The sequence below is a fragment of the Meleagris gallopavo genome, chromosome Z (assembly GCF_905368555.1).
Source record: "Meleagris gallopavo chromosome Z, MGAL_WU_HG_1.1, whole genome shotgun sequence".
NCBI classification, from domain to species: domain Eukaryota; kingdom Metazoa; phylum Chordata; class Aves; order Galliformes; family Phasianidae; genus Meleagris; species Meleagris gallopavo.
The window spans coordinates 57,262,865-57,407,043 of NC_139435.1; the positions used below are offsets into that span (position 1 = coordinate 57,262,865).

At 39.7% G+C, this 144,179-nt stretch overlaps 3 protein-coding genes and 1 pseudogene across 8 annotated transcripts; 2 read left to right on the forward strand and 2 right to left on the reverse strand.

Moving 5' to 3' along the window:
- Window positions 1-6,114: 6,114 nt before the first annotated feature.
- On the forward strand, window positions 6,115-21,720 carry RGMB (repulsive guidance molecule BMP co-receptor b). The gene is made up of 3 exons (XM_085213230.1): window positions 6,115-6,247; window positions 7,873-8,381; window positions 17,305-21,720. Exons 1-3 carry the CDS (start codon window positions 6,154-6,156, stop codon window positions 17,971-17,973), a joined length of 1,272 nt encoding a protein of 423 aa, XP_085069356.1. The 5' UTR covers window positions 6,115-6,153; the 3' UTR covers window positions 17,974-21,720.
- A 10,527-nt stretch (window positions 21,721-32,247) lies between these two features.
- On the reverse strand, window positions 32,248-80,850 carry CHD1 (chromodomain helicase DNA binding protein 1). Of its 6 annotated transcripts, none has more exons than XM_085212944.1 (37): window positions 80,832-80,850; window positions 78,011-78,211; window positions 67,412-67,616; window positions 66,353-66,457; window positions 65,028-65,095; window positions 62,726-62,875; window positions 62,159-62,427; window positions 60,506-60,731; window positions 59,633-59,733; window positions 59,219-59,397; window positions 57,833-57,960; window positions 57,094-57,310; window positions 56,396-56,485; window positions 55,416-55,606; window positions 54,201-54,389; window positions 53,711-53,873; window positions 51,692-51,844; window positions 51,197-51,268; window positions 49,904-50,053; window positions 49,192-49,340; window positions 48,832-48,928; window positions 48,657-48,752; window positions 48,024-48,200; window positions 47,704-47,864; window positions 46,394-46,435; window positions 44,922-45,052; window positions 44,385-44,523; window positions 43,522-43,672; window positions 42,430-42,552; window positions 41,951-42,088; window positions 39,301-39,564; window positions 38,745-38,885; window positions 37,138-37,316; window positions 35,276-35,372; window positions 34,996-35,053; window positions 33,974-34,184; window positions 32,248-33,824 (listed from the first exon to the last, which is right to left on the reverse strand). In XM_085212944.1, the coding sequence occupies exons 2-37, from the start codon at window positions 78,061-78,063 to the stop codon at window positions 33,461-33,463; spliced, it is 5,427 nt and encodes a 1,808-aa protein (XP_085069070.1). In that variant the 5' UTR covers window positions 78,064-78,211; window positions 80,832-80,850; the 3' UTR covers window positions 32,248-33,460. The 6 variants fall into 6 exon arrangements, with proteins under 6 accessions (XP_085069070.1, XP_085069071.1, XP_085069072.1 ...); XM_085212945.1 differs by lacking the exon at window positions 80,832-80,850 and adding an exon at window positions 79,912-80,256 and having other exon boundaries at window positions 67,412-67,613; XM_085212946.1 differs by lacking the exon at window positions 80,832-80,850 and adding an exon at window positions 79,912-80,256 and having other exon boundaries at window positions 34,996-35,050.
- An 11,629-nt stretch (window positions 80,851-92,479) lies between these two features.
- Window positions 92,480-93,974, reverse strand: LOC146542317 (uncharacterized; annotated as a pseudogene).
- A 14,204-nt stretch (window positions 93,975-108,178) lies between these two features.
- LOC146542318 (uncharacterized) lies at window positions 108,179-109,498 on the forward strand. The gene has a single exon (XM_085213259.1). It carries the CDS (start codon window positions 108,270-108,272, stop codon window positions 109,206-109,208), a length of 939 nt encoding a protein of 312 aa, XP_085069385.1. The 5' UTR covers window positions 108,179-108,269; the 3' UTR covers window positions 109,209-109,498.
- Window positions 109,499-144,179: the final 34,681 nt, after the last annotated feature.

The window sequence follows — 144,179 nt, forward strand, 5'->3', positions numbered from 1 at the left end:
CCGCCATAAACAAAGATTTTGTGTTACTTTCATAGAATAAATTACTTGTTTACCTTGTTGCATAGAAAACATGGATGTTCAGTGTTTATCTGACACTTCATAGCTTTGTTTTCTGAAGTTTATTATCAATCTGTGCAGGTGTGTGGAGAGTGATTGCAACATAGTTCAGAGAAGGAACAGAAAATGACAAATTCTAAGTGACGCTTTCACAATAAGTCATCTGTCTTCCTAAGTCATCTGTTGTCAAGTAGCCTGCAACACATGACTGATCTTGTCAGCTGGAGTGGAAAATTATTTCAAGCTTTAATGAAAATACTTCCTGTACCTTACAGGTACAGGAAAAAAAAAGTGTTTTGTATGCAATGAAATTTCTGTCTCCTTCTGACCCATGGTAGACTATTATGCCACTGAGGTAATGAACTAAAACGTTGTTGCTCATTTCTGCCTTCCAGGTTGGCAAATTTCTGGGACCTCACCGGTTGCTTCTTTGAAAAAGAGGTGGGGTCAGTTACCTCTTTGATGCAGTCTTTTTTATTTACAATGAAAGTGCATAGTATCTGCTTCTCTAACCATGGTAGGATCTGTCAAGAGAAGAATCTGAAGGCTGTCATTCCAGTTCTGAGATCTCCTGACAGCCTTTCCTTTGGCTTTCTGTCAAGACCACACCAGTCATTCTTTTGCTTTCTTCTAATTTCCTTGTTGCTCTCTGGTTTCTTCCGCCACCCACAGCCAGAGCTGCAGCTGATGTTATCTCCAAAGCTCTGGGACTGCATCCTGTCCAGCCTTTGAGACCAGTTTCCAGGGACTTAATTGCTGCTAAACAAATAATCATTTAACAACAGCAGTTGTCCTGCACTGAGTGAGAGATCAAGTGTATGTTTTCCACCCTTTTGTAAACATAGAATGAAAGCAAGGTAGTTCCAATAGTATGAAAAGCAAATTTCCCTCAGGAAAACAGAATTCACACAGCCTCTGCCATATCTTGTAACTCCTGGAGATCCAGCAGCATTTCCACCTATATATAGTAAGGGGCAGAAATAGTCTGCAAGCATAATCTCTAGTTCATCATCTTAGGTTAACAAATTTTCCCTTAATATTCAATTTGAAAGATCTTGGAAAAGCTTGGAATTTCCACATTTGCCTGCAGGAGCCCTTCATCATACCCTACCCCTAAATAACTTGCTCTTTGCTTTAGGGATGCCAAGATCATAACACTGAATACTTGAATGTGATCATTCTTTTTTCCACAGATGGCTTTAGGACACCGAATTTACCCTTTAGTGTATCTCTTAACATAATTGATCCTCAAGCACTAAAAATACTCTGGGTGACAATCTGAGAAGTCATCTCTCATTGAGTTTCAAAGATGTATGTTAAGAATTGTGACCCATAAAACACTTAAAGTGTCATGACTACACATGTTTTACATATGTGCCTCTGAGAGCTGCTGATATCATCACAGGAGCAGATGCTCTCAGATTTTCATATTCCAAGATCTGCTCCTTTGATACCAGACCCAGTATCCCCACAAAAAAAAAGAGATTATTTTGTAACTTTTAGCTTGTTTCCTTTATACTTCTAATGTCATCCCTCCAGAAATAGTTTCTCAGTCATTGTCTTCCATTCTGGAAGGAATTTTACTTAAAAAACCTAAGTATCTACATGCTACTGATACAAAGCAATTTAAAAGTTTGAACACTATTTCTATATTGATGTCTTAGATATCTATTATCCTGGCTTTCTGATTCCTTAAAAATCTCTTGTCTTTCTAATTTTTTTCTGCTAGTCTTCATTTGGTTATCCTTCTCTACATTTAGACACCCCACTGGAAATCATTCAGTCTTTTCCCATCCACTGTCAACTAAATGCAAAAAAAAATTTTCTTTTATTTCTTCCCTCACTGCAAGAACAAACACTGCAAAACATGACTGAGTTATTAGTGGGTCCCCATTCAAACTCTCCACAAACTGCAAAACCTTTTCTGCTTTCATAAAAACTGTCAGCCATCTAGTAACAAAACAAATACTCAAAATGACAGACATCCACAGCTTCCCATGAAGTAACGTTGTGTGTCACATTCTACCCAGTTATAATAAATCTTGTGTCACAACCCGTATTTCTATCTGAAGAGCTGCAAGCTTGCATATAAATTAAACAACTGTCAAATATCTTCATCATGCCCAGACTTTTATGGAAGAACACTACAACTGTTGGATGTTGCAGGATCCTAGCATGTAACAGCAAGAAACCAAAACTCTTCTCAATATGATCTTCTGAAAAAGCGAATCATCCAGATTCCATTCAAATGGGACTGGTGTTCTAGATTTGTTTCAAGCTCACTGAAGGTTGGCATTTCTCCTTTAGCAGTCCAGCTTTACCCTGCAGGTGTCAGTCTTCTGCCACCGTTCTCTCCAACAGCCATCAAGGGTTGGTACTAATTGCTTGGAGGCCATCTTTTGGTACATCAGAGTTGTGCTGCTCTTTGGCTTCAACTACACTTCCTCTCACACCAGAACATTGCGTGGAAGTCTCAAAAAATAAACTATGGAACAAGATGCACTCAAAAAAGTATTTTTTTCCTATCCAACAGTAGTTGATATTCAAATATGCCCTGCTTGTCTCCATTTAGCCAGTTTTCAGATGTTAGCATCAACCCTGGATTCTCTGGCAGCAACAGGACCTTGATCAGCTTTACAGACACGTATGTCACATTTGCAAGCAGAGCTACGCTCAAGATATGTCTCTGAAGATACCAGCCCCGGTGCGGCCTGTCACTTCATCGTGAATAATTAACTGCCCTCATCTGGATCAATCATCCGGGGCTTGTCTGCCACAGAAGATGGCTGATCTAGCTGTCAAGTTAGCTCACCTGCCATCAGCTCTTGCCCTCCAGATTCACGTTTCACCTCCGGAGATTCAGACCAACAAACTGCCTGGCTTCACATGCAGAAGCTGCAAGATGCACAGCTAGACCATTTCAGAGACCATTATCTAATGTAAAGAAACTCCTCATTTTTAAGCTTTCCTTTAATACTTCTCCTATTATTTATTACCAGAGAGGACTGAGAGTAACTCTAACACAAGTATGTCAGTGCAACTAAGGAGGAAATTAAGCTGTTCAACGTAAAATGTGCTTTGCCTAGCTCTGTAAAATAAGTGTCCTTAATTTGAAAATCACTACACCCTCAGCAGGTGCCACTACAGCCATGGAGCAATGGGATTTCCGCAAAGAACATGGATTAAACAGTGACATTATTTAGGACAACAGCAGTACTAGTGAAGTGGCATTGAAGGATGAACGCCTTCCAGCTCTGCCTACACAATATCAGCCTTTCTTTTGCATTTCCTGTCATTTCTTCCTTTCTTAACTTAAGTAGCACTTAGGAATGTATTCAGATTCATATGTATTCAGATTTAGAACTAAAATCTAGTAGTATTTAGAGGTGTGCCCTTTTCAACCCCCTTTGCTGACAGCATGTGTGTCACAGGATGCTATGGTTCCATTCTTGCTGTCCCTACAGGTCATGCTTGTTCAGGGATAGTATGTTGAAAGGAATGAGGCTGTGTGAAACAGAGAGCATGTGTTACTGGCAAAGATCCTTTCTCTTAGACATTCCTCTGCATTACATAAAAAGAGTTTATGTATTATAATAATTTTCTAAGTACAAAAAAAAGGAAGGGGGAAAAAAAAAAAAAAAGGGTAGGGGTTTTGTTCTTGTTTTCCTGCACAGAATCCTCAGACTTTTGTGTGTGCAATGTTTCTGTCACAGCACAGAAATATGTCCTATCATAACAGAAAAGAAGTTGGGGCATTTCACCTGAATTTTTTAAGATATCATATGGCCTTATTACATCAAAACATAAAGTTTAATCAGAGAAGTTTGAGCTTCCAACAGTCTTAACAGAACCTCAGATTGTTCATTTGTTTTCCCTCTAATATCTGACCTCTCTCTCCCTTTCACCTTTCTCCTCCAGTTTTGTATCTTAAAACAGGGCACAACTACCATCTTTCACATGCTGGCATGACAGAACTTTTGTGCAAACAAAATGGGCAGGGGCCACATCTTGTGGCAATGTTCCAAATGTCTCTTCCTTCCTTGGAAAGCACTTTAAATATCTGTGATACAGATGCGAAGTATCACTTCCGCTGTCAGCAGCCATGGTCAGATGTACACAGCCTGCTTATAATGAGCATTGCTGTAAAAGTACAGATATGTGAGACTGCTAGGTAAGCAATACAATCTCTGGGAAGCAATGAAACACAACAGCTGACTGCTCCTCGCTATTTGTTTTTTCTCCATACTTGTTTTGATTACAGTGCTTGAAAAAAACTGCCCTGGAAATCACAGAATCATAGATTATCCAGAGTTGAAAGGAAACCATAAGGATCCCTGAGACCAACTCCTGGCTCCACACAGCACCACCCGAGATACAAACCCTATGTCTGAGTGTTGTCCAGATGCTCCCTGAATGCCAGCAGCTCATGGCCGTGCCCACTGCCCTTTGCAGCCCGTTCCAGGCCCACCACTCTCTGGTACAGATCCTTTCCCTGACCCCCAGCTGCCCCTCCCCTGACACAGCTCCATGCCATTCCCTCGGGCCCTGTCGCTGTCACACAGAGCAGAGCTCAGCGCTGCCCTCCGCCCCCTGTGAGGAGCTGCAGCCGCCATGAGGGCTGCCTTCGGCTCCTCTGCTCTGTGCTGAGCACACGGAGGGTCTGCAGCTGCTCCTCACACATCTTGCCCTTCAGACCCTTCACCATCTCTGTTGGACTCAAAAGTGTCAAACATCTTGGGAGTCTGACAGCTGTTGGAGGCGAAGACACATTTTCCCTACCAGGTCCCTTGCCTTGATAACAGAGGAAAGATTTGTTTGACCTCAATCAAAGCATTTATTTAACTATTGCATTTCTTCAGCACTGGTCTAGCTGACTTCCAGGACATATTGACTAATGTTTTCAGAAAGAAAAAAAGCCTTGTTTTTGCTAAGTTATCTTTATTGTGTTGGTATTTAACAAAGGAGAAGCATAGCAAAGGCCTTAAATTGCATTACAAAACAATCACTAGGGCCTGCTTTCTGGGATCACTTTTAACTCTCACTCATTATTTTATGCATCCAATCTCTTTTATGCTTACAGAAGGAAGAAATACATGTGAATCTTGCCTTCAGGATTTTTGGTCAAAGCTGCAACATTCCCAACTACAGCAGAGGATTTTCAAGCTCCAAAGTTCTTGGGTAAACACAAATTCCAGGTTTCTGTGGGCTATGAGCTGAGCTGCGTGAAACATCCATCTGCAGGAGCCTGTTCCCAACACCAATGAGGAGATGCAAGGTTCAGGCATTGTGGGCTCCACAAGGGTGCGGGTTCAACCTGCGACCTTTCCAGCCTCCCAGCCAAGGTTTCCTGACCACAAGGCCAAGTTTGGAAACTCTTCCCTCGTACGCCCTGTGCCCAACAGCCATACACCGCCTCCACACTAGTTTCCATTTCCAGACAGACGCTGCGTACTGATCTGTCAGTGCTGCGGAGACAGCAGCTCTGCACACCCAATGCTAACACGAGCCCAAGGGCTCGCACGGAGGCACCCCGCCAAGGAGACAGCGTAGACGGGCCCCGGCTACACGCAGCCTCCCAGCCCCGCTCCTCACCGCACCGCACCGCACCGCACGGAGCCGCGCCCCGACGGCCCGCAGGCGCCCCTTGACGGCGGCGCGTGGCAGTGCGGGCACCGCCTCCGTCGGCCGAGCGTGGGCGCGTCACGTGGGACGGGGAGCGAGGAGCCCGAGGCGATGGCGGGGGCGTGGCCGCAGCACGTCGCGCTGCTTGCGGGACGGAGCGGGCAGCCAATGGGAGGCGGCGGGTTGGGCGCGGGGGGGCGGGCGCAAGGGAGCTTGGTGGCGCGGCGCTGCGCGGGGCTTGCGGCAGCTCGGGATGCGGGCCGCCGCCGCCGGCCGCTCTCTGTCTTTGTGCTGAGCTCGCCTGGCCGCCATGCTGCGCTGCCCTGCGCCCGTCCCGCTGCAGTCCGGCAGCCTTCGTCCCCCGCTGCGCCGCTGAGAGAGGAAGCGGCGAGGAGGAGAAGAAGGAGGGGGTCGCCGCCCGCCCGCCCGCCCCCCCATGCTGCCGCCCCGTCCCGCGGACCTGTATGGACGGGCATGGGGAGAGTCGCGCCTTCCCGCGCCGCCGGGGCTGAGCCGCCGCTGGCCGCCCTCGGCCTGCTGGCTGCCCTGGGGCTGCTCCTGCGCGCAGGTACCGCGGCAGCGCGCGAGACCCGCGGGCGGGGAGCGGCGGGTGCGCGCCGCGCTGCCGATCCGTTTGAGGGCTGGGGCGGCTCCAGGCTTCCGCGGCGCAGCGCTCCGAAGGAGCTCCTCACCCCCGGGTTCGGGGCGGTGCTCGGCCCGGCCGCCCGCGCAGGTGTGCGGGGCGCGGGACTGGCGGGGCTGTGCTGCCCCGGGTGCTGGCGGAGCATCGCGCTGCGCGGCGGCTGCTGTCCGCTCGTATTCGTGCAATTGCAGGAAGGGGCTGCGTTTAGAGATGCAGGGCCTTGTGTTGTTCGGTTGTCGTTTCCCCCCTCGTGTCTCAAGGCTTCGTGAGCGCTCTAGCTGATGCTAAAGGCAGACGAACCCGCGTCTGTTTGCCGTGAGGACCGGCACGGAGAAATGGTGCCGAGGTGAAGATTTGAGGGAGGGAGAGCGGTATCTGTTAAGCATACTGTGTTTTCTCACTTTGCACACCTCTGCATACCAGGGTACTTATATGTTGTTTTAAATCTCTGTTACGGCTGTTTGTGATTACAAATGGATGTGTGCATAGCTGGATTTCACAGGTCGTAGAAGAACAAAAACACTCAGCATGATTTTAGCGGTTAGCTCTGGGAGCTTGGACACTAATGGCACGAAGTCCAACACGTATTCTGTATGAAACCCCGCTTACTGCTGTGTCTCTCTGGGTGGAGTGGAACCTGCCTTCCTGCTAACTGGTGTCCAGGTTTCATCTCTTCTGGATTACGCGTATTGTTTCCCCTAACGGCGTGTGCAGCCTCCTTTGTCTCATTTCTGTCCTTCACGAACTGTGTAGAAATTACATACAGAAGGCTGATGCTAACTGCTGTAAGGATCGGGAAGGGTTTGGAGTGGTGATAATCAGAGCTGTGGATGAGGGCTATGAAACCTCAGGTTTGCTTGCCAGTGTGGTAATTATGTGTTCTTTGTGGAAGCGAGGGGATCAGATAAGGTGCAATTGTTTTGTTCACATAAGCTGAACTGTGTTCCTGCTATGTACTCTTGACAGGTACTTAAGATTTCAGTGGGGAGAGGCTTTTTTCCCCCCTTTATTATTGAAATCTACCATAAGAGGTGCTGCTTTCGCAGTATACAGGCTCTGTAGTCAGCAGCTTGAGCTTTAGATAGCTGTGAGCTTTCTGATCTTCGCTGTCTGTTTCTGCCTAAGCCTGCATGTCTTGCCACCATTGCCACATCCTTCTCAGGGGCAGGATTCTATTCGGAAGTTCAGTAACTTATGTTAAGGACTGAGGGACTAAATGGAGACCTGCATATTGACAGAGTGATTAACTTAAGCACGGAATTGCATCATAGCTTTGGTATCATCTGTAAAGAAATGCTGGGCTGAGTTAATGTTTTTAATCCGTTATTTGCTGTTGTCTAAATGGAAATGAAATCATGCTTGGGTCATCTCAGCTTTTATATGTGCTGTGTTGCTATCTTTCAGCTTCCCTTAACCGCTTTTTCTCTATTGTAGCATTTCATCAGTGAGTAAGCGCTGTAGGTTGTCTCCAGGTTGCTTTGTGCAGTACCTGTGGGTGTGGAACAGGGTACAGGATCTTAATTCTGCTCTGCCTTTTGTTTTGTGCCTAGGTGACTGCCAGCTGCAAGCACCTTGTCGAATTCAAAAGTGCACCACTGATTTTGTTTCCTTAACTTCGCATCTAAACTCAGCTCTCGATGGCTTTGACTTGGAGTTCTGCAAGGCCCTGCGAGCATACTCTGCCTGCACCTATCGCAACTCCAAAGTATGTCGCGGAAACCTAGTCTACCATTCTGCAGTGCTAGGGATCAGCGACCTCATGAGCCAGAGGAACTGTTCCAAGGATGGCCCCACGTCCTCCACCAACCCCGAAGTGACCCATGATCCCTGCAATTACAGTGGCCACACAGAAGCCAATGAATATCAAGGAGGGGAGAAAACTATCCCTACTTACCTATTTTGTGGCTTGTTTGGTGATCCTCATCTGAGGACTTTTAAGGATCACTTCCAAACGTGCAAAGTGGAAGGTGCTTGGCCTCTCATAGACAATAACTACTTAACAGTGCAAGTGACGAATGTGCCTGTCGTCCCAGGATCCAGTGCTACTGCTACAAATAAGGTATGGATTGTTCATAAACACTATATACGTCCAGAAATAGAAGGCCACAATAGCAGAGTTCTCATCCCTTAGCAGTTAAGGAGTTTGTTTCAGCGGGGATAGCTTCTTTCTTAGCAACAAACAAAAATGAAAAGAACTCATTTTCTTTCTCAGTCTCCTTTCAGCTCCTCACCCTCTCCAAATAAAAAAGCAACCATAAGTATTGCAGTATAAACATTTAAGCATAGTAAATTAGTGCTTCAAAATGGTTATCAAATTGCAGCATCCATACCCCTGCAGTAAACAGAAATTGTAGGCAAGGAGTGACTTGCTTTGCTTGAGTTCTCTAAGTTGTATAGCCATAACTGTAGAGAACAAAAAACGCTGGCACAGTGGTGCAAGATACGATTCACTAAGATCTTGAGGATTCATAGCAGAGACAAGAGTGGTAACTGTGGAGAATTGAGAGGCAATAGCAAAAACAAGTTATGTTGCCAGGTAGTTGTCAGATTATCTTATTTCTCTAGTTCTAGAAAGAAGCAGCAGCTGAAAATCTTGCCAAGATCATATGTCTCTTTTCAGACAGGCAAGACTTAAGATGGCTCTGCACCAAATTGCTTCAGGTGGCTAGGGAAGAAATGCGTATATTGATAGCATTTGCCATTTCTTTATCTTAAGAAAGTACACAATTCTTTCTGCCAAAGGTGAATAGCAGATGTGCCTATAGAAAGAAAGTGAAGAGATAGTATGAGTCTCACTGAGACACAATTAGATTTACTGCAGGAGACAGGGGTGTGAAAATGCTCTGAACTTTTGCAGGTACTTATTCAGCAGTAAATGAAAAGACCTGAACATATGCCTGAAACTACCACCTCCCTTCTTCCCTTTCTGGAATGAAACGACCTTTGTTTTAGCTGTGTTAGTGTGGCTCTTAGGGCCGGACATGTCTTGATCCTACTTGTACACAATATCAAGACGGCACTGAGGAGTTTTCGCTGTCTTATTAAGCTTAGAGGAAGGTTGGAGGAAGCACATTGTCCACCGAGATGTCTGTGCAGAAATATTAATTAATGCTGTTGTATTTTTTCTGGATTCTGAGATGCTAACATCAACGTTTATGTCAGCAAAGCAAATTTTTGCATATGCAGGAGGTGAAAATTTGGACTGATGCATTATTAAAATTCAAACGCATGTTTTCTTTCTTTTATCTTTTTATTTTCTAAGAACAGTCTGTGCTGTAAATGAGTTCTTACGGAGTATAAAAGCAAGGAATTATGCTATCTTGTCTACGTAAAAGAGTAAAAGAGACATAAGTCGCTTGAAATCTGCTCCAGAGTCTTTTTTAAAGGCACTTAAGAAATAAGTCCCTTTTCATATCTGCAGTAAGCTTCTGTCCTTGATTTTGATAAGGTTCTACAGAATGCTGTTTCTGTGTTGCTGGTAGTGCAAGAAGTAAAACTTGCCTCTGTACGCAAATTGTGTGAGTGTCCAGGGTGAGATGGCAGCAGGTAGGTAGTCTTATCTTAACCTTTAACTGTCCACATTCTAAATGCGATTGACCTTGGTAATGTGTAATGCTGGTACAAGCATTGTCAAACAGATAACCAAGAGTAGGAGCACTTCAGGAGATACTTGTCCGTACGTACTGGGGGAAATAACATGTTCCATGGAGTGTACTTTCTGTCCTTATTTCTGTTCTCAATGTTTTTGTATTCTTCCTTAATCTGGCAGTCTGGAAGAGGTGGGTGTGCTTCTTTTGTAATCCTGGGTTTAATATGCCTGCAGTTGCACAATGACAGCTCAGCGTGTGGAAGCAATTAAACAAGATGTACAGCTTAGGATGTTAGAAATGTTTCTAACAGTAATACCTGCTACATGCTTGCAGTCCTTCAGTATTTTCTTTCTTTGACAGGTAATCAAATTTTTATCAACATACCTGTTTATAGAAAATGAAGGTTGTTCGAACTGCTTGCATAAGTAACTTGACATTGTAAGTTTTAATACCTCTAATGCATTGTCTTGAGTCCCTTATCACTTTATGGAGCAGACTGTTACAAATGATGAAGGAAAGGCTTGTTAAAACTGTACTGCTGCTGCTGGATTGATGCCGGTAACGTTTTATCTGCCAGCGTTCTGTTTTGGTTGAGGCAGCTGAATATCTGCTGTTGGTGGTACTTCCCTTATTTTGCCATAGGGCTGCTTAAGATACCATTAAAAGAACTACCAAGAAAATTTCAGTGATTTTTACTTACAGAGTATTTCTGGCTTCAAGTATGCAGATAAGTTGTTTACCTTCTCCTTAAGAAAGGTTTCCAGAGCACAGTGCATCACTTGCTGGTTTCTTCACTGCAGTTGTTTGGGATAGATCCTTAATGGGAAATAATAACAAAGGTTTATGCTGATCTTAAGTTGTGCAGAAGCCACAACAAATACTATGTAAATTGCTAACTAGCTTACTTAATCCACCCTAAAGCAGACCTGTTGAAAGCAGAAACAAAAAGAATAGAATGCTTCAGTTTCTCCTGAATGCCATTTTTAAGGGAAGTGGTTTAAAGAGTCATAGGATCAGAATGTTGTATCTTCATCCCATATGTAGTATACACGTGGAAGTGGCATACCATCAAGTGGCCTTGTACATGATTACTGACTTCAGATTTGTTATAGCTGATCAGTGCACCAAGTTTTAGAAGAATCAGCAAAGTGAGAAGAACGTTATTTGCGAAGGTGCCCTTTCCTTTTGAAAACTTTGAGACTTGATTAACACCAGCAGTCTGGAGACTCTCCTGTAAGTCCATTTAAAAAAAAAAAAAAAAAAAAAAAAAAGAATGCCAGGAGGAGGTTTCAAAAAGAAGAGTATGCAGAATAAAAAATGTGCCCTCCCTCCCCCACCTTCTCGTGCTGAGCATCTGGCAGGAAAGTGTAGAAAGTAGTAAAACTCCTCCTTTAATTCCTTGGGTGGAAAAGTATTTTCTCCTGTGGGGGTTGTGTATATATTCACAAAATGCTCTTAGCAATTCGGTTGTAAGTGTTTTGCATAATTGTGATGGCCATAGCAAAGACATCTGTTTCTTCAGAGTGAACAAAGCTATTATATATTCTGTAGTCTGTCTGAAACTCGCAATTCCTTCCTTTTTTTTTTTTTTTTTTTCCTTGTTCTTTTGAGTGTGTCTGGTCCTCTTGCCATAGGATTGAAGGCTGTTTCAAGTGGTATTCCCAAGTAGTCAGGAGACTCAGTTCAGTCTCTCCCTTCTCTCCAACTGATTTCCGGTATGAACTTTGTGTATGTCACTCCATCCTTGTATCTGATTTCTCCAGCTACAGACAGAGCTCTGCAGTCTTTTGGGAGTTATCAAAAGAGACTGTAGAGGTGCAGGTAGGGTGGGTATCATAGAGTGCCTTAAATGTAACTTTTTTTTTTCTTTAATGGTAGGCCTTATTTGGAGGGTGTGTAGCCTTCCATCAGTATGACAGCTGTTCTGTGTTCACTAGTGCAGTTGCTCCTGAACAGCAAATGAGGCAGAGATGCCTGGGCTTCCCTTCCTGCCTGATGTAAATGGAAATAAACAAGAAACTATTCTTATCTAGCTAGCAGTTTTTGTAGTTGGATGGTTTTGAAGATGAGAGAGTGAATGGCAGAAGAGAGGAAAAACAATTGGCCGTGGAAAACAGCTTTTATAGCTTTCAACTTTTGTACAGACTGCATTAGTTGGGTAGTGAAATATTAAGTATTCCTTCTGCGGCGCGGTTTGTTTCTTTTTCAGGGGATAATTCCATACTGAACACCATGTACTTACTCTTCTTTATGTAATATTAAAGTGTTTGTCTTCCAATTACCATGCATTTGTTCTTGCAAGTGGGAGCATCAGTTAACTGACCACATGTGATTAGGTTTCTATAATATTTATAGACATTCCAGCTAAGATAAAGGTAGATTTGGCTTTATTTCTCAGAAGTACATAGTTTTGTGGGAGAACATCATAAAAAGCTGCTTTTTTGCTCAGGTGGAGCTGATGGCACCTCCTACCTTACAAATCAGTGTTTTGTTTCTGTGGTTGAGGAGTGGAGAGGACTGCAGGCAGAGGCGTGGGGGGATGTAGGGCTTGGGGTTTTCCAGTCCCTGTAAGGTGGTGATGTGCTTGGGTGTGTGGTTTGGCATGAGCTGACCAAATCATTCAGCAGGTAGCGTTGGACAGCTGGAAAAAGAGGTGCTGAAGCACTTGCAGTAATTTGGGATGTTTCTGAAGGTCAGAGGCCTTCAGAAATTCTGTCCTCATGTCCTCTACCTCACTGGCTGCAACTGCCTCTCCAGACGGCTTGAGTGGAGCCTCACCTCTGAGCTGAGCTTATGCGGTGTTCAGACAGCCTGAGATCTTTTCTCAGGCTTAAACATTGGAGGTTCTTCTGCAGAATCACTTAAATGTACAGTAGCTTCAAACCTACATCAGTTGGTGTGCTTTATTTACCTGTACCTTCTTTTTCCCTGATTACTCTTCATCACAGAAGATAGAAGAAATAGAATAATGATCTGGACAAACTGTTGTTTCTGTTCCTAGTTAACTTTTCATTGTAACCAACTGATGATCAGTTCATAGCAAGATAAGATCTTTTTGTTGTCAATAATGATGACTGATAGAGAGGCACAGAGGTGCTGTCCTGACTGCAGGGCAGGCTGCAAATTCAGCTTAGAGGTTAGCTTCTTAGGCAAAGACTGCAGCTGTACATACTGTCTGCTGGGTGCTGTATTTTTTGTCTTAGGGGAATCCCTGTGTGATGTACGGAAGATGCAGATAAGCACTTTTTTTTAAAAAAAAAAAAAAAAAGAAATGCAAAGCTTCATTTTTGACACAGCTTGCATCTGTCTCAAGCCTTGGTTCTGTGTTCTGGTGATCCTGTCCATCAGGAAAGCTCATTTAAAACTGTCATGAGTATGTGCGGTTACCTTGGGTTACCTTGATATAGCACTGTTAGGGACAGTCTGAGAAGAACAGCACAGCTTTCCTGGGCACAGGCAATATGTTGAGGTTGATTATTTGCCACCTTCACTTTCCTGAGAGCATGGATGTGTGAGAGAAACATGGAGAGTTCCTGCTGCATAGTGCTGTTTGCTGTACTGAGCTGTCATCAGCATTTGTAACGCACCTTTTGTGTTGTGGTTTTTTTCCATCTAGAAGGATATGCAATGTATACAAATAGGAACTAGCCAGTGAAATGAAAATATTTCATCCAAATTGTACAGTGAATCCTTGTGGTTTTCCTGTGTTAAATCTCCCAACTTCCACCTTTAGGCAGGAGCCATTATTCACGTGTTTTCCTCTGGGTGATTCTTGATTTCTGAGATCAGTACATGTGCTTCACATCTGTTTCAGGCCTCTGGAAACAGAATTTGTGAAAATCTCAGTTGGAGGCTGGAAGGAATAGCCTTTAGTGCACTGGGTTTTAAATGTTCATATTTGTATGTATGAATTCCAGAATCTTTAGATGGCATTGCAAAACCCCTTCAGAAATAGCATGGATGCCTATGCAATTGTTTACCTATGAAATCCTAAAGCTGCCTTTCACACATTGCACTGATTCCCTCTCAGGCCTCCCAGGAATATATGAGGATCATTGCTCTAACTCTGAAACTTCCTTCTGAAATGCCTTCTGCCTATTTTCCATGTACACCTTTATCTCCAGACATTTTTTGGACTGGATTGCACATACAGCCTGTATCCCCCTGGCTAGTTCATGCAGAACCTACACCAGTAATAAAATAGCAACAGATAGTTACATTTATAAAATACAGACCTGTGGCATTGTCTTTGCAGCAGGGCAGTGGCATATGATAGTACAAGAAGTCAGAGTTTTAAAATGTTTTTGTTTAGGGCATACAAACCAGGCACTTTCTAGAGATGTACGATGGCCTCTAGAACAGCGGGCAGCCTCAGAAATTATGCTTTCAGTAACACCATACTAGGAAGACTTTGCATGTGTGTTGTGGTTTGAGAAATGCGTGCAATCAGTACATTGGTGGGGATGATGTTGCTAGCATCCGTCTGTCAGTAGCGGTGAGAAGATGATGTCCAAAATGAAATATTTCAAGCATATCTTAAATGCATGGGGAGCTTTTTGTTTTTAGAAACTTCAATTTAGCTGAGATTTGTGTAGCATGCCCTCAGTTAAGTTTCTGAAATAGCTTTATATGGGTCTCTCATGGACTTCCTCACCACTGTAGATTAAGAGTCCTTTACTTGTCTAGAGAACAAAGCTCAGATACGGATACATTCAAAAAATACTTTTCTTTATTTGAAGATGCTTACATTTGTATTTTTCTTTTTTAGAAAGTGCGGGTAGTTTCTAGTCCATGATCAGTGACGTGACTCTGTGGTGGCATTCTGACAACCCAGCCAGAGCTCAGAAAGTACCCTGTGCACAAGTGTACATATAACACATCCTACACTTGTTTGAGATAGCAGAAAGCTATCTCAAAAAAAAAAAAAGTACCTTGAAAATTTGAACAGAGAAGGCCTTGCAGTGAAACTTGCTTCATCTCCTTTTGCCACAAGTTCTTGATGTTCCCTTAGTAGAAGGGTGCCAGATTAATGTAGGAGTGGGTGATAAGGGAAGGGCTTTACAGAGCTCTGACTGATTGATTAGGTGGATGTGACAGGACAGAAAATGTAATATCTAAACTTAATGTGTTGAGCCACAATGTTTAGACATGGTTACGTCCTTGGTAAGTTTTAATGATCTCTGGAAAGATGCTGGAAGCGTGAAAGTCTTCATTCACTTAGGTGCTCATTCCTCATTCAGCATGCTGCTGTTACTGCTGATGTCAGCAGCTGTCCCTCTCTGTCTCTGAAGGTGTTTGTGTTTCATTCTTCAAGAGGAAGGGGTTAGAGAGATGTGAGTCTGCTTCCTGATAGATTTTGCCAGGTCCTTTGCTTCATCGTTCTATAAAGTAGCCACTTCTGTGTCTTAGTAAAACCATGACATCTTGTTCACAGTGTTCATCTCTCATTCAACTCTAGATTTATTCAGTTGCTGGGCAGGTATGGAGCTTTACTCTTACATATAAAACATTCCTTCCTTCCAGAACAACAAAAATGTGCCCGAGGAGGTAAGACTGGTCCTTCATCTGAGCAGTCTGAGTTAGAAATCTGTTTCTTTGAAACAGTTATATAAAATATAAACTCAGTTTACTGCATGAGGATGTAGATTATGTGCAGAAATACTAATCGCATGACAGATCCCAGCTATATCTTCTCAAGAGCAGTGAGTTTCTTCAAGAAACAAAATTGTGAGTAGTCTTTACAGCAGGAGGAGCACTTGGACATTTTTTGGACCTTGGGCGTAGGCACTCAAGTTTAGCTTAGCCATAGCATGCTTATTAGTTTACCAGATGGTTTGAGTCAGACTAGCTGTATAACTGATTGAAACAGAAGAACTGGTGGAAAATTTCAGAGTGCACCAGTGAGAACACATGGAGTCAAAATAGTGATTGCTGCCTGTGTGGGTGGGTGAAGGGCAGATGGCAAACATTAAAAAAATAGTACAGTACTGTTTAGGGGATGCTGCACACTCCACAGAAGAGTAATTGCAATAGGAGGAGGGTAGACTTTTTTGTCTTTAACAACTGGTATGGAGAGGTGAGGCTAAGGACGTTAGAGGTTTAGTCAGGATATCTGTAACGGAGCTGTTTATGGCAGAAAACAAAATCTTTTGCTCAGAAGTATGCAGGCTAAGTGAAATCAAAATGTGAGATTGTTATAAAGTAATTTCTAAGGAAAGTTTTAGTTTGAAAATATCTTCTAATATGCTTTGGAGTACTCTGAATCTTGTCATCCAGGATATGAAAGTAATGATAAAAATACATATTTCTGGTACAGAATGCCTTTTGACCATTTCAGAAAGTCGGTATTTGCCCTGAAACTAAAGAAGGAAGCATCTCTGTTTATATATATATATATATAATAAACAGAGAATATGTGATTCCTCATTATACTTTGAATTTTCAGGAAAAAGCCGCTAGGCACTCAAAGTTTACTCTGCCAAATAACCTGATTATTCCCTCCAAGTAAGCACAGAGAACTACTCTTGTGACATATTTAAATATGTGTTAAGGTTCAAAAAATTAAAAAAAAAAAGAAAAAAAAAAAAAAGTAATTGCTTGCTACTCCTGGCTTCTAGGTTGGAAGTCATCCTTCAGAGGCGTTACTTGAAGCATCTCTTAGTCTTGCTTTGGTCCTCCACCAGAGCGTTCCCTAACAGCAGGAAGCTGAAGTTCACATCCCCCTGCTCCTGGGGTTGCTGGATCCAGGACTCACAGTTCTCCCAAGTCATCTCCCCTCTGCACTTGTTGTTTTGGTGGCTGGTGTAAACACATCACTGCCTTCATGGCAGTCTTGCGCCACTAATTCTGGCAGTGCATCCAGGAAGCAATGAGGACTCTGTTAGGGGTCATGCAGTTACTATGAAAGAGGCAATGAGAATATTGTGTGTGAAGGAAGCCAAGTCCTTGTGGTTCTTTCTGTGCTTTCACACAGTTCAATCCAGTTCTGCTGTAGTGGTTTGCAGTGTGGGAATTACTTGGCACGCTCATCTGTGACTGTAGGATGCATTCCAAAGTGTTAAGAAACCATCAGGCAGGAGGGAGTTGTGATGCTTAATTAAATACACAACTTTTTCTTTTCCTGACCTTATTGCAATTGCCACATGCTAATAGTCCTGCTTCCAGGCCAAGTTAAGAACAACTTTAACAATTGCCACCTGGGAAAATATTGCTTTAAGCATGTGTACAGACTGTTTTCTGCTTAGGCATGACTGAGGAAAAGGATCAGGGTATGAACTAATGGGCAGTCAGTCCCAAATAATCTCGGGTGCAAAATGAAAAAGGGATTTCAATTACTCCTTTTCTTTTTTTTCCCATAGTCACTAACTTTTTTTTTTTCTCTCTCTTCTCCAGATAACTATTATCTTTAAATCATACCAACACTGTACAGATCAGAAAGTATATCAAGCGGTGAGTGATGACTTGCCTGCAGCTTTTGTTGACGGTACAACAGGTGGAGGTGATGGGAGCACCAAGAGCTTGCAAATTGTGGATAAAGTCAGCGGCAAATACGTTGAAATGCATGCCAGATACATTGGGACAACCGTGTACATACGTCAGCTCGGACACTACTTAACACTGGCCATTCGCATGCCTCAAGAGTTGGCCATGGCCTATGAGGAGAGTCAAGATTTGCAGCTGTGTGTGAACGGCTGCCCTTCAAGTGAGCGCATTGATGATAGTGGCCACTTGCCATTGCCCGTGAGAGGACAGCTGCTCCCTCAGGCAGGTGCTGCTCGTCCCCGGTCAGCATACACACTGGAAACCGCCACCTCCAAATGCCATGAGAAGATGCTGGTGAAAGACATCTATTTTTACTCATGTGTGTTTGATCTACTTACCACTGGTGATGCTAACTTCACAGCTGCCGCCCACAGTGCCTTGCAGGATGTGGAGGCACTGCATCCCAGAAAAGAGCGCTGGCATATCTTTCCCAGCAGCAGAGATGGTGGTGTGGGCAAAGGTAGCAAACCCTTTGTCAGTCTTGGACTTGCGTGCTTGATCCTTGTTGCATTTTTGTAGGGGTTTTTTTTTTGTCTCTAACAAAGTTTTGAAATATATATTGTCATAATATATTGAGTAAAGATGAGTATATATGTATATACCATGTATATGAAGGGATGTTTTGTCTTGGGACATCCACCAGATTGTACATATTGTGTTAACTGTTCTATGTATGTTGAATGTCGTATTCTTTGTATCTATTTGTTTTACAGTCGGTGAGATGTTTTATAATGTCCTTGCATTGGGACCTGATAGAAAGCACTTTATTTTTTATATATTAAATATTTGTGTGTAGCTGAGTAACTATATATTATACACATACACATGTACCTACAGTACTCAGTACTCTGCCTAGGTACTGCTTAGTTTAACAAATTTTTTTACTGTATTAATTAATGGGGATATTTTCTACACTTACTGTAGAGACAGCACTTCTCTTGTCCTGTAATTATGTATGTGATTTCCTGGTAGCTTTTTAGAGCCGTTGGAGAGACAATGCTGAAAGATTCTAATGGTCTTTGTGTAAGAGTGTAACCTTTCCTTTTCAAAGTTATTACCACAGCTGATTCTGCCCTCAAAGGTTAACTCGTTCTGGGAGATGGACTGGAGAAGTCACATGCCTGAATTCTGTCTCTTTCTTAGGTGTTAATTACATCAACACATTAAAAAGAAGGGAGAGGAGTGAGGGCCCCAGCTCTGCCTGCGGTTACTGAGGAGCTATGGGAACAATGATGCGGTGGCTTAAAGGCTGGTTTTATGTGGTGCCTTAATGTGCTCCAAGAAACGGAAGCCTTAATACATGCTACGGTACTCCAGCTCCAGGACAGGCTTGTTTCACTCCTGAAGCTGTTCATCTGAGGCTAGTTAGATCTGCTCTTTGAACAAGATCAAGTAGCGTTTGCCTTTTTTAAATAACTGTTGCTTGCCTTGGTGGAGTGAGATATAGTTTATTCACGGAATGAGAACTTGTAGTTTTTATGAAGATTGTTCTGGCCGGTTTAGAGACTGTTGACTGTTAGGAACAGCAGTAATCTTCAAAGGAAACTAATTAATTCCGTATTGGATGTGTAACCACAGACAGTAAATGAACATAGAACTGAGGTAAGGCAGAAGGTTTAAAAAAAAAAAAAAAAAAAAAAAAAAGAAAAAAAAAGAAAAAAGAAAAAAAAATCTGATCTAGATTCGTTGGCAGCTTGTTCTGTCAAACTAGATGATGGTGCTGTTTGAAGTGAGTTAGATCTAGGAATTAATGCTCTGATAATGTGATTTTTTTTTTTTCCCAGGTTCTTCCCGATGATGATAGGCTTCTCCCTGTTTTGTGTGGCTGAACATACTTATCACTGCTCTGAATTTAAAGGTTGCATGGCTGAAAATCGATGGACAAGCCTAGCACTGCTGCAGTGATACACAAAATAGATGGGCAGACCCTGTATACTGGTTAAATTCTACTGCCCCTGGATCCTGCATGTGTGTACATATACAGGAGATATGTATACATGCATTAAATGTATGATCCTTTCAGATAAATAACATTTCAGAAATGTAGTACTTCCCCTGAAGAGTTTTCCGTTTTCTTGTTCCTGCTGTGGGATTTATTGAGAAAATGTTATTTGCACATGTTCATTCTTGAAGTCTGCCATTGCCAAGAGAGCTTTAGCTAATGCCAAATGTGGATATTTTGAAGCTAGTGAATGGTCTCTGGAGAAAACTTAAGCTTACAGGGAACAGTGGTTTTTTCACACACGCTCCAAATGGTTGTCTTTTAGAAGGCTGCAGATTTTATTTTCATGCTTGGAAACCCTAAAATGTGTCAGTCTTTTCAAAAACTTTTAGATGTGGTTCATGAATATACCAGTAAGTATAGGTTAGTGTAAAAGAGTGGCTGTGCAGTGTGTAAATACTTTAAATTATTATGATAGAAGAATAAAGTTGCCTTCCTTGCTGAGGACCGTCTGTAGTGTGGTGTTAGTGACCCCTGGTGGGGTGCAGGGAAACTGGGGATATGGGTCACCCATGGGGCGGTCAATCTGTAAGTGAAGCCCTGATTGCTAGTTGTGCCATTGCTAGTTGTGTAGGGACATGCTGAGTACCGTTGCTGTATTATCTTGAGATGCTTGTTTCCCCTCTGCTAAAGCTGCGTAGTGAAGTCTGTGACTAGCAGCTGCAAACCAGGCCAGTATATTTAAGATGCTGCGTGTGGTAAACTTGCAGTAGGAACCATCTCTTCGGGACCCCCCTGGCACACTTCGTTTTGCAGCGACTGGGGAGATGCTTAGAGGAGCTTTACCGGGGTACAGAGGCCCTGATGCTGTGCCCATCTTGAAGACTATAATAATGAAAATTCTCCTTTAAACTTTTAAACCAGAATAACCTTGAAAGAGGAAATTGAGGTATCAAAAGAATAAATGGAACAGAAGAACCCATAAGAAAACATTCTGTAACAAGATTATCTGATAAGAATGCATGACAGATGCGATATTTTAGCTGTAAGGCTAATCACAAAGTGGAAAAGAAAACTGAAAACGAAGTGCAAAATACATTATATCAAACACCAAGAGTGGTAGGCCTGATAAACACAATGATTGTTATTTTGCTAGGCTTCCGCTATTGCTAGAAGAAGAGATATGGGGGAAACAGTCTTACGTGGTCGATATACATCACTGAAATGCTTTGTGGAAACAAATGGCTGCAGGAAGCAACATGAGCTCTAAATGTGCTTATGTTAAGTGCCCATGAAAGACAGCTGTCATATCTGTAAGAACTTATTTTCGGTGTGATGATCCGCCACTGCAAGCTCTGCAGAAAGTAATGCAGCTTGATCATCAGTAATGTAATGCAGCAGCTAGTAAGCTACTACTAAAGTTTTGTCTTTAAAATGTTAGCTGATTACATGTATGTTAGTGCTTAATTCAAACGATTACTTTAAGTCTCTTCTAGACTATTTCTGACAAGAGTTTTAATCTTCTGATGTTTGCTAACAGAGCTCTTGGCAGCTGGGGATAGTTCTCTGTAGTTGTGGAGACTGATAACTTCCCTTGGAAACATGTCATGGACTGAGCAGAGTACTAGGTGCTTAATCCTTCATTTTGTGTGTACGTATGGCTTCTGAAGGAGGCTGTCCTCACAAAGGGAAATGGTACGCCAAACTGATAGTCCAAACAGAAGTACTCCTTTTTGTCTCAGATTTCACTTCCTGTAAAACCTGGCTGGGAGAGCAGTCTGTGCAGAGCACCAGTTAAATGGGATTCAACCTGGGGGAATGCAGTGCGGGAGAACAATCCATCTTTCGTTCTTGTGGTCACTTTAGGGCCCGTTAGTATCCAAGCACTTCAGTTCATTTCCTTTGAAACTGCTGCTTTCCTGCCAGAGAACAGCTCTCCACCTACTTAAGTCTTAGTCTTATCAATACCGTGCATTTGTTTTATGGATTTTGGGGATGTGGAAGTGGCTATTTACTGAGATAACACTCTAAGTGAAGCAAGTAATGTTGCAAGTTTTACTCCACCTAATCAGTGTTTCATTAGGGGGGACATTTAGGAAAATAAACTAAATAAACACGTGGCTTTCCTCTCTTTTGTGAGAGCCATTGCAAAGTTCCAAACTTTGCATTCATCACGTGAGTATAGCTGAAATTTTGCAGTGAAGTTTTCATGCTTTGGGATATTTTAATTCCTGTATGTGTCTAGACTGGTACAAAGTGTTCTATCTTTCCCTATTCTATCTGTTCCTTGTTCTACAACTATTAAAGACTGCTATCAATACAAAGCCTAGGTATGACTAGTATGATTCCTTTTTTAATAATATTCTCTGTTGTGGTTTGCAAGATTAAGTTTTTCTGTGTCATGCTGCTGGTTCTTGTCTACTGTATTTAAAAAACAATTGAGGATTATGTGGGCGAATGTTGTTCATTAGATTATATCATTCTTATTAATTGTTTTCAGAGCAGCATAGCTACAGATCAAGTACAGGTAAGCAATTAAATTTATGATGTTGGTAGAAAATGCTTCTGATCTGATTTAGAATTATTTTAATCTGACTACGTTTGTAAATTACACTTCATTGAAATTAAAAGCTGCTCATTAGTAAATCAAATGTGGACCAAAAGATTGATTGCAGACTTTGGGTACACACACGGGTCATCGTCAGACCTGGTAACTAGCTACAACAAGGACATTTGCTACATGTGGAGTGACAATAGTAATGATTACAGAAATTGATTACTGCGGTTCTAAAGCTTAATTCCCACTTTTCTTTCCTACACCATAACAGTAGAAAAATAACCCATTTTATATGCAAAGTGTGAACATTTTGTTGATTACAAAAGAAGAAGGCAGCCGCTGCGTGCACGTAGCTGGTGTGTGAAGTGTCCACACTGAAAGCTGAGATTCACAGTGCGGCCTTCACAGCTTGCCTGCATGCAGTCTCCGCCTGTGTTATTAACCCACGAAAGCCCCTCAAGTGGCCTGCAATTGTGCTAATGAGCAGGGTAAGATAATGAAGCTCTAGGGGTGCTGCCTGCACCTGAGCCAATTTCCCATGTGGTTTGCCGGCCTAGTTTGCATGCAGGTATTTGCCCTGCTCGCTCCTCGTGTTCGGCAGATGATGGTAAGAGTTGGCAAGCTGAAATTCACAGAATCACAGAATTGCTTGGATTGGAAGGGACCTTTGAGATCATCTAGTTCCAAGGCCCTGCCATGGGCAGGGTTGCCACCCTCTAGGTCAAGCTCTGCTGGAGCAGTTTCCATCTTTCACATCTTGATTGAGTGCTGGTGCCCCAACAGCCTGTAGCTATTCTCCAATGTTCTGCTTTGCTACAAAGTGACAGCTTTATCCAGCAAGGCCTTGGATGCCTTAGCAGAGGCGAAGGTGCAGGGTGCAATAGAGATTTCCCCATAGTTGAGTGAATTTAGCATGTAGGCTTTCTTTGCAGTTGGTGGAGCCAGAGGCACTATTGCAGGCTGGCACGAATTCATGGATGTTCTTTGGTAGAGGAAGAAGCCAGACATGAAGTTGAAGTCAGAACAAAGGAATCCAGGCCTGGTGCATAAATTTCAGCTCCTACTCAGCTGTACCTACTTCTGCTAGAGACAAACTTGCTGCCCAGGTCCTGCCCAGCGTGACCTGAAGCATGGTGATCACTTACAGTCACCCAAGTGGAGCTCCACTTCTGACAACAATACATGAAAGCTGAAGATGTGCACTGGGCTGTGAGCTCCATTGGAGGAGAGAACTCCAGCGTTACCAGTGCTTCCTGCTGACAGCTGGAAGCTGTGAATCCTGGCAGTCTGTGGCAAGGTGTCTCATGCTCAGTCATTGCCAGGCCTGGTGGGTCCTTTTTAGCCAAGATTTCTGTATAGTGCTGCTGTATCTTACATAAGAATAAACTTCCAGTGTCAGCCATGCTCAGAGGATACTTTTACTGAATATCTAAATGGCCAGCAGCAAAATGGTAGTATATTGACCTCTGATGGAGTACTTAATGGTAATAGAGGCTATCTAACAATCATGAATAAAATTTTCCCAGATAACAATTTCGGTATCTTTTTGGAAAATTTGCTTTCAGTGAGACTCTTAGCAAATCTGTGTGCACATGAATCTGCGTGTACACAGAGCTCCTGCTTTGTATTTTGGCTCAGGACATCATTTTGCAGTGTTAACTTTGTTTGGTGTGTAGGCCCTCTAAAACAATTAGGCTTTTCTCCACTTGGAACACAGAGCACATCTACTGCCAACTCTTTTCACCTCTGTTCCTTGCCTGCAGAACAGACATTCAGCTTGTCTTCATAAAGCAGCAGTACAATTCATCCATTCTTCATTTATTTTACTCTCGCACATACTCTGAGCACGTGGCCTGGGGCATTGCTTTGGCCAGAACAGCTATCTGTGGTGCAGCATCCCTAATTCTGGGGGAAGCTCCGTCCTCTGCCTTTTTCTGAGCTTTGCTCTGAGCTCTGAGCATCACCTGTAGTGACATTTTAACACGTATGATCAAAATCCTTCCTGACACAAAGTACCTCACCCTGTCAAGGAACCACCAGAGCTGAGGTCACCTTTCTCTTTTCAGCAATACCTTCCCACCCCCAACAAATATAATTCAAACAATTGTAATTCAGTGCAATCTATGGGACACATGTCGCTTTTCACAGCAGGATTAGCAGAGCTCTGTGTTCTCACTTTTCTACATTTGAAGATTTTCTACTTGGACTCTGAGCAGTTTAGCCTTTAGCATGTGGATCATGCCTATTCCATTCCTGGGGTTAAGTGAAGAAATATCCAGCTAAGGCCACAATAGGATATAAAAACAAAAAATTGAGATCTGGAAACCTAGTGGAAAATTATAATGCCTACAAAACTGAATCCTTAAGGAGGGCAAACACAGAAAAGCATACCCTTGGATGGAGGCATAAGATGGCACTGGACTGCTCGAATCATAGAAGCCTTTATGGGTGGTGTGTGTGTGTGATCAGAAGCAGAAATTTAGGATGGTGGTGGTTGTCAACTGTTTATGGGCTGGTTTAACTTTCAGTGCACTAGATGATCTTATGATGTGGAATACCGATAACCAAAAATTATAAAACCACGATGTTGGTACATTTTAATATAGAAATTTGAGGCACTTCAGGTCCTTCTCCATCTGGCAACAGCCACATGCAGGCACTCTGGGATTGCAGTACTGCACCGAGGTACCTAAATTCCTCAGCTATTAAAGGGTGTAATCTCTAGAAATTAACAAAATCTCTTTTTGTAGATGGGTCTAGATTTTGCCATTTATTTTTCAGTGCAAGTATTTAGTTGGCTGGCTTAATTAGTCACTTCATTTTTTCCCAATGCAAGTTTAGATCAGTGGTATGCTGATGGTAAGCTTCAAGTAGAAGATAACACACTGAAACCACAACCGGCTTTACCCAGTCTAACTTTTTTCCTTGCCCTAAGATTAGAGAGTTGTGTTTAAACCATTCTTGCTAGCTGGTTCATTTTCTTTTTCATGACTTTATTTCCCTTGCACTCACATATGAAACTACCTTCTGAAAGGATGAGCCAAACAACTCAGCCGAGCAACGGTGCTCCAGACTGGTCCTGAGACTCTTGTTCTGGGTAACGTACTTAATAGCCCTGTGTCAGAGCATGTATAATGAGAAACATTGAATAACTGTATGAAACAGTGTGTTAAAGACAGGTTGGCAGCTTTCCACCTGAATTTCCTTGCTTTTGACAGTCTTTCAGAATATTGGCAGTCTCCTAAAACAGTTCCTAGGCTAGTAATCAAAGTCAATACATCTATAGCCATTTTGAAGCTGGCTTTTCAAATGTGAGGAAAATCTTTGTGGAAATAGAGAGAAGCCAATCATGTTCCTCTGAGACAATTATAATTACTGCCAGCACACCACTTGCAAAACACATTCAGTTTCATTGCTTTTCATGGCGTGCTTACTCTTCCACTTGATCCTTTCAGGGTAGTGGCCCAGTAATGTAATTAGTTGTTAATTTTGAAAAGCAAAAATGGAAACACACTCTAAAGAGCAGTTATTCCTCATTGCACCACTAAAACTCCTTGCCCCGCCTCTTAGCTGCACAAAGTAATCAGATGACAGAACAGGGCTGTGTGATGGCATCAAGAGGACCATAGGAAAGGTCTTTGCTTTTGGGTTTTGGAAAGCAACCAGTCCGTTTTTTGTCCTGATTACAAACTACTCTCAATGAGGGCTGACAAATTCTCCTGAGAGATGGTGGTAAATGAGTTGCAATAAATGACTTTTTCTCCTGGGACAAATTTGATTCTGTTAGGATACTACCATATCAGGCTTGTTTCTTTCCCTACAAAATTTGCAACTGCAGATAAAAATATTTACAATGGAGCTAAGGAAGAGCCAGAGATTGTGGTTCCATACACTGAGTACCTGAGACCAACTCCATACATCTTCTGCTCTGATGATGTATGGGCAGTTCTGAATCTGAACTAACTGCTGGATAATTTTTGTGGCATTTCTATGTCACAAGAGATGTTCAGATGGACTTCTCTACACCTTTTCCCCTAGCAAAAAGGGTTTGGTGTAATATTCAGGTGTAAGGTGGACCTGAAAAGCCTCAGTTATAGTGCACTTTTGTGCAAACCAAATTTTGTTTCAGCTGGGGCTGGAACTATGTCATCACTAACTGAATAATGGTAAGATAATGCTAAATTTTCAGGGTCAGAGGGTTATCACAAGTCTATTCACACTCTGTGCTGATGCCTTTCCAGCAGGTATCAAGATGGTTCAAGTTCCCTGTTAGGATCAGAACTTTGAATAGAGCCTCATCTACCACATACTCCTGCTCATTTGAGCCACTGAACATACCACCACAGTGTCACCTACTTTGTCCTGCCCCCAACCCTGGCTCACATCCTCATCATCCATCCCTAAGTAGAGCTTCATGCTTCCCCACTGTTCCCTCATGTCAAGGAAAAATCTCTGTTCTCACCTTCTCAGGCTGTGCCTTCTAAAGAGCCATTATCTATCCAGCACAGTGTTCAGTCATACAAGATATTGTACCGCATCTCTGTGTTTCCAGTGGAATGATACACCAGCAGTCAACTGCAGATCTAATTCCTCCTGCTTGTTCCTCATGGTGATTAGGTTAGTGCGTAGAGATACTCAGCCATGATGATTTTCCAGAAAGAGTGTGAGACCTTCCCCCATCATTCTAGCCTCCTGGCACATCCATTTCTGCATGCATATGCTTGGGCTTAGCGCCTTTCTGCCCTGTTGGTGTCACCTGTCTGCTTCACCCAGGACCTTTTGTTGGTCAGCCTAGGCCACTATTTCCTCATATGGTCATTGTCACAGATGATTGTGTCGTCATTTCTGTTGTTCACTCTTCAGATACCTTAAGGATTGCACAGTGCAGTCATGATATGATCCAAATCCACAACAGAAGTTTCACTTTATTTAAATGTGAGTTGCAACATTCACTTCAAAGTTCTTCTCCCGAGCTCTGAAATTCTTTTCTCTTTTCTCTTTCCTCTTCTTGACATTTTAACCTTTCCTAGAAATGCAGAGTTCAAACAACCTAGTCAGAAAGAGCTACATTGTAGTATTTGTCCATAATGATCATTTTACAATCTGAGTATTTTTTCAGTGGGAAAATAAAACTGAGGGCTCACTTCACAGTCTAGAGAGATCTGAAACTAACTGTGCAGCTGTCTCATTCCCAAGTTTTCAGTGCTGGCATTCTTTATGGGAAGATGGGTCCCTTCTGGGACACAGTGTACATCTAGCATATGAGAGGAAAATACACAGACCCTGGGAAACATGAAAATCCAAACGGAACTACTCATGAACTTAAAAATAATGCAAAGAACCTTGTGGTTAATCAGCAAATGCTTAATATCTAATAAAGAATCAAGCATTCCCAATGCTACAGGAAATGAAATCATCCGCATTAACAGTACTCAGGGTATTCTTTGAAATTACTTATTGTTGAAAGCCAGCTTAGAGAAATCAGTATTTCATGTTTGCGCATGACTGCTCTTGTGAATGTCTGTAAGTAGACTTATTTCAACCTTTGAGCTGTCATGGCCATGCAGTGTGACAACAGAAACTTGCTCCAAATTGTTGGGATGGCTTTCAGTTGAGAGATTGTGCATGCTGTATGGCACATGCTTCCTCTAGTTGCCTTCAAGCATGTGGCAACAGGAGGAATGTTTCCATCCTCCACAGGGATGAAAAGTAAAACTCTGATTATCAAAATGTATCTCTACCATATGAGAGGATTGAAGAGCAGAGTAGGGGTGAAAATAAAGCGTTCACTATAATCTAAAATGGGTTAATACAATAAAATGAAACGAAGCTTAGTAAATGGAACATCTGAGAAATTTGAAACACGCAAGCAAAAATTTACAGTATCTGCAACAAGGCTGATCTGTGGTCATATATGTGAGGGGTGGAAATGACCATGAAGAAATGAAGATAATCCATGTCCTTTCCAGACATGTTCCACTTAATGAAGCTTGGTGCAAGAGACCAAAGTTTCAACATGTGCCCTCAGTAAGTACAGCAACTTGTACTGAATTGACAGAGCAGTTAGTTTAATATAATTCAGAGCATATGGGGCAAATGGAGAGTACCCCACTGTCTCACTAAAATTCCTACTCAAAAAGCTAAAACCTAACAGCCCCTAACACAGCTGGTGGCACAGCCAACCTTTCTGTGCCACTGTGTAGGAGACATAGAGTAACCACGGGCTCAGCATGGGCAGGAGAGACAACATCCCTCCATATGCTGGGAAGCACAGTCCTATGAGCCCTACCCATGGCAGGGGTGGAAGCCTTTAAAAATACTCTCATCTAAAAATATTCTCACTTTATTTATTGAAAATATTTCTTTAGCACATGGTAGGCTCTGTGTCCATTTGTTTACTCTGTGGGATATTGCACTACAAACACATATATTAAGTATTTTGTTTATGAATGGAAAAATGACTTACAGATAGTGTAAGCAAATTTCAATCTAATAATTCTAATATATGGTTGCAATTATGGAAATACTGGTTTTGTTTCTAATAATAAGGCCTGTTTCGAGTTTTAAAATTAAATAACAGTGTATTCTTTCTATCAAGAATATCTTCCTACAAATTACAAAAGTGATCTCTAAGAGTTAATGAAATATTCAAAAATGAAAAGCAAATTGGATAATCTACAAGTAAATTAAATCTTTAAGTTATATCACACTTTCTGTAATTTGAAATGAGTCACTTTTCACACCTTCTCTTATTGTATCCCCTAATCTATAACAGAGTACTAGATATTTTTTATTTTTATTTCTATTTTTATTTTTTTTTTACTTGCAGTCAAGATTATGGAATTTCTCTAGAATTTTAAGATGGCCTTTGTTTTGACTTTAATGCTCACACTGAAGTATCTCTTTCCCTCCATGTTTCCCTCCATGAGGATTAATGAATGACCAGATCCTAATTGTCACAGAATCACAGAGATGATTCACGGAATTACAGGTGTTGGAAGGGACCTTACAAGTTCATAATTTCTTCATGTTAGTTGACCTGTGCACTGTGGGTGCATTTGCCAGTCAGCATCAGGGTTAATTCCAGCGAAAACCAGAGGCTGATTTGAAGTTGCGAGAGAGAAGATTCTTTTCCAAGTGCTCCAGTTACTTCAGCACGTATTAAAATTATTGCAATTAAAACTCAGCTGGAATCTTAGAATATAGCAATACTAAAGCCTCTTAATTTCTTACTTGTGAACAGATGCGGTTTCCAGATGTCACCTCAGGCTGTTTATTCTCAGAGAAGGGAGAGTTAAAAACTGAGCTTGCTGAAAAACCTATGATGAATAGAATGCTTACCTTTAGCAAATTAATAATCCAAGCATTCTCCATGAACTCAGATCTGTACACAGGCTACTAGCAGGACCAAGAGTTTTATCTTTTAAAATCTTTTGAAGCATTACTTCAGAGATTTCCGTAAGTCGTTAATAATTAATTAGGTGTTTTACAAACCACTTTTAGTGTAGCTTAAGAAACGTGCTTTGACAACAGCTACTCTGAGGATGACAACATTTTTATTTCAGCATTTCATCCATCATTAAGCTTCTCTGACAATCTGCCAAACTGCCAGAACCAGGGCTATTGTAACACACATAAACCTCTGTGCGTGCCCCCAGGCACTTTGGTATAACCAGTTCTAGCGGTTCTGCCAGCTCCTTCCTGACAGCTCAGGAGCAGACTTGCAGCGTACCTCAGCTGCTCTTGCTCACCTTCATTTTGGGTGATTTTGAGTCTGGCAGTTATTACAGTGGACCCCCACATTACCTCTATGAACTCAGGTCCAAACTCCTCCTTAACACAATGTGTTACTCAACCTTGAATACCTTTTTCCTTCCACTTTAAGTACATTCTCCATGACTTTTGGAGAAGAGCTCTCTCTCTAAGAGCTTCCTGAATCCTCACCAAAATGAGAACTAATGCTTTCATTTCGTGGCTGCATACAGATTTTGCAGCCAACCAGGAGCGAGGGCAGGTGCTGGCTTGCAGCTGAGACTGCAGCACATTCAAGAAGGGAAACTGTAGAGAGGCTGCACACGGAAGTGCAGTGGGTTGGAAGCCTTGTGGAAAGCTGGTCAGAGTTTGCAGTTACTGGCATGGGTACTAAACTGGAGGATCTCCCTCTTTGTCTCTGCCAGGGACTGACAAAATGCGCATTGAGGAACTCTGAGGGTGAAGCAGTGGGGTGGGAATTTGGGAGGAACCAGCTGGGCTCTGGTACCTCGGGTTTGGGTGGTAGGGTCAGAGTGTCTGGTGGTGTCTTGGGACACCATCTCCCCAGTGCCTCTGGGCTCAAGGATTGGTGCTCAGTGACTGACTCCTCTATCCCTGGCAGCCTGTACACAGCTGTGGGACCACCATCCTTCCGGCAAAGCCCTCCCTTCTGTAGATGCAGACATGGTACCTCTAGCTGTGAGGAATCAGCTGCAGTGAATCACAGCTTTTACAAATAGTTACGCCAATTTGCTCAGGTTTAGGAGTAATGCTTTTGGCAGGGAATCTTAAACCTGAAAATATTTTGCATGGCCTTAGTCAACAGAGTGTATCATTGACTTTCCTTTGCAAACTTCACATAAAAACGCACTGTGTTGTACAAAATGTTTACAAACCAATTCCAGAACAGAAGTGGTAGCACTGGACTGGTTTTCTTGGTGGGAATGTATCATTCACAATTTGCCAGCCAGGACTGGCCCATGGCCCTTTCACTGCACATCTCTTTACTGGATGCTCTTCAAATGTGGTCTGAGATTGACCTGTATAATGTATGAATTTCTGTGTCAGACTGTTTGTGTCCTGCTGCCCTTTTCCCAAAGTGCTGCAGAGCCTCCTGTAACCATGTGGTGGGCATACTGATCCATACCCTCTTTATATTCAATCATGCAAAAGATAACACATACTATCAGGAAATGCTGTAGGGTGACTGGGTAAAATAGACATCCACTGCCTACTGACATCTCTTTCTGTAGATTCGATACAATAGGTTGCACAGGAAAGCATCCAGGTGTCTTGAATTTCATCTCCAGAGGAGACTCCACAGCCTATTCCAGTACTCTGAGCCCTCACAGTGAAGAAGAGTTTCCTCATGTTCAGACAGAATTTCCTGTGTTCCAGTTTTTGCCCATTGCCCTTTGTCCTGTCACTGTGCACCAGTGGAAAGAGCCTGATAAACCATAGTTTATACCTGTGGATTTCTCTATCAGTTTCCATTAATAATGAAATTCTGACGTAAGCTGAAAAACAGACACTTGAGCACTGATGACTTTTCTGTAAAAAAACCCTCCTGCATACATACCATACTAAAAGTGAACAAATATCTAAGATATAAAAATTTTATTCTGCTCATCTATTTTTATATCAGTGCAACTCCCACTTGAAATACACCTTAAAAACTAAATGGTAAGGTTCATTTGTTGATGTTAGAGGATTGTACAGGGCCAAGACAAGACAAGCTGAGCAAGCTCTCTAGGTTGCTGTGCTGTCCTTGTCTCAAGCAGCAGTCAGGGATGCACAACCATCGTGAAGTGTCATGTTCCTGCCACCCTTTTGTGGCTGGTGTTTGAAACCTCTGGGAGTCCTCTAGCTGACAGCAGTGGAAGTCTTTCTCAGAAACCAGAAGCATTTGCTCAGACACTACGGAACCTGCAAAGAATATCAAAATGTGCCAAACACGAGAACTGTGCATTAGTAAGTGATGCCAACAAAAGAGCAGACAAACTAATGGAAACCAGTCACAGAATGCAGTTCTATCTTTAAAACTTAACAGCAGCAATGCATGTTTGATGTGTTTTGTTGTTTGTTTTCACGCTGATAATCAATTTTCAGCAATGGCTATGGCACAAATGTACATCCTTATTAGGTACCACTGGTAAACACTGCTTCAGCAATAAAACTTAGAAGCAGAAAAACTGCAAAACCTCACTTAGCCTGATAAGATAAAAGCTAAGATGCAAAGAACCATTAAGTTACCAAATTACAGCCTACAATAAATTAGCTTAAATAGAATCAACCTAGCTGACCTAAACTGTGCCTACAATGAGATCCTGACTCTCCATGGACAGATTTTAGTTCTCTATTAAATCTTTCATACAAACCCAGGTAACTGGAAAAAGTGCTCAGCATCAACCACACAATGTCGGGTTAGATATCTTCTCTAATTAGAATGTAGTGTAGTAAAATTTAGTATTTCAGAGTTAAAATTGAGGAAAAGGTACGCTGTACAGCAAAACATAGCAGAAAACTACAAGAGCCCACAATATCCTTTTAGTTAAATTTAATTTGTCAGATAGAAGTTATCTATGTACAATCAATGTGCATTGTAACAATTCTGTTAATAAAGTCATTCAAATCTTCTAAAATATGAACTGGCTGCATAGCACATTTGACATTATTGCCCATGTTAAAGTGTGAAAACAAATGGATTTACAATAAATCTTGGCTGATCTGGGTTTTAAAGTGTTCAGGTACTGAACACTTCCTTCTTTAAACCAATGCACCTGAAAAGCTTTCCAGAGCATAGTTTAGCTGGATATTTCTCACTGTTCCATTACAACAATCACAACACTGACAGTTTAGTAGAAAAAAAAAACAAAAAAAACCCCAAAAAACAACCAAAAACAGGTATCTAACATATCCAATAAAAAAGGACCACTAAATGGAATAAAATATTCCCTTTCCCCATTTTTACATTCTGATTTCATTGAGATATTTTATTTAAACATGTAAGTTTATCGACTTTGTGAAAAGAAGGCCTGAGTTGGTGGGGAAAGGAACAGCCAAAAAAAGCCTGAGAGGGGAAAAAAGCTCATTTAATTAATTTACAATAATTTACAGCCATTTGTTGGTTTTGTTGTGGTTTTTTTTTAATTTTTTTTGTTGTTTGTTTCATAAAAAGGCATTATAACTGATCACAAACAGGAGAAATCCTGGGTATTTTACAACTGTAGTTACAGAATTTAAATATTCAAGCTTGTGATGAAAAGCGGCAAGGTGGTCGCAGTGTACAATGTAAACAAGTAGCTTTGGAAAGTGAACAAAGTCCTTGAGAGTTCTCTACTAAGAAATAAAACAAAATAAATCCCCCATTCTTTCCTGAAACATAAGCACAGGTCAGTGTTTAAATGTTCATTTACAAACATAATTTAATCTGTGTTCAGCCTAAAATCACTTTGACATGAAGAGTTTTATAGTAAGATCCAGTCTGAAAGGGGCAGTGTTGAGGTCCCTGTAAAAGTAAACATCTTCCATTTCTTAAAAAAAAGTGCTACAACATTTGCAGCACAGTGCAGCATAAACTTTAAATACAAAAATATTTTTCTTCTGTTGGGATAATAGACCTTGCATCCTGGAAAGAAGTAACAATACTGCTACTGATAGAATATCCAGTCCATATCTTTCAAGTCACGTAAGGCAATTACTGTGTTAGTTTACTGTATATGGCTAAAAGAAGGTCCAGAAAATGTCAGTCTTTGTTATGTCTTCCGGCTACTCCATGTATGTTCAGGTGTACTTTTGTGATCCGACGAGTGTTCAAATGGAGATCTGTGTCCTAGGGGAGACCTTGAACCATACGGAGACCTCTGATCTAGTGGTGACCTTGGGCCACTACCAGAAGCTCTGTGGTCCATTTGCCAGTCTGAGTGGTATCTATAATCTCTGGAAGATTTGTGATGACCGTATTCTGAAGTGGAACGGTGATCTGAGTGTATCCTGTGGTCTGAATGGGAGCGGTGATCTGAATGACCCCGGCTGTCTTTTAAGTTTCCTTCCAGGTTTGATCTGTGATCTCTGCTTCTGTGGTCATCTAACTTTCTATGTTTACTATCACTGTAGTATCTAAAAACCAAAAGATTTTATATTAGAAAAGTGCTATTGAACACACAGCGAAAAGCTTTGGACACTCAAGCACTGGTGCTTGCTGCATGCATATTACAAAAACAGGAAGAGAATTCTGAACAGATTTTAGAGTTGTTGCAGAAACTCACCTGTTGTCCTGTTTGTAGTGATCCCAGTCTCTGTGATCTTTTCCATTACTGAAGGCTGAATACGGCCTTTTCCTAGAGTCACTTTTCTTATAGGCATCTCCCTGATGCCTGTCTTTGTGATGATCATGGTATTGTGATAAATGTCTATCAGAAGAATAACTATCCCTGCTACTGTCATCATGGTTTGTAGTCTCCTTCAGTCTTTCCACATCTGTTTAATAAAGCAGAGGTTATAAAGAACTCTCACACATTATAAATTCTTTTCTTCACTCAATTTAAACAGCACTTCTACCTGTTTCATTAAAAGCAATGTGAAAATGAAATTATAATTTGACAGAAATATGACCTAAATGGTTGCAAGACAAATGCATTACTGTGAATGAACAGAAAGAAACCCTAGAGGTAAGCAGGATGCAAACCAGGAATGTAGATGTGTAGGGCTCAGGAACTGAGCTTTTTGGCCTTAGAAACTGAATGGAGAGTCGAACAATGATCCAAATAATCAGTGAGTAGTGCCTTTGGTAGAGTAGGTTTAGAATTGTACCAACTGCCTCTCTAAGGAAGGAAGGGCCTAATGAAAAGAAAACATTTTACATGCACAAGTAGTTAATGAAAGACTTTTACTAGCGTTCCTATAATATGTCGATTTTAAATCCACGGTAACACATATGTTTTTTGTGTAATATTTTGCAACAGTGCAAGTATGGGAACATAGAAAAAAAAACAAAACAGTATAACTATCAGCAATAAAAGACATCACATATAACTAATTAAAAACTATGACCTTAAAATATAGCTCTCTTTCTCTGCCACATCTATAGTGACATTACAATAGCTACAAATAGGCAGAGAGTTTCTATGAAATTGACAGCTTTTAAGCAGACATCTCTACCACCCCAAAACTAAATACAAAAAGTAGGCTTCCAATTTTTTTTAAAAGGATAGTTTTTAAAAGGATAGCTACTAAACCCATTACAAGCTTAAGCTATGTTCAGCATGAGAATATAGTTAAGATTTCTTACCTGGATTTCTGATTACATGTGTATTCACATTGCTGCTAATGTTTTGGTCATTGTGCTGCTAAAAGAGACAAGTACATAAACTCATTGGTAAGTCAAAAAGTTAATGTGAATTCTTTAGAAAAAGATTGTAACAAAAGAGACTACATTACTACAAACACAAAGTAATTACTTGAGTTACATGGGCTTTTCTGTGTTCCTGAGTATGCTTTAAATCTAAATTAAGTGCTGTAACACCAAAAAAATATACGCTTGTATATTTAGAGAGGGTTTAAAATATTACCTGAGACTCTTGGCGCTTTTTGATTGCATGTTTGTAGAGTTTGTGCAGCTTTCTGGCATCAAATTCTGTAAACTTGGAGACAAAAATCCACAAGTTTCTGAGGAAGAAGAAAGGAGAAGTTATAATTCTATGCATTCAGCTGTCTTCTATTATGCAAAAGACTGTGGACTTAACTGAAATCAATTCAACAACACAAAAAACACTATGAAATCCACTACAGAGAGTACTGCCTAGCTGCACAGCAAGAATTATTTAGCTGTATTTTAAGCATTTGATGAGTGAATTCCTGTAATAATTTGTCATTTTGTAATATTTATCATTATTACTTCAGAGATCCAAGTGTGTGAAATGAAGTAGTAATAACATTTGTGTTAATAAAATGGTTTGTGTAACTGCTTACAAATATTGCTTTCAGTTTATGTATGGCTTCTGAAAGATTGTTTGAAATCTAACAAAATTTGAGCATTTACAACTCAGTAATTAAAATTTAGTAAACTCAGTATGTGAGGGAAAATTCTTTCAGAACTGAAGTTTCTTCCAGTGTATGACATTTGATTTACAGACTATTTCCTGAAAATATAATAGAATTCTTCCACAGAATTCTGGAGCCTGGTCAAAGCTTTTGAAATCAAACAAGAAATCTGAGAATGAACAGAAGATGCACAGGAATAACTTCAAGCCTAATTTGTTCTACAAAGGAAGAAAGACTAACTGAGGTCTTTTGCTGTTGAGTTGCCAAAGCCCTAAAGAAAAAGTTTGATCCAAGACTACAGATAAATAAACTGAAGTCTAAAATTCTTTTAGTCAAGTTTACAGGTAGAACACTTAAAAGAGACCACACAATCCTGGTGCCCAGAAACATCTGAAGCGCAGGCTCAGGAAGCAACTGTCTGCTCCTCACTGTCACTATTTAAGCACTGCAGTTTCGGTCTAGAGGTTTGCAAAGGTAGATAACAAGTCAGTGGTGAGCCTAAAGATACTTGTGTAACTCTGAAATACAGACTATGTGTCTTTACAGTATTTACCAAAAACAGCTGGAATACATATTTTAATAGTCTAGAAATGGTACTGTAGCATTATTGTGAATAATATTTCTACTGTGTGTTTCCATTTAAAGAAATATATCAGGATGTAAGACATGGATCTTGTTTATATATTTTGGATCATCTTAATAATTTGAAATAAACTGAGTGAAAACAGATTGAAGCAGCAGACTGCAAGGAAATTATAGCACTTAAATAGCTTGTATATGGAAATGCAGGATATATGTTCAAACATAAAAGACTGAAACGTACATTAAGACAGAATGAACTCAAACTGCATTAAGAATTTAACTGAGCAACAGTCTTACAAAAATAGATTTTTTTTCGAAAAATATCACCTCACAATGCATAAAAGCATTTAAAGCCCTTTAATTTTGAAATATATGAGTATGACTTTTAAAATCAAGTCATTTGATTTAGAGTGTATTTAAAAAAGAAGAAAGTATTCTGCACATCAAAACCAACACAAATTTTCAGCATACCCATTTGAATTGCCTATTTTTAGTGCAAATAAAAAAATCTGTTAAGTTGAATTAAAAAGATCCTTGAAGATAAGAACTCTTTCCCACTGTTAAAAGGCTGTAAGTAACAGTTATTTATTGTTTTAAGAAGTCAGATGACTCCATCTACTGGATAAATTGCATTGCTATGCAATATGAAAAAGTTCATTACTAATCATTTTTTGTAATCCTCATTTAAAACAGCAGAAAGAAATAGTGAACAAGAAACAAGAGAAATAATTAAAAACTTCACTGTTTAGTACAGACAATTAGACATTTTCCTTTTAAAAAAAGAAAAACAACGCAGAAAAGAACTTACTTCCTCCACTGTTTTATTTGCTCTGGATTTGTGTACTCCTTCAGGCATTCTGTAATGTGATCCCCAATTTTGATTAGACACTGCCTAGTATGTTCCAGCTGCTCCCTTTCAGAAAGGCCCTTCTCTGGTCTATCCAGCTGTTTCAGTGCTGCTTTGACAGGCCTCATTCTTTCTTTGCACTGTAAAATGGGAAAAAAACCAAAAAACAAAAAACATGACCCGCCCATTACTGTGATATTTATGCAGGCAAAGGCAGTATAGTTACAAGCCAAATGAAACACAAGACTCTGCTCAGAGATCTTAAAATTTAGTTTTACTGGTTTCCACTGGAAGAAGTTGAATTTTAAACAGTTGGAAATTTTACTCCTATATAAAAGCAGGACATGATTTACAATAAAGATATTCAGGATTTAAGAAAATAATACTTCAGTCTAAAGATTTTGGAGGGAGAAGGATTTATTACAACTAGCTTTGATAATATTTGCTACAAAATTCAGCACAAGTATTTAGGACAAGGCCTATTTTCAGCAACCTAACAGCTAAAAACTCAATTTCAAGATTAAATGTGTGAGCATTCAGCATATTTCAAAACGATGTTTTAGCAATTATTTGCCATTGAGTAGAGGATGCTTTCCTTCTCTGAGAAGATTTTAAGCCTAACAGTTACACAGATATAAGGCATAAGAAAAAAAATGCACTTCAGAAATAAGAGCCTGGCCAAAAAATGTTATTCCATGCACAAACACAAACCAGAATTGTTCTCTGCAAGGACAAATGTTACATCTGTAGAACCAGACTTTATTTATTTATTTAAAAATAAAAGGGAGGGGAGGGCATTGAAAAATACCACCATCACTTTGTCAAAATCTTGAGAAAAGAGAAGTTGTGGAAGAGTTCAAGGAGGAGAGTACGTGTCACGAAATAATTAAGCAGCTGTACAACACATTGACCTAGCCACAGCTTGAACTAGTTTTTACAAAACAGCTTACAGAGTTCACTGCTTAAGTGCAAAAGTGATCAAAAAATATAAACTGTACACAGAAATCAAGTGGTTTTCAGTCACATACTCTAACCGACCTGAATCACTGGAGACGCATCCTGGGAATCATAAATGAGTAAACTGCAATGTTCAATTAAAAAACTTATATAGACCTCTGACAGGCATTCTCATGAGAATCTAATTTGCATGCTGTAGTCTAGCATTACCATAGATCAAATAAACCTGTCTGGCAGAAACAGAAAACTGTTGACATCTGTATGATAAAACATCTACAGCAGAAGAGTTCATGATTGCTCAAAGTACCCTTCTAAAGCCTGTTTATTAATTTCTGTTCTTGAATAAGTAGAATACCTAAGTTCATACGGAGGATAGATTTCTTCAGCATACTGACCACTAGATAAGTTTTCTTACTGTAATGCCTAAATGCAAAAAGCGATAACATAAAACTGCTGACCTGAATACAGAAGAAATTTCAATATAATGTCAGTGACCTGACAGTTTACTAGCAAGAGATCTCTGTGCTGTACATAACATTACAGTAATATCAGAACTGTGTCAATTCAGAATATCTAGAAAAGCGCTGAGGTATCATCAAAAAGGGACTTACCACACTAAATGTCTTCTGATCCAGTTCTTCAGATTCCTCCGAGATAGGAACTGGTTCACTGGTTGCAGTAATATGAACTGGAGTATCCAGTAATGGAATTTTTTTAGATTTTTCTTTATTTTCAGATTTGATTTCATTTACCTAAGAGCAAAATATGAAAATGCTTAAGTGTACTTAGGGTGTGAAATTATCCTGTAATGTATGAAAATGATGATAACTACTGCATTCTCTTTGGTAATAAAACTATGCTCACATTCAATGATGAGACATTTCATTTTCTCTGTAGGATGGAAAAGCAGAATGGAATAGGAATAAGAGTCTCTTGCATCCACTTGTGTTCTCAATCCATATACGTCATGTATAATTAAAGAAGTAATTTCCTATTTCATATGCCTGTCCTCATAGTTGCAAGTCGTAAAAACAAAACTTCAAATAATGTAAAAGATTTCAATGAAATGACAACTGATCGGATCCAAAATATCTTTTCAACTCAAAAAAATTCACAAAAACCTAGTTGCCTTTTCTAGTGCTGTATAAGATAAGTAAACCTAGTTACCTTCTCTTCCTTTACTTCTTTTTCTTTCTGTGTGGATTCTTTTACTTTGTTTTCTCTCTTTTCTTTATTATCTTTTTCTTTTAATTCTTTCTTATCCTCTTTTTCTTTTTTCTCCCTTTTCAAATCCCTTTTATTTTCCTTCTCTTTTGTCTCTCTTTTTTCTTCAGCTTCCTTCTTTATACCAATATCTGGCTCAGGCTTTTCTTCATTTTCTTTTTCTGTTTTTATTTTTTTATGTAGATGTTTCACTGAAACAATCTCATCCTGCAATATGCAAGCATATATGTCACATCAAACTGAGTTCCTACCTATAGAAGTTTCATAATCATCAGATTAAAGCATACTTTTTATCTGTGCATTTCCTTTTTGACATAGATTTAATAACTATCAAGTAGAAATGGATGAAGCTGTAAAGAAAAATGAGGACTACTCTTCATTTCCTTGATGTGACACAAAATAAGTACTGATTTGGCATGGTAATAAGTGGTGAGAAATTACGTCCATTTAATTTTTGTATGCCCAAAGAATTCTGCTCCTGTAAAAGATAATTGAGCTCAAAGCTAAAAACTGTAGGGAAACAGATTTGCAAATCTGAGCACATTGTTCAGGACACTCAAAAACAGGAATATTAGAAGACCTCAGTTCTAGTTAGTATTGTCCCAGTAACTTTTTACTGCTTCCACATTAAACATTCACAGAGAGAATCCCAAATTCCTTTTTTTTTCCCGAGGTGTTCTGATGTTTTTTTTAAAAAGTTCAAATACGAAGTCTTACTTATAGATTGTCTGATGTGGCCCAATTCATTACTTCATGATGAAATAAATGCCCTATCATCGGTGTAACATTTACTTAAGAGGTCAGAGATGGATGCTCATGTCTTTTCAGACATGGAAGAATACTATAATAGTAAGTAACAAATGTAATATTAACAGATGCAAGAATCATCATCATCATCTCTGAACTGATCTGAAATACAGACTGGGCAAGCAAATACAGAACTTTTTGCAGAAAAGTAAATAGAAGGACACCTAACAAGTGAATCCAAAAGTTATTTAGATTAGACATCAAGTAGGCAGTCCAATAGGACTTCGGCATTTAGATACCATGGAAACTTTCTTGCAAGAATCCAATGACTACAAATGTTTCCTGAATGCTTAAACAATTTTTGACTACTGAGTTTTAAATATTCTCAAGATATGGAAGTTAAGTAGCTAGAGCCAAATGTTTAGGTGTTTAAAGAGTACCTCAGGATCTAGTCCATTTTTTTTTTCAGAAGAACTACCATTTGTCTATGCTCAAAAGTATTCAAGTGTTGCATAATCATTATTAAATGTATGAAAGAGGAGAAGACATTCTACTTATTTTCCCAAACCGCAACAAACAGACTAGCAATGTCTTCTGTTAAGAATGGACTCTCATAACGGAATAAGTCTGACACTCATTCTTTCAAGTAGTTTCAAGTCATAATTTACATAGTTTTATGATTCAGCTGCCAATATTAATTTTAGTAGGAACTGTGGTGATAGCACATACAGTTCTAAGCCTTACATTCTAGATAAACTATTCAAGTTATTGTATCTACAAAAACAAACCTGTCTACACAGAAAGCCTTGTTTGTTGGTAGGTTTGTTACTGTCTTTACCTATTCTTCATAAATGAATCTAAATAACATACAGGAAGGCTTTAGTTAAAAATGACTTTTTTTTTTTTATTTTTAAAATAACTGTATCATAAACCGTATCATAGTTCTTCAGCCTAATCAATTTCAAGTACATACCTACTGCACGGAACCTGCTTTAGCACAGGAGTTGAACTAGATTATCTTCAGTGGTCCATTCCAACCCCTACCCTTCTATGATATATATTCGCATTAGTATGTTATTCTTTGCACAGAGAATTGATAATTACAGAGGTACATCATAGTTTAAAATGATTATGAAAGATACTTCCATTTAGTTTTTTTAAACCAAGTAGGAAGGGTTTTAGTTAATGATTTGCACTAAATTACTTAAATCGATTTCATAATCATAAATATAGGCGTAACATGAGATTAAATGTTACCCATGCTGTTCTCTCCAGTGGTTTTGGCTTTGTAATAAATATATTAAAAAGATCTAATAAAACAGAAGCCTGCTGAAATACATCTCAAGTAACACAACAAAGCTAAGTAGCCAGATAATGAAAGTCATGACATAACCTGGAACTTACACATGCATGTTTCGAAACATCATTTATTAATGCTGCTGCTTCTAAATGAATTTGACTTTTTTCCCCTGTACCTGAGCCAAAACATATATCTGAATGATCAGTATTAGTGGTAGCAACACACTAGCCAGAGACTGCAGTTTTATATTTAGAGTTTCATTAGATTTACATTTCTAGCAGATACAATGCTCTAGGCATTTAAATAACATTGGAATTAAACAATGTTATTTTTCGTAAGACTACAAAAATTATTTTATAACATAATTTGGAAAACTTGTCATAATTCTTTATCTACTGGTTTATTCTTAAATTCCATGTGATTGTACTGATTAACAACAATAGCAACAGGAAGAAGAGGCCATTCAGGTACTTTGTTTCTACTAGGTCAAACAGAAAATAAAATATGAACTGCTACTAGCATCTTTAAAATACGAAAGATATTTACCTTGTTATCCTCCTCATCATCATCTTCATCAGATTTTTCTGAGGGTTGTGGTGAAGAATCACTTTTTATTTCTTCTTTTATTTTTGAAGCCTTTATCTTATTCTTCTTACTTCTTGTCTTCCTTCTCTTGGAATTGCCCTGAATGCAAATTAGTACTTTTAATACACCAGCTGACAAATACCTTCTCACCATAACTGCAGAATTACATCAAACAGAATTTTAATCTTATTTACTGCCACTAACAATCATCACTTTTCTCTGGACTGTAGACAAAGCACGGAGCAACAGCAGAGAATGCACACAATTAAGATATATAACATACAAGATATAGTTGCAATTTATTTACTATGTTCGTCTCTTGTAGTACGATTACAAACACTACAAAAAGTAAAAAAGAGAACTAAAAAATAAAAAAGTTCAATTGACAGCCCTGTAAGTATATTACTTTGTCTTGCAAATGAATGCCAAATTTTACTTACTGCACCAGCAAGCCTTTGTGCTTCCTTTCTTGCAAGGTCTTTATTCAGTAATTTAATGAGGTAGTCTGCACGGGTCTGTAGCTGCTTTGCCTGGGGTTTCTTGTCTGGATCATCAGGTAAAATCTAAGGAGAACATTGGTAGTATGAATTGTGAATATGCATTATCAAATTTTCAAATATGCTACCTTAGAGCACTCAAAACAAAAAAAATCTTCATAAAAAGATGGTGAATCCTTCCACTTCAACTGTGTCAAGCAAATATGTCAGCATGCTTGAAAGCCATGGGAGAATTTCTTAAATGTTTTCATTTCTCTCTAATCACAGCCAATAAAAGGCTTCGAAATTGCTCAGAGAGTTCAGAACAAACTGAAACTACCCTCAGATTTCTGTTTCCACTTTCATTATTTACCTAAGAAATTCTGTACTTCTCAACCAGTCATCCACAGAACTCTTGCCTCTGCCTCATGCACCTTCTAAATGCAAAACTCATTACTACAGGATGCAAAAAAGCATAGATGTGTGGTTTCAGAAAACAAAAAACTAATGGAAGGCAGAAGTAATTATTAAAAAAATTTGGATGCAATCCTTGCTCCTTGAATTCCAAAGCTACCACTTGTTTCTAACAGCCCAGTTTTTTCCTAAATCTATTGTGCACTACTGCCAAGGAACAACTCGAATACTGCAGTCTGTTGATGGGTATTTTTATGCCACGATGAAAAGAGTTTCAACTGAAGAATGTTGGGATTAAGTGGTGACAAAGAAACCAACCAAAATAACTAGCTAGTACAAGCTCCCTCCCAAAAGCTCAAGAACAAGACAAATACAACAAAAACATCTAAAATAGCAAAAGACAGAAAAAGAAGAATTCAAATGAAAAAGGCCCGAACACACAGAAGGAAGCATAACTGACCTAAGAAGGCATGCCTCAATTGAATACTGAAGTCCTAAAATCTAATAACATACCAAACTACAGAAATGTAGAAGTACTACAGACATGCGAAATCTTAGCCAAAAATAAACAGTTTTTGTAGTTGTTATTAATGTTATTCATAAACAAGAGAAGTCCTTGATGAAATGCTGTAGGTGACATACCTTCTGTGTTAAGCTGAGATCTGGATCCATTTTTATCATTTCCCAGCTGCCATAGCCATATTCATAAATGCCTACTAACAGATTGGAATCATCTTCTTTACCCCAATCTATATCAAAGTGAGCAGCCTTGGTGTGGCATGGGATGACATATCTAGCAGAAATAAATTAGAAAGACAAATAAGGGATTTTTACCACTGGAACATAGGAAATGAGAGGGAAACACATTAAGAACAGAGAAAGTATACCTAGTTGCACCACTAAAATACTGTTATATTCAGGAAATCAGTCTGTGTATCTACCATATTTCCTTAATGTTTTCACAAAATATTTATTTAAATCAGCACTGAAATACATTTTCAAGCTGATCAAGACTACAACGTGAAGAAAAATACATTAATCTGTGGCTCTGGATTATACCACAGTTAGCTAACCATGAAGAAAAGCATAAAACATCATCTAGTCTAGTGTAACTGCTGACTAAATATATGGATAATCTAAGAACAGCGATGCATAAAGCAAAAGCAGTTCTGAGTGGTAACAACTACCTTCAGTTACCATTTGCTGCAGTTTGACATACACCATTTTCCCTCAAGCAGTGATGACACAACAGCTACTCAGCAAGCAAGACTTCTAGTCCAAATTACTATGAAAACCAAACACAGCCCTCAGTGAATGTAGTTCACAAACCAAAGTTGGTTCTGACTTGTGAAGTGAATGAAGAAAGAAAGAAAAATATGGAGTAGGTTGCTGCAGCAGCCAGTCCCTACAGGAAATGGAGCATGCTCTGAGTTACAGTTGTTGAATAAAACAGATGAAGTCCATATTTTTTTTACATGACAACTTCCTTTACAAAAAGAAATTACCTTTTTCTTTCTTCTGGATCTGAAGGAATGGATTTGTGCAGTGGTGCCAGCTCTTCCTCATGAGAGATGACGAGTTTTGCATTCACCTGCACTCCTGAGATTCGAAACGTTGGGCCTTTAACCTTCCCAAGTCTACCTCCTAAAAACAAATGATTAGAGTATTAAAATGTTAGCTGTTACATGCATTTTATGGAAAGACACAGAAAACAAGCAAGTTTGCCGCTGTAGATATAAGAAATTATTTTTTCTTAACTAAACGGTCCAATTAAGTTCCACATGCTTAGTCTGTCAAAGAGTAACAAATTAATTCTAAATCTCCAAGTACTGTAAAAATGCACTGTGTACCACTGTGACAATTCACACACAAAGGAAAAAAATATTTTCTCACCATATCCATTTTTTAAAATCATCCATGCTAACATTTATATTTGTATTTTCTCCTAACACAACTATTTATTGGCATGGTCACACTGCAAGAATAATTTAGACTTCTTGACACTTCTTATTTTGCTCCACAAGCACATCCAAACACTGTACCTGCTCTTTCTTGTCCAGATGAATTGTCCTTTAAAGCCTTAATGCATCCATTGTGTACAAGCTCACCCAAACGTCTAAGGTCTGTCTCAGATTTATCAACTAGCTCAGCATCTCTAGCTACAGCATCTAACCTGTAATAAAAAAATTAACATTTTTATAGCTCTGTCACTTCAGTAATTGTGAATGACTCCTCCAGTTTTTGACGCTAGAGAAATGATCATTTAAGTTATGAGTCACCTGCACTTGCTATCTTGTGTACAATTATGATCCGTGTAGTTAAAAAAAAGCTGAAGAAAAGAATACAGGAATTATAACAATCAAAGTGATTCAGGTATCAGAAGACAATATAACAAGAACTAAAAAGGACTATAGTTTTTAGTTCTATAATTGTACATTAAAAAAAAAGTGCAAATAATAGGCTCACGTAGACTACAAATATTTTTAAGGAAAAGAAATAGCTTATTTTCAGCTGGGATGGAACTACTTTCTTCAAAGTGTCTAATACAATGCTACGTATTGGTTTCAGGAGAAAAACAATGTTGAATACAGACCTACGTTTATATACTTATCGCTAATCAGTGTTGTACAGAGCTGAGGAAATTTGCAGTGAAGGAGCTAGGAAGGAACAGTAGTAGGGCAACTGGCTACAATTGGACAAAGGGATATTCCAGGGATATTCCACACTGTATGATAACAAGAAGGATTTCTGACGGAGTTGTGAGTTTACCTTGCTGTCTTCTGTTGCACAGAGGGGGCTAGCTGGGAATTGGTTGGGGAGTGGTAAGCAACTGCTTGTGCATCATTTGTTATATTTATATATTATATACATATGTATATAACATATGTGTATATATGCGAGTGTGTAAGTGTATATATGTGTATGTACATATATATAGTCATAACTATTACTCTTTTTCTTTTCTCTATCTTATTAAATACTTTTTTTAACTCAACCCACTTGAGTGTTTTTCTTTCCTTTTTCTTTTTTTTTTTTAACCCCCACATCCCACTGAGAAGAGGAGGAGTGAGTAAATGTGTGGTGCTGAGAAGCCAGTTGGGTTAAACCACGACAATAAGGGTGGTAGATTTTTCTCAAAACAATGGAATAATGCAGAAAATTTAAAACTAAGTTGGAAAAGTAACTTTGACAATCACACAGGATAAATCAGCAGGTTTTCAACAGGCTAGCAAACACAACAGCTGAACACCTATAACCAAAGAAGCTTAAACAAAAGAATAGGTAAAATACGAAGAAAAAGAGCAAGCAGTCTTACAAAACTGAAAGGTTTCCGGTGTAGCTATCTGAACACATATCACAAAAGGGAAGACATTAAGCCAAAGTTGCACTATAGTCAAGTTAAAAGACTATGCACATTATTTTTTCTCTAGTCAAAGGTTCTTTGGTATATTGTTCTTATTTTTATGGAAACAAGCTTCCAAGCTGCTATACAATTTTAATTAAATAAGCTTACCTTTCCAGAGGGCCACCAAATTTCTTGTAACTCTTGATAAATCTAGTAAAAGAAAATAATTTTGCAGTTTCAATGTATGCTTAACTATACACATTAGTTTTAAACTGTTTGAACTGACAATACAGAATTGTGCTAAGATTTTTTTAAAATTCAAAACCAGAGAGACTAGGGCAGCTTAGTATATCCAGATAATCTACACAGAGTCAGTGTAATGTAGTATTTGGTTTAAGAACTGATATGAATAAAACAACAGAAGGTACAATTTATACTCTTTATCACTAAGAATGTTTATTACTGTATTTTCACTTGTCTCAAAATTCAGCAACTAGATGTTCTTTAGCCAAAAAACAAAAAAAAACAAATGTAGAATTCTGGTAAATAGAGAATAAGAAAATACAATAAAATAAAAGGTAAAAAATATTACTGCTGTTGGAAAAAATAAGTAATGGAAAGAAATTGTAAATATCAGGATAAAAAGGGAATGAAATGAAAATGCAAGTTGCAAGTGCAAGCACATGAATAGCTTCGAAACGATAAGCAACTAGCTGTGCTGTTAACTGAAACAAAAGAGCAACAAGGATTTTCAAAGGATTATTAAGGGTTATTATTATAATGCGAAACATTTTGAAAGATATAAAATATTTTAAAGAAATGTGAGCAATTTAAATTTCTGAATCATTTTGAATCATTTCCTGAAGCCACAAAGGTGAAGTAAAACAATTCTTTCTCCTGTCAAAAAAATTTCTAGCATCGTTTTGATGGGAGGTATAATATCCATTTCTCCAACAGGATTTTGTATTTTTTGTTTTAAAAATGCACCTTATTAGATTAATTCAATTACAGTATGAACAAGTATGAAAACAAAACCCATTCAAGCTTTTGCATTTGTCATCACAAAGATATACATACCCCTTCTACAACTTTCAAATAAAACAATGGGAAATAGATTATTTTGCACATGTTAAAAATCACCTGTTGCAGGGACAATTTCCTGAAGTTGCTGCACTCAGAAGATGCAGGAATTAGGAGTAGCTCATGATAATCAAATGTAAAACTATTGGGTGACATCTTCCAAGCTAGTTTTCTCCTTACAAAATTGAGCTCATTTTTGACATAATAATTCACTACATCAGCACACAGAGAACAAAAGATACAAAATGCAGAAATGTACAAAAGAGTCTAAGTTCTCTAATCAGTTTGAGAGAAATCAGCTGTTTTCTGTATTTTTGAACTCTAGAATAGTCAAAACAAACAAAAAAACCCACCTGACTAATTCCCTTTACAAACATACACATCTGCCCATATCTTACCGTCTGATCTCTGCATCACTAAATCCTTTAATATTTTCTCGAGGAATAGTTCGAGGTCTCCCACGCTTTTTTGGCCGTTTTCTTTCTGTGATGGAGTCACTATCAGATCCAGAGTATCTTCTGCTCCTACTACGTCTTCCTTCACTTCCATTAAAGCTGATCTGGAATTTCAGAGTAAGAATTTGAAACTACATGAGTAACTCACACATAGTAAAGTCTTACCTAGTCTGACAAAAACATGAATTCAGAGAAGGGGAAAAAAAAAAAAAAGGCAAAAACCCAAATGAAAGTATTAACACAAAAACACAAGACAGAGGTACCTGTTTTGCGCAGTTTCTCATCCTCGGGAGCATGTATATTTCTTCAAGCTCTTTTTGTCTTTCCTCCTCCTCTATTCTTCTCCGCTGGGATTCTGGGATAATTTCTTCCCAATTTCTTGAATTTCTTTCTGGTTCCAACTCAATATCATCTTCATCCATATTGGAAAAGTTCGCCACCTTATATATCAGAACATATGTAGTAAATAGATGGCTTTATTTAAATAAGACTTACCTGCTAATATTTTAGGGAAACTAAGTTCTGCATTTTATGCATTTATAAACTGTACCCACATTGTAATATTATTAACCAATGACACGAAATATATGGCATTCAAGTATACTACAGGGCTGAAAGCACTTTCTAAAAGTCATCAATTAAGACTGTGTTTAAGAATACCACGGCTACTTAACATCAAAGGCATTAAGAAAACACAACCCAGAACTGTAATAATTAACACATTCATAAATATTTCTTATTTTAGTAACACATTACTTATTTTTCAATACTTGCACAGACAATAGAGATGAAAAAACATTTTATTAGAAAGAGATTCAGAACGAACAGATGCAGAGCATCATGTAGTTTTTATAAAGAAAAGTAATTATGACAGGAGGAAGAGGACAGAGCTATACCTTGAACTGTGAAAGCAACTCATCCCCTACAGTCAATGGACCTGGCTCATTTTCCCGAGTTTCAGCTCTCTTCAAGATTTCGTCTATATCCATTTCCTGAAAAAGATGAAAATCTTCTTTACAACTAAATAATTCATATATATTTTTGGTTGTTTTGTCTATAAAATCTACCTACCTGGGGCTCCTGTTCTTCTCCTTCAGGTTCTTTAAAAAGTTCCTCGGCACCAAACTTCAAAATTGCTGATAACTCTTCTTTATTAAAAGGTGTAGAGCTGAAATACAAAATGTTTCAGTAAAACCATTTTATTTTAGAACATAATTTTTTTTTTAAATCATGAACCAAATTAAGCATTCTTTTTACTGTTCAATAAAACTTAGTACAGAAACAAAAATCTACAATGACAGTACACCTTGAAGCTTTCATTTTCATTTAACCTTGTTTCGCCTTTTAGTAATCAGTGAAATTACTGTCATTTTTACTTATCTGTCAAATACAATTAAGTGTAAATTGATGTATAAGATAACACAAATGTACCTTGATGGAGTAGAACCTGTATGCAGAACAGTTTTTCCTGTTGTGTCCATTCTCTGAATTACTAAATGGTCTAGCACCATCTTTTTCTTGGCTCTTTCAAGAATATCTTCTTCTACTGATCCTTTTGTTACTAGCCGATAAATATTAACCTGTATATTTCAAAACATTAAGAAACAACAAAGAGAAATGTAAATCTCATCTACTTATCTTTTTAATTTTATTGACTGGCTTCACACATGAATATTTTTTCACTGATGTTGCCATGTCTTCACATAAACAGTTTAAAAAACAGAGAAATAAACTCAAGACTTGTCTCTTTTTAACTTCAGTGATTAGCCACAATTTTTGCTATATACAAAATTGTTGTATTTCTGATTATTATGGCATGTCTTCTCCAAGAAAGAAACTTGAAGAGAACTATGAAATACTTTACTAAGGGTGGTGTGGCTGATAATGCCAATGAAGGTTAGACAGGCAAACCCAGAACTTTTCTCCCCCCTCCATCCATACATCACTGCTGCCATACTTTGTCTCCATTTCAGGAGATTTAAAAACTGAGTAAAAATTGAGCATTTATTAACATTTTTGAACACACCCATCCAATTATTAATTACTCTCAAAACACACAAATACTGCAATGGCCCACACAGACAGCTGACAGCTACTGTATGGAATCATCCTTCAAGTTTGAAGCTTTAAGCAAAATGCGTACCTGTTTCTTCTGTCCAATTCTATGAGCTCTCGCCTGTGCCTGCAGATCGTTCTGTGGATTCCAGTCAGAATCAAATATAACTACAGTGTCAGCAGATGCCAAGTTAATACCTAATCCTCCAGCTCTGGTAGACAGTAAAAAGCAGAAATCCTGCAATCATAAAACAAGAAATAGTTTATTTCTCAGTTTAACTAATGTAACAAACAGCAACAAACCATGACTAAGAAATGAGTCCTGGGAATTATGCTACACATTTCCAGGAAGACCACTGCTCATTAAAGGCCAAAAATACATGGAGTTTTATAATTTTTTTTTCAGGAAAGAAATTGAGAATAAAACAGAAAACGTGATTCTGCTGCTGTCTAAATGTGGAATTCACCTCCTTTCCTGAAAACTGTGCGACATTTAGATTCTTCTTCACCTCAAAAACTGCACAGTATAACCGTACAGATTTCAGACAGAGGCAATGTCTGGGCTAAAAGTTTAAAAATTTTGAACAGATAAAAGTAAACTTGGATTTTACAGGTATCTGAAGTTTACTTCACAGAGTTAAATCTTTCCTCCTCAGTCAGAGCAGAAACAGAAACTCATCAGCAACTGAAAAATGTAATCCTATTACCAAGAAAAAAACAGCACTCCCCATCACAAAAAAAAAAAAAAAAAAAAAAAAGACAACGCCTCAACACCCGGCCCACATATTAGGAGTGTTAAATGAGCTAGAAATCCCTCAGCACATTTAAAATAAGTAAATGAATAAAAGCTATAACAGAGGTGACTGTAAATTCACAGGTAATGTACAAAGAAGTTAGAAATCAGTTATTCATTTTTTTCTTCCAGGGCATGTTAAGTAGGTGGCATAAAAACAAAGATAACAGAAGCCATATTTAAAGAAATTAAAGATGGTTGAACATAATACAAAACTCAGTTTGGCCACTTGCATAAGGATGCTTTCTGTGCTAAAGACTTAAGTTCACCATTTTTGTAAATGATGTTATGTCTTACAGTGCAAAAGAGTTGAATTATTTCTACAGTGCTGTACTAATTAAAATTACTTTGACAAAGAGCATTGAAAACAACATAAAAATATTACAACTACACAATTCATTAAATACTAGTTTCATAAATTAGTATTTTTCACCTAATCTTATAAAAAATAATAATGTAACCTTACCAACAAGGCAAGAATAACATAATTTCAATCTTACTGATGTATAAAATTCAATGTCATCAACTTCATTTTTATACAATGTTTCTTGGGAAAAAGAGCAAAGTAGGAAAAAATAATTGCCATACCTCTGATCCTTCTGCATTGAAATGATCCAGTGCTTGCTTTCTCAATTCCCCTTTTATTGATCCATCAAGTCTCTAAAGAGATTGAAAACTACAGTCTGAAAGTAATTCTTTAGCTGTATTCCCATCATAGTAACCTGACTTTCCAACTGATAAAACAACAATGTGAAGGAACAAAAAGAAGAAATGTTAACATGCTCCTTCACAAAATCTTTTAAATTCAAGGTTGCTTTCTTTTCTTAAACAAAATGGTAAAGAACAGATAATCACAGATGGCTGAAATACTGGAAGGACCTCTAAAAGTCATCTTGTCTGCTCAACCAAGGCCTGCTACAGCAAGCTTCCCAAGACCACGCCCAGTTGGCTTTTAGGTATCACAGAGAATGGATATTTCACAACATCTGAACAACATACTCCACTGCTCGTCCACCCTCAGAGTAAAAACATGATTTTTCTTAAGTTCAGGATGAAGACCTCTTGGTTAACCAAGATCATTACCTGGAAGGGAAACTGCCGGTACTTTAGATATTCTGCTAGGATGTCCAGCATCCTCACCATCTGAGAGAAAATCAGAACTCTGTTGCCACGTTCTCGCAGCCGAATCAGTAGTTTGTCAAGAAGGATTAGTTTCCCACTGCTACGTATCAAATGCTATTAAAGAAATATGGATTACAAAATCAATTCATCTCAACACTAACAACATTGCAGGTGTTTAGTTATTTACTTGTTATCCTATCTATTGATGTGGGAGGAAAAAAAAAAAGAGTCATTCTGACATTCATTATAATACATAACACAGTTATAAAATGAGTCATTCTGACATTCATTATAATACATAACACAGTTATAAAATGTACAGTGTCCTAGAACTAAAAAACATCTTCAGGTAGCAATAAGAGTACACAGCTAAATTTACTGTTATGCTGTATTAACTGAAGATTAAATTTTCTCTCATTTTAGTTTAGTTGACTCAAACTGCAAAAGAACACTATCTCACTAAAAAGGAGACAAAAAAATAAAATAAAATAAAGAGGAACAGACTTCTCAGCTTCTGCTCATTAAGTGGCATCTCAATATTTTGTGAAAATATTGAAGAAATAATCTGGCCTAAAAATTTGAGCAGCTAGTGTGCAGGCACAAGTTCTTTTCTGCCAATTAAAAAATAACATTTGATAACAAAAATAACAACCGAATTAAGAAAAATCATACTGAAGTCTAACTTCTTTTCTTCCCATCTTTTAAAAAGAAATGAGCGCTGCTGCTTAAACCTCTAAGTATCTTTAAACTAAGCCTATCAATCAAGTTTCTCAGGCAAGACAGTGAGAGGACTGCTGTTTGTGGAGCTTAACTGACTTTATGTGGGTTACGCCACTGAGCTTTCTCAATTCCTTTGGGAATATTGGGAAAAGAAAGCAAATGTGGAATTTAATGCTTTTAATTTAATGCCTTTTTAGGTTGGGACATAATTCTGGAGAATTCAGGGTGAGGTGCTTTTATTACTTAGCTCAGAAAAGAGGAGGATATTCATAAGTAAGTCCTTCATAAGTAAGAGCTGACAAAATATAATAAGGTGGAGCAAAGAAGTGACTGTCTAAAGTCTGCAATTAATAGAAATATATGCAAGCAGTTCTCAGGGGTATTATGATCAGCTGGCAGCAGAGCGTGCCAACTTGAAAACAGCTTCTGCCTTTAAGAAATAGTTCATAACATAAAAGAGCTTGTAATCACAAGTTGTCACTGTATAAACTAGTATTTTTGGGAAAATCTATTTAAATTACAAATGTCAAAGATTACAGGAATAAAAAGATATTTAGAAAAAAAATATTGATATAAATTACATTGTTGACAATAATCTTTATATCGCACGTTCCAACAGTTTTATTAAAGTTCTAGTTAATTTTTACTTAAAAAAATCACAACCCATCTTTGTTAGTGTTGTTTTCATCTGACAACAACAAAAAATCAGACAGATTTTGATATTCCTTACTTTTGTTTCTTCTCACTTTACTCACTTTATTTGCAAGCATATAAAAAACAATATCAGATTACAAAAAAGCTTAAAAGGTTCTGCTGATAACTTTATGTTATGACATAGACTGCAGGTGCTCCAATGCCAGTTACATGCATTTCCATTCATATTGCTCCCACTATTTCAGCTGCATTATTTTACTTAGGTTTGAAAAAGTTAGTTTGTTTGAAAATACACTGCCTGTTTCAAACTGTTTCTATCACTTTTATTATATTTAAAGATCTAATTTTAATCTTAAAAAAAATAACAAAAATTAAATTTCATTTAATAGTTATTTGTCTAGTATTTTGTCTAGTAGATTGTTCTAACAAAGAAATAAAAATCATTTCACTTACTTGTAGAAAAAAAATCCAGATTTTATAGATCCTGTTCTTTCCTAATGCACTTTAATAGAAGTAATAAATTGCCAAATAAGCTGTAAAATTACTGTGTGCATATTACAGATCTAAAACATTTTTTCACACAAATAGAAAAAGAAATAATATTACCTGTAAGGCCTCCTGTTTATTATAGAATTCATTATCATCTGGTGGTTTAATGAGGTAGCAATGGTTACAACACTTCTTAAGTTCCATCATAATGTTCAGAAAGCCTGAGGTACTGCCTTTCGAACCTTTACTGAGGGCTTTATAATTCCGTGTTAAAATCCACCTATGATTTAAGACATAGAGTGTAAGTAACCATATGTGGAATCACAAGGGCAAGATAAGCTCTCAAAATATAAACAAATAAATTCTAAAAAGCTCCAAGTACGATGAGAAAATATGCTAAAAAATAGAAGATAAATGGACAGAGATTATACTAGCATAAATATCAAAGAGTTTGCTTCACAGAATTTCACAGTTCTGAAATCCTAAAAAAGGTGCTTTTTATTTTTTTTTTGCCCCTAACTCAAACTGCTTTATGAAAATTATTAGAGTTCAGTAATTTGCATGTATTCATTTCACTAAAACAGAAAAATTTAAAAAGTGGTGTTACTTGTAATACTGCTTCTGCAGTGCACTCATTTCCATCCTCAGAATTTGCTCAACCTTGGCAGGTAAAGACTTTTCTACATCTTTTTTAACTCTTCTCAGTAAAAATGGTTCAAGCTCTTTGTGAAGACTTGCATAACCATATTCTCTTCCTTTGCCATGCTCCTCTTCAAAATCTTCCCAGGAGGAAAATCTTAAATGTAGAAGAAAGTAAGTGTAACACAGTGACATACTACAAATTCTAAAATTAACATGGAAAGTAAAAATATACCAAAAGTGCACATATACACGGGATTTCTTCCTCACTTCTCTTTTTAATTTAAAGATAATATATATTTTTTTAAATTTGAATTTTGACCTTATAGGAAATTCCAAATAATTTGTACATAAATAGAAGAATGGAATGTTCCACATTTATGTGAAATGAAATTTAAGATTAAATTGCTGACTTATAATTGCCTCAGTTGGACAACTGCAGAGATTCCTTTACTAAATACATATATACATATATCAAGAAGAGCACAAAAATATAGCTGGTGTGCCAGACAATAAGACACAACTTCATACTTTTTTTAATCACCTTGAATAGACAAACGAAGCATAATTATCCTGTGCTTAACAGACCAGGAGAACTAACTTTAGACTGATGAAGAATGAGTACTACATCACTAAGACTCTGAAGTAGTCAGTGCAATCTGTAAGTCAAAAGAAATTGGTATTTACAAGATGTCTGTAGGAATGTGAGCTCTAACATGAGCTCTCATTTATCCTATGTACAAACAGAGATCAGTAAAGAATAAGGTCAATACAGTAAGTCCACTGTATTTAAAGCAAAAACCTGACCCAAACGGAGGATATCAGGCATCTTGGTATAAACTTGTTATTATTGTTAGTATTGTTAGTATTAAGGCAAATAAGATAACCTCAATCTTATTCCCCAGTGGAAAGCTGTACAAGTTTTAATAGTAAGGCATTCTCTGGGTTCTGACCAATATACATTAATCTGTCATAATTCTTATAAATTGCTGTAACTGCAAAAAGAAACAATGGTATCAGGAGACAGCTAGCCACAGGACTATGAAAAACAATTGCATCTACCTTACACTGAGTAGTTAAACTCTCCAACAGTATGGTTACTTCTACTGATTCTCAAATCACTACTACACAATACAAAGCTTCACAAAAGAGAATACATGAATCATATGGAAATCTTCCTTACTTTTCTGGCATGATGAAATGCAACAAAGACCACAGCTCTTTGAGGGAGTTTTGCAGAGGGGTTCCAGTAATAAGAAGACGATGGTTGGACTTAAAGTCTATTAAAGTCTTGTACAGCAAAGAGTCATCATTTTTTAAACGATGAGCTTCATCAACTCCAATGAATGCCCAGTTGAGACCACCAAGGAATGACTGAAAGAAATGGAAGAGGGGAATTAACATTCATAGGCGAGGCATATTATTTAACTTCTCACATTTCATAACCAAGATAAAAATACCACAACCTTTTCCTTATATTAATAAAATAAAGATAGCTATATGCTTTTAGTAATATTTATGCACGTTACTATATTTACCAGAAAGGCTGTGTAAACATCCCAAGGAAGCAGAAAATAAGTTTAAGAGGAGAAGAAAGAAAAAAAAACAGTGTTTGATCCACATTAATTTTCATGACAGGAACAAAAAAGTCTCTGTTGTCCTGTTCTTCCCAGCACATACAAACAAATGAAACCAAAGTGTTCTTTACATTGACCATTTCCAAAAATTTCCATATACTTTCAGAAAGACTACTGATAACTGTGTACTCCCATCATGGAGACAGTCCACATGAATGAATCATACAGGATTTCAAAGTACTGCATTGCAGATGTTTAGGGCTAGGGGCTTGATTCTTTTTCAGTTCTTTGAAGATGCAAGGAAAGTAGAGCTCTTCAAGATGGGAGGAGATCATTATAGTAAAGAGAAGTTCAAGCAAACTTGAACTGGTATGCACTTGATGAAATGAAAGAAGGCAGAAAACCTCACCACACTTACAAAAATACTCTTAGTGCTTAAAAAGGGTACACTGTTACATTTCAAAAATGCAAAATCCATCATGCCTGACTTCCACATAATGACTAAGAACCGAAATGTATGCAAGTCTAGCAGAAGTTCTACACCTGGCAAATGATTCCATCTCCCTAAAGAAGTACATGTGATTACCTTATCCTTCAGTAAAATTTCATATGTCGTCAGAAGTATGTTAAACTTTAATCGTTTAGTCTGTGGATGCATCCATTCGTGAGTCCTTATCTACAAGAACAAAATGAACAATAAGCTAAAGGAAAAAGGTTTGGTTGACTGAAATGAATTTAAGCACTACAGCAATAGAAATGCATACAATTTCATCACAAAATAGAAGCATAACACAAAGCATACATAAGACTGAACTTCCAGGCTAAGCCCTTCAAAATAATTGTTAATCTCTTGAATAAATAGAAACAAATTTCTACAAAGCATTTTTTACTTTAATAAATAAGGTTATCAATATTCAGAAGACAGATTATGAAAACAAACCAATAACCCTGAGGAAATATATTATGATTATGGCTGGCTTGCATAAATATTTATTTTTATTTTATCCACCAAAATAATCACATGGCAGAAGACAATTTGTTTTCAAATATAAAATTGTATTTTTAATTGTTTATTATTAAGCATGTAGGAAATTTTTCATGTGAATTTACACTGCATGGATATATTGTATATAATCTGAGCTTTAAAATGCACATATTAAATCCATTATTTTAGAAAGTATTTGCTCACTCTTAAACAAAACACTGCAAATTAGCAAAGGACAGGAATATAAAATGAATCAGATTTGCCATTAAACTTTCTAATGATGAAGGGGAGATACTCACCATATTTCTACTAGTTATATCTCCTAAGTAAACTACAGCATTCATCTGAGGAGCCCAAGTTTGAATCTCTCTTTGCCAAGATGTCAAGGTAGAAAGTGGCACGACCAGTAGAAAAGGCCCATACAGTTGATGTTCATGAAACAGGTAGTTCAGAAAAGAAATTGTTTGTATTGTTTTACCCAGACCCATTTCATCTGCAAGAATACAACTATTCCCTCTGAAAAACAAGCAAACAAAACAAGAAAAAGGGAGGGAGGTGAAGAGGGATGAAGAGAGGGAAATGAACACAAAGAAATAAATTACTATCTTTTGAGCACTATTACTCAAAAAAGATTTCACAATTCTACATCCTGAAGTTTATTTATATACTATTTCATCAAACCAATTTACCAATGTTAACAAAAAGCTTCTAAGTACTCTAAAAAGTCTATTTTAGAAGTAAGGTGACAATGTCATTTCTGAAGATTTTGTTTGGTTCTTTTGACTTTGTAGCTTCAGGTACTTTTCAAGTACTTTCGCTTGATTGCCTTTTGATGACTCCCACACAGAAAGTAAAAGCAAAACAGCAACAGAGCTTAACTGTTCTTTGACCAAACTGTAATGACAAGGTTTAGACTTACTAAAAGCAAAAACAGTCATATCAGGTTCTACTTTCAGCTGCAGGGAGACAAAGAAGATGTAGAAAAAACAATTTTAAAGTTTCACAAATGATTAAAATTTACCAACAGACTATACTTACTTGCACCATGAATGAGCGAGCCAATTCAATCCATTTAACTGATAATCTCTTAACTCCAAACTTTCATGTCCTCCTATGTAAGATGGTTGCTTCTTTAGTGCAACAAATCTTGGTCTCTGTTTTAGAACCTGCCAAAGCAAACTGAGCATCAGTCTTAACATTGACTGAAGTTACCAAAAAAGCTTCCTATAGAAAATGTAGCAGTAGGCATCTCTTGGATCACCACATCTGGTACGAACCCATTACTGAAAACTATGCCATGTAAAAACAATGATCAATTTGCAAGTTTGAATTAGATTGATTGCTGATTTAGATTTCACATTGGAATGACATTAACTCACTCACAAAGTTCACATTCTTTTCAGACAAATCAAAATACTAAGAAAGCCTGTAACTGAATGCCAGTAAAAGAGTAGGGGGTTAGAATCTTGAAAAAGCTACACTGAACAGTGATACCTGGCCTATATATTACTATACAGCTACAACTATTACAATTCTAAACAAGCTTCAAAAGTGATTTGTAATACATATTTCTCAATGCATGAGACTTTCACATTTTTTTACTTTCACATTTTTTTTTTTTACGTTCACAGCTAATGTGGTGGTTCAGCTTGAGTGTGTCTGACAGCTAAACTGCCATCCAGCTGCTTGCAAGCCACCCTACCAAGATAGCAGAGAAAGCTGAAGCGTAAGAAGTGAGCCAAACCTGCAGATGAAGATAAATATGTTTTACTATGATGAGGGAAAGAAGAAAGAAAATACAAAACAACAAGAACTAAAAAAGAATCATTTGACAGAAAGTAATCATAGCCTCTAAGCAGCAGATCTGTAAGTCTCCAAGCAGTGGCCACAGTGTAACCCCCTATTTTTCTCCCTCAGATTTAATGCTGAGCATGACATTACAAGGCATGGAGAATTTCTTTGATGCTTTGTCAGTTTGAGTACTGATCCATCCTGGCCATGTTCTTTTTCAAACTGTTGTGCCTACTTCAGGGAGAGGGAAGGGAGAAGTGAGCACAATGAGAAACAGAGACTGCTCTGAAATCATGAAAACACTATTCAGCAACAGCCAAAACATTTGCCCCTTTTCAACATTAGAAAAAAACTTCCTTACCATGAGAGTGGTCAAACAAAGCAACAGGCTTCCAAGAAGGGTGGTTGATGCCCTCTGCATGTCAGTGACACTTGGATAATGCTCTTAATAATACACTTTAACTTTTGGTTAGCTTGGAAGAGGTCAGGCAGTTGGACTACATGACCTCTGAAGATCCCATTCAACTGAGCTACTCTCTTCCATTCTCTTCTATTTTCTTCTATTCTAGTCTAAATACAACCCAGGCAGAGACAGTACAAATTATTATAAATCCACTGCAATTATATACTCACCTTGCAGTCTTTAAAGGGAGTAGTCTTGGATTGATTTCTGCTAAAATACTCATCAATGCGTGCCTGAAACTTTTTGGCAATGAGAGCACCATCTTCCCAGCTACATTCTGAGTAAGGTAAACCCTGCCATTTGCAATAGTAGTCTGGATAGCCAGCTGCTGACTTCTGATTTGAATGAGCTGCAGAAAAGCATTAGAGATATAAAGTGAAAATTTACTTCTGTATTTTAAGACAACACTGAATTTGAGTGATAAGACAGCATATACAAGCACCACAGAAAGTATGACAATTTCCTCTTTTGCTGAAATTTTGTTTTAGATTAGAAAAGAAGTTGGTGATATTCTAAATTTTTAACTACAAATTTAAGCATTGCACTAACAATATTCTCAGCGCTGCTTTATATTTTTAACATACCAATTATTCTTTCCACTATTTGATATTGTTTATGCAGATCATCTGTAAGCTCCTGCTGGCAATTATAATATTCCACATCTTCTGGAGAAGCATTTTTCAGCCTGAAATGGGAATTTATTTACAACATTTACTACAATGAGTAGTTCTAAAACTAGGAAAATCAAGCAACTATGAGTGAAGCATCTGAAGCATCACAGCAACACTACTTAGCAAGCTTATTTTAAAGAGGATACAATTCAAACACTCCTACTCCAAAAATGTTGCATTTGGGCTTGCTGTGTCATTATTAAAGACTAAAAATTATTATAAAAATACAGAATTACTATCAGATACATCTAGCGTTAATAGTGAAGATAACAAGTAGCATACTTTATAGGGTATTTTTATGGAACATTATGGAGAGTGGTCTATTTCATAAGAATTCATCTCACTCAAAAATGCTGAAAATGTCACCAGCATTCATTAATACATCAAACATACTAATAAAACCAAAGACCAGGAAGACTGCATTTCAGTTCTAGGTTCTCAAGTCAATAAATAATAGTAAAATAATAAATAATACAACTAAATTCATATAAATATAATAAGAAATGGCTAAAGCATCAATAAAACATTAATCTCTGCAGCAAGATTCCTACAGAACTCCGATTTCATTTATAACAAATGCTAAAATCAGGTTCAGATTAGCTTACGGGATCATATCAAGGAGATATCAGCTTTCAATCTTTTAGTCTTCCTGTTATACAAACAACTGAAACCTCACACTCATGAAGAGGTTAACAGCTCTCAGAAACATCTGTTACATAACAATTGTTATGAAATATCAACATTGTTACAAAACAAGTAAAAAAAAGTTCTCTTAAAAATATTCACCATCGTTTTGTCTCCTGATCCTTTTTCTTGTAGTTGTCCAGTTTCTTCATTCCTTTAACATTTTGTTGCTTCAGTGTTTCTTCAGTTTCCCAAGTGTTATGGATGTGTGACCAGCCTTTCCATTTAATAAGATACTGTATGTCTCCTGGCTCCTTTGACTTTTCAAACCCAGCATTTGGGTCACCATCTGCCTCAACGGCATAGATGGTGGTTGAGGCACCAGTGGCTGAGGAAGAAACCGGAATGTAACTATTAATTAAGCGGGTTCTGTTATAAATTAACCAGTAAGAAATAACCTGTAGACAGCATCTAGCGGTATCTTTATATGAGCACAAAAAATCATGAATATACACAGCTCTCATGTTACATTTGAACAATTACAGGTGTGTTAACCCATTCAAAGTATTCAAAAGAAATTAAAACTTCTGTATCTAACCTGTAATATCTAATCTTTTCTCACAAGAATTTTATTTGAATTCCTGCTTCTGATTGAAAAGGAATGCACTACTAACACTGCTTGATGTCTTCTCTGTCACATTACTCTTATGTCTGAGCACATAAAAGACATTTGGTATTATGTTTGAAACATTAGTAACTTAGAGATGCTATGAATTGATTTCTTCCTCAACATGCTCTACTACATTTTCTGGTTTTGGAATTCTACCTGTGAAAAATATTAAGTACAGTCTCTATCACAGTTAAAGCATCCTGGCAGTAAGGAACAGGCTCACTTCTGTGAGGACAGTCAAGTAAGGACATGAGCCCAGTGAGTTGCAGCAGCCAGATAAAACAAAGGAGAGTGGCAACAGTACAATAAAGCACAAGCAGCAACAGCATCTGGGCAGACTATAAGAAGCTTAGTCCAGAAGACTTTGAGCACAGCAGGGACACTATGCACTCCTGCACTGGGGCAAGACATGACAGAATTTAGGACAGCATCTGAAAAAAAAAAAAAAGCTGAAAGAATGCAAGCTTGGAGATAGGACCGGTGTACACCTATACATAATATTTATATATATATGTATATGCACATACAGTTAGAACTCATAATTTGCAGGCTCAAATTTATAAAACAGAACTGCTGGACAATGCATCATAGCACTTGCTGGAAATATGAATGAATGCCTACCACCCTTCAGAATGATATTTCCAGAAATTCACACAATAGAGAATCATTGACATTTTATATGCATTTTGTTGCCATCCCACACATTGCACTGTGAGATAATTTGTACAGCAATGACTAAAATCACAGTCTTGGTAGTTCAGCATTATCAGCACAATTTCAGGTTACTGGTCAGCTGTTAAATCTATCTGCACTGCTTTCTATTCTTCCCTGCATACAATTTATACCAATCAAGTACCACTGAACTGTATAAATAGTTATTTAATAATATGGCATGCATTTAAGCAATATGAATCTTAAAAAAACCTATTTTTTAGCTTTCTATGTAGATATACAAATTCTCCAATATTTTACTTTGAAATGCTTAGAAAGGGACCTAGAAAGGAACATCCTTATGAATGTGCGAACAAAACAACTCTGATATTTTAGAATTATTACTGTTTACAGACACTACAGATCTACAACTAGGAAGGCCGAAGTTGTACTTTAATGTGTTCCTTTATCTTAGAAACACTGTTAAACATTACCTCCTTTTCGGCCAATTCGACTGTCCATAAATTTCTCTATAGTTTCAAATTCATCTTCCTCAGTCTGTGGGACATCTTCTCCACAAACTTCCAGTAAATCATCAGAATCTGTCTTGGTTTCTTCAGCTTCTTTGTAACTAACATTCACTGTTGCCTGGCGACGAGATCCTCTCTTATCATAATCTTCATCATCGTCCTCCTCCTCCTCTGATGAATCAAGTTGCCTCTTCTTCTGTCCTGTGCTCTTTTTCCCACTTTTTGGCTTAATCCTTGAAGACAATAAGATGCACACAACTATGATGTATCAAGATGGACAACACAACCCTTATGTGCTGTTTTCTAAACACATGTATCTCGATTGCCCCGTTACATCACTTTCAATTACAGCAGAAAAAAAAAGGCATTCAGTACAAAGTAGTAATATCATTACTATCTCTGGTAGCTTCAAAAAATTACTTAATTTTAAAATTATTATTTATATTTTCAGTTGCCTATATAGTAGCAGTACAATACTAAACTGCTTTTTAGAAATAGTACCAGAATACTGAAACACAAGGTGTATCTTACCTGCTTGGAGGTTTACGGCTTTTGACTTTGTTTTTTGGCTCATAGTCAGATTCACTTTCTTCACAGCTGCTTTTATCCCCATCTTCCTCCGATTCAGAATCAGAACCAGTTCCTGATACTGACCCTGACCCTGACATTTGCCAGTCTTCACTGCACAATTGAAATACAAAAAAAACCCCTCATGTTATTTCTTTCTAAAATCAGGTATTCCTCCAAAGGTGTCTATTGTAATTTAAGCATTCTTTACCTGAATAAAAATGTTTTTAACAGCTATTATAGTTGATAGACAGTTTGTCATCACCGAGTAAAAATTGTTGCCACTAACAATAAATAAAAATGCTTAATGACTTCAAAAGGAGTTAGAACAAGTTTCTTATTTTAAAGAGGTAGAGCTTACATCTGAAACAGAACGAAAATCTGCATTTCTATATAAATTTTGTTTTGAAGAAATGAATTATGACTCATGTTAAGAAACGGAAGTATTTAACAAGTCTAGCTAAAAAGATACATGTTTATCTGAACTCACATCACTCAAACCATAAAATCTCTGGAGGGTCCTACATTTTCTAACACCTATGTTCTCTGTAGCTCATGTAAAGAATCAGCAACTTTGTCACTGGACCAAAAAAACAATGCAAAGCAGATTAGAGAAACACCCTGAAAGACTTGAACTGCAGCAGCTGTGAGAGGCACTGGTTCCCAAAAGATCCTGCTTCCCACTCCATAAATCAGAGCATCACAACCAGACAGCATACATACTACAAGTAAGTAAACCAAGCACAGCCTCCTTGCTCTTGCTTAGTTGTGTGCAAAGCTTGCTTAGCTTTGTAGCAGAAAAGATGCACCAGCTGATCTTGCCCCAAACTCTGACTGTATAAAGGCAAATATAATCTTAATAGCTTTGTGAAAAAGAAAAAAAAAATCTAATATGCATTGTTGAAAGGTTACTAAGTCTTAGAATTAACATTCAAAACAGATTTAGATTTCCCGAACCAAAGTGTTAGAGAAGTACTAGTGTTCATCAAAGTTGGTATAACACCAAAAAATCTGTTAAATTTCCAATCATGAAGCCTAAGAATTGGTGCTTTGACTTTCCCTCTCCTATTCAAATACACCCTGGATCTTGGAAGAAATTACATTCCCATAATTCCAGTGACCCAAGACATGTATGTGCATTTTGTGTAGGTGGTACAGAGCCAATAGTAAAAAATAATGTCTCATTAAAACACTTCTGCAGGCAGTAAATTTAAAATCAATCAACCAAATTAAATCCATGACCCACCTGTATTTATGTGGAATTATGTGGACAACAAATACAAAGAACGATCCTCGAAGACTTGCTCACATACCAAGTTATGAAGTTATGAAGAAATCTTTGATCTTTTCATCAAATAGCAACCAAACATATTTGTTCAGAGGAATTATAGAACAAAATCCAGAAACTGACCACATGATTACTGTGTCCTAGACATGTTTTTCTTGTAACAGAGGATGGTACTAGGTGCAATCAAATTTTTTTAAGTAAGAGAAGACCATGAATAATAACTCATCATTAGAAAAGTTTGCAAAGCTAGGCTTTTCTAGCCATTTTTTTTCAACTGCCATCTCTTTAAGATGATACCAGCAAAGTGGAGAACTGCAATGACTCGTTAACTGGAACAAGAGGAATAACAGAACAATTCAATTTCTATCCAGCATTTGTGAAGCCCACAGGTCACTATGTGTATTCATTTCTCACTGCCACAATGACATGGCATAAACATAAATGATCAAAACTTTTTGATCTACCACTTAAAAGCAGCTTGATCTCAATGAAACTTACTTTTCTAGTCAGTATAGCTAACTACTACCAGAATTATCATCAATTTTATACACTTTAAAGGCCCCCACTCCCTCCTTCCCCCTCCCAAAAAAAAGAAGAAAAAAGAAAAAATTGGCACTAACTAGGAGATTCCAACTTAAATTTAATTAGGAAATTTACTTAACCAATTTCCAATTTCTACAACAAATTTTAGGGAGGCTCTTTAGCTCAAAAACACACTGGAACAGAACAAAAATATTTCAGAAATAAAAGCACTAACAAATGTTTTTAAATAACACTGCAGTTGTTTTTGCTCAGAAATGAATATGATATAGAAATACCCTTAGTTTATTTAAAAATAATCAAAAATGTCAATCAAAATGTGGAAGAATAACATGAATTAAAAGGAGGTCTTAAGGATTTCTGTGTAGAGAAACAAGGCATGAGTTATATGCTGCCATGAGAAACAATGGCATGATATTACTTATAAAAATATCTTACTCTTTATGCTTTTTCTTCTTGGTTTCACTGGATGAATCATCAGCAGAATCTTCACTACTGGATGAGTCCTGCAGATGAAGCAAAAATACACGATTCATTATCAGAAAATAATGGAATATATCTAGTTTTCAGCTCCCATATTCAAACAGTTGTCATATTACTCATGTTACACTCTCTTAATCCCTCACCGTGTAGTCATTAATATAAAATAAGATAAGGATTAATGTGGGGTTTTTCATTTATTCATCTATGAATACATTGTGGCAGCATAACTCCAGAGAACACCACAAAAAAACAAACCAAACAACAACAACAAAAAACTTACTTAAAAAGTACCTATTGTGCTTACATAGAATGGCTTAAGATGTTTTGAGTTAATCAGAATGATGGTTCTATCAAAATCCTAATTAAATCTCCTGTCCAGGGAAAGCTCTCTCACATTTCATATTCTTTAATGTTTATATACCAGCTTTGTAAAAAGCAAGTTTGATCTTCTTTCTGCTCCCAGGAAAAATTAAAAACAACCTTTTGAAAACTATATTTTCCAAAAAGCTATCTAATAGGGATTAAGTTCATATCGTCTATATCCAGAAAAACAGCTTTAGAAAGAAATACTTAACAAAAGCTGTAAATTAATACTTTACTGATGTGCGATTAGGTTGAGTTTTAATTATGAGTTTCTGTACCAGTGAAAAATAAATCCAGCTATTAACTGTGACTACAGCGAATAATCTTTGCAATAAATGAGGAAAATTTGCTTTACAGGTACCATTTCACAGCCATTAATGTCTTTAGAAGATATTCCTACTACACAAAGTTTAACTAACCAATGATCTAATGATCTAGGTTTTTAAATAGCTAGAATTCATGTTTCTTAAAATACAAGAATTATTTTGTAGTAATGGTAAGAAAAAAAAAAAACTTGAAAAATGTATTCCTACAGTGTTTTTGAAAACTGCAGTACCTACATCAACACAGGAAGAACAGCTGAACCAATCTTCAACATTTCTAACTGTCTTTGAAGAAACTCAAGAGACCAAAAATACAATGTAACTACCATGTGGCTTGAAAATTTTGCCCATACATCACATCTACCTGAATATATCCATAACCTAGGCTGCTAAAATTTTAGCATACCTCACCAAGAAACCAAAAGATACTTTTCCCATTCCTTATAAAAAATGTCATGTTTTGAACATTACTTTTATAGACATTACTATAACAGACACTTACAGAATACAGCTTGGCTCTAAAAAACTTTATTATAGCATATGGTACAAGACAGGCAAATTTACACTGTAGAAAACTAAATGTGTATTATTCACCTCTTCCGAACCACTGTCTGATGATGCTGCCTTTTGTTGTTGCTGTTGCTTCTTGAGCACTGCTGATCTCTGTACAGCAAGTATACTTGGACTGGACTTCCAAAACTGAATTGGAATTAAGATCTAAGCATTAGTTAAACATACTGAAACACGTCCTAAACAAACAGCACCACTATTAAGTCCAAATTCAATTTAATTCTCTCAATAATAAAAAAAATATTTCAAATTACTACACATGCTAATAACATCAGGTAGTGGTTTAAAACTTAAGAAGTTTTTGTTTTTTTCCTTTAATCTTGTTTTAAAACAAGATTTCGTCAAAACAGACTATTAAGTAAGAATTGTTAGGATAGTTTTTCCAGGAAGTTTTGCAATAGTTTTGTAGGCACTGTTACTATAAACTAGATTTTTAAACTGATCTAGATAAACCACTTCAGGCCACATACCTGATAATGTTTTTGCTTCATACAGGAATAGCGAAGTACACGAACAAAAACATAAAATACAATCCACAGCAGTCTTCAAACTTTACAACAACTAATATATTACTGACTTTCATACATGCACAGTCTATCACCCAAGTAAGTACATATAATGGAGAAGAGTGCAGGCAATTTTGGCCCATTTTTGGAAATTTATAAATACCACTTCTTCCTAAACCTAGCAAACTTATGCAAAAAGCCAGTTGTATACAATCTGGAAATTCTTACAGGATCTTTTACTGACACAGTGAAATTAAGTATTACAGAAACATTATAAAAAAAAAAAAAAGAAATTCAGAAATAGTAACTTTTATCTGATTTTGTCTTCCATAAGTACAACTGCATAAAAATTTTTAAGCAAACATCTAACTCAAAATACTTACAAAAGTGAAAATTTAAGAGCATTAGTTCCAGTATTTATTCATGGAAAAATTAGACAAATGGTTAAAATCTATACTCTTTAAAATACTATGTTTTGTAATGGCAATCTCCTTGAAACAAACAGCACAGAGTGATATTTTTTCCCTCCACCAAGGACTCATTTTGTTTTTATTTTTGTTTTTACATTTTGTTTTACCTCAGTTCCATCAGCTTTCAGAGGTTTAGCTTGAACTTGTTTCTTCTCTCTAGATGTGTCAGACTCTGATTCGGATTGACTGCCTGACTCTGAACCGGATTCAGAGTCACTGCTACCTGACTGGCTGCTACTTCCATCGCTACTGCTTCCAGAGCTTGAACCAGATCCAGAACCTGAAGCTGACCCAGAATCATCATCTGATCTGCTGCAATTAGAAATTAGCAGGATATTACACAATGGCTCAAGTACTGAAAAAGAGGTCATCTTGGCATCACTATGGATGAACGGTTAAATTAGCCCAGTTACCTATGCAGCACACTAACGTAATGCAGTTTATCATAAAAGTTGAGATGAAAAAAAAGGTTAAAATGAATAAGAAATGAGATTTCATTTATTAAATATGTTTTCTGTAGACTAAAAAAAGGAAAGATAAAACAAGAACATTCAAATTAATTTGAAGAGTCAAGCAGGAGAAATTAAGATAATACAAATGTTTAGTATCCAAGCACTTATCACCCCATCCCCCCCTCCCAAAAAATCTAAACAGTTGCTCAGATCTATCAAATCTTCAGATCTATCTTCTTACATATACATCTCGTCAGTGAGTATAGACTACAAAGACCAGTACAACTAAAATACAAATGACTTTCCCATTCCCTTACCTTCCTGCCCCCTCCCCTTTTTTTTTAAAGAACGAATAACTCTTTAAATAAAATGTTATACAGACCATCTTGTTTTCTTAATATAATGACAGAGGAGATTTAGATTAGATATTAGGATACAATTTTTCACTCAAAAGGCAGTGAGGCCCTGGCACAGCTGCCGAGAGAAGATTGCCCTATCCCTGGAGGTGCTCAAGACCAGGTTGGATGGGGCCCTAGGCAGCTGAGCTGGTGGGGAGCAGCACTGTCCATTGCAAGGGGGGTTGGATGGGTTCTGAGGTTCCTTCCAACCCAAACCATTCTGCGATTCAGTGATCAGAAAACAACACTTTTCACCACAGCTAAGTGCTCTAAGGATGGGAGAACTAACCCTAACTGCAAATAAAGAAAAATGGAAGAAAAAGAGAAAGGAGAAACCTTGAAACACAAGTGAATATCATGCAGATTAAACTAATACTGGAAAAAGGCATCTTGGGCCAAACAACTTGCCTACAGCATCCAGCATCCTCATGAGAGAAGTGGAGGGCAGCGCTGAGCTCTGCTCTGTGTGACAGTGACAGGGCCTGAGGGAATGGCATGGAGCTGTGTCAGGGGAGGAGCAGCTGGGGGTAAGGGAAAGAGTCTGCATCAGAGGGCAGTGGGCACGGTTCTGAGCTGCTGGAGCTTAGGGAGTGTTTGGCCCAGCTCTCAGACACACGGTTTGGATTTTTGGGTGGAGCTGTGTGGAGCCAGGAGGTAGACAAAATAATCCTTACAGGTGCGTTCCCATTTGGGATATCTGTGATTCCATTACTGTTCTTAATGCCTGTATTGTATGTGCTTTATAATGTACATGATAGCACAGCAGAGCATGAAATTCATTTAGAAATGAATATAAATTCATTATAAGTGTTTGCTCAAAAATCTTTATTGATAGCAGTGTAAAAAAAAAAAAAAGTTTGGAAACCACTGCACTACGAGATTTAAAAAAAAAAAAAGACAGCCCCAAAACAGAGAAAGATATCATCTTCTCCCTAATAGAGACACTTCAAGCAAGCCTTAAATATGAACATAAATCTATAATCTCTGCCACGAGATTACTTATGATCCTCAACTACATCAGCAGTATTTCAGACTACATCTCAGTACATTAGATGATAACCCTAAGAGGAAAGATGGAATTATTTAAGAAAAGGTGCACAAGTTTAAGCACATTCATGCATTAAAGAAGAAAAGTTACATCTATCTCCTCCTCAACAGTAAGAAGGGAACTCAGTAAGAGGGAATTTAAAACTTTCTCTTTAAAAGTTCCAACTGATGGTCTGAATTTTAGCTGCTTTCAGACCATTTGAACAATGGTGCAAGCATTGTATGAACTAATGCACCTTGAAGGTACCGTTTCAGTTGTTATCAATCCATTCACCTACTGGTGAGGATTATACAGGGTAAGCTTTGCTGACATCTCTACTGCTACCCAGCAGAGCACCCTCTTAGTGGTGTCAGCAGCATCAACAGATTCAGCTTTCACAAATATCCTATCAACCTAAAGGACTGAAAAAGCACTGGAACAAACAAGCAGCTGTTTCTTATTGACACCATACTGCAACAAAAATATACATCAGTGTAAATCAGTAAAAAAACCTATACCAAATTCAAAACAAGGGTTTTCTTTATTGGTAGTTTACCAAGTGCCTAAAATGCTGCATGGTCTAATACCTCCTGCACTTTGTCTGCACAAAGCATCAATGAATTTAGAAAGCTTGTATGCCAGAGGTTTTAAAAATGTATTTGCTTGACTTCTTGAGGCTCATAGGAAAAGATATACTGAATACAGAAGTTTCATTCAGATTCTTAGTAGCTCAGATGTAATTTTCTTGATTCGCTGGAATGGTTGCCCTTATAGCTGTCCTAACAGGGTAAAAAACAAGCAAAATTTACTTGAGAGAAGTCTACATGCTTTTGAGAATCTGAAGACGACAATCTCTCACTCCAACATTTATCAGCAGAAATGATTTAATCTTTCTTGAAGTGAAAAAGGGAGACACAATCTAACATAAAAACTGTAAATTGTCACTGCAAGTTACCATTGCCAGCCAGTTGACATAGAAAGAAACCTGAATAAGAACAAGGCAGTTTATTTGCATTGAAGAAACAGAATCTACGCTCAGTTTTAATGTACAGATGTTAAAATATAAATTCAGGGAGGCAGTTCCTGCAAGGCAGTCATAGCACCCTTGTCACTTTCTTTTCCACCTTTGTGGGCTTCTTCAATTTTCCTTGCATTTCTTGAGGCATATTCTACTAGCAATTCTTTCTACATAAAGAGCTTGGAATATTATCTCATGTAATCAAGCTATGGTTTCTAAGTTTTCCAAAAACAAGTAATGCCCATTAGAGCAAAGTAACACTGCTGACCTCCATATAAATTAATCAACTAAATTGCGATTCTGGTGTCAAATCTGTAGGTATAGGATACAAAGAACACTAAAACTAAAATATCTCCTCAATCAAGGACTAAGAATACTGTCATAATTACCTGCTACCTGCTGACTAATGCTGTTACATAAATAATACCACAAGAACAATTCCGGTCCTCTGCTCCTCAGAGTTCCCCATACCTCAAAGAAAAAGCAATGTGCTCTCTCTCTTACCCTTTTCCCTTACAGCCTAGGGTCACTGCCTTTGATTAACATGCTTCCGCTGGAAACAGTTCAGTGAAAGGTAAAAGAGAACATCATACTATGTTGCGGACAGTTGAAGTAGCATGAGAGAGAAGTTCTGGACACAACATACCCACATCTGTACCCCTTTTTCTCCAACCTAGAAAAAAGTCTGACTGAAATCTGAAAACAGAAATCTCCACTATCTCCAGGTATCTTGCATAAATTAGGACATTGCTCCCTTTTTCTGGCTTTCTGAACACATTCAAGATAAAAGCTCTCTGCAGAAAAATCCAGAGCCAAAGACTTCTTTCAGCAATTCTGGAAGAAAAGTCATACATCTTACATTATATAAACAGAGGCAGTGCACAAGGATTAAGTTAACTGTTTACCCGTGTTTGTCAATTTACACTACTCTACCCAACATATTTTGTCTTCCCTTTGCTTTGGTTTTGCACTGCTGACTTCTGAGCAACTCTATCCTGTAGTCTAACAAGCTTTTTTTCCTGCCTTCTTCACTGATGAAGAAGCTTCCGTAACACCCAGTCTAACAACAATTATAAAAGCCAAAGTTACAACAGTGTGCAGATGTAAAATAATATGGCTAGACGAGCTACAGAACAGAGATTCTGCTAATATAACGTATGAAAAAAGACAACATTCATTAAATGTTGAAGAATATGTGCGCTCTCCTAGGCACTAAACTCCATTACTCCAAACTGAATTTCTGCTTTTTTAAATCCCTTTTTTTTGATAATATGTCTCATAAGTGTTCTTCTCTCCCTACTCCAAGTAAATTAAATATTTAATGGGAAGTAGGAAAGGGACGATACTAAAATGGAAACAACATTAAGTGATAAAAGATATTTTTAAATAGGAAATCACACATTTCACACACGGTATCTTGTTCTACTAAAAACAAACAAACAAAAAAACCTCCCAAAATCTAAACAAAGATAGCAATACATAGGGCTGCACAAAGCACCTACTGGAGTATCACAGAGTTATGGAAATATGGTGCAAGTGTAATGAATAACACAACGATGATACTCTCTTCAGTACTGCAGAAGTGAGACTACATCTCTAGCACTGTCTTAGTTACAGCTGGGATGGAACTATTTTCTAGAGTGTCTGGTATGACGCTATGTTTTTTGTTCCAGGAGAAAAACAGAGTTATAAACATACCAATGTTTATAGCTGCTGCTAAACTGTGTTGTGTAAAGCTACGGCCATTCTCAGTGAAGGCCTGAAGAAACCGGGAGAAAACAGAATTAGGACAGATTACTTAAACTGGGTAAAGGAATACTCTATACTATATGACATTATGCAGAAGCAGTTTTGAAGGGGGTGGGAGTTCATCTCTCTCTTCTACTGCACAGGGGTCTAACTGGACATTGTTCACATGTGATAAGCAATTGCTCATGCATGACTTGATCCTTTTCATTATCTCAGTAAGCAGTCTTGTTTTAACCCGTGAGTTCTACATCTTTTCTCCCCAGCTCTCTCCTCTGTCCCACTGGGAAGAGGAGGAGAGTGCAAACAACTGTGTGGTGCTTAGCCACCTGCTGGGTTAAACCACAACAACCATGCAAACAAATCAAGGAAAAGATGGCAAAGTTAAATGACAGTAATAACCTGCAGCAGCAGGAATACAGTAGTATCTGCTAAAAAAGAACAAGCTCTCATAGGGTAGGATTTCTATGCAAAGAAGTTCAGTTTCATACTGACAAATTAGGGTGAACTTTAGAAAGATTACTTTTCAGTATATTTAGGCGAGAAGCCTCTCTCACTCCTAATCCTTGAGTCAACAAATTTTATTTGTATAGTAACATACGTGAAGTCTAATTTGGTATGGAAGTCTGACACGGCAGTATTTTACTTTCTAAAACAAAACAAAAAACCCTACAAACTACAAAGAAATAAACCCACACTGATTCTGAGTACTCCCAATATATTTAAGAAAAATGTATCTATTAACACAGCACTTATTTCAAAACTTGTCTTTGTAAGAAAGACAACACAGCTTACTGAAAGTACCAGAAGATGTAACTTCTGTATTTGCTTCTACCCATTAATTTTTCAAATTCCCAGTAAGTACTTATCCAATGAAACTTGAGAATGCTTTGGGAAGATGGCATCTGAATAGACATATAATTGACAGGGAAAGAAACTAAACACAACTATTCTGTTACAGAGTCATTAGTTCCTTTAAGTCTTCAGTTTAGCTTTACTCGCTTACTCCTTATAACAAGATCCACCTGAAACAAACAGTGAGGAACGAAGGCTGCTAATTTATACAGAGCATTTTAAAGAGCAGCCAAAGGATGAAAAGCTACACAAGTCCAGTTGTGAAAGATCTGCCTAAGCTTTTAGAATCCTGTGTCAGATAATGGACATTAATAATGGACCCAAGTGACAATTTATCACTGTTGATTTAGAAGGCATTCATCAGGTTAAATTACTTGAAAAATCTTCTGCTTTAAAAACACCAAGAAACAGAGTATCAATTTAAGCAAATTAAAATTTCACTAAAAAAAAAAACCAACAACAAAAGGTGAATTTCTACGAGGTCTTTGAAAAACAAGTGTGAAGACAGTGGACTGTTTTTTTGTTTCACTTTTGTTTCTAATAATTCAGAGGTTGAAGGAACGCAAACATTGATTATGAAACCCATTCAGGATGAGCAGAGGTAACACACACAAAATGACAAATGATTAAAACTTAATATTCACATTAAAAGTGTGTATTGGAACTGCTGAATTACAGCCTGAACCTCTGATTGATCACCTGAGGCGAGCAATGAGTCAGCCATGGGAGCACAAGTGAAGGCAATTCACCTGTGCTGCCAGAAGGGATTGAGCCTGGCTCCACCCTTCCTAGGACATTTAAGAGCTGTCTACCAGTGGGGAAGGAACTCTTCTAGAGATCCACTCTGCTGGAGTTTCATAAGTGAACCCAGGATATGGGTAAGTTTTCTATCTATTCTCTTTTTGTTATTATAATCTGCTTTGCCTAATTCTCTTTATTTCATAATTATAACATCTTTATATTCCTTGACTATACAAAGGTAGTTTTCTGTTTGCTAATTTTTTTTAAGGAAATGCTACCTAACATTTATTTTAAAATAAAACAAAACAACAGGAACAAAAAAACACCTCACAGGCAGGAGATATTAGTGGTACCCCAAGGGCCTACTGCTCTGGTGGGTACACAGACCATCCTTCTTCATGCAGCTGGTTCCAGCAGCAGAACAATGATGTCTTTATCAGAAACTCCTTCTAAACCACCAGCATAAAAAGTATTAAATACAACCTAATCCAAAAAACACTTCTGATGCTCTGTCAATATCTGGTACATCACCTTACCTGTACCACAGTAACCGAATTCTGAAAGCTTCACTGAAGAATGCAAAAAAATCTAAAGTTTTAAAGCACTGAGAATAGTGGAGTGGAAGCAAGTATTTACCAAGTGAAATTAGACAAAGACTGGTATGTGGAAGTTTTTTCCACAAACTCTCTTGCTATCCACCCAAACATTTCTTACTATTATCTACTAAACTTATAAAAAAAATACCCTAGCAAGAGGGAATAATTCTGCAAGCATGCTTGGAGAGACTCTATTTTAACTCTAACTTCTATTTCTTGAAAGCAAGAATCCATAGCAGTGGCTTCATCTTCTCAATCTTCCAGGGACATTATGAATTTCTATGTCAAACTGAAACCTGCTGATAATATCCTTGGTCTTAGTTAGGTATCATTTGTGGTTTGTGCATGAAATGAATTAAACCTGCAAAAGTTGCTATCTTCGGTTAACATCAGCTTTCAAGTGTACAAAGAATGGTAAAAATTCTTTGGCCTAAGCACTGCTTTCAGCTTACAGGAAAAAGTGACCTGCATTCCATTCAGCTGCTTTCTAGATAAGCTGTACTGAGCACATCCCTTTTTTCCTAAGAAGTAGGAAGGCCTTCGCAAGTCCTCCATACCTTGTTCTTCAGGAAACATGGGAAGAGTAAAGAGATAGGAAATCAGATTACTATTCAATTACCATCAGTGTTTCACTTCTGCAATCCCTGTTCTACCTGGAGCTTGTCTTGCTGTTCAGGTATAACTGCCCTTCCTTGCTGATTAAGCTTTCTTACTACTAGCTAACTGGTGTGCATTTGCTCATAGTTGTAACTGCAGTGTGAATCTTTTCAGGAACACTGCACAAAAAACGCACTGCCTGACTTTAAGGGCAAATTTCTCAGAGCATTGGTATTGAGTTTTTATGCCTACACTCACTTATTATCTGGGTGAATAGTATCTGCTGTATTTTACCTTCAGCTACTTAAATATCCCACAGCGACTTCAAGTGAATAAAAAACTGAAGAGTAGACTCTACTGTGTCACACAGAAATCAGAACAGCAAGCAACAAGATTAGATGACACTGTTTATCTTGGTCTATAACTTCCATCATGCTTGGTACTATCTGATTTATAGCTTCACAGGTTGCTAAAGTAGCAAGGGAAGTCCAAGCTGTACCAAAAAGGTATTCAACTATGAAAACCAAGAGATGCACTTTTCTACCCATAGTAAAACACAGCTTCATACTCAGCACAAGGGAAATTTTTCTGTATTTCTATTAGAAAGAATACAACAGTGAAAAGGAGAACAGCACAAAAGCCATTTCTTCCACCAACTGCTTGCTCTTCACAGCTAGTCACAGGGAGTAAAAGAAAGCTCCAATTCCCTACCACAGTGCTAACCAACATACAAAGTTCAAGGCCTGTGAGTGATCTTTTCTGCAGTAATCCCAATGCTGATGATTCTATAGTCCTTCCACACCTACTGCAAGACATCTTTCCTTAAAACAATATCCACGAGGCCTGTTGTGCAGTTTTGTCAATCCAGTTTTAACCCGCTGCTCCCCTTAATTTTCCTAAGTAATACTAGTGGCTTCCCCAGTTCAATGTATTTCGTTGCGATCACAGTTGTCATTCCAGAATGACCAGGCATCAAAACAGGCAAGTGGTCACTCAGTACTTGTGAAATAACATAATTTAAAACATCTGTTTTAAACCAATGCTGCTGCTTGGATTTTCACTGTATTTACCTTAACCTCCTCTACACATAGCTGAAAGTTTAATCCACTTTTCAATCTCTTCTCAGTAGCAATTCTCAATTGCTTTCTCAACAGTTTTGCTTCTCTCTCCAGCCTAGATAAGGATAATATGCTATCCACAGTACTATTACCAATTATTCTCCCATTTTGTAACATTCCATAACTCACACTTATGGGTTTAAAAGCTAAACACAGCAACATTTCCCTAAATTACAGTTAGTTATTTGTCTACAGTTAGCTGTAGGTGACTTAAGCAATTCCCCTTGTAGTAAAAATAATCTACAATTGTGGAGACTTTTATAATCAACAGAAAAACTCTATGAGACTAAACAAAGAGCAAGTCAACATAAGGTAGTCTGTAACTGTTGGCAGTCCTTTTGCAATTGTTATTTTAATAATGGAAGCAGGCTAGAAAGAAAAGGATTCCATCACTTAAAATTGAAAGCTTTTAATTTTTCTTTACAAAAACAGATATCTGGTAATATACAGTCAACATGCAACAGGCTATAGGGTTAATGATTGTTACCAGCCTAAAAAAAACAGCTGTTAGTATTTTACTTTTTTTTTTAAGCTTTAAGTTGCACTCAACAGCACTTTTAAGATAAAGAACAAACATTTCACAAGTAATCATAAATTTTCAAGTACTATAGATCTTCCTGATACTTTTACTAAAGTTGTTGGGAAGTTTTCAAGATGTTTAGTTGTTTTAATCTTTTGCTAAAGTTATCATTTGCTACAGTTTTAAAATAACTTTAATACATTTAATGCATTTTGGGGAAAAGCTTGATACAAAGTAGCTTTCCTACCTTATATCTTAAAAGGTAACTTGTTCATGTAATAAAAAACTTGCACACGCTCAAGAGTAGTCCCTGTTAATCACTGAGGACTTCTAGACCAGAAAACTAGCCTTACTCACACTATTTTGTTTCATCTTTCTCTTATCATCTAATGATGTTTTATGTTGTTTTTTTTTGTTTTTCAAAGTAACCAAGAATATTTTGACATTTACTAGAAAAAACTCAATTCATCCCCTGTCTAGAATCCATTACCAGTATAAACGTATCAACATAATGGCTAGCCATTATTCCTCTTTTATTTTTTCACTTGTTGCAATGATTTAGATCTTTCTCCCCTACCCAAATGGATATTTCCATTAAGTCCATGGAACTCAGCATTCTTTCTGACCTCCAATTTATGGAATCAACGAATGGGCTGCAATCGGAAAGGGGTGCAGAGAGTCAAACTGATTGTGACCATGCTGTTCATTTACACCTCTTAGAGAAGTCTAAACTTGTTTTATATTTGCAAGATTGCTTTGACTTTTTAATTCTCCAGCATTGCTCACATTTTCAGATTTATCAGTTTTCCTAATTAGTGCAGGACAGGAGACTCCTGTTGAATTTTGCACAGTTCTAGGAAGAAAACTTTCAATTCCACTTCAACAAGTTTGTTGCCGTCCTGCGTGGAGGAAGGAAGGCTTGAATTGGGGTCTTACAACCAAGTGAACATCACACTGGCATTCAGTATTAGAGGACTGTGCTTATGTTGAAGTTTATTCACTACATTTCACTTTTCCTTCTAATTAAAAAAAGAAAAGCTGATAAACTGCAATTCCATTTTGGAAAATAAACAAAGTTAATGATTTCAACGATTACACTGCTTTAACAGCTCTGTGAAAAAGGAAGCCTCATGAAGTACTACAAGTCAAAAACTGAAATCAACAGCTCACTGCTCCCGTTTTAGAGATGGCCTTGCTCATCCTAGGCACTAGCTTTACTTTAGCTTTCCAGGTCTGTTTCAGCTTTTGATTTTTCAAACATTTCATTTCTTCAAAAGAGTAACACCATTCTGTTGGATGCTGGTGCCGTTTTATTATCCAATCTTTATTATATAAAGGATCTGCATGATCATTACAATTCTTAGTTGTAGTAAAATGAATGTAACAAGCAGATGAAGCATCTATAAGAAAGCACACCCAGCTCTCCTGTCTACCTCAATTCCACCTCAACAAGCTTGCTGCCATCCCCCATGGAGGAAGGAAAGTTTAAATTGGGGTCTTACAACCAAGTGAACAATGCACTGGTATTCAGTATTCAGCTCACTAATCAGAGGGCTCTGGGACAAAGTTAAAACGTAGATCAACTATAACAAAGTACAGAAGAGTACACATCCATAAATAACCAAAACGAGTGCTTACCTTGACTCTCCACTGCTGTTTCTTACACTTTCTTCATCACTGTGCCCATTCATTGTAAGTATTAACAAGTTAAAAAGAAAGTCCACTCAGGTTACAAGGTGTATGTCAAGAATCCCCCTTCTGGTACTTCTTCGTATACTTTCGAAGAAACGTGTTTGACTTGCTATTCTCTACAGATGGCCAAGAGTTTTGCCCAAATACCTAAAATGATAAAGAAAAACACTGACAAAAATTGAAAATTATGTTTCCAACTAAAAATATTAACAGAAACAACTTGGCCATTCATACTAACACTGAAAGCAGACACCTATCACATTTCATGTCCTCTTTTTAACTGAAAAACAGCATTCTGTGTTATCCATTCATGGTTCCTATTCTTCTCAACAGGTCTTTTTTATTTGCTGTACTTAAACAAAAAATAATACTAGAGAGGACTCGAACATAAAATGCTGATTAAAAAAAGACCTGTGTAGTTTTTTGACCAACTGCAGTCAGGTCCCATTGTACTCCTTTATGCAACTTTTCATTGACACTACTATAAAGATGATAGTTCTGCTAAACCACTAAATGCAGAACAGGAAACGTTATGGAAATGACCCTCACTTAGGTACTGTAGAGTAAGAAGAATGGTTTACTGTGCATGTGTGCTGCACCTCGCGGCGTAATTTTTGCCATAGTTCTGACTTTGGAACAAATTAGCTGTACATTTTGAAGGAAAAACTAAACAAATAGGTAAAGATTACAGACATCAATGCTCTGCCAATCAATGCAGAAACTAACACGGTGGAAGCAATTCTACACACATACATGCTGTTTATATACAGCTGGGGGCAGAAGCAGGAAGATGAAGACCGCCTCGTTTCAAAAAAAAAAAAAAAAAAAAAAAAAAAAAAAAAAAAAAAAAGTCCAAACAATCAAACTAGCCAGGTTCTGCAGACGGAATGATCCCCATTTCACATGCAGAAGCACCTTAGGTTTGATAACTGCAGTCTCAGATGCAGTCCACGCACCGCGAGCCTAAACTTTTGCTCTCTAGGCACAAGCACAAACTCACTCAGAGAAAGCAACTCCCGTACGTTTCCTGCCGTGAGAGCCCTCGGAACTGCCGGCGGGCTGCCCGCCCCGGGGTGCTCGCCCTGGTGAGCAGCGGCCCTGCCCTCCGCCCGTGGGGGAGATGGAGGGAGCGGTGTCGCTGCGGGATGGGAAATCCTCCACGCTCAGACCCCTCAGCTACTCGGGCCAGCAAACAAAGGCGATGACGGAGGGAAAACGAGCAGAAGGAGCCCTTTAGCCCGCGAAAGGCCGCGAGGCGAGGCCGGAGCTCGGCGGCCGTTGCCTGAGAAGGCCGCGTTCCACACCGCGCCCTGCGCGCGGAAGAACGCCCCGCGAGCCCCCGAGCTCCGGACCCCGGGAAGCACGGCGAGCGGCCCCGCCGCCCGCTCCGAGGCGACCCGCGCCGAGCCCCGTCGCCGCTCTCCCTCCGTCCGCCCCCAGGTGCTGCCGCGGGGGCCCGTCCAGAGCTGTCTCCCGCCCCCGGAGTCGGCGCTGGGCGGGCGGCGCGGCCTGCACAGGCGCCGCTCCCGGCCAAGGCTCCCTGGCAGCGTCCGTGAGGCCGTCGCCGTCCTCCACGCTCGCTTCCCCCGGCGCCCCCCATGGCCAGAGGAGAGCCAAGGCCGCGCTCCGCTCGCCGCCGGCTCGGCACGGGCTCCCCCCGCAGGAGCCAGCGAGTGCGGCTCGACGCCGGCCGGCCGCCCTGGCCCTCGCCGTTCCCTCTCTCCTTCCGCGGAAAACAGCCCCGCGCCCCTCATCCAGCTCCCCCCGCACGCCCGATCCGTCTCCGGGCGCCGCACAACTCCGGTCCGGCGCGTGGGAAAGAGTAACCATGGCGGGCCGCTTCCTACCTGCGCGCGTCCGGCTCGGCCGGCCAGGCCTTCCCCAGCCCGAGCCTGCGTGCGCAGCGCGGGGCGCTTCGTGCAGCAGTCCGCGGTCGGGAGCTGCTCCCGCGGCCGCGGCGGGACCTGGGCCACCGCTCAGTGCCGCCGGCTCCCGGCAACCCCGCGCGGAATGCTCTCCCGCCGCACTCGGCGGCTCCGAACAATGGGCCCCGAAGCGGGCAGGGAGGGGCGCGGAGAGAAGCAGGGTGGGCGCTGCGCTGCGCCGCTCCGCTCCGCCGCCGCTCAAGTCCTGCCGACCGCCGCCATCACGCCGCTCAGCCTCCCCCTCCCGCGGTCGGATGGAAACCCCGGGCGTGATGTCAGCCCTGCGCCCTGGGACCGAGCGGGAGGAGGAGGAGGAGAAGGAGGAGGAGGAGGAAGACGGGGAGGAGGAGCCACGGCCGGGCCGCGCGGAGGGTGGCGGGGCCGGCCGAGCCTCCTCCTCACGGCGCAGGGCTCGGGGCAGCGCCTCCCCTGCAGGCGGGCGGCGCGGGGGGCCGGGCCGGTTAGAGGGCGCTGGTCGCGGCCTGGCCCAGTGGGACGCCATGAATCGAGCGGGCCGCGCTGCGCGCACTGTGCCTCGTGTTAGCGCTTGGATTCCCCATGTAAAATCGGAGCCCGTTTCCCGGCGTTCCCGAGCAGTTACTAAGCGGTACCGCGGCGTTTAGGTTTGGCTGGAAGCAGACCTTCCCCCGTCCGCTCCGCTGTTCAAAGTGATTAATAAGCGTGTTACTGTATGCCGTGTTCTTCGAAGTAAGTAAATAAATAAACAGCGGAAGTGGTGTGTCTGCAAGCGCTCCCAGGGCGGCCAAGGGACGTACGAGGGGCTGCGCTACGGCAGCGCCGGCCCGCAACCAAACAGCGCGAGGAATGAGGAAGGAGCTCACCTTCCCTTTGCTGCTCGCTGCCACGCGCTCGTGGCTCCGTCACACCTCCGGGGTTACAGACGGCGGAGAGATCGTAGCAGTCCTGGGCATTTCTTCTGCGCCTCGCAGAGGAAGTCGGGATTAGCGTGAGAACAGGGTTCACTCAGCAAGAAGGGTGAGAATTCAGAGCGCTAGAACAGGCAGCCCAGAGAGGTCTTGAGGTCTCCTTTCCTGGAGATATTTGGAACTCCTGGATGGTTTCCTGTGCAACCTACTGTAGGAAACCTGCTTTGGCAGGGGGTTGATTAGTCGAACTCCAGAGGTCCCTTCCAGCCCCTACAGTTCTGTGATTATGTGAAGGGAGAGCGCTGCTGTGTGGATGTACCAGTGCATGGTGGTTTTGGTAGCTGTCAAAACCACTCAAGCTCAAAGGGCTGTGTTGGCCAGGAGCCAACCTGTGAGTTGCAGTCAGTCAGCTGGAGGCCTCTTAGGCTTGCGGCTTGCTTTGTGGTTGCCTTTCAAGGGTGAGAAAGCCAGGCACCGTGGAACTCACAGCAAGGTGGGCATCCAGTGCTCTAGCTGCGTGACTGGGGGCTCCTGGATCTGCCCCTCCACCTTGCCATGTGGGCCTGTGAATCTTTGGCCATGTGCACTGCTCTGAGGACAGCAGAGGCTGGGTGAAGCATATCTACTAGCCCAGCTTTCAAGCAATGTAGAAAAATACCTCAAAACCTCAGGGCTGAAAGGTAGAGAATTTTTTTTCCCCTGAAGTTAGGAGATGCAACAGGAATTGCTCAGACCAGAAAGATCTTCAAAGTGCACAAACAGGCTCTGTCAGAATGTTGCATATCAGTTTAAAGGACTTTCTTTTATTGTCATAGACAAAGGTGCTGCAAGATCAGGAGACAGTTTAAATTGAAAGTTTCACCCCTTTGCTAGGAATGCATTTACATCTTTACCATAGTCTGTTGCCTTTGGACAGTTTGCTATAGGCAGTCATTTTCTTTCTTGGAGTTCAGCACCAGTGATTTCCTCATTCTCATTAACAATGTTAAACTTGCCTACTTTGTAATGAAGATCAATCCATAGCTTGCTTGTGTAGTTCCATAATTTAATCAGAATTTTCTGCTTCCTCTTTGTAACACACAAACCAACCTGTGTCTTCACTAACTCTTAGAGCAATTAGACAATGCCATAACTATGGGAGGTCTTTCTCTACATCCCTATGAAAGGTGGATTTCTCTTCCACCTCAGTATTTGTTTGTAATGCACCTTTAGTCAATTCCTTGCCCAGGTGGCATAATAAAGTATGCATAGCATTTCTATTTTAGCAGCATTTCACACCATAAGTAATACTGACTTCTGGTAAATATATCTACTAGTCTGTGTCAAGAAACAAATACATCTGACATACTGTTTTATAAGAACAGTTGGATGAAGCTTTTTGTTACGACAGAAGAGATCTCACCTGTGGGAAAAGCCATGTTTTTTCTTCTTTATTTTTTTTGCAACTAACTCTATGTGGTTTCTGGCATCTTAGCATGCTTCCAAGATGAGGGTGAGAATACTCACTGTGCCTATTTTACTACCCCCTGCCTCTGGTTGTTCTCAAATTGAGTTTGTGCTTATAAACGAAACACAATCAATACATGATCCAAGTTAGGTACACTGCTACACTTTTAATACAATCAACCAATGCCTATACTTTCAAGTTACTCTCCTTTAATGTTTTTTTTTGTTTGTTTGTTTTTTTACTATTGGCGATTGAGGTTAATCATGGAATCTTTACATTGGAATTTTTTCACCATTCTGTATTTAACATTGAGAAGATCTTCTGGGCAAAGAAATTTTTATTTTTTCAACTTAAACTAGTGATGCCTTGAATGCTATGTCCAGCAGTTATTCATGGATAAGTTGTACACATTAAATATACTTCCCATTTGACAGGGCACTTAATTACATACTGATTTCCATCTTTTTTCTTATCTGCTTTCTAAAACAACATCCCTTTTCTACTTAGGGCTTCAATTTTTCTCCTTGCATTCTTCAGTTAATTCTAAAACATTTCCTAAGAAGCTCAAAACCCACAATCTAAATAAAATATATGAAATATGTTTTCTTTCTCAGTAGATACATGCAATCAGCATAGCATAGTTTGCCTACTTTTTGCTTGTTTTGGATCCCTACTGTTATTTCAATTCATTTTTTATTCTCCTACATTTAAAATATTTACTAAGAAACAACTGATAACAATTTATGTAGGTAAACCAACCATCATCCTGTCTTTTAAATGCTGCATCTTTCCTGCCTCCTCCTTCCCACCCCAAAACACTTTCTCAGATATCTTCCCCGTTGGGCACCATCTACCAGAAATGGGTATGTTAGGAAAAACAAAAACAAAAAAACCCCAACATCAAATAACTCCAATTAACTAATGCAGGTCTTGTTTCTAGGAGGAAAAAGCTAGTCTAAATTTCTTAACAGTTTAGCCTATGGACCACTTACATATCACTCTTGCAAGAAATCAGTTTAGTTTTCATGTGCAGATACGTGCATCGTAGTAAGATGCACATTTTTTATGCTTAAATGTCATCCTGTAAATATTTCAAATGGAGGCAGATTTGTTAATTACAGGGCAGGGAAACTAGAAATATGGAAGAAGTCCTAGCAAAATCCCAGTGAGTAGTTAAATAAATTGGCTAAATTTGACTAACAAAGCATAGATTTTTGAATAAGCCATTTACAGACTTCTCAGTTCTTTTGTGCTACCCCTTAAAAATGGGTAGATCTATTTAAAGCAAACAATTATTTACAAGTTAAATATAACAGCTTCAACTGCTGCAAGTATGTACCTAAATTTACTTAGTTATACTTGTTTAATTAAAATGAGCAATAAACGAATAATAAATTGAGCAAGCATGATTCAAGGGTTTACTTACATCTGATATATAGTAAAATAACACATTTGTGATTGGAACGTTCTCAACAACAACCAGTTTTGGATGAGCGCGTTGGCTGAATGAAGAGATTGAAGAAGAAATTCTAACACAGAAATTTAAGTGCTTATAACGAGGCTCTAAAGCCTCATTATGTTAATCCATCATGACAACTGAGTAAAATTCACACTTTTCTTTCTGCTGTTGTTTAGTTAGGTCTGCTCCTGAGTCTCTACTGCTCACTGGAGCCAGTAATTCTCTGTAAAGGTAGCTGAAAGATGTAGATCTTGCCTGCCTTGTAAGCATGGTGTTCCTGTCAGGCTAACCTTCTTAATATTTAGCCAGACAAAGTATAAACTGAGATCGAACTAATTTTTCCCCTTACTCACTCCTTGCTCTTAGACAATAACTCTTGGTATTTTCAAGATAAGGAAAAAATTATGATTATTTTCCACAAAGGTTGCATTGACCCTTTTAGATTATGTTCTAGAGTAGCAGAAATAAATCCTGGAGACTTATTCAATCACAAAAAGCACTCCATTTGTTTGAATAATAAACTTTGCATCCAGGGTTAAAGAAGAAACTTAAAATAATGAACTTTCAAGTCGTATTAGTTTTATACAAGGGATTGTCAGATGATAATTTTAAACATGGCTATTTTCCTAATCTTATCATTTTATTGCCTTTTTTTCTTCAAAGTCAGACTAATCATGGTACTTCTTCAGAAAATATTTAAAATAAATTAAAAACTTTTCTACTAGGAGGAGGAGAAGTTTGTCATTCAAGAAATTTTAGAATTTTTGTTTTAGTTTTGGAATCTGATAATGAAAGAAATAGATTGTTGTCCTTAATAATCTTTGATATACATTCTGTGACAATAATGCCAGTCTTCAGTTTCCCATGATTTTGATGTGTCTGGAAAGAGAAAGATGTTTTCTGATATTAATGGAATGTGGATGGCCTCTTTTTTTTAATTTATTTTTTATTTTTTTTACTACCAATTCCTCTCACTCTGTTTTCTAGCATCCCAAATTATTTTGCTCATGAAGGAACAATTACAGCTGTGTACATAATTTGTAAAATTTGTAGCCTTAGACCACTTTCATACAAGGTTCCAACTTAGGAAGTTGATAATTTGAGGTCAGTGATTTGTATCTATAAGCATGCGTGTGTACAGAAGCCAAGAAGCTGGTTATACCAGCGGAGAGAATTCTTGGTACTTTAATTTGGGAATCTAGTAAAACTTTCTTTGTTGCTGCTGCTAGAAAGTAGTAACTGCTCTAATAATAACTTCTACCAAGTTCTGACTTACAGTTGTATATCATGCATGTGTATATTGAATTAACCTACATGATAAGTTAAAGAAAAAAATTTAAAAGCTAAAATAAATATTGTAAATGCCCAGATGAGATAAACAAATGTAAGTAAAGATATATGTTTGGAGTAGCTTGGGTTTCAATGAGTGCACTTTTTGGTGGATTGCTTGACACTGAAGCTAAATACTATGGTTCTTGATACTAGGTAGATAAGTAATGTCAGTGAAACTTTTATAAATGGACCGATATTATATCTCCAGTATATTAACTCTCATTTTGAGGGCCTGATATTATTTGTTTTCTAATAGTCTCACTCTCTAAAGTAATAATTAATTGATTCATAATTAATTGATTTTGTTAAGTGTTCTAAATTTGCTTTTCTACTTCTAATCTGATTTAGGATTATTTCATAAATTAAAAACTAACAAATTTTCCATTGCCCTATCTAATTTTTGATCTGCATGAAATCAATTAAGAGAAGCTGAAGAACAGTGGGGAGCAACGGTTGCCTAGATAAAACCAACTTTGGACAACTGTAAGCTCCAACTCCTACTGAAGTTACTCTGATTTACATGTTATAATCAACAGTGCTGAGCAACAGAAGCATCTTCGCAGTGTGTTTTTTTGTGACATCATTTTTCCTTCAGGATAGGTTGTGCTTTCTTGCAATGTTTATTGAATGCTTCAATTATGCAGAAGTATATCGATCCATAGCAGCATCCAAGAAATGATACACCTTATTTTGAGACTCATCTATTGATTTGCAAATAAGTATTTTATTTCAAAAGAGCATTTTGGTCTTAAAATCACATAGACGTTGAATATAAAAATAGAACTGATTATTTTAAGAAAATATGATATGTACAGGCCCAGCCATAACAGACATCGCTTTGATGAGAGTGTTGGGTTTGTTGCATGTTCAAACTGTACCTGGCATTCTCCAAATAAGGAAAAAAAATAAGTGGTTTGGGAACAGCTAACTAAGAACTGTATTTTTGCAAACTTGTATCCTGAATATCAACATCACAATCTCCATCATGATCCCTGTCTCTCCTCAGTCTTCAGTGTCTCAGGATTATTTCCATGTATGCTAACTGTGCTAAGATGTGGAGTGAGGGAGTGGGAAAGCACGAGACTGAGTTAGCTTTCCAGATTTCAGATTACAGCCCTTTTCTTAATCAGGGACGTTATTTTCAATTTCTCTTTAAAGCTACAAACTTTATATTTTTGGAGTCTCAGACTTTTGATGGATTTGGTTAAAATTGTTTGCCAAATTTAAAAGTTATTGTAGAAGAAGGTGATGAATGGAAAAGTAAATTGAGGCAGTGCAGCTTTTTTAAATTAGGAAGAACTATTAGAAGAAGTGCCAGTAATACGTGTGAAAGAAGCTATTCAGTCTTTCAAGGACACTCCCTACTGTCCACTTGTAAAGCACACCTGAAAGTCTAAGTTTAAAATTACTTAAAACATTCATCAACCTGTCCCAAAATGTCAGCTCCCACATGGAGACTATCTCAAGTTTCAGAGAACTGTTATACTATTTCTAGGTTAGATATCCTTCTTTAGAGTAGGCAACACTCACATCATATAGGACTTTTTCATCTGACCCCTTTATTTTCCGGTTTGTGTGCTCGTGTTTCATGAACTTCTAGTGATCTCCTTCCCAATTTCAGCTGACTGGCCAGCCAGCTTGTGTGGTAATGTATCGGCCAGATGAATGTGGCAGATGGAGTGCCATAGCAACAGGCCTTTTACATACAGCATTGCTAGTGAACTCTCACCAGAAGACATTTTCTGAGTGGCAGGCCCTCTGCTGTAGCCATATATTACTGGGAACCTTCTCCTGACTTGATAAATGCTATTGTTATATGACCTCTTGCATAAAATGTCCATCCTTTATAACCTGTCACTGTATTCTTAGATTTTGCAATTCACTGAAAGCTGAGAGGTATAAAGCCACTATGAACATATGTGTCATTGTACATAATACTGTGTTTACACTTGGAGCATTTTTTTCTGCAGCTATTTCAGTCATCCTTAATAATATCCCAGCATGACACAATTTACATTAAAAACATTTACAAATGCAGATGATTGGCCATTTTTAACAAATCAGTACGTTACACTAGCGTAACTGCTATAACTGGCTAAAACCTTGTAATTTTGTACCTCTTCTGTACTAGAATAATATAATTTTTTTTCACAAGAGCAACTGAAATAACATATTGTCTTAGGCTTAGTTGTTCCAAATTGCAACAGACCAGGGTTTTCTCCTTCCCTGTTCTACGAATATTATAGGTAAATCAAGATAGTAGCTACACTAAAGGGTAGTGCTTAAGAACTTTCAGGTGTAAATCCATATGAGCCACTGAGTATTTTTCTGTTTCCAGTCTTCAGTTAAGAGTAGCTCTGAGAAGAATGCTCAGCCATATTACATAATTTGGATGTAGAATTTCAGCTCAGAAATTCAGAAATGCTAGAGATTGTTACTAACCTGACTGCTGAGGGGAAAAAGTAAACCAAAGTAATTGAAGGAATCCTAGGTGAACTGTTTTATTCACTTATTAAAGGAAGGGTGAACAGGAACTCTGTCTTAAAGATTAATCATCCTCCTTTACTTAAAAACTTAATGTGCAAAACATGTAGTGGTTTTTGAAAAGGCCTATAATATATTGCAATAATAACAATTGGGGTTAGACCCGTATCTTGCTTAGGGAATGATAAAAGGCAATTATTTTGTTCGTTCACAGTCATAACAAATGAGGAATACATTCATTCCTTCACAGCAGTTTTACACATAGCATTAATTTAATCCTCAAAATATTCTCTAGATTCATTATTTATACAGGATTCAGTAAGAAAATGAAGACACAAAATGCTCACACAAGAAAAAGGAACTAGAGTGATATAACAGAAAAAGGAAGCCTACAAAACATTAACCTGCAGAGACTGTACAATAATTCAATAAAGATGTAACAATGGCTTGCTCTGGTGGCATCTATTTTCTCAAGATAGTAGTTAAATTATAGATTTACTACTAATATAATTCATAAAAAGATCAGTAGGACTTTCTGAGTGTTTTGAGGACTTGTCTTGGACTGTTCATTAACATATTGAAGTATAGGTCCCTGTCTCTAACCTATGAGGTGGGATAAAAGCTCTTATGAAGTTATGAGTAACAAGTTGTAATTCTTTTGCCAAAGGATATAAGAATTTACGATCATAGGGCTGATAATTTACATGTCTCTGTGGCTTGCTATCACTCAGGTTGAATGGAAAGATGAGTACCACACAGCATAGTCATGGAGTCAAGTTTTGCAAATACATACTGAACTTCCCTAATTTTCCATTTGGGTGGGAAGTGAAAAACAACTGAGTGTGTGCTGTAGCTCCTACAATACATTCTGTAAAGAAGGAGCGTACAATCAATGAATATACAGATGATATAGTATATCCAGGAGTTTGGCTGATTATTATACTAGAGTAGGAAAAAAGGACACTCACCCTATCCTGGGCTCACGTGATAGACTCCAGTGGAGTGGACTCCAGAAGAGATCCTTCCCCACTGGCAGTCAGCTCTTAAATGGATCAAGGAGAGGTGGAGCCAGGCTCCATTCCTTCCTCCCGTGGCTGACTCATTGCTCACCTCAGGTGATTAATCAGAAGTTCAGGCCATGATTCAGCAGCCCCATATACTCCACCCCCTCACGGTGTGAACCAATGATTAGGTTGACTAAACGGGTGAGCTTTTCTTAATACTGAGATCCAATACACTGCAACGCTTATACAATTTCATCGCAATACATGTTGGTAAAATTCTGGATGGGTGACGATCAGTGAACGTCGATATTCTTTTATGGGCCAGTGCTCGATGATGTTACTGGAGACATGCTGTCATGAGGTGCAGGTCCATCCTATGTTCCATCAGTCCCATTTAGATCATCATCGGGTGTTACACATGATCTGAGAGTAACACTGGAACACTTTTGAGGACATTTCGTTCCTTCCAGTGATCCTGAAGGCTCAAAGACTCACGTTTCAGAGGTACCAAGAAGGGAAGGTCTGCCCTCCAGGGCAAGATACAGGCTGTATTTCTATCCTGGGTCAACACTTCCGCTTGTACAGGGGCACGTCCTGGCCGCCTGTACCATGCTTTCTGGACGGATGTCTGCAGCTGCATAATAATATCAGGCACCAAAGGAGGTGTCCTGATCTGCCATAGGGACATGATGGGAGTCCCTTTAGCAATGAAGATTGGAGTGTTGACCACAATATCAGCAGGCCATGTACCTATTACTGGAGGGACTACTGAGCCTCCCGCCTCCAACAATCTCCCCCAAGGTGCAAGTAGGCCACACCACTTGTATCCTACCTGCACCTTCCAAGGCCATTTTATTCGATGGGTGCCAGGATCTAAATTCTCAGGGGCAGGGAGCAGAAGATTATTTTCATTACCAATCTGGGGTCTTACCTGATGATCAGTGCCTGTAATTTGGATCCTAAACAGGATGGCCCATGTTGTCTGCAACATTCTCAGGGCACTGGGTCTGCCATCTCAGCATCTTTCATTCAGGTCCCGCAAGGTTTCATGTAGTCTTTTTGTCCACCCCTGCAGGGACTGGGAGTCTGTCTTCAGGGCAGCCTTAAGAATACCGTTATAACGTTCGATGAGGCCTGCCCCCGTTGGATTATATATGGCAAATGGAATTGCCATTTGATGTTATTTTCTTCTGCCCAGCGTTGTATTGTTGCACCAGTAAAATGAGTTCCTTGGTTGCTCTCAATGACTTGAAGTGTCCCATAGGCAGACATCAGTTTGGTGAATGCCTTGATGGTATATGCCTGGTTTGCTTTTGGCACTGGATGGGCCTGCAGTAGCCCACTTGCAGTGTCAATGCAGGTCAGGACATATCTCACCCCCTCAGACTGAGGGTGGGGCCCGATGTAATCGACCTGCCATTGCTAGAGAGGATTATGTCCTCTAGCAAGATGGGCTGTTGTTTTGGGCCCATCTTGGAGCAAGCGTTGCAATTCCGGCATGCCTGGACGATGTCAGGTAGCTCTATGGGCAGTCCCCATGCTTTAGCAGCTGCCCACATTGTCTTTGTCCCGCATGCCGTAGCTTCTGATGTAACCAACGGGCAATGTTCTCGGATGGTGAATTCTCAATCCATCGAACTTGGGCCAGCATGTCGGCTTCATCATTTCCCAGTAACTGTAGAGGCTGATGACCAGAAACATGGTAGACACGTACAGTCCTGTGTTTGACTGTGTTCCATATATCTAACCACATGTCCTTGCCCCAGATCGGCTGGGCATGGGTAGTCCATTCCTGGGTTGCCCACTGTACAATCCACAGAATGAGCCCCTGGTACACAGCCCAACTATCTGTACTGATATTCAGCATACCATCACCGGGTTCCTTAGTTATCACCATCCACATGGCTCGCAGTTCTGCCCATTGGCTGCTCTGACCATCCCACTTATCAAACCAGATTGTCTCAGTAGAAGGATGGTATGCTATTGCTCTCCACTTGCTTGGGTTGCCCTTGCTGGGCCCATCTGCGTAGCAGGCATCTTCAGGGATAGGGTATTTTCCCTCCTGAATGGGACTCTTCTGTGGTGGAGCGTCTCATATTTCTTTTGGTGCATCACTGTGATACGTTACTGGCCCTAGGATCTTCTGGAGTTCTTCTTTCAAAGGTGATGAAGACAGACTATTCCTTTGGCTGAGATAGGCAACCCATCGTGCCACTGTTTGTGCTTGGGCCACCCCTGTTTTAGGAAGGTGGGTCAGATCTTTTACCCACTCCTGAATTGGCAGAGTGGTCTTGACTATAACTTCAGCTGTTTGAGTTATTGGCTTTACTGCCTGCAATACCGTATAGGCAACCAGTAACTGTTTTTCAATCATACTGTATCTTTCTTCTGCTCCGTGCCAAATCTGAGACCAGAAACCAATGGGGGTTTGAACAGAACTCTGGCATTGCCACAGGCCCCAACTGAAGCCATCTTGAATAATGTGAATATCCAACTCAGCTGGGAGGGTAGGATCAAATATACCTAAAGCCTGGGCTTGTTTAACTGCCAGTTTTGCCTGTTGGAAAGCGTCCTGTTCTGTTTTCCCCCAATCCCATAGCTGCCCCTTTTTTGTGAGTCTATACAGTGGCCTTAGCAGCTGCACTAGGTGAGGTATAAAAGAATGCCTATGTACCTAGAAACTCTTGCAGCTGCTTTGATGTTGTAGGGACTGGGAACGCCTGAACCTTATCAATGACAACACTGGGCAGTACTTTGGTCTTTCCTGACCAAACTACCCCCAGGAATTTTGTAGACAGGCCCGGACCTTGCACCTTTTGAGGATTTATAGCCCATTCCCTCTGTTGTAAATAGGCGGTTAATGAATCCGCCTCCTGTCCTACTGCCTCCAGTGAGTCAGATGTCAGCAGGAGATCATCAATATAATGATATAAGTTAACATCATCAGGTTTTTTCCAGTCAGCTGGGTCACTGCCACTAGATTATGACAATACACTGGTGAATGCACGTACTCCTGTGGCAGGACCCAAAAGGTCCACTGCCTGCCTCCCCACGTAAACACAAACTGATCTTGCAATTCTTCAGTAATTGGAATACTGAAGAACGCATTTGCTAAATCTAGGACACAATGGTAGGTTTTTATCTCCCTACTCAACGTGTCCATTAGGGAGGCAATATTGGGTATGGCTGCATGAATAGGCGGTGTGACTTTATTTAATTCTCTGTAATCTATCATCATTCTCCATGTGCCATCTGACTTACGCACTGGCCATATGGGGGAATTATATGGGCTGTGGGCAGGTCTTATAGCACCTACTTTTTCTAACTCCTGCACTGTTTTTGATATTTTGTCCTGCCCATCCAGGAGTCTATACTGTCTTACGTTTGTAATCCGGCATGGTTTCAGCAGGCAAATAGACCCATGTTTTGCATGGCCTCTTAATATTGCCTGCACCACCCGGATACTTATACATCTCTGTCAAACTCTGAACTCTCCCACTGTTGTCTGGAGAGCCAGACCGCATAGAATATCTATGCCCAAGATGTATTCCTGGACTGGGGCAATAGATACCTTATACTCCCGGGGTGGGAGACGCCCGACCCCCAATTTTAACCATGTTTGGGTGACAGGAATAGCTTGTCCCCCAAAACCGCCAGTCATCACTCTGTCTCCGTGAAATTTGTTCAGATCTCCGTAAATAATTGATGTTTCTGCTCCAGTATCAACAAGTGCCATAACTCTCTGGACATTTTTTCAGGACCAGTATATTGTTAACTCTACATAGGGCCTCTGGTCCTGTCTGGAGGCCCTTGGATGACTGACATCCCTCATTACGCCATGAACTGGGCCAAAGTCAAATCTTTTACTTCAGGTGGTTCAGGCATTGTAGCCCGAGACACCTATTGTTCTATTGGGAACAATGAAATCCTCTAAATTCCACGTCGTCATCATCACTGTTCCTATAACTCTTACCCTTGGTTTCTTCGGGTAGTTCTGGAATCTCTGATTACCCTTCAGCTGAAGGCAGATGCGATTGGGCTGGCGATCGATCTTCGCAAATTGGACCCCAGCCCGAATAAGGTCATTAAACATTTGTTTACATGAGACCCTTACAGGCCATGACTGAGAGTTCTGCATAGGTGGCCTCTTGGTTTTAACTACTGAGAGCACCTCTGCTTCTTCTACTACTCGGATATTGCACCTAGTGTGCAGACGCTCTGTCTCCCCCAGATCAGCTACTATCTGGGCAGCTTGTTGAACCACAGCTTCCAAGGCCACCAGAGGTTTAATATAGAAACTAAGGTCCCATACAGGTGGGAAGGGGCCTGTTGTAAGATTAAATCTCACATACCTGCCGAGAACTTGATCATATCTGGGCTATCAAATGAGTCTTCGTATGTTGCTTCTCTCATACCTAATTCACAAATATAATTTTGAAGGTCCTCCATGGAGGACCATAGTCCTGTGTTTAATGGAATGTCTGATTTATTTGGCCAGACCATATGGCATACTGCCATTAACCAGTCTATTATTGAATGGTTCTCATTGCTATACTGGACAGCAGCGTATAGTCTCTGCCTGACAGCAGGGTGTACCGTTATGGTGGCCAGCTTTGCTACTTCTGGCCCATTAACCATGACACTTTCCACTCCTGAATCCCATAACCTGAGCAACCATGCAGGTACACTCTCTCTTGGCCTCTGCCGAAATCACTGCACCATATCCATTAATTCGGTTGGAATATATGGCCTAGCCGTTATGTGTAAATGCATTTCGGCAGGGGGCCATTGGTCAGGGGGCACCCGTGCCGGTCTATCTTGTACTTTCTGTGTTTTTTGAGTTATAATAGGACAGAGTTCCAGGGAGTCTGCCATAAGTGGAAACTCTAGGTCTGACTTAGAGTTTCTGCTTTCCTGTTCAACCAGGTCCGCTACTTCAGAAGTATGGCTATTATCTATTGAAATACTGCGGACCTGACCTAGAGACTGTAAAATTGTTTTTTTTTTCCTGTTAATACACTAAGCTCCAGTTCGTCAATACAAGCTTTTAATAACTGATTTTCACTTTCTAAAGTGTCTGATCTTATCTCAACCTGATTTAAGGCATTTAACAGTGGCCATGTCACTGTAGATGCAGCTAACTGCCTTTCTTTTGTGGTTAGAATGTCTCTGTCTAGTCCTTGAAAGTATTCTGTTATGCACACTGGGGAAATATTCCCCATAGTACACAGGGGACCCCATTTCTCAATTATGGTCTCTAATTGGTAATAAGGAGATCCCAGAAACACTGGGATCTGCCCAGGGATCATTTTATCTAGGGGAATGGTGTTCTCCCCCTTGATCCATTTATAGAAATTCCACAAAAAAGCCATAATATAAAATATATTTGTCCTGCCTGGCTCACCAATTGTACAATCAATGAATATACAGATGATATGGTATATCCAGGAATTTGGCTGATGTAAATATTATACTAGAGTAGGAAAAAAGGACACTCACCCTGTCTTGGGCTTACATGATAGACTCCAATGGAGCAGATCTCCAGAAAAGATCCTTCCCTACTAGCAGTCAGCTCTTAAATGGATCAAGGAGAGGTGGAGCCAGGCTCCACCCCTTCCTGCAGCACAGGTGAATTGCCTTCACCTGTGCTTCCGTGGCTGACTCATTGCTCACCTCAGGTGATTAATCCGAGCTTCAGGCCGTGATTTAGCAGTATCCATGCAAAGAGTTAAGTGATGAATATTTGCCCTTTTATCAAGGGAGAACAGTTGCAGTAGGGAACTTGACACATATGCTATGGGGCACACAAATAAGTTATTTTTCACTTTATCTCCCTCCTCATTTCCCAAACTAGTATGCAGCGTTTTGCCCTTCCTTAAATCTGTTTCCCTGTGGCACTACTCAGCTACTTGGTCAAGCTGTGCCCTGCTATGTGGCCTTGGAGTTGTCTGGAACAAGCTGTGTCGGTTATGGGGCAGCCCTGACCTCCTCACACTGTGTGGGTGTAAAAGCCTTACTGCGTAGACCCAGTACACTGAGATACTTGAATTCTCATACTATAACTAGAATTCCAAAATCCAAAATTGTTTCATGTTGTACCCGTTCTCCATGTTCTCAAGCTTCTGGAGAAGTTTTGTCTGGTGTCTGACAGTAGAAGGATATGCACCAGGCGACATTGGCACTCCTGTACCTACAAGGACAGACAAGGCTCTTGTTTTTGACAGTCCTGTCTCACACAGCTTGGGAGATACTACTCAAGGCTGATTTTATCCCCAGTGGAGGGCTATGCTATGTGTGCACCAGGATGTGGGTTATGCAACAGATATTTAGTAATTCTTTCTCTCTTGGTGGCCCTAATAAATGCATTTGCTGAGGTGCTCTTCCATTTCCTGAGGAAGTCCAAGCAAATTGCTGTTGGTGTGGCAAGACTTTGAGAGATTTGATAACTAGAAATGAGAACTCTGTGTAGTGCAGCAGGAAGCTGAGCAGTTGCATTTGCATGTGTCAACTGTAAAAACCTGTGCAGAAGCAAAAACCAGGAATCACAGAACTGGCTGTGAACTTGTGCGCAGCATGACATTTCAAAGGAGGAGTCTAGGAGCAGCTGGTTCCTTAACAACTGACAGAACTCCATATCCTTAGATTAGGCATATAAGGTTTAAAGAGAGCTGACAAAAGGTATTCAACCTGTTTCAAATCCAAATAACACTTGCTTTTCGAAGTTTAAAACATTCTTCCAACAGGGAAGGCAGCAGGGAACTCTGCAAGGTTTGACACATATATTTGTGAGGTCAGACTTCTGCTTGATTTTTTTAGGATATTCAAGATGACTTGTGTATTGGGATGGTGGCAGATCAGATCCTGGGTTTTTCAAATTAAGCATGCAAAATAGTGGAACTCTAATTTTACTGCATTATGGCTTTGCAGGTGCAAAATGGAAGTAAAAGTACTACAATACCTCAGAGATTACTTAAACTTTAGTGAAACAAGAGATGTAATGATATGTAGGTATGATATGATACGTAGGTATGATTAAGAGAAGTTTCCAAGGAAACAAACAACTTTATAATGATGGCAGGAGCGCATTTGACTGTTCCATGCCTTCAAGTGGAGAACATTCAGTAATGCGGATAGCAAACATTCCTGCCCATAGTCCTTAAAGCAGCATTATTTTGACATTTCAGTGGATGAGTATGTCTTTCAGAGCCCATAGTCTGTGAAGTAAACTGTTAACTAAAAATTTAGAAAATGCCAGACATGAATCAAAAATATTTAATTCTAATTGATGTAACTGATTTTCATGTCTTCTTTTTTTTTTTTTCATTGAAGGCATAGGAAATTTACTAAGATGATTAAATTCATGAACTATACAAGTTAGCTGCCTTCTTAAAAAAATCACTTCTCTGATGTTAAATCATTAGAGCTGAATTAGTTAATCAGCTTGATTTTTAGCTGCACTATATTATTTCATGATTCTTGTCACTGTTGTTACAGATATAAAAACTTTATTAAATGACACACATTAGTTGTTCACTCAAAGTGCTGATTTAAGTCTTTTTTTTTGTTTTTCTGTGATAGAAGATATTTTCATACATGAGAAATTCTATCACATCTTTACGTGTGTACAGACTGCAAATACAGCAAATCTGCTCTGCTCTCTCTCCATATGTCATTTGCTTAAAAAAATAAATTGGACTGTTGAATTTGGAGTAAGCAAAGCAGAAACATTAAGTTTCAGTGAATAAAAGAAAAAAATCCTCTGAGATAGAAATAAAATGGTCATTTTTGTTACTACAGTCTTGAAAATGTACATCCAATAGAGTTTTTACAATGGCTGCTCTGAAAGTAATGCCTCCTGTTTTATTTATTACAATGTCAGAGGCAGATGTTGGTGGTATGACAGTAGATGTTGAACCTTCCCACCAATATCCCATTACATTTTGTTGTCGTGCGACAGATGGCAGCAAAGGAGCAGTTTAACCAAATGGTGTCCAACATGGAATTGCAGATGAATTGCAGAATCACAGGGATTGAAAGGGGCCTCAAGAGATCATTGAGCCCAACCTCCCTGATAAAGCAGGTACCCTACAATAGATCACACAAGTAGGCATCCACATGGGTCTTAAATATCTCCATAGATGGAGTTGCGGAGAGACACCACAACCACTCTGGGCAACCTGCTCCAGTGCTCTGTCACTGTTACCATAAAGACGTTCTTCCACATGTTAGTATGGAACTTCCTATGTTCAAAATTTAAGCCACTGCTCCTTGTAGAAAAGATGTGCATTGAATTCCTCCATGTGGAAAAAATAACACCCATTGACATTCATCAACACTTGCTGAACATTTCTGGAGAACAAAACAGAACAGTGGATGTGAGCATAGTGAGGTGGTGGGTGGCACGTTTCAGCAGTGGTGACAGTAATAGTGGTTCTCCTCCACTGACGCAGATTGTTAAAATGTAGCTTGCAGAACATTCATTACTAGCAAAAATGCATAGCCAATGGTTGTGATCATGTTGAAGAATAGTGTTTTGCAGTTGAGTGTTTTTGTGCTCTTTGTATCTTTTGTAGTTTCCATGGAAATAAATGGGAGATATTATTTTTGGGACAATGATGTAACTTTATTTTTTGGCTACAAACTGTAAACACAATAGCATTGAGGCAGTATTATGTATTATGAATGATTTTTTAGAATGAATGCTACCTTCACTTTAATTTCACATGACATCCTGAGCAATTTGATTAATCATTTAAAATATATGCTGACATTCTACAGTGTCAAGGCAGAACATATTCAAAAGGAGAACTATGCAATTATTTGGTATATTAAGAAATTTGATCCTTGAACTCCTTCTCCATGAGATAAATGTTAAGTCTTGTAGAGGCCTTTCTTGTTCTTGGCAAGTTCAAGCTGGGCCTTGGCTTTCCTGACCCCATCCCTACTCAGCCTTGCAGCTTCCTTATGCCCTGTTTCCACTGCCTGTGCGTTTCCTTCTTGCTTTTCAGTTTGACTAGCAGGTTCTAGTTCAGCCATGGACTTTTGCCTTCCTTTCCTGACTTGCTACTCCTGTGGATGGAGAGCTCTTGAGTTCTAAGAAAAACTTCCTTGAAGATCTGCCAGCTCTGTTTTGCACTCTTAACCATGAGGACAGTTTACCAGGGTGTTTTGCTGACTGGATCCCTGGGGAGCTGGAAGTTAGCTTTCCTAAAATTTAGTGTCCTAATTTTTCTCTTTGCCTGTCTCATAACCCTTTCGAGCTTCTGGGTCATGATGAACTGTTGACCATGCTTCATTTTGGAGATGGAGACACGTAATTAACTCCTCTGTTTTCTTCTTCTGCTTTAATGTCCACTGGTTGACAGAACAGCGAAAGTAAAAAAGGGATGCACTGATTTCTGTTTTAGCAAGTGATCTCTGAATGCATATTTTAAAGAATAACTCTCATTGTTTAGTCAGTTAGGATCAATTGTCCTGGCTTTGTCTCCTCCTGTATTTCCTGTCAGACTCTATCCTTGACCTTCTCCCTAGAGGAGCAGAATGAGACACAGAAATGGTCTTGATGCTGTGCAAGCGCTGCTCAATGATAGCCAGAGCCTTATCAACACTGACTTAGTCATGAATCCAAAACACAACACCAAGTATGTCTGCCTCAGCCAGACTGGTACAAGTGTATGTTATCCCTAACCAATGTTTTTTGACTGTAATGTGTAAATGAATTACTACAAATGTACTGGACAGTCTTAGCATCTCTACTGCTTAGTAGCTGTTTCCTATTTCCTTTACATGCAGAATTTTACTAGAACTCTACAGAGCTTTTGAGCACAGTTCAGTTATGCAAAGTAAGTTACAGTTTCTGTATGCTCCATTGAGAGAACTTCCTTTTGAAATTATCTCTAGCTGCATTTTGTTTATACTGAGACTTTTGCAGTAGAAGAGTGAGTAATGGAAGCGACAGTGCTTTTAGCAGTGTGCTTCAGAGATACTGTAGACAAAGAAATTGAAAAAACAAACAGATAAGTTAACAGTACTTTACAGTAAAAGGGCCAGCATGTCTGTCACAAAACCTTACAGAAGAGGAACTGAAGCTGGAAATAGTAATTACTTATCATGCAAGATGTTGTTACTAGATTTGCAAGTTAACATTGTCCTGATCTAAAAACTGAAGAGATTTTAGGCAATAAGTCAGTATTATGCATTTTATTTATGGTTCTTTTTTTGTGCTATGATTAGAAGATTTTATAAAATTTTAAATAAATGTGGCCTGCTCTTACCTCTTGTGTCTGAAGGAAGCTTGTATCTTTACATCCAAATTATTTAAAGCATTTCTTGATATCAGATGAAAATCATATCAAAACTTTTCAAATTTGTCACTGTAAGTTCAAAGCATACATGGAGTGTAACCTGGACATCAAAGCCTGCTTTCAGTTTCAAGGAATTCTATCTAGCTAAACTTAAACTACCCTTGTATTTATACTGTCCACCTCTTGCAGTAGCTACTCTTTAAGAGCAAATTTCACCCATTTTCCCTGCTTTCTGTCTCTTTCCATTTATTTATTTATTTGTTTGTTTATTTATTTTCTCCTAGACAAAGAGGATGGATGGTAGGAAAATCAGGTTTCAGGAAAAAAAGCAAAGAAATGAACCAGGAAGGAGCGCTTTATTTATTTAATTATAACTTGATGGTGTCAATTAATATTTGCCCCGAAACTCAGCATATTAATTTCCTTCTTTGTTAGAAGCCATGAAGGATATGTTGTTTTCAAGATCAACCAGTGCTCAAGTTGAGAAAGATTCTATCTTTTTTTTTTCTTTTCTTATGTTCCTTATTTTTCTTTTCTGATGGTAACTTATCTAAAGACAGAGCAATACATGGTGCTGTACACATTATGGATGAATTGAGCATTTCTTAGTTCCAGGTACCTTTTTAGCTAACAGCCAACAGCAAATAGGAAGCCCATCATAGTAATCTGGATAAGAAATGAAAAGTTTCTTAACCTCAGTCTCCAAAGCCCTCAAATTCATTTCCTTCATTGTACATGTGAAAAATTTTGCCAAAGAAGAAATCAAACTAAGTATTGCAAAACTAATGGAATCATTGTACATGCATAAACATGTATTTCTTTGTGCCATCAAAACAATGTAAAAGATAAATGTTAAAAAACATAAAAGTGCATTTGAACATTCTCGTTACACTCAGAATGAGTGCTATGTTCTCTACTTCCAGTCTCATGAATAATATTAAGCAGAGTTTGTAGATTCCTGTTGGTTAAATACTGCCTTCAGGTTACAGTAAAATGTACAGCTCAGCAAAGCTGCACTAGCATTGTAGCATGGCTACAATGAGAGCTGGCTGACATCAAGCACTACTTCTGAGCTCAAGATTGGTGCATTCCTAAAAGTAAGAAAATGGGAAAAGGAGGTAGGAGGCCTGTGTGAATGAGCAAGTAACTCATGGATAAACTAGAAGGAATTAGGATAGTCCATGAAAGGTAAGAAGAGTGCCTGTCTACCTGGGAAGAATATAGGAATGTTGTCAGGGCCTATGGGGATGCAATGAGGAAGGCTAAGTCCCTCTTGGAATTAAACCTTGCAAAGGAGATAGAGGATAACAAGAAAAGTTTTTTTTTATGATGTCAAAATGTGAGTCTCTTACTGAATGAGGTGGGTGCCCTGGTAATAGGGAATCTGAGGAAGCAAAGATTCTGAATGTCTTCTTTGCTTCGGTCCTTAATGCTAAAACTAGCCTTCAGGAATCCCAGATCCTAGAAGAAAGAGAGAGAGTCTGGGGAAAGGAAGACTTCCCATTGGTTGAGGATAATATGGTCAGAGAAAGCCTAGCCAAAATCAATGCACACAGATCCATGTGTGGGCCCTTATGGGATGCAATCGTGTCTTTGAGGGAGCTGGTAGAGATGACTGATGAAGCACTGTCTATCATCTTTGAATGGTGCAGAGTATGGCTGGGGGCCTGTAACTAGTGGTGTTTCCCTGCTGACAGTGCTGGGTCTGGTCTTGTTCAACATCTTCATCAGTGACCTAGATAGAGAGATAGAGTCCACCCTCAGCAAGTTTGCTGATGATTCAAAGCTGAGGGGAGTGACTGGCACATCAGAAGGCTGTGCTACCATTTAACAAACCCTGCACAGAATGGAGAATTGGGCAGGGAAAAACGTGATGAGGTTTAACAAGAACAAGTTTAGAATCTTGCACCTGGGGAGGAATAACCGCTTGCATCAGTATTGGTTAAGGATGACCTGCTGGAGAGGAGCTCTGTGGAAAAGGACCTGGATGTTCTGGTAGACAACAGGTTGGCTATGAGGCAGCAGTGTGCCATTGTGGCCAAGAAGGCCAGTGGGATCCTTGGATGCATTAAAAAGAGTGTGGCCAGCAGACTGAGGAGGTGATCCTTGTGCTCTACTCTGCCATGGTGAGGCCACATTTACACTACTGTGTCCACTTCTGGGCTTTCCACTTCAAAACAGGCAGGAATCTCCTAGAAAGAGTCCAGTGGAGAACCACAAAGGTGATATGGGGCCTGGAACATCTTACGTATGAGGAAAGGCCGAGTAAATTGGGTCTGTTCAGCCTGGGGATAAGAAGACTGAGAGGGGATCTGATAAATATTTATGAATATCTAAAGAGAGGGGGAGGCAAATGGATGAGATCAGGCTCTTCTCAGTAGTGTGTGAACCATAGGACAAGGAGTAAAGGCCTAATTCTTGAACACAAGAAGTTCCATATAAACATATGAAGAACCTCTTTGTGGTAAGGATGACAGAGCACTGGAACATGTAGCCCAGAGATGTTGTGAAATCCCTTCCAACTCCTATGATTCTGTGATCCCCATCTATTAATATCCCCAAGTCATTTTCTGCAGGACCGCCTCCCTCAGTCTTCTGTCTGCACATCTTTTGATGCAGCCTAGGATACACTTGGCCTTCTGGGATGCAAGGACACACTGCTGGCTCATGTCTGGCTTCCCATTTAGTGGGGTTAGACTCAATGATCTCTTGAAGTCCCCTCCCACCCCTATGATTCTGTGATTCTGTGGTTGGACTGGATGATCTTAGTGGTATTTTCCAACATTAATGATTCTATGATTTTATGTGGACAAATTAGTGCATGGTAAAGTTAGTGTGTGCTCTGAATTAACTTGCTGCTGAAAACAGTGGCAGTGAGAAAGTCCTGAGCATGAATTAGTGCATGGATTTCTTACATATAAGGTAACTTCTTTATGATTTTTAAGATTCAAATGCATAGCTTACTACTAAAAATAGAATCTTTCAAGTTCAGATGCCTGAAGTCATGTAATCTTGTAGCAGTAGGCCTATAACAGTATCTTATTAATTTCCTCCCTTTTGTCCTGCAATAATACATTTGATTTTTCCTGAATTAATGTGTTTATCATAGTGACTACTGAGGCAGGATCGGACAGAAAACTTCAGCAGGGCCGAGCAGTAGAAGTACATACGTACGTACAGATGTTGGCTCCCTCTGGTGGGAAATGCCATGGACAATCAGCGGCTGGTTGGGCCGCATGTTTAGAGGTGTGGGAAGGGAAACCCTTCGAGAATGTGTTGTGGCACCCAAATCTGTTACAGAACGCCATCAGTTCAGTACTTCACTGACATTAGTTTCAGTACTAGATGATCTTTGATACAGACATCTTGTTCTAAATTGTCCTTAAGGGGATTTATATTTCATTTCTGTAAAGTAGAGAGAATCAAGGGCGGCTTTTAAGTGCTTGGTTTTTTGTTTATTATTATTTATTATTATTATTATTATTATTATTATTATTATTATTATTATTATTATTAGTTGAGCAGTGACTCCTTTTTTTACTATAGCATTTGGGCTCAGTACAATAATAAAGAGAAGGGGAGAAGGAGAAACAGGTAGAATGAGGAACACCTGAGTTGTAATTAGAAATCAAATATTTTAAATTTTATTTTATTTTATTTTTTAAGAGGAGAATAAGAAAATAAAGGGCAAAAATGAATGGTTATCAAAAGAGACCATGTCTAAACAGAGAAAAATAACACATTACTTAAGGTGACTATAACAACCCTTTCAAACCATTTAAGAATCATAGAATCATAGAATTGCTCAGGTTGTAAAAGACCTTAAATCACCAACTCCAACCATGACCTAGCCATACCATCTTAATTCTAACAGCCCTCTGGTAAATCATGTCCCTAAGCACCACATTCAAATGGTTTTTAAACACATCCAGGGATGGTGGCTCAACCACCTCCCTGGGGAGCCTATTCCAGTGCTTAACAACCTGTAAAGAAGCGTTTCCTGATATCTAACCTAAACTTACCCTGACGCAACTTGAGGCCATTTCCCCTCATCCTGTCACCTGTCACCAGTGAGAAGAGACCTGCCTCGCTAGAGTTCATGTTTGTGCATAAGATGACTATTCTTTTTCACGATTTTCAAGGTTTTTTTTTTTTTTAATCCATTTTTTCCATTCCTTTTTGTTTTGTTTTGTTCTTTGTTTTTTGTTACATGATGGAAAGAATAGACTTCTTGTCTATATTCCTTTGAATCTACTGTTAGAAAATAAACTTAGTATCTATTTTTTTCTGAAAGTGGACCCTAAGACACATAACAATTCCAGTGCCTAAATAAATGAACGATGTAGTTTTTTTTCTGAGTAAGCACTCAGGTTTTTCTTAAATTGTGAATTTACAGGAATTTTTTGTGTATTGCTCAGAGAAACTGTTCTTTAACTTGAATTATGTTTTAACAAACATACATCAGAGTACAGTAAATCAGCATGAGTTTGAACACTAGAGTACTGAAAAGGGGAAAGGAAGAGGAAGTGAGTGCTGGAATAAAGTGTGTGCTATTGTTCAGCACCAGCTTTTCTCAAAACAAAACAAGAACAAAGGATGACAATAAACTCTTGTCTCTCTCAAGGCAAGAATAACATGGAACAAGGCTTCTCAGTGCTCTATGGTGTTTGCAGCTTGTTCTAACTGTTAGTTACTTGTAATAGAAAGGCTTAAAAACACTGTTAATTCCTTCATTAGCATAATGAGTTTACAGCCCTCTTCTTCATATTATCTTTTCAACTTTGAAGACTACCTGTGTAAGTGAACAGAGCTGATGGTATAGGAACATAATTGCCTTATTTTCTTATTAATTGTTACACTCTATTTAACTCTTCTCAAAAGCCGAGGCAAGGACAATTACTTTATAGGAGATGTTAATGGTGTGTCTGCTGTACACAGGAGGAAGAGAGAGAAAGTTTTGTAATAAAAAACAAAAATAAAATTGCAGTGCCACTTGCATAATTAAGCTATTTATCAAGTCCACATAAATGCATGTCAAAGGGAAAAACTAAGAAACTCTCAACAAGACATCCTGTCTATACTATATGCAACTGACTTCACAGTGCATGGATCTGCTTCCAGGAAAGTTATTTCTTCTCCTGCGCCAAACACGAGTAAAAATGTACAAGAAAAAAAGATCTAGGTAGAATTTTGGGGGGAGTGAAACAGAAAATTTTAGCCCAAGCTTACCAAAATATTTCCAACTTCTTTAGGAAACTGCTAACACAAACTGATGTGTTAGTCAAAGAGCTCATGCTGCAGTTTGCCTATGGTTAGAGCTTGTTTTTTTATTTTTTATCTTTTTATGGAGTGAAATTCATAGATATTTCTTCTAGGAAATTGGGAATGTCTTGAAAGATTGTTGCAGTTGGAGGGTTCTGCATGTCTCAGGAGGGAAAGTCTCCTAGGACAGTGTCATGATTTTATCATTTTTGTTATTGGTATTCCACATCATAACATCATGTAAAACATGAGGAATTAATACTCCAGTTAATACTCCAGTTCTGTGGACTGACAACTTTCCCGCTACCTGGCTCTCAGAAGAAAATAACAACTTTCTGTTCAGAGGGGAAGATGATACCCACAAGTCATGGGACACGCTCTCTCTATTGCTTCCTGACAGTGTGTGGGTGTGCTGTTTCACCTTAAATTCAGAGCAAGGCTTTCAGTTTCAGACACTTCCTCTCTCTTTCTCTCACTTTATTTCATTTATTACCCTCAATTCTGATTATATTGTATTATATTGTGTTATCTTGCATTCCAGTACCATCTTTAGCAAAATTAATTTTCTTCAGATCGTTGCTGCTGCTGCCCCTGTCATGGACACAGACTGATCTAGATAACCCTGTGACAGACAGGCTGCTCATGACAAGCTGACCCTTTTAGGCAAAGGTGCAAGAGCAGACTTGATAACTTGGTTGTGTCTTCCATAAAACAGAATGACAATACCAGGTTTTTCTGCTGTATGAGTAGGAATAATTTCAATACAAGGAAACGAATGCTCTAGGAGATATAAGATAGCCTGTTCAAAATATACTTGAAAAGATTCAGTTCTTCCTTGCTCCTCAGCAGCAGATAACAGCTGCTGATAGTAGGGAACAACAGATGAAAGCTGAAAGGTAAATTCAAGTGTGAATTTGAATTACTGCAGTCAGTTATATACACAGAATCAGAGAATCATTAAGGTTGAAAAAAAAGACTAAAATAATTTAGTCCAATCATCCACCTACCACCAGTGTTACTCACTAAACTATGTCCCTCAGTGCTACATCTATCCTTTCCTTAAACCATCCTTCAGGGATGGTGACTCTATTTTTTTCTCTGTGCAGGCCATTTCAATGCTGGTCCAGTCTTTTGGAGAAGAAATTCTTCCTAATGTCCAATCTGAACCTCTTCTGACACAACTTGAGGCCATTCCCTCTCGTCCTATCTCTAGTTACCTGAGATGACAATTGGACATCCCTTCAGGTAGTTGTAGAGAGTGATAAGATCTCCCCTGAGCTTCCTGTTCTCCAGATGAAACAATCCCAGCTCCCTCAGCTGCTGCCCATAAGACTTGTGCCCCAGACCCCTCATCGACTTTCTTACTCTTCTCTGGACATGCTTCAGGATCTTGATGTCTTTCTTGTAGTGAGAGGCCCAAAACTGAGCACAGTAATTGAGATGCGGCCACACCAGAACTGAGTATAAGGATCATCTCCCTGCTCCTGCTGGCAATGCTATTTCTGATACAAAGCAGGATGTCTTTGGCCTTCTTGGCCACCTAGGCACACTGATGCCACATATTCAGCCAAGTGTTAGCCAGCACCCCCAGGTCCATTTCCTCTAGACCATCTTCCAGCCACTCTCCCCCAAGCCTGTAGTGTTGTGTGGAGCTGTTGTGGCCCAAGTGCAGACCCAGCACTCAGTCATAGAATCACAGAATCATAGAATCATAGAGTCATAGAATCATAGAATCATAGAATGGCCTGGGTTGAAAAGGACCACAGTGATCATCTAGTTTCAAATCCCCTGCTATGTGCAAGGTTGCCAATCACTAGACTAGACTTCCCAGAGCCACATCTAGCCTTGCCTTGAATGCCTCCAGGGATGGGGCATCCACAGCCTCTTTGGGCAACCTGTTCCTCTGTGTGAAAAACTTCCTCCTAATATCTAAGCTAGACCTCCCCTGTCTCAGTTTGAAACCATTCCCCCTTGTCCTATCACTATCCACCCTGATAAACAGTCATTCCCCCTCCTGTTTATATGCTCCCTTCAAGTACTGGAGGGTCACAATAAAATCTCCTCTTTTCCAGGCAAAACAAACACAGTTCCCTCAACTTCTCCTCATAGGATCCTCTGATCATCTTACTGGCTCTCCTCTGGAAACGCTCCAAGAGCTCCATGTCTTTCCTGTGCTAGGGGCCCAAGGCCTGGATGCAGTACTCCAGATGGGGCCTCACAAGAGCAGAGTAGAGGGGGACAATTACCTGCCTGTCCCTGCTGGCCACCCCTCTTCTGATGGAGCCCAGGATACCATTTGCTTTCCGAGCTGCAAGGGCACACTGCTGGCTCATGTTCAGCTTCTCGTCTACCAGGATTCCCAAGTCCTTCTCCGCAGGGCTGCTCTCAAGGATATTTTCCCCTAGTTTGTATAAATACCTAGGATTGTCCAAACCCAAGTGCAGCATCCTGCACTTGGTCTTCTTGTACCTCATTAGTTTCTCATGGGCCTACTTCTCCAACCTGTCAAGGTCCCTCCAGTTGGCTTCCTTCTTTCTAATGTAGTGACTGCACCACTCAGCTTGGTGTCATCTGCAAATCTGCTGAGGGTGCACTCAATGCCAACATCCATGTTACTGATGAAGATGTTGAAGAGCACTGGTCCCAAGACCGAACTCTGAGGGATCCTGCTTGTGATCAGCCTCCACCATGAGAACAATTGATCAAAACATTTTGGCTGCATCCAGCCAGCCAATTCCTAATCCATCAAACAGTCCATCCTTCAAATCCATACCTCATCCATTTAGAGAGAAGGATGTGGTGAAATTCTTATAGTCTTATAAGACATTCAATAACTTAATAGTTTTATTAGCCTCATACTCAGCTAAGTGATTGAGCTTGAGCTTCCCCTATAGGGCCTTCCTGCCCTCAGGCAGCACATTAGCATTTTCCCCTAACTTGGTGTCATCTTCAGATCTACTGAGTGCCCTCAATCCCTTCATCCAGAATCATCAATAAAGATAGCTGAACAGAACAGGCCCTAAAACTGACCCCTGGTTACACCACTCATGACCAATCGCTAGCTGGATTTAAAACTCCATTCCCCACCCCAATTTTGGCCCAGCCCTCCAGCCAGTTCTTTACTCAACAAAGAGTGTGTGTACCTTTCCAAGCCATCAGCTGCAGGCTTCTTCAAGAGAATACTGTGGGAGAGAGTATCAAAGACTTTGCTGTAGTACAGGTAGACTACATCAACCGGCTTTCCCTCATCCACCAGGCAGCTCAAACATAAAAAGAGATCAGATTGGTCAAGCAGGATCTGCCTTTCATGAACCCCTGCTGATCCCCAGGTTGTTCTGCAAACATAAAAAAAAGAAAAATCAGCTTTTTCTGACAGTTGAAATTTTCAGAATTAATGGAAATCAGAGAAGATGATGAAATCTTTGTGTGTCATACTGAAGCTAAATTTTAAATATTTTTGTAAGTATTACAGTGAATTTCAAATGAATCAATCCTTAGCTGAAACCCATTATGTGAAGCAGAATTGCAATAATTCACATTATTTTTGGGAAATTGAGTCAGAGTGCTGCAGGTAACGATAACACATTATGATGTCACTGGCACCCATCCCCTATGTGAGGGATAGTGACATACGCAGCAGTGGATTGTGACCTCTTGGCCCTCACTGCCTGTAGCCGGGCACAGAGTCTCTCACTCTGCCTTGTGCCCGCACTCCAGCCGAGCGTGTCCGTGAGGTTTGGAGCGAGCAGCGAGGATAGCCTTGGAGCTGGTCTCGTGCTCTGGGAGCTGCCGACAGCCGCTCTCAGTGCTCGTCCCCAGGGCCACTAAAGCTTCTTCCCCGCTCTGCCTGGCTCAGGCAGCCGGGGCACCCAGGAGGCCGCAGCAGCAAAGGGAACTGGTAAGGGACGCCTCAGCCTGGGCAGCCCAGCTGGGAGGGTTTCCTTCCTGAGGGGCCCAGGCACTTGTTCCTCCACTGACAGGGTCAGCAAGTAACTGTGGCCTCTCTTCCTTTCCTAGCGTGACCCCTGCTGCTGCAGCAGCGGGGTGAAGAGCAGCCCCTCATCCCCTTCGCTCTCCTGCCCACCACAGCAGCTGGACAGCATGGCCACCGAGCTGGACCGTCGCTGCCCCATCTGCCTGGACACCATGGATGACGCCAGCTACGTGATGCCTTGCCTGCACCAGTTTTGCTTTGGCTGCATCCAGCGGTGGGCTGAGAGCAGGCCCACGTGCCCCCTCTGCAAACGCAGCGTGGGGTCCATCGTGCACTCAGTGCGTTCGGACGACAGCTTTGAAGAGCTTGACGTTGGACGGCAGGAGAGGGCCAGAACAGCCCCCCACCACACAACATCAGAGCAAGAGCAAACAGGGGTGGTGCCCATCTGGGCATATATTTTCCGCCTGCCTCCAGCTATGCTTTGGCCCCTACTGCCGTGGCTGCGCCGGGAGCTGAGGCAGCTCTTCAGGTCTGACCACAGGGCAGCCTCTGCAGCACAGCGCCACGTCATCTCTGGCCTGTGCTACTTTGGCCTGGATGAGAGAGCGCTGACTCTGTGGCTGCTCTCCTCCCTGAGAAGCCGGACCGCCAGCTTTGTGCGACGGCTCGTTGTACAAGCTGCGTGGGTGTGCAGTGGGCAGGTGCAACATCTGCCTGGCTGGGAGGCCTCCCATGCTGCCACAGTATGGGAGGGCAGCCCCGCAGCTGCCCGTGGTGCAGCTGCCCGTGGTGCACAGACTCCCGACCCCGGCCCACAGCCCTCCAGCAGCACCGGGGAAGACAACGTGGAGGGAGAGCTTCCTGTCCCCTCAACTGCTGCCCTTAGTGAGGGTCCCAGCCAGCCTCCGTCCATCCCGGCTCCATGGCAGACCGGCCAAGCTGCAGCCCAGCAGGAGCCGGGGGAGGCAGTGCCAGGTCCCTCAAGCACCGGCACGGGCAGGGAGCGCTCACGCAGGGTGCCTCGGCGACCTCCGAAGAGAAGGGCCCGCAATTCTGAGGCCTCTGCACCTCCTGCCAAGAGGCCACCCCATCGGCAGCACTAGGACACCGCCCCAGCAGCTGGCGAGAACAGGGCTGGGCCTGCAGCTGGGGCACAACCAGCCCTCCGGGGCTTGGTCTTTCAGACCACAGAATCACAGAATGGCCCGGGTTGGAAGGAACTTCAAAGATCACGAATCTCCAACCGCCCCACCACGGGCAAGGGCCACCAACCTCCACGTGTAACACCAGACCAGGCTGCCCGAGGCCCCATCCGACCTGGCCTTCAACACCTCCCGGGACGGGGCATCCACAGCTTCTTTGGGCAGCCTCACCACTCTCCCCGTAAAGAACTTCCCCCTGACATCCAACCTAAACCTTCCCTCTCTCAACTTCAAGCCATTTCCCCTTGTACCTGCTGTTATCTACCCTTTCAAAGAGTTGACTCTGCAATAAAACTACAGAAAAGTCTCCGTGTTGCTACCAGTGCCTTTGTCAGCGCTGTGCACAGGGGAGGTCTGACCTCTGCTGGGCCTGGAGGCCTCCCATGCTGCTGTTACCGTTTCTTTAGAACCTCCCCTCCCTTAACACACTGCAAAGGGAAACGTTGACAGAGGAGCACTGCTTTATTTCTAAGCAGGTCCTGTCTGGAGCACCACCTCATTTCCTCTTCCCTCCAAGTCCTCCAGAGATGCCGCCCCTCCCCCCCCTCCCATCAGGATACTCACAATGCCCATAAGGGACAGTAAGCGGGACCAGAACATTAACTCTTTAACTCCCACACTGGTCCACATGATGTTCTGGTGTGGAATACTGAAGACAAAAAATCACCAGTCTCCCTACAACGGCTGGCCCTTCTGTGAGCCCAAGGTGGGTCCATCCCTTCCGGTCACAGACGGAGCACGAGTGCCAACAACTTGCCTGCGCTCCCTAGGCCAGCCTCTCCCCTTCACCAGGTGCTCAATCACCAGTGCAAGCCATGACCTAACGGTTCCCCTGCAGGAGGACGCCTAGTGTCCACCTGCCTTCTACTGGTTGGTTACGGTGCTGGAATCGTGCCCCTTCAAGGGCATTGCTCTTATTAAGCACTACACCTGCAAGTTACAAGCAGAATGATAACTACGATCAAAACTGGCAAACAACTGGCTCTAACACACCACTGCCCCAGGACAGCTGCCCCTGGCCCAGCTGCCTCCCCTGCAGAAGCTTCTACCTCTGGCCCACAGCCCTCCTGCACTATGGACCAGAGTAGATGAGGTTCCACCTGCAGCTTCCTGCCACTTTTTCAAGGGAGAACTTGACAAGCGTGGTCCTTGCCTTCCAGTCTTGCAGGACCTCTTTCCCCTCAACAACCACGGGGCCCGGCCCTACACACCTGCTGGGGCGATGGCCTCTCAGTCGGCTTCACAGAATTGTGACAAAATTAAGGTTGGAGAAGAACTCAAAGCTAATCAATTCCAACTGTCAGCTCATCCTCTCCATGCCCACTGAACCTTGTCTCTAAGTGCCACATACATCTACGTGCTGCTTGATCTCCTTCGGGGACAGTGATTCCATCACTTCCCCGCGCAGCCTGTTCTAGCACCTCATCACTTTTTCAGATAAGAAATTTTTCCCCTACGCACTTCTTCATAATTTTCTCCATCCTTTGCTATCAGTGGTGGAAGGTCTGCAAATCCTGATGTAGTACATCTAACTGAAACGTTAACAAAGAATACAGTATTCCCTTCATGGAATAATTTCCTGCTGACTTCCTTACAATAAAATGATGAAATAGCTGCCTTTTCTTTCTTTGAGTTGTACATTTGTAGAATCATTAAAGGGCCACATCCTCATTTAAAAAAAAATGTAAACTTTGAGCATGTTCTTTTCTTTCTTGCTCAAAATTACTTCTATTGGAGCTGGAGGGCCAGGATTACCACTGATCATTAGCATCTCATTGCTGATAGCCACCAGTGTGTTTGTTGGCTGTCGCCCCAGGGAAATTAACATTCAAATATCTGATTGGAATACTTTTCCTTCTTTCCTGAATTTCGCCTACTAAATTAGGACCAGAAAAGTCTGGTTCTCATTCTGCGTGTGGAGATCATCCTTCTTCAGGAGCCCACCATATATCTGACAGGGGCTGCAGATGAGCTCTGAAATACGCGTAGGGCTTCACCAGTATAGAAGCTGTTATAAATCCCTGAATATGCACTGTTCACCATCTCTTATAGCTCTCAGATGCTGGCTTGGAGCAAATAGAACAGGCAGCTTCTCTCCATCAGGGACCTGAGAAGAAAGACGGAGCTATGAACTTTCAGGGATTCGCACCTGAAATACAGTGTCACCTTCAGCAGCTCCTCCATATTCTTATTAGATGGCAGTTCCCTGCTGCACTCTTGGATATGTACTCTGAGAACTGCTTCGACAAAGTGCCATCCCAAGGGACCTAGACAGGCTCGAGCAGTGGGCCCCGATGAACCTCACGAGGTTCAACAAATTCCAGTGCAAGGTCTTGCACCGGGGTCAAGGCAGCCCCCACTATCAGTACAAGCTGGGCATTAAAAGAATAGAGCACAGCCCTGCTGAAAAGGAGCTGGGGCTATCGATCGATGCCTGGACATGAGCCAGCAATGTGCAGAAAGCCAACCGTATCCTGGGCTGCATCAAAAAAAGCGTGGTCAGCTGGGAGAGGGAGGGGATCCTGCCCTCCTGCTGGCAAGACCTTACCTGGAGTATTGCATCCAGGTGTGGAGTTCTCAGTACAGGAGAGACACGGACCTGTTGGAGTGTGTCCAGCGGAGGGCTACAAACATGATCCAAGGGGTGGAACGCCTTTCCTTTGAGGACACGCGGAGAGAGCTGGGGCTGTTCATCGTGGAGAAGAGAAGGCTCTGCGGAGACCGGATTACAGCCTGTCAGTATCTAAATGGGGGCTATCAGAAAGAAGGGGACAGTCTGGGATTTGTTGTGACAGGACAAGTGGACATGGTTTCCAACTAAAAGAGGGGAGATTTACATAGGTTACAAGGAAGCAGTTTTTTTACCCTAAGAGTGGTGAGGCACTGGAACAGAGTGCCCACAGAGCTGGTGGCTACAATGCAGGATCTTTGGATACGTTCAAGGCCACTTGAACTGGAGCAGTCTCTGAGCAACCTGATCTAGCTAAGGAAGTTCCTATTCCTTGCAGGAGAGTTGGCTAGATGACCTTCAAGTGTCCCTTCCAACTGAAATGATTCTATGATTGTGCATGATGGCATCCCGAGGAAATAACATTTGTTAAGTAAATTCTAGAAGAAAATAGATCCTGTATTTACTAAGGCATCTACCCACGCGAGTTATTTTCCACAGGAAATACTAGGATATTGTAAGGCCACACAGGAAGAAACCAAACTAGAGGCCGAGAGAGAGGAACTCCAACATGCAGACCAAGAGAGTAGTACCTGCTAGAGTACTTTGTACTGCCTCTTACTACTTACACTTACGTTTGAGTGGTGAACAGAAATATGACTAGGTTAAGTTTCTCGGACTCTCTCATCTTTACTAGCCATCACGTGGGTTCCATCTGGCTCCAGAGTGCCAGAAGCCTTTCTGAAACAGGTGACGTTCATCTTAGCCTCCACCCTCTATGCTCATTCCACCTCATTTTAATACCAGTCAGCCATGAAGAACACGCCACATGACTTTGTCCCTCAAGATCAGTGGTGCACAAGAATTTCTGCCCAAGGTCCTGGAAGCCTGAATTCTGCGACAGAACGAGAGGACCTGGAGTTGCCCATTGTGCCTTGTGATCTGTTGGAGAAAAGCAATTGGATCCAGATTCCAGATGTGCCTCTCACAGCGGAGTGGAAGGCATATTGGTGAGGACTTGTGGCTAAAACATACCAACAGGCTGGGAAAGATCCAGGGTTGAGTTATGACAGCCCACAGATTGCAGTGATGAGGCAGGTCTGAGATCCAGCTGTCCCAGCAGTTGCCCCTGGCCCAGCTGACTTCTAAGTGCACTCTTGACCTTAGCCCTCAACCCTCCTGCAGTATTAAGGCAAACAATGTGCACAAGTTCATGCCTGCAGATTTCTCCCGGTTTTTCTGGGGAACCTGATAAACTGGCAGGACCTCTTTCTCCTAGTGGCTCAGCAACCATGGGCCCAGGCCCTACATAGCTGCTGAGGTGAGGGCCTTTGAATTGGTTTCACAGAATCACAGAAGCACAGGATGACTTAGACTGGAAGGAACCTGAAAGATTATCTAGTTCCTTTCCACCCACTAGATCGGGATGCCCATAGCCCCATCCAACCTGACCTTGAACACTTCCAGAAGTGGGACATCCACTACTTCACTGGGGAACTTGTTCTTGTGCCTCACAAATCTTTGAGTTAGGAATTTCTGCCTAACATCTAACACGAATTTCCCCTCTTTTAGTTTAAAGCTGTTCCCCTCTCTCCTATCACTATCAAACAGTTGTATCAACTGCACCATCAGCTTGGTGTCATCAACAAACTTGCTGAGGGTGTCCCTGGGGGACAGCATTTATGAGCAGCCTCCACGTGGACATACATCTGTTTACCTCAAATAGGCAGTCCACCAAATATTATCCACAAAATAGTCCACCCTTCAAATATACATCTCACCAATTTAGAGATAAGGATGTGGTATAAGACCATATCAAAGGCTTTCCACAAGACCAGGTAGATGGCTGTCTTGGATCACTTCCTTCTCTCGCATGTGCCATAACACATCTTTCAGAAGGATCTGCTTCTTGATCTTATCAAGCACAGAAGTGAGGATCACCAGCCTATAGTTCCCTGATTTTTTTTTTCCTTTTCTTAAAAATGGCAGTGATGTTTTCCTTTTTCCAGTCACTGGGGATTTTGCATGACAGCCACACACACTCACACAGATGGAGGGTGGCTTAGCAACCACATCAGTGTCTTCCTTCAGAACCCTGAGATTATCAGGCCTGATAGACTTCTATACATTCAACCTCATGAGGAGGTCTCAGACTTGCTCTGTTCTTACAGTGGGATAGATTTATTTCCCCCAAACCCTGCCAAGAGCTTCAGGGACATGAGAGGCATGGGAAATTTGACTGCCAGTGAAGAATGAAGCAAAGAACTTGTTGAGTACCTCTGCCTTCTCCATGTCTGTTAAAGCCAATTCTCTCCTCTCATTTATCAGAGGGGGTACACTCTCCTTTTCCTACCTCTTCTAAACAATATATATATAAAAACTATATATTTTATATATATATATATAAAATCCTTTCTTGTTATTTTTCACATCCCTCATCAATTTTAGTTCCATCTTCACCTTGGTTTTCCCAATCTCATCTCTGCATGTCTGGATGGCGTCCCTGTATTCTTCCTAGACTTCCTTTCCTGGTTCCAGTGCTTATGCTTTTCTTTTTTTTTCCCCCTCAGCCTGGCCAGAAGCCCTTGCTCATCCTTGCTGGTTTCCTGCCTCATCTGCCTGATTTGCTAATATACTCAGGGATATAGAGTTCTCTTGAAGTTCAGCATCCTGACTCTGCTCTTTACCAGGTCTATTTATCATGTAGCCAATAGCTGATAAACACAGACATAATGACTTCTAGGTGGCACATGCTCTTCTGAGCAAATGTGTTTTATTCAAAGTGTTTGTATATAAATTGTAAAATATTTTTACAGTGTTACCAGTATTTTGCAAATACTACTTACAGAATGAATACTTAAAAGAAAGCCTGAAAATAAGGTATCAAAATCACACTAAAAGCCTGGTGGATGAGGGAAAGACTGTTATAGTCTACCTAGACTTCAGCAAGGCCTATGACATTATCTCCTAAAGAATACTCCTGGAGAAGTTGGCAGCCCTGGCTTGGAAAGGTACACTCTTCACTGGGATGAAACCGCCTGGATGGCCAGGCCAAGAGAGTAGTGGTAAATGGAGTTAAATCCAACTGGTAACTGGTCACAAGTAGCATTCCCCAGGGTTTGGCACTGGGGCCTGTCCTGTTTAATATCTTTATTGATGATCTATACAAGGGGATTGAGGGTGCCCTCAGTAAGTTTGAAGATGACACCAAGTTGGAAAGAAGTGTTGATCTGCCTGAGGGTTGAAAGGCCCTACAGAAAGATCTGAAAAGGCTGGATTGCTGGGCTGAGGCCAGCTGGATGAAGTTCAACAAGACTAAGTGCTCTCTACAGCTACTTGCAAGGAGATTGTGTTGAGGTAGGGGTCAGTCTCTTCTCCCACGTAGAAACAGAATAGGAAGGAGTGGCTTCAAGTTGCACCAGATGAGGTTCAGCTTGGATATTAAGAATTTCTTCTCTGAAAGAGTGGTCAGCTGATGGAATGGGCTCTCCAGGGAACTGATTGTGTCACTGTTTGTGAAGGTGTTCAAGAAACGTTTAGATGTGGTACTAAGGGACGTGGTTTAGTGGGGAAATACTGGTGATAGGTGGACAGTTTGACTAGATGATCTTGGAAGTTTTTTCCAAACTTGGTTATTCTATGATTTTCTGATAAAACAGTGTGCTACATAAAGCCTGGGAAAATGCTGTTGTTAATCTGCCCATCATTCAACTGAATTGATGTGTAAGACATCTGCCTAATATCTCCAGTGTGGCAAGATTTATTCTTATTTGTTTGTTTGTTTATTATTTATCGAATGCCCATTGTCACTCTACATTACATACAACAGATTGGAGAAATGGGTATTATCCTAGACTTTCACATAGAGCAGAGCAGGAGAAACCTTTAAGGAGCTTCTTCAAAGGTAAAGGAGAAGACACTGTTTAGAACTGCTTTATTCCTCAGGCATCACTCATTCTTTAATTTGATTCATTTAACTAGGTTTCTAGGGCTCCTTGTTACTGTGGGAACATGCTGCTTTCTCCTCTCCCTCAGGTAAGACTATCTGTGCCACCAAATCATATGTCATTGTTCTGTGAATCAGTTGTTAGAAAAAAGTGAAAAACACATGCTCATATGTGCAGCTAACTGCAGTAAAGGAATAATATAGCTGTTTTACAAGCAAATTCTGGTAACATTGTTTAGGAAAACCTAAAACATGAATCCCAGATCACAATAGCATGGATTATGTACATCACCTTTGTTACAAACATTTAGTTCCCCAGCTTCTATACATTTTAGATAACATAATATATATGGCCAGGAGAAACACTGCCTTCATCCTACTTCTTCATGCTTTAGTGTTTTAAGACGTAATCTCTTACTAAAATCATGAATAGGATTAGAGATTGAAATTATTATTACTTAGGGTAGATTAAGACTTGTAAAAAGACATTCAGAAGAAGATATGAATGATATGAGCCAGGAATTAATTTTCAGATCAAGATAAAAAGTTACTTGCTTGCTTTGCTGTGACAGAAATGCCCCGAACAAAAAGGCACTAAATTTCTGTGTGTGAAGTCAGGCTTTCCAGTAATACAGATAGTAGACACAAAACCGAAGCATTTACAAGTGATCAGTCTAAGAAGAAGGCAGAGAAGTTCAAATCCCACTTTGTTCAGTTCCATTTCATAGTGGAGTCATGTGTTTTGCTTCTCTTTAGTGCAGTCTTAAGGCTGTTCTTATTTTATGGTGAAAAAAATTCTTCAGTATTATTCTGATAGGAAACCAATAACAGCTCTAAAGACCAGAAAAGACTAGAAAAATCTTTCATCTCTGAAGGGTACTAGATTTGGAAAGAAAGCTAGATTTATGACAGATGTTATTTTCAGTTATATTAGGGAACATGGCTGGCAAAAACAGTTAAAACTTCTCACAGATCCGAGACTGCTGTAACTCGTCCATTGTAAATTTTTCATGTCTCTAGTCCTATGAATAATGGAATTACCAAAGCAGAGACATGATTGTACCAAAAGAAAGCTGTAAAGATGTGCCAAATCCTAATGAACAGTTTCAGAATTGCATGCCCATGGGAATCTCCATCGTCTTTCCCTCATACAAGACAGATTCAAGTAGATGCTTGTCCATTGCATGATTGCACTCTGGGCTACAGCAGAGCAGATCCTTGGTGCAGATGAAATAGCTGAGACAATGAGAACATTTCTGCCTGCAGTTAATGATAACCTTATAAAGAAAAATCAGAGCTAGCTCTGAGATGGAAATTTCATGAATGCTGTATTATGTCTCCTGTTTAAACCAGTCACAGTCTTCATAGCTGAAATGAGGGGTGAGAATTGAATGGGATCTGGATGGCAAAACATGCTAAAACTTGGTGGGAACTGTTCACTGTACTCCTTCTTGTCTGTTACAATTCTGACTGCAACATGACATGAACACAGTTTACTTTCACAGAAATGAGAGGATTTTCTGCAGCCAGCCGATCTTCCAAACTGTGAAGCTCGTGTTCCTCAGTGCATGTTGGAGGACATGCATCCACTGGGGGATAGCACTGCGAGGTCTTGACATACCTGAACAGGACACTGGGATGACTGAAGTGCAGGCAGATGTTTGTGCTTTTTCTTATATAAAAGTCTGTCAGGATGATATATAATGCCTGTCAGGATGTTAGTATAAATAGGACTTTTTTTTTTTTTTCTTCTTTTTTTTTTTCTCTCTCTCTCTCAAGCCATTGTATAAACTTCCATCGAGCCTCTAAATAGACAGTTTGGAAGACTGATCAGTAGGAATGGCGCATATGCAATCAGAGTGGAAAAACTCTGGAGCACATCTCTACATGCTTTCATTTATAGATATTCTATGTTTGTTTAGTTTTCTGATACTGAAACAAGACAGATCTGTAAACCTGTTCACTATATCTTCAGAAAAGACTGCAAAGTAGATTTGCTTCTTGCCCTCCCTCACCCTGCCAGCCACTAAAAGCTGCTGTGTTAAAAACGGTGTTTGTAATAGTTACTGAAAGGAATATCCTGCACTTTTCACATAGTCCGAAGAATTTGTAAAGTCTGAGATGTTTTGTGAAGTATAATAGGACGATCATCCCTTCATCCCAAACAACTAAAACATACCCGTCAGTTTGGTCAGTAGGTGGCATCAGAGTTCACATATAGAGCTTAAAGCTTCGGAACACTTTGCTTTCAGGTATGCATTGCGTTCTGCGAACCTGTTAATACCACTGTTACAACTGTAACAATGTTAAATGTAAATGTAAGTTTTTAAACTAAATCAAACACAGTCATAGGGAATATCAACTTACACTTTGCTAATGCTGCTGAATACTCTCCTGGGAGAGATTATTAGGGATTTTTTTTTTTTTTTTTTTTTTTTCCCCAGAGACTATAAGAGAGAATCAAAATGGAGTTTCAGAATTAATTCTAAGCTTTGTAAAAAGGAAAAACATTAATCTAAATCCATAATGCCTATTGAATTATATGTTGAACTCACATGCTGGGTGCTGTTTTAAGTAAATAATGATACCAACTACATGCTGCTGCCATCCCAATGCAGGCTAGGACTTCCTCAATTTTTTATTGATAGGCACTATTGTGGGTAAAGGTGGTGAATTAGTTTGAATGTGAAATAAAAGTGACAGAAAATAGTGTTTTCTATACCAAGCATTTAACACTGTGTTGCTCTCCCAATACCAGAATGTTTCACCTGCTTCTACAGATGTGTTTGGAGTGGCAGCATGTTCCAGCTGCCTTCTCTACTGATGACAGCTGAGTCACTCCTGTTGCCAGCTCTGTACCCTTGCACAGAACCCTGCAAAACTGTCTATCATGGATTTCATTATAATTGCTTGGTTTGTGCTACTACTCAAACTTGTCATCATTATCAACATTGCTGTCTCAAATGAAATATAGTCATAATAATTAGATTTTCTTTCCCGTCCATCACAGTATTCTGTCCCTAATTTTCTTTATTATTTTGTCAAAATCAGGTCAATGTTCCTTCCCTGCGTCCTCAGGGGTGCAGTTCTCAGTAGTGGCCAGCAGGTGTCCCCAACGGCGCACCTAGCGCTGCGCTAAGCCCAGGCAGAAGCAGAAGCTTCTAAATGCCTGTGTGTATGCATCCGTGTGTATTCTCGGTATGTCACAAGGGCTGGCAAACCAGGAACTCTGACATACAGCCATAGAAGATAAATCTCAGCCACGCTAAGATACAGGTTCATCTTGTTATTTCTTCTCCTTTTTCATTTGTGAGGAGAAGTTGAGCACAGGGGTAGAAAGTGGAAGTTCTTCAAAAAACAATCAAACAAATCATAGAGTCATTTACGTTAGAAGGGACCCTTAAAGGCCATCTAGTACAACTCCCCTGCAATGAACAGGGACACCTACGGCTACATCAGGTGCTCAGAGCCCTGTCCAGCTTGGCCTTGAATGTCCCCAGGGATGGGGCATCCCATCTACCATGTCTCTGGGCGATCTGTTCCAGTACCTTGCCTCTCTTATTGTTAAAAAATTCTTCCTTATATCCAATCTAAATCTCCCCCCCTTTAGTTTGAAACTTTTTCCCCTTGTTTTATCATAACAGATCCTGCTACAGAGTCTGTCCCCTTCTTTCTCTTTTAGTTCCCCTTTAGATATGACAGGCCACTATCAGGCCACCTCAGAGACTTCTCCAGGTTGAACAGCCCCAGCTCTCTCAGTCTGTGAAGATAAAAGACTGACTTTCTTTCACAGGTGGAATCTTCTAGTAGCACTTAATATTCTATCTTTCTGTCCTATCTGGCCTGCTCAATAAAGCTTAAAACATCCATCTGAAGCACTTATTGAGAGCGCTCAGTAAGAGAGTACCACCTGCCTAGTGGTAGGTTTGAAGTAGATAACAAACTGCAGGAGCTGCTTTTCTACTTTTCAACTGTTTAAATGGTTAACAAACAGTTTAAAGAAAAATTTTGTATGAAATATGCTATTAATTAGTTCAAAATTGTTTCAGCTTTAATCATCAATTCAGAGGAAGTCCCACCCCCTTTGTAATGCATAATTATATATATATATATATTTATATATATAATATTATATGTATATGCAATTACATTCCTGAAAAAAAGGAGATTTTTGTAGAATTTCTGTTTTGTAGTTCTTGCAACACACCACAACTCTGAACTTTAATAGCATGTGTATTTCTCCATCAGTCTGTGAGGTTCTTTACTAACTGTATCTTTTATGAGATATGAAAAGAAAAGATGTCATGAAGGTCTTGAAGTGAGTTTTCCACATGGATCATTCCCTGTTTTATGTGCTTTGTTGTTTTTCAGAAGTAAAAGTTGTCTGCAATAGACAAGGCACAAAGCAAAAAATGGTAATAATACCGTTTAATACAATAATTTGTATTAAAATTGACAGCTAAAAAAGCACATATTCAGTCAGTTACATTCCCTAGATAATTAGGTGATGTTACTTGCAAAATCAGAGGTGAGGCCTCTGTGCAGCATAAAATAATATGCAGCTTCTTGTGTAAGTGAGCACCTTAATCCCCCTTTTAAGAGCAAGTCTTTGCTTACTTTGTCTTCAGAAAATGATTAACTCACCCTCTATTATCTTAGTCAAAGATTTTGTTGTTGCTATCAGCAAAGACAAAGGATTTGTGTATTGTGCAAAGACTGAAAAATAATTGAAATCTATCCTAATTCTGTTTTTATTACTATGGGCTAGTGTTGATATATTTGAAAAAAAGTCCTGAGCTAAAAATAAGAATTATTTTTAAGAATAAGAAGCTTCCATTAAGAAGCAGTGGAGAGAAATTGCAGGAATGAGTGATAGAAGTTTGAAAAGGGATTCATACCAAGTCTGGTATTGTTTAAGACTAATTCAGAAATGATGAGTTTCTTGCATCAGGATGCTCTCAGTAGCTGATTAACGGAAGTGAAGGTAGGCAGTGTAATGAATCCATGGCCAGCTAAGACCTAGTTAAAAAGTTTACTGTGAAAAATGCTCTTTGTGAGCAGCCCTGTGGAGAAGGACGAGGGGGTTCTGGTGGATGGAAAGCTGGACACAAGCTACCAGCATGCTCTTGCAGCCCAGAAGGCCAACAGTATCCTGTTAACAGGGGTGTTAACAGGGAGAGGGAGGGATTGCCCCGCTCTGATTTGCCCTTGTCAGGCCCCATCTGGAAGTACTGCATTCAGGCCTTGCACAAGAAGAATGTGGAGCTGTTAGAGTGAGTCCAGAGGAGGGCTATGAGGATGATTTGGGGGCAGGAGCACCTCTCCTATGAAGACAGACTGAAGAAACTTGTTCAGCTTGGAGAAGAGATGGCTGCGGGGAGACTTCACTGCAAGCTTGAAGAATTTGAAGGGGCTTATAACAGGACTTATTTATTTATTTATTTATTTATTTATTTATTTACAGTTCGATAGTGAAAGGAGAAGGGGGAACAACTTTAAACTAAAAGAGGGAAGATTCAGGTTAGATGCTAGGCAGAAATTCCTTACTCAAAGATTTGTGAGGCACAGGAACAAATTGTCCAGTAAAGCTGTGGATACCCCATCCCCAGTTGAGGTTGGATGTGGGGGTGGGAACTGGATGATCCTTAAGGTCCACTCCAAATCAAACCGTCTGGTGATTCATTCTAAATCACTGGAATGCTGTCCATAAAATTTATGTGCTTCTGTTACAGAGACTTTCTATTGCTTGTCTGAGCTGAATACTTGTGGTTAAGTATTATTTGAACAGAACTTCAAATTTATTGACAAGTAGTTAAGTTGCAGAAATACTTATACTATATGATTCCTCATTTATTATCTAGGATTGTTCTGTTTAAAGAATAACACTGAATTTATGCTTAAAGATGGATAATGGAAAAGATTGTTTTGTCCTTGAGAAGAAGGAGTAGAAGGCAGTAACACAGGTTTGTGTGTTACACGAATCTCTTCTAGCTAAAGAAGAGTGTTTGCTTAAAGGTACTTTATGTGTGTCCAAAGTTATTTTGTTCTCTACATTATATTGAACAGTGGTGATTTAATGTTAGGGAAGAATGTTCTCTATGCAGTTCCTGGAATTTACTGACTTGGATGAATATCAATTGGATTTAATTTTCGGAAAGGCTCAAGAAACTGTTTGTTACATTGGTGTTCCTTTACCATCTTCTTATTCTTTGAAGCATTTGACACATTACTTTATTTGTTTGTTTGTTTCATTTTACTTTAGGGGAAATTCCACTATTTTTTATTATAGATAAATCTCTTGTTTTAAAGTGGGGTTCTATAGAGACTATGTTAATTTTTTGTATGTTTATGTATACTAGTGAGCGCAAACATCATTTTTAATTTGCCTAGGAAAGCAGTTTATTTTACATTGAGGAACTGGTTTACTCTTGAATACGGAATTAAGATTTTGTTGTCATGGCAGCAGTTTGCATTACTTATTTCCAACAACTTGTATTTTCTATGTTGCTATAATATCATTTCTTATCAGTGTGTTATCCTTTGAATTTTATCCACTGTATTTGATAGAGGAGAAAGGCAACTTTCCACTTCATGCACATCAAGACATTAAAGCATTACTTAAGACATTTGGCTGCGTTGTTGAAAGTAAATAAATACATTTACTAAGATTCAACTTCAATGTTATTCCCTGAATACTGTAATTGAAAAATCATACATACATATTAAAAAATATATTCTGTTTTTCATTTTTGATTGAAATGAAATAGATTTCAGTGACAAAGTTTAGATAAAAGAATAAACAGTGTATTAACTAGAAGATAATGAGTGAGGGATATTTTTAGGAAAATATTTCTAGAATTATCAAAAGGACTGAGGTGCTCAGTGGATAGAGTGGGTGTACAGGTTGTATTTTCCTCTACTCCTTCAGTGGCAGGGAAGGATACTGAGAACAGGAAAACCCGTATTCATAAATACATGGCTGAGAAGCTGGTGCAAACAGAAGAATTTTGGTTTTTCTGACCATGGGGCAGTTTACTCAGCACCTAGCCTGATGTCTGTGGTTGGGTCTCCCCTGTCTCAAAGGGGAAAATGGATCCTAGACCAGAAACTGGCAGGGCTCATTGAGAGGGCTTTACAGTAGATATGAAGGGAGAAGGAGATAAAACCAGGCCCTCTAGAGATGAACTGAGGGGATCAATAGTAGAATTGGGGATGAGGAAAGAGGCTCAGCTGAAGTGCATCTACACAGTATAGGCAACAAACAGGAGGAGCTGGAAATCACTGTGTGGCAGGCAAACTATGATTTAGCTGCCATTATGGAAACATGGTGAAATCATTCCCAAACTGGAGAACTGCAATGGAGGCTATAAGCTCTTCAGAAGGGATGGGCAAGGGAGGAGAGGTGGTGGCGTGGCTGTTAGAGAGTGCTCTGATGTTGTTGAGCTTGGGACTGGAAATGATAAGGTTGAGCCTCTATGAGCAAGGGGGAGGGCCCACAAGGAGAACATCCTGGTGGTAACCTGTAACAGAAAGCCTAACCAGGATGAAGAGACGAGTGAGGCATTCTACAAGCAGCTGGCAGAAGTTCTGCCCTTGTTATCCTGGTGGACTTCAGCTTCCCTGACATATGTTGGAAAAACAGTGCAGCACAGAAGAATCAGTCTAGGAGGTTTCTAGGGAGTGTGAAAGATAACTTCCTGATGCTGAGGTTCTCAGTGCTTTCTGTATGTCTGTCTTTAAAAGTCCTTATCACTCTCTACAACTACCTGAAGGGAGGTTGTGATGGGGTATGAGTCATCCTTTTCTCCCATGTAAATAGCAACAGGACTAATAGGTATGTCTTCAAGTTACCCCAGGGGAGATTCAGGTTGGACATGAGGAAATACTTCTTCTCTGACAGGGTGGTCAGGCACTGGAACGGGCTGCCCAGAGAGGCGGTGGAGTCACCATCCCTGAAGATGTTCAAGAAACACTTAGATGTTGTAGTGAGGGACATGATTTGATGGAGAAATATTGGTGATGGGTGGATGATTGGACTGGAGGTCTTTTCCAATCTTGGTGATTCTGTGATTCTATGATTCCACAGTATGGAGAATGTGCTGCACATTATTACTTAAAGTCAGAAAATAATTTTTTTCCAGTTTATAATATTTCTAAAACTAAAACAATTTCTAAATATTCATAAATTAATGACATTTTAAATTTTATCCTGAATGGGAGGAGAAGAGTAGCTAAATCAAGATGAAAAGGGATCAAAATTATGGAATCACAGAATAGATTGTTGGAAGGGATCTTAAAGACCATCCAGTTCTAATTCCCACCAGCTCAGGCTGTCCAAGGCCTTGTCCAACCTGTCCTTAAGTACTCTTGGGAATAGGGCATCCACAGCCTCTCTGGCCAGCCTGTGCCAGTGCCTCAACTCTCTCTGAGTAAAATATTTTTTCCAAGTGTCCCCTTTGTCCATTTAAAACCATTTCCCCTAGTTCTGTCACTATCAGACCATGTACAGCAAAAAGAAAAAGGAGTAAAAAGATAAACAAAAGAAGGCATATATCTCAAAGTCTGATGTGCTTCTCCCCTTGCGCTAGATGAAACTTGGAATTAGCCCTACACTGTTTCTACAACTGTTGGAAGGAAGAGCTCTTTACCAAATTCCCAGTGTGATGGGACAGAGATGTGGGATGGTACAACTTTCTCACTTAAAATGTATCTGCACCAGATATGCAGAATTGTTTGCTTCAGCTCACTTACAGCTGCCCTAATTGCTAGCTGTAAATGTTACCAAAATGAGTATGTAATTTAGCAAAGGTCTGTAAGGCTTTGCTATGGACGCCATCCCAGAAGGATAGAACTAATGCCAGTTATGGACACATGTCTTCCAAGTGTACCTCCTGGCTGTGACTGAGTAAGAAACATCTGACATTCAGTCAGATGTTAAATTTTCTGTTCATGTGGTTTCTTTCTGGTGAATGCTGATTTGATTGCATTTAGTTATTTATTTATTTTTGTAATCTGAAATTAGTGCTACCTATGGATGATTAAGAAAACTATTATTTATGGAACATTCAGCAAATAAAAGCATGCATCACAGGCTGTTTCTTGTAAGATTATTTTGTTTAGGATCAAATTTTCTCTTTTCTTTTTTCTGTCTCTCAATTCTTTTAAACTCCATCTGTTATCAGACTAGTACAGACCAAAAACTACTGTTCCAAAATTCTACATGCTGAATGCTTCCATATGGTGCAGATTTTTCTGAATTGCCCATGCAGAACATGAATAAAAAAGTCATGGTTTTATTTACAGTAGTGTAATGACTTAAATTTACTTTAGATTTCATCTGTTTGTTTTTGTCTTTATTTTATTTTGCATCCATCATCCTTTAGCTATAAAATATTATCTATAATTTTGGGTTTTTCATGCCTAATCAGATTTTTGTTGTTATTGTAGCATATAGAACTTGAATATATTAATAGAGATAAGTGCCAAGGTACTGGGAAATTATGCCTTATAAGTGCTGAAATGATAATTAAAAGACTTTTTCCCAAATATTTTTCAATTTAAAAGACTCTAGAATGCTTTTATGTTTAATTACTTTGCTATATCTGTAGATCTTCTAACAAAACAATCTCTGTGCCATTCAGCATATATGACTGTCTCTATCTCTACTGGTAAATCTTTCTAATAGCACTGCAGGAGTTTCAGTCATTTGGAAGTTTAGGCTACTTTGTTATTTGAGGGAAATAGCACACAAATGAAAATTCTTTTGATATGCTGATTTGAGTATTGCTCCTCTTCAAATGGACTTAGCAGCGTTCTTAATTACCATATTTTCTCCCTTCTTTCTAGCCTGCAGGCAAAGAGTAGAACTATGATGTAACCTAATTTATAAGGATTTTTGTTCTCCATAAGGTTTAATTTGGAGGAAGAAATTAATTTATTCAACCATATTAATAAGGATAAGTCTATACTTAGTCTAGCAGTACGTAAAAATTTGTAGCTAGAATAATCTTCAGTGACTCTGTCACTGACACCCTGCTTGACTCTGCTGTGGAATGTGGATGCACTGTGTGTAAGTCCAATCAGTTGGCTGAGAATAAACTGAGTAAAAAAGGAAAAGCTATAATTTCCTGCAGGTCAGTACACTGATCTGGCTTGCTCCATGGCTTCAGTCACTACCACAGATGTAAGATAGGGGTAGGCAGAGGGCACTGCCAAGCTTGGCTAAACTGGAAAAATGCAGAATATGTTCTTAAGGAATACAAGAGTATCCTAAACGAGCAGGAAGCCAGTTAGAAGATTATTATGAGCTTATTTTAGCTGTATTGAATACTGCTATTTAGTTAGCCACAGAAGCATACATTTTAGCACATACATTCTGAGTGTTTATAAAGTCATTGTACAAAGGAATTTCAAAATCTCTTGACTTGGTTTTATCTTTGGTATAGCAGATCTTTAAGATGATAGCTTCATGCTAACCTTCATGTGTCAGAATCAGAAGTTATTTTTTATAAGTGACCAAAATATCATGTATTCCATTTTTAAATTGGCTAATAGACTGGATACGAGAAAGGGAGTGGTATTTTAGACAAAATTAGATAACAACATAGGGTACACTGGGAAAATGTAAGAATATGCATGCAGTGATTCAGAATGATTCCTCTTCCTCTTCCTCCTCTGAAGAAAAATCCTTCTTCAGTGGTGAAAAATCATAATATCTCAAGGAAAAACAAGGAGGGAACAAGCTTCTTCAGAACAGTCTTCGGCCTCTGTCCATTTCCAGCTCTGTGTGCAGTCTACTTAATAACCCTAAGTATTTATACAGTGTCCATTTGAAGCCATTAAAGTTTTTTGCATACACAACATTTTTTTAACGAGAATCATAGAATCATTTAGGTTGGAAAAATCAAGTCTGACCACTTGACCTGACCTTCTGATTCCTGTCACTGAACCATCTCCTTTTGTGCCACTCAGAAGCTACAGTTTGCTACACTCTTGATCTTTCTCCTACCATTTTCTTTGAATCTGACACTCAGTTATTTTGCTTGTAGTTCATGTGAGCACAGACTACAAGAGTTTAGTCTAATTGTTTCTTTTAACGGTAGCATTGCCTGTTCATAGACTTCAATCATTTTGTTCCTAATTCGCCTCTTCTGAACAGAAGAATCCCGGCTGCTCAGCCAGGTGTCATATATAGCCAATCTTGCTTATCATTACTGTACCTTGAAGCTCTTATTTTTATGTCTCCTTTTTTTTTTTTAATTGAGGGAAGAACTACATGTAACATTTGAAGCTAGGAAGAAACACGACTTTTTACTATGGCATTTTGGTATTCTCTATTTTGTTTTCCTACCCTTTTCCAAATATCATAATCTTTGGCTTGCATTTTGACTGCTGCTGAGCAGTGAGTTGGTGTTTTCATGGAAAGCTTTCATACATGCCAGAATCCCAAAATTTTACTGCTCAGTGGCAAAGGTAATCATAGAGCTTCAAGTTTAAATAAAAAGCTGGAGTTATTTCCCGTGTTCATTAGTCTGTGTGTTAGAGTCTTGACCATGTTAAATGCATTTAACAAGGCTGAATTTCATCTGCTTTTGAATGTTCAGTCACCTAATCTTATGCAGTTCTTCTGCAGTTCATATGGGCCTATAGAAAAGACAAGAAAATTCTGTTACCTATGGACAGTTGCATGATACTATCATTTAAAAATGCTGTAGCAGTGTAGTTACAGATTTTCTTTGAGACTTCCTTAGAACTAGAAGGTAGCCTTGCTGATACTGAATAAGGGAAATTCTATTTATTTATTCATGAGTTAGGAGTCATTTAAAGTTACCAAAGTGCTCAATGAAAATGAAAACGTTAGCAAAAATTTATTAAATATATGTGTGAGAGAAGTATAAAGAGATCCCTATGTCATTTTTTCTTCTTCTTCTAGAAAGATTTAATACAAGGTGCTATGTGTGAAACTACAGTAAGACTACTCGTAAATGTTATTTCATGAGGAATATAATTCACTGCACATTTATTGTTTCCGTATCTACCTGACATACCACATTGAACTTTTTAGTAATTTTCTTTCAGAAATATGGACTTTTTTTGCCTATTACTTGTGGCTATATGGTTTGCACCAATAGTTTGGACCACTGGGAGTGATGGTGGCCAGTTCCATGCATTTATAGAGGCTGTTCCCATGGAGCACAGAAATGGAGTGCAGCAAACAGAATGGGCCAGCAGGGCACAATGTGTAAGAGCGTGGTGTAGCAGGTACACCCCAGTGATAGAACAATCGAGCAGGGAGATCAGGTCTAAGAGATGGGAAGGAATGGAAACGGGTCCTAACTTGGTGCCATAGGAAAAAAAACCTCTATTTCCAGCTTACTTTTCCAAGTACCCCTACATAGTAAGTTTGAGGCTCTGAAACTCGAGGGAGAGACGTGTAAGGATGCAGTGCAAGGTCTTCCCATGAGTTGTCTAGGGCAAGGAGATTAGCTCAGCGCATCAAGACTGTCTCTTCCAAGAAGAAAAGAAGGGTAATTGTCGTGGGTGACTCCCTTCAGAGGGAAAGGCCTAGTCAACATTTTGCGACCTACTTTTTCCTCTGAAGAGACATTACTACAAATCTCCCTAGTCTGGTTTGTGCCTTACTGACAGTTCAGGCTGTGAAGAAGTCTCTGAGAGAAGTTTGAGAGCTGTCAAAAAGAACTTCAGGGGACTGGGAGTAGTTAGCAGATGGAGCTGGAGCATGGGTGATGTTTTCCTCTATCCCTTCAGTGGAAGCAAGGGATGCTGAAAGGACGAGGAAAACTCAACTGATAAATACATGTTTGAGGGGCTGATGCCACCACAGGAATTTTGGCTTTTTCAATCATCGAGTGGTTTACTTGACACCTGGCCTAATGGCTGCTGATGGGTCAAATTAGGAAAATGGCTCAGGAGAAGTCTGGGCTCACTGCCAGGGCTTTCAACTGGGTTTGAAGGGGGAAGGAGGTGGTAACAAGCCTGCCCATGGCAAGGTCCCTCTGTGTGCTGGGAAAGATCATGGATAGATGGAGCTGATCCTTCTGGAAGCTATGCTAAGGCACTTGGAAGACAAGGTGATATGGGAGAACCAGTAAGGTCAAAGCCTGCTTGGCCAACTTAGTAGCCTTCTCTGATGGTGTACCTGCATCAATGGACAAGGGAGGAGACACTGATGTCTCCAATCTGGACTTCAGTAAGGCCTTTGACAAGGTCCGCTGCAACATTCTTCTTTCCAAGTTGGAAATATATGGATTTGATGGATGGACTACACAATGGACAAAGAACTGGCTGCAAGATTGAGTCCAGAGAATGGTGGTCAATGGCTCAATGTCTGGATGGAGATCAGTGATGAGTTGTGTCCCACGGGGGTCAGTAGTGAGTCTGATATTCTTTAATATCTTCAGCAGTGACATCGACAGTGGGGTCAAAGTGCACTCTCAACTAGTCTGCAGACAACACCAAGCTGTGGGGTGCAGTAGATAAACTTGACAGATGGGATGCCGACTAGAGGGACTTAGACAGGCTTGAGGTATGCACCAAGGAGAACCTCATAAAGTTCAAATAATCCACATGCAAGGTCTTGCACCTGGCTTGAGGCAACCCTCACTGCCAACACAAGCTGGGGAATTAAAGGATTGTGTGCAGCCCTGCCAAAAAAGACCTGGGGGTACTGGTGGATGGGAAGCCAGACATGAACCAGCAGTGTGCCCTTGCATTCCAGAAGGGCAACCGTATCCTAGGCTACATCAAAAAATGTGCAGACAGCAGACTGAGGGAGGTGATCCTGCAGAAAATGTCAGGGGATCAGAATGTCTTGAATATCTCCATAGAAGCAGATTTCACAACTTCTCTGGACAACGTGTTCCAGTGCTCTGTCATCTTTACCATAAAGAGGTTCTTCCACATGTTTATATGGAACTTTCTGTGTTCAAGAATTAGGCCATTACTCCTTGTCCTATGACTCACACACTACTGAGAAGAGTCTGATCTCATCCATTTGCTTCCCTCCTCTCTTTAGATATTTATAAATATTTATCAGATCCCCTCTCAGTCTTCTTATCCCCAGGCTCGGCTATTCCTCATATGTAAGTTGCTCCAGGCCCTATATCACCTTTGTGGTTCTCCACTGGACTCTTTCTAGGAGATTCCTGCCTGTTTTGAAGTGGAAAGCCCAGAAGTGGACACAGTAGTGTAAATGTGGCCTCACCATGGCAGAGTAGAGCACAAGGATCACCTCAGTCTGCTGGCCACACTCTTTTTAATGCATCCAAGGATCCCACTGGCCTTCTTGGCCACAATGGCATACTGCTGCCTCATAGCCAACCTGTTGTCCACCAGAACATCAGGTCCTTTTTTGCAGAGCACCTCTCCAGCAGGTCATCCTTAATCTGTACTGATGCAAGCGGTTATTCGTCCCCAGGTGCAAGATTCTAAACTTGTTCTTGTTAAACCTCATCACGTTTTTCCCTGCCCAATTCTCCATTCTGTGCAGGGTTTGTTAAATGGTAGCACAGCCTTCTGATGTGCCAGTCACTCTCCTCAGCTTTGAATCATCAGCAAACTTGCTGAGGGTGGACTCTATCTCTCTATCTAGGTCACTGATGAAGATGTTGAACAAGACCAGACCCAGCACTGTCAGCAGGGAAACACCACTAGTTACAGGCCCCCAGCCATACTCTGCACTGCTGATCACAATCCACTGAGTTCTGCCAATCATCCAGTTGTCAGTTCACCTCACCATCCACTCATCTACCTCACACTTTCTAAGTTTCATTACAAGGAAGTGTGTGGGATACTGTGTCAAATGCCTTGGAGAAGTCAAGGTACACAAAGTCTGCTGCTCTTCCCATATCTATCCAGCAGTGATGACATCAGAGAAGGCTACTGTGTTGGTCAAATGTGATTTCCGCTTGGTGAATCCATGTTGACTACTTCTGATAACCTTCTTCTCATCCAATTTCTTAGAGAGGATATCCAGAAAAAGTTGTTCCATCACCTTTCCAGAGATGGAGGTAAGTCTGGTGTGTCATTTCCTGAATCCTCCTTCTTGCCTTTTTTGAAGACTGGAGTGACATTGGCTATCCTCCAGTCTTCAGGCACCTCTCCTATTTTCCAAGACCATTCAAAGATGATAGATAGTGCTTCATCAGTCATCTCTACCAGCCCCTCAGAAGACCTGATTGCATCCCATAAGGGCCCACACATGGATCCATGTGCATTGATTTTAGCTAGGCTTTCTCTGACCATATTATCCTCAACCAATGGGAAGTCTTCCTTTCCCCAGACTCTCTCTTTCCTCTAAGATCTGGGATTCCTGAAGGCATTAAGGACCGAAGCGAAGAAGACATTCAGAATCTTTGCTTCCTCAACATTCCCTGTTACCAAGGCACCCATCTCATTTAGTAAGGGACTCACATTTTCCCTAATTTTCCTTTTACTGTTTTACTATTTTAAAAAAGAAAACAAAAACAAAGAAACAAACTAATACAAACAAAAAAAGCCTCTTTCTTCTTATCCTTTACTTCTTTTGCACTGAGTAATTCCAAGAGGATCTTAGCCTCCTTGTTGCATCCTTATAAGCTCTGACAACATTCCTGTGTTCTTCCCAGGTGGTTAGGCCCCCTTCTAACATTTTATGTTATGTCTTCTTTCCTTTCAGTTTATTCATGAGTTCATCCATGCAGGCCTCCTGCCATCTTTTCCTGATTTCTTACTCTTAAAGATGCACCAACTTTGAGCTCAGAAGAAGTGGTTATTAAGTGCCAACCAGTTCTAACGGGCCTCCTTACCTTCTAATGCTCTAGACCTTGGGTACCTTGAAGTAGGTCATTAAAGTCATCAAAAATGTCTCTTCTGAAGTCTAGGGTAGCAATCCTACTTATTGCTTTGCTTCTTCCACACAAGATCTGGAGCTCCACCATCCCATGATTGCTGCATTCCAAGATGCCCACAATATTTACATTTCCAACCAGCCCTTCCTTGTTAGTAAGAACAAGATCAAGCAGCACACCCCTCCTTGACAGCTTCTCTATTATCTGTGTCAGAAAGTTATCATCAGTGCATTACAGGAACTGTGTGAACTTTGTGTGCCTGGCCACAATTTGTTTTTACCCATCAAATATCAGAATGATTGATGTGTCCCATAAGAAGCAGTGCTGGAGATCGCAAGGCTACATCCAGCTATTTGTAGAAAGACTCATCATTTTCTCCTTCTGTGTCACTTATGTTAGCCCGCCTGTTAATTCTTACCCTCAAGCTCTACACTTGTTCATCACTCTCCTCCAACTGGAGCTCAGCACATTCTAGTTGCTCTCTCACAGAAAGTGCAACTCCAGCACAGTGCCTTGCCAGCCTCTTTCCTAAGGAGAACCTAATCATCTATGACAGCTTTCCAGTCATGTGAACTGTCCCATCATGTCTCTGGATTGCAATGACACCATGGCCCTGTAGCCACACACAGATCTCTAGTTGTTCTTGTTTATTTCCCATGCTGAGTGTGTTGGTATACAGGCACTTTAACGAAGTAGAGAGTGCAAGTATTTCTAGAGGGATAGAGAAAGATTTAAGCTGAGCTAACGGCAATATTATATTTTCTGAGGAGTCCTCACAAGATTATATTGGACATCTGGGAGGCTTTTATACACAGTTCACTAAAAAGACAGCATTCACAGGCCCCTCTATGTCACGAGGAACCCTGTTCCCTCTCTCCATAAGATTTAGTTTACAGCTCTGTTCAGCTTGCTTCCCAGAACACATCTGCCCCATCTGCTCAGTCGTATTCTGTCTGATGCCTGCATACCCTGCTTCTGAGTGGCCTGCCCAAAATCACCATATCCAAAACCTTGATCCCAAAGTGGGGGAGGACAGAGGAGAACAGTACTTAGCTCCTGATTTCTTTAGCATCTTTCCAAGGGATGCAAAGTCCCTTTTGATGTTCTTTAATTTCCTCATTACAATCTCCTTTGATCCTACTTGAATAGCAACAAGTTGGTAGTAGTCTTCTTGTTTTATCAGATGCAGTAGAATCTTCTTAATGTCTCTGACACAGAAGACAGCAAATTTCTCTGGAGAAATTATCTGGGCAGCAAATGAGGACTTTCAGTGTCTCCCAGCAAGGAGTCCCCAATTACTAAGACTCTTTGCCCCTTTTTGGTGGCTCTAGTTTTTTCAATGGGAAGAGCACTGCGCTTGTTCTCCTGCTCTGCCTGAATTGCTTGCACAGAGTCTGCATGGCCCATCTGCTTCACCATGCCCTGTTTGCTCATTCTGTTTGCTCCTCTCCTGGGAGACAAGTGCCTCATGAATAGAAGCTGGACATAGGTCAGCAATGTGCTCTCACAGCTCAGAAAGCTAGCTGTATCCTGAATTGCATCAAAAGAAGTGTGGCAAACAGGTTCAGGGAGAGGATCCTGCTCTTCTGTTCTGCTCTGGTGAGACCTCATCTGGAGTACTACATCCAGATGTGGAGTCCTCAGTAAAGGAGAGATGCTGGAGCACGTCCAGAGGAGAGCCACAGAAATGATCCAAGGAAAAAAACACCTCTCCTATAAGGATAGGCTGAGAGAGCTGAGGCTGTTCAACCTGGAAAAGAGAAAGTTCTGAAGTGACCTGATAGCAGCCTGTCAGTATCTGGCTGACAAATCTTTTGGCTTTTTGTGATGGCATAATTGCATCAGTGGACAAGGGAAGAGCCAGTAATGTAACCTGTCTGGACTTCAGTAAGGCTTTTGACATGATCCCCCATAATATCCTTCTCTTCAAATTGGAAAGATATGGATTTGATGGGTAGACTGTTTGATGGATGAGAAACTATTTGAGAGACTGTACCCAGAGAGTACACTCAATGGCTAAACATTCAGATAGAAATCAGTGATAAGTGGTGACCCTCAAGGATCAATGTATAGACAGGCTCATTAACATCTTCACTAATGACATCAGCAGTGGGATTGAATGCACCCTCACAAGTCTGTAATGACACCAACATACTGAAGGGACAGGATGCTATCCAGAGAAACCTACAAAGGCTTGAGCAGTGGCCCAGGAAAACCTCATGAGGTTCAAGAAATCCAAGTGCGAGAGCTTGTACCTGGGTCACAGCAACTCCCCACTATCAGTACAATCTGGGGGAAGAAAGGATTGAGCACAGCCCTGCTGAAAAAGACCTGTGGGTACTGGTGGATGGGAGCCAACAATGTGTCCTCAGAGCCCCAAAAGCTAACTGTATCCTGGGCTGCATTAAAAGAAGTGTGCTCAACAGGTTGAGGGAGGTGACCCAGTGGATGGCCACAAAAATGATCCAAGAGATGGAACACCTCACCTATGAGGACAGACTGAAAGAGCTGGAGCTGTTCAGCTTGGAGAAGGCTCCAGAGTGACCTGATAGCAGCCTTTCAGTATCTAAAGGTGAGCTACAGGAAAAAAGGGGACAGACTCTTTAGCAGGGTCTGTGGCGATTGGACAAGACAGAAATGGCTTCAAGCTTAAGGAGGCTAGATTTATGTTGGATATAAGGAAAAAGTCTTTTACAGTGAGTCTAGTTATGCATGTCCCTGTTCACTGAAGGGAAGTTGAACTAGATGACCTCTATAGGATTCTTCCAACTCCAAGGATTCTATAATTCTATGATTCTAAATTCCTCTTCTATACAGATTGACATGGAAGGGGGCTGTTCTTTTTGAACAGCTATTGTGATATTGAGTAAACCCAGCTATGTGTAACTCTGAAATTCCTGAGAATCAGTATGTCACAGAGCAAACCCATTAATGATGAGCATGTGACAGTGGAAATTGTCATTACGTAAACTTTTCTGGTTTTCAGGTTTAAGGGACAAAAACCTTTAATTTCCAGGGCAATCCTCCCAAAAATACAACTCTTCCTGCTTGGAGGGACTGTGATCTATATTCTGGATTGCTCCAGAACAGTAAGCTTGCCACCTGTAAAGTACTTTTAAACCTTTCTTCAATTTTTAAGGTTGGTGAGCTATTTTCTTTCCTTGTTACATAGACTAGATACAAATGATTGAGCTACTGAATTATTTTTTCTTTTCAAGTACATGGAGTATTTCTATCATAGTCTTGAATGCAAGCAAAAGCCAGTGATGATTCATTTTTGCCCTGTGCCTGCTGACTTTTAGACTTTCAGTTCATTCCACAATGAGGCAGAACTTTTGTAGAAACCTCTGCAGCAAAGCAAGTCGCACAAATGCATACTGAGATGCAGATTAATGTCTAATATCTTATCTATATGGTATAAATTAAAGGAAAAGAAGTCAATGGGGGAAATCATTGTGGAGTGTAAAATGTAAATTCTAAAGTGTTCTGTGATATTACAGTGAAATTAGCAATTAGACATTTAAGTCTGAGGAGTTTTTTCTGCTTTAGTGCTATGCAGTAATTGATTACTTTTTAAAAGATGCATTAACCAGGAAATATGAAAAGAAAAAAAATGATGCTGAACTAGCCACATGGGCAAATTAAAACCAACTAATATATTCATCAATAAAAGCATGATAGTAAAAGTTTAACAAGCAAAGTGCATGCAAGGGATAAAAATTCATAAAAATGCATGAAGCTTTATTTGTTCAGTGCTGAAAAAAATGCACATAAAAAGTCTCTGTGTATTAAAAATTCCTCTTAGAGACCTTTCTATATTTTTTGGTTAATAATGTTGCCGTAAGAGACTTACTCTTAAGCCAAGAGTATAGAGGTCAGACTTCTGATTTCTCTATCTTTAACATGTTAAGTGCTGAATCAAAATTTTAGAGAGGCATGCCTGCACAGAAAGTCAGTGAGCAATCCATGCATGCACATAAGGCACAATAAAAGGGCTCTAACATAGCTGTGTAGAGGATTCTACATCACTGAGGATGATAGTCGTTTTGTTATCATCAGTTCTGTAGAAAACATAACCACTTACAGCTCTGTCTCAAAATATCTTTTCAGTTCAGTGGTGGATGGGTAGATGATAGAAAGTAAGTGCTGTCTAAATGTTTTGCAAAAGGTACACTGGATGCTTTCAGAAATATGCATATTCCTGACAGAGATATATGGCAGTACTGTGCAACCTTACAAACACTCAGGAAAATCGGTTTGAAAGACTATTCAAAGCTCTGCTGAAATATCAGAATCCTTCAGTGTGAAAGAACAACCTAAATCTGTCATCAAGAGAGGAACAACACAGAAGTAAACAACAGCTATTTGTGTTTAACTGTCCATTTTATTTTCATGGGGGTGGAGGAAGTTCTGCATTCCAAGTGATTCATAACCGAGATTTAGGAATATAAACTACCTTGCATTCTTTTACTTGCTAATAGTTGGAATACCATATTGAATAAGAACATTTTTAATTATACTTGGGTGGTCTGAACATATAAACTTCATTTTGCTGTTCATAGAGGTCATCCCTGGAAAAAAGGATTCCCAGCTACTAAGTACATTAATACAAAAAACAGCTCAGAGAATTTCCAACAATACAAATAGTAGGAGTGGAAGAAGCTGTGTCTCTGTGTCAGGAAGTCTAACTTAAAACAATCCAAACAAATGAAACAGAATGAGAAAAACAGATCTATATACTGAGAACTGAAAAACAAATGATAATGTACCATATCTAAACCAGCTTTATGTCACTGATGTAACAATGACATATGATTTGTTCTCAATCACACTATTCACTGAATGAGTGCAAGTTTTGATTAGTGTAGTCATTAGCAAATGAAATTACTATATCAATGGAATTCCAATACAGCTCCTGCTTTTGAATCTTAATTGAGAAGCGCTCACGTGTAGACAAAAAAAAAAGGAGAAAGTGTCATGCAAATAATAAAAAAAAAAAGCATCCTCTACTACTGTCAGTAGGAGTCACATTAACACATTACTAAAATACATGACAAAAATATTTTTTTTTTAAAGAAAAGATCCAGAATGCTAACTGGTTCATTTTCAAACCATTAAATACACTGTAATAGCTCTTGACCAGAATCAATAGAAGAAAAGCTAATAGGAATTTCTCAGTTTTAGCAAAGACGTTTCTCAAATTTTAAGTTTTGCACTATTAATCTATTTTTTGTAGCATCTAAAATATAAAGGAGGCATTTTTATAATCAGTTGCAATCAGTTCACTGTATACATCTGAAGAAGAAAACCATACTTATAAGCCTCAGCCTAACACAATCAAGATGTAAGTAACTTTTTTTGTTGTTGTTGGTTTTTTTCCCCCCCTATTATTGTGTTGTATATAAAATGAATAAGAGACAATCACCAGTGTTTTAAGGTTATTCTTTTGGTGAAAACCCTAGCTTTCAGTATTAAAAGAAGGATTTATATTAAAACTGAAATGTCATGGAATTTCTCGGTGCTACTAGAAAGAGAAAAAGTTGTCTGGAGGAATCATGTTAAAAACTGTTAAACAGAAACTCACGACATTCTCCTCGTGCCAGTATCTACATAATGTTCTTAACTGTGAATAGCTGCATAAGTTTCAAGAAGATAAACAGAAATCATCCTGATAGAGACAAATAGAGAAACTTCACTGTATGCAGGTCTATGCTGTCATTCAAAAGCAATTCTTCCTTGTACAACTAAATGCCAAAGACCTCTTGAATCACATAAGAAGTCTCATAAGTTATTATAAGCACAAAGGAAGTTGCATCTTTATCAGGTGACAAAATAACATAGCACAAGCAGATATTAGAAACTAAATTCTGGGGATTCTTGGTGTAATGGAGATTGGTATAGATCTTTGTTTCTTTTCTGTCCCATTTATAAGATTATTCAATCTTCAAAATGACTATTCCTGGAATGTGAAAGGAAGCTGCAGCAAAATGATAATTTGCAATTGGTTAATAAATTCCTTGCCATGAAGGTGGTCAAACTCTAGATACCTAGAGAAGTTTTGGACTATAGCTCTGGATATTTTCAGCACTTAACTTAGCAAGATTCTGAGCAGCATGATCTTTTTCAAGCAAGTTTGGACCTCAGAACTTCCCAAGTGTTGTGTGTGAAAAGGTTCATTTGCACATCCACAAAGGAGGACTGGGGAGCAAACCTTACAGACTGAGAAGTGCTATTACCTAGTTGTTTGGGACACCAAACAACTTATAGGTGTGAGCATTTCACAGTTGCACAAGATTTATTACAAGATGTTTAGGAAAGAAACAAAAGCAGATGAAAGGGAGAGATCTAGGTGGTTGTGTAGGAAAAATTGTGTGAAAATGAAAGTCCATCCAACTTAAATCTGCTCTCTTTAAGCTTGAAGGCATTTCCCCTTGTTCTATCACAATAGACCGTGCTAAAGAGTCTGACTCCTTCCATCATGTAGCTCCCTTTTAGATACTGAAAGGTGGCTACCAGGTAACCATGGAAGCTTCTCTTCTTCAGGCCAAACAGCTTCAGCTCTTTCAGTCTGTCCTCATAGGTGAGGTGTTCCATCTTTTGGATCATTTTTGGGCATTCCTCTGGGAAGCTCCAGCAGATCTGTATCTCTCCTTTACTGAGGATTTCACATCTGGACACAGTTCTCCAGTTGAGGTCTCACTAGAGCAGAGCAGAAGGGCAGGATCACCTCTCCCACCCTACTGTGCTTCTTTTGGTGCAGCCCAGGCTACAGCTGGCATTCTGGGCTGCAAGGGCACATTGCTGGCTCATGTCCCACTTCCCATCCACCAGTATCGCCAAGTCTTTTTAGGCAGGGCTGTGCTCAATCCTTTTATTCCCCTACTTGTATCGGTAGTGGGGATTGCCTCAACTCAGGTGCAAGTCCTTGCATTTGGATTTGTTGAATCTCATGAAGTTCTCCTGAATCCATTGCACAAGTGGGTCTATGTCACTGGTTGGCATCTTGTCCCTCTGGTGTGTTGACTGCACCACACAGCTTGGTGTCATCTGCAAACCTGAGGATGCACTTGATGAGGCAATGATCTGCACTGCAGCCACTTCATTTGTTTCAGGAATTAGAAATTGTGTAAATGCCTGCACAGAGACATTTATTTCACAATGGATATAAGTAAATACAGCTGTAAAATTCTTTTCTGAGATTCCTTTCATTGCATAGATCATAGAAATCTTATGTTGCATAGGGACAATACACTCACATCATATCTCTCAAAACTACAGTAACTGTGCTTCTTATTTGCTGAAGTACCTGATTTTTTTCTTGGCTAAATGTGTAGCATTCAGCTGCTGCTGAGGTTAATAATGGACATACTCTGACTTGGAGGACATAATGTACAATCCTCTGACATAGAAGCTATGAAGCATTTTGTCTCAGATTGCTTGTTCAAATTTCTTGCCCAAACTCTCTGATGATCATTTTTTTTATTTGCTCTCTTTTATTTATCATCATAAAATGGAGACAGTAAGACCCATTTTAACTCTCAGAAAGGGTTTTAAATTTCATTTGGATTACAGATGGATGTAGGAGCAAGAATTCAGTGGTTTTCCTTGAAGTCCTGTCTTCCTTTCAAACTTCTGTAAAAGCATGGGCTGGAGGATATGTATTGAAATTTTTCCTAAGATATAAATACATAGGTGGATATTGTTAGTAAAAGTGTAAGACTGGATACTCAAGAGAGCTGAGTCTGCCTGAGTTCTTAGCCCACAAGTCCAACCAACAGTGAGGATGAAAATATATTCCTAGTATGCACATGCATGCACGGTGCACCACGCATATGCATGGATATACACGGATGCACCATATATGTACATAATCAAATAAGACATGCAGAACATAGACATATGAGACAGAGAGGTTCACTATAATTAATATTTATATATTTGTATACATATATGCATATATGTACGATATATGCCACTCTACTGTAGTCTTCTATTGCAGTTGTCCTGTATCACTAATCTTTGAAAATATAAATCAAAATATTCTTTAAATGAATAAGGCCTTTCTTGAACAATGAAACCAAGTTAAAATAAAGGTACCATAAAAACCTCAGTGTCAGCCTTTATAGAAAAGAGATTTTGAAAATATTACTCTCAATCTCACCTGTTCTTACTTTTGTTTTGTGATAGATCAAACTTTGGTAGATTAATGCAAGAAGCACACTGTTCTTAGGAAAAAATGTATTAAGTGTTTGTTAGAGCTACTAAAAACAAAGATATGAGGACTGACAGTTTTATCGGAAATTCTCAAGATACTTTTTCTCAGAATTTTGGAATGATCATAGGATCACAGAATAAGGCCTCTAGTTCAACCTCATGCTCACAAGGTCAGCTGTGAGCTCAGAATAGGATGCTCAGAACTTTGTCCAATCAGATCATGAGAACCTACAAGAATGGAAAAAGGGTGGCACCAGGCTCCTGGAGAACCTCAGCCAAAATGTTCTTATGGGTGAAAAATGAGCTTTTTATTTTTCATTTGGAATGCTATTAGATTAAATTTATGTTGATTATCCTTCATCCTTCTTCTATCCACTGCTATGAAAAGCCTGGCTGTGTCTTCAATAACCAGCTTATGGGCACTGACTTACCCAAAGCTCTCTCTTCTTCAGGCTGAACAAGAACAACTCTCTGTACTAACCTATAGCCAAGTGCTCCAGCCCCAAATAACTTCAGTGGCTCTGTACTGATTGATAACTCCAGGTTATCAATAGAGACACAAAATTTTAAACAGTAATTTAGATGTGGTTTAAGGAATGCTGTATTGCATTGAGTATATGCGGCTAGGGTTGTGGAGGGGAGTTGATGCTGCAGGGGTAATCTCTATGAGAAAATGCCTGGACACAGCTAGTTGCAGCCTGATGAGCATTGGACCTACCATAGAGCACACTTATGCCTATGAAGTTTTTGATGCTTCTACATAAACACAGAAAAGACAGAAAAAAAATGAAAAGAAAGACAGGGAAAATGAAAAGAAGTGAGAAACAATAGAGAAAATACCAAGGTCGGAGATGGAGATACACAATTCCCATAATACGCTTGCTGTAATTAATACAATTAATTAACCTCAAACTTATGAATAATAAGCCATTTAGATTCACTTATCCAAATCAACACATCCTAACTTGGGTAAAGGAATACTCTAGAAGATGGTGTCGAAAACCTTACTGAACTAAGTGGCTTGTGGATGAAGAGAAAGAAGTGTATGTTTTATGTTCATTCATTTTATCCCAAGGCAATCAAGTTAGATGATTTGCTCTTAACAAATATGTATTAATTGCTCCCAAATACCTTCTCCTTCATATGACTTCTTAAAACTCTAAATGTAAAGTTATGTAGACAAATATATTAGTTTTTTTATTATTATTTTTAAATAGAAGATTTTCTAAGTCTATGGTGTTGGGGGAAAAAACATTATGTTAACTTTACTTGAAACTCAAAAGATAGACTGAAAATATTTTATTTACTGTTATTTATTATGTTATTATTACTGTTGTATTTATTTACCATTGGCTTCAAGAGAAGAGTATTTCTTTCCTGTTTAATTTTCTCATATCTAATTTTCATGTTATATTGGGAATAGTTTGAAAGTTTTATGTAATTAAAGTAATATGTATTTTCCTATAATGTGAATAAATGTAATTACTGTATCACATCTAATACTACCTTGCTTTAATTTAATTTAATTAAGTTTTTAAATTCCCTTGTCTTGGATCAAATATAGTAGTTAAATGATTGGCACAACTGCAAGGGGGTTTTAAATCATAGAATCATAGAATCGCCAAGATTGGAAAGGAATTCCAAGATCACGCAGTCCAACTGTCCACTCACGACCAATACTTCCCCATTAAACCGTGTCCCTAGCACCACATCTAAATGTTTCTTGAACATCTCCAGGAATGGTGACTCAACCACCTCCCTGGGCAGCCCATTCCAGAACTGACCACTCTTTTAGAAAAGAATTTTTTCCTAGTATCCAGTCTGAACCTCCCCTGGCACAACCCGAGGCCGTTCCGTCTAGTTCTATCATGAGTTATGCAAGAGAAGGGACTGACCCCAACCTCATCATAACTTCTTTGCAAGGTTGTTGTAGAGAGTGATAAGGTATCCCTGAGCATCCTCTTCTCCAGACTAAACAATCCCAGCTCTTTCAGCTGTTCCACATAGGACTTGTGCCTGCAGCCTCAGAAAAAGTTCCTTGTTCATCTACATCCAATTTCTTACCTGCTGGGTCATCTTACAGTTTGGGAAAACAGCTTGCTTCTATGCCCTTAAGACTTCCTTCTTAAGGAATGTTCAGTCTTCCTGGACCACTTCACGCTTCTGGACTCAATCCCATAGGGGCTTCCCTACCCGTGTCCTGAATAGTTCAAAGTCCACTCTTCAGAAGTTCAAGCTAGCAGTTTTGCTGCCTCCCTTTGTGACTTCACCAAGAATTGAGAACTCTGTCATGTTGTGGTCACTCTGCCCAAGACAGCTCCCAAACTCCATATCTCCCACCATTCCTACCCTGTTTGTGAATGTCAGGACTAGCTGGGCACCTCAGCTGGTAGGCTTTCTTCGTAGCTCTGTCAGGAAGTTATCTTCCACAGGTTCTAGAAATCTTTTATATTGATTTTTCTGGCTGTATTGTCTTTCTGATATATGCTAGGGAAGTTGAAATCCCCCAAGAGAACAAGAGCTGGCAATTGCACAACTTCTGCCAGCTACCTCATCTGTCTCCTCATCTTGGTTAGGCCGTCTATAACAGACCACCACCAGGCCGTCAGCTTTGTTAGCCCTTTCCCTTATTCTTACCCACAGAGACTTAGCCTTATCATTTCCATCCCTGAGCTCAACAACATCAAAACATTCTATAGAGAGAGACATGCCACCACCCCTCCTTCCTTTCCTATCCCTTTTGAAGAGCTGATAGGCTTCCATTGCAGCACTCCAGTCATGGAAGTGATCCCACCATGTTTCAGTAATGACAACTAAGTCATGGTTGGCCTGTTGCAAAGTGGCTTCGAGCTCCACCTGTTCGTTTCTCATACTAAGTGCAGTGGTGTAGATGTACTTCAGCTATGCCATTTGCCTCACCCCTAATCCCATCACTGTTCCCCCAGGCTTATCTCTAGCTGGGCTGGTTTTATCCCCTTCCCCCTTCATCCTCTTTACCCCTTTGAGACTGGTAAGACATGACATAGTTCTGCAGCCATCAGAACAGGTGCTGAGTAAAGTCTCCAATATAAGTAAAATTTCTGTGGTTGTACCAGCCTCTCAACCATATGTTTATGAGGTGGTTTTCCTGTTCTCTCAGAATCATTCCCTGCCACTGATAGAGGAAAACACCATCTGTACTCCTGCTCCATCAGCTAACCACCCCAAAGCCCTGAAGTCACTTTTGATAGCCCTCAGGCTTCTCTCATTATCACTGTTGCCATCCTGAACTATCAGTAAGGGATAATAATCTGAGGGGTGAATCAAACTAGGGAGTCTCCTAGTAATGTCCCTGACTTGGGCCCCATGGAGATGGCACGCTTCCCAGAGGTTAGGATCTGACCAGCATATGGAGCACTTTGTTCCTCTCAGAATAGAGTTGCCCATGACTATTACCCATCTTTCCTACTTGGCAGAGGCAGTCTTGAAGTGTAGAGTTGACTGACTCACCCTAGACAACCTCCTGAGTGGATCTTCCACAGCATCCCCACTCACATTTCCCTCAAGTTCAGAGCCTCAAAACTATTATTTAGGGGTACCCAGGGAATCAGTGTTGATAGGGAGGGGATCCACCTTCAGTGCTGAGTCCGCATCAGTTTCCACTCCTTCCCATCTCATATGTCCCCTTCCTCTGCCTTCCTCTGCCTGACAGTGATAGGGCAGGGGGCCCATCACTGTTTGGGATGTGTCACCCCAGTGCCTTTTTTGCAGGTATGGCAGGGAGTTGCTCCACCAGTCTATCTCCTGCTTGCATGCCCTGATGCTCATTAACTCTCCATCCCCTCCTCGAACTCTGTCACCAGAGATTAAAAGCATCTACCTGCTCACACCTAATGTAGACAGTATCCCTGATGCCCTCCACTGGCAGCCTGAACTGCCATATTTCTGGGCAGGCACTCTGTTTGAGTCACCACATTCTTTTTGAGAAGAGTTTTCTGCATAGCGGAGACCATGGCTATATATGTTGTATGGGAGGCAGCTGATAGGTGAGCCAGTCTTCTGAGTGGGAAAGGATACTCCACCCTCTTTGCTAACCTGCCCTGTGCCAACTGCCACTGTCAACTGCCCATGCCAATTGCTGTGCCATGCCCTTCTGACATGTCATGCCTCATTTTTCCTGACCTGTTTGCTATGTTCCTTGGTCACTGTACTCTGTA

Coding starts and splice junctions, on each gene's coding strand:
- LOC146542318 (XM_085213259.1), top strand. CDS start 108,270: ATGGCCACCGAGCTGGACCGTCGCTGCCCCATCTGCCTGGACACCATG.
- CHD1 (XM_085212944.1), bottom strand. CDS start 78,063: ATGAATGGGCACAGTGATGAAGAAAGTGTAAGAAACAGCAGTGGAGAG. Junction 62,876..65,027: donor AAGAAGAAAAAGCATAAAGA/GTAAGATATTTT, acceptor TCAATTGTGCAG/TGAAGACTGGCAAATGTCAG. Junction 49,341..49,903: donor GAATTGGACAGAAGAAACAG/GTACGCATTTTG, acceptor TGAAATATACAG/GTTAATATTTATCGGCTAGT.
- RGMB (XM_085213230.1), top strand. CDS start 6,154: ATGGGGAGAGTCGCGCCTTCCCGCGCCGCCGGGGCTGAGCCGCCGCTG. Junction 6,248..7,872: donor GGGGCTGCTCCTGCGCGCAG/GTACCGCGGCAG, acceptor TTTTGTGCCTAG/GTGACTGCCAGCTGCAAGCA. Junction 8,382..17,304: donor GTGCTACTGCTACAAATAAG/GTATGGATTGTT, acceptor TCTCTTCTCCAG/ATAACTATTATCTTTAAATC.